This window comes from Archocentrus centrarchus, chromosome 14 (genome assembly GCF_007364275.1).
Source record: "Archocentrus centrarchus isolate MPI-CPG fArcCen1 chromosome 14, fArcCen1, whole genome shotgun sequence".
NCBI classification, from domain to species: Eukaryota; Metazoa; Chordata; class Actinopteri; order Cichliformes; family Cichlidae; genus Archocentrus; species Archocentrus centrarchus.
The window spans coordinates 28,536,915-28,676,290 of NC_044359.1; the positions used below are offsets into that span (position 1 = coordinate 28,536,915).

The following is a 139,376-nucleotide window of genomic DNA, read 5'->3' on the forward strand; positions in this document are numbered from 1 at the left end:
GAGTACCCTTCTTTTTTTACATACGCAAATTATCTTCTTTTTTTTATACATAAGTGAGTGAATGTATAGTTTTCTTGTAAAACAAACAAAAAAAGGTCTCTCAGAATAAATAATTATTACTAAATAACAGTAAGGTGGACATGGCCGGAACAGGCTGGCTAAAAATGCCACCTTTCTGTATTTTGTTGAGCCTGAATATGACTATTGTGTTAATAAAAATGACTGTTAAATACAAAAACAGCATCGTACGAAGGTGCACACTGGAGCAACCCAAGAAATGAAAGAATGACTAAAAGAAAACGCGGAGAGGTCAGCATTCCTGTTCCTCCAGCTAACTTCGAGGCTGTTCCATCAGCAGACGCTAGGAGCTGTCCGCGGTGCTGAATCCTCGGCTCCCTTTTTCTCTCTCTCCCCCCCCCCCTCCATGTGCCGACAGCTCACACAGCCAGCAATCCGCTTACTGAGCGTCCAAATTAAAAGGGACCTCCGCATTTCACTTGATTATTCTCGACGGTCTTCAGTCAGCGAATTATCGAGGAAGTGCAAGACCATCTCGTGCGCCTTTGTTTAAAGTCCTCGCTTTGCTTGTTTTTATTCTTTTTCTGTTTTTCCTCCCTGGAAGTATTCTTTTCTCAACACAGGACGTGCTCCGTAGCTACGCGAAGAGCGACCTCGACTTTAGTAGACATGTGTATGAAACGAGGCAGCCAATTTAAGACCCTCTTCACCGTTTGCTCCTTGCTTCCACCGTGGCCAAAATGCACGGGCAAGGTAAGAACTTGCGTTTTTGTGCTTTTGTACTTTGTGGAGATTTTTTTTTCTTCCTTCTGCGAAACTGTCGGCTACAACGCGAAGGTAGAGCTCAATGACACTAGGCTCACGATCCTCAGATCTACAAGTGTGATACAAGTGCGGCAATGTTAATATTTCCAGAATGAGTCATTATTTTTTTTTTTTATTAAGTTTAAGACGTGATGGCTAAAAAATGTGCTATACTACAGCACTGATGGGCTAAAAGTTGCGAGAGGATTGTTTATTTTCTCCACACACTGTAAACTACTGAAGGGAGAAATCAAATCATCATTAAAAGCAAGAAGCAAATGAATGAAATCCAGTGCAAACAGAGCGGGGTCAGTTGGAAGTTTTAGAGCATCAGTGGGTAAATGATTAATGATTAACAGTCAGTTACTTAACAATAGACTGTCCACCACAACTTACAAAGTGGCTTTAATTTGTTGCACGCACGCACGCACGCACACACACACACACACACACACACACACACACACACACACACACACAGAGATCCACGTGGCAACATGATGACCCCCGCCCCCCCCACCCCCCCAAGGGAACAAGAAAACTAAATAAGACAATCAGAAACTAAACACCAATATGAACCTCAACCTAATGATAAATTTTCCAGCGGGATGTTTATTTGTCGAAATCCGGAGTAAGCAGTCAGGAAGCGACTTGTTTGGGCACTGAGGTCTGGGTGACAGACGGTGCTCGGTAATAAGACTCTAATCCTTGGGAATTGCTGAAGATTATTGACCAAGCTGTTTGACACAGATGAGTGCTTGTGGGAAGCTGCAACGGATTCATGCACAGTGGCCTTGTCCTAATTATTTCTCTAGTGTGGGCCTGCCCTCTCATCATCTATGCTTTCTGCTGGACTATCTGTGTTTCCGCTTGTCTGCACGGCTTTACTGTCACCCCTCTTTTGTGGAAATGACGTATATCTAGTCCGGTCAAGTAACTGGACATGGGCAAGAGTGAACTCAAAAGTAGTGCATTTACAGTTTGCAGAGCACAGAGAACAGAGGGTGAAACAAATGCGTATGCCTGTGATTTTGCATATTTTGATGATTGTGTTTTTTTTTTTTTTCTGAACATCATTTTCAGTTAATGCAAGAAACATACCATAAAAATAAAGTTCTAGGTCAAAGAGATGCCAGTAAATTGAATGCCAGTCTATATCCTCTTTAGACTTTTATGAAAGTTGTCTGTTTTGTGTTGAAAACAAACACATTCATGAGCAAATAGTGATTACTAAACAATGCAATAACTGTGAAAGTGAATTCACATTGCCTGGGCTGGTTCAGTCATTACATCTCAGCCCTTCGAAAAAAAAAAACAAAAAAAAAAAACTGAGTTGCAATTCCACACCAGTGCCTGAAGCAATATTTTACACCATCACAAAACATCAACTGATTGAATATCTAGTGGGAGAAAGGTGCTGTACAGTGCAGTATAGACTTTTCATGATTTTACATAAGCAAAGATCAAATCCCGGTTATTTCTGGTACAGGCTAATGCACCTGCAACACATTTACAGTATTTAATTCTTAATTAGCATGTGAACAAATAGACACTCAGCAGTGGAACACAGTACAATAGCGCTTTGAAAGATGTGTGAGTTTTCGACTGTTCAGATTCACAATTGCACATATCCCAGGAACACACCTGCTCTATTCGCCCGCTGCTCGAAACTCTAGGGAGAGTGAGAAATGCAGGGTGCATTATTTTTAGAGCAAAATAAAATTTAACAGGTTCCATTAGCTGCTGTTGCTTACCCAGCAAATGTTCACAATGTAGTAAACTCTCCGAGCTGGGGCATATCAATTTTTAATTCTTGAGAGTTTGCCATTATCAGGAGTTTTGAATGTGTACTCAATTACATGAATGATTGACTTTGTAGTTTAGAAGAGGTCTTAATCTGTCATTTGTGGAATAACTTGTTATTGTGAACTTGATTAATTACCTTGCAGGGAACACAAAAAACAACCATTCATCTATTTTGCTGTCAAATTTTTGGAACTCTGCCATCATTTTCCCATGTGAGCTGGAATTTTTCAAGAGAAAAATCAGTTTCAGTTATTTACTTATAATAAATAAAACTGATGGTCAATTTTATGATTTTTTTGACTCTAAAATTTTAGTCAGCAGAGGTAAAGTTGTAAAGCCGTACTAAAGACTTTTGAGAATCACAGTACCAATCTGAATACTTTAATGACCTTTGAACAGCATTCAAATCATTCATGTACATGTGTTACTTTGCAAAAGAAGTATTCACACCCATTATTTTTTCACATAATAATGGGGTGATTTGCAGAGAGAACCAGAGGGAGGATCTGACCATATTCTGACCAGAACCTCCCATTTAATTAACTGCACCCTTACATGCAAAGACAGCCCCTGAATCTATTCCATGCTTTTAGTGAGACACTTACATTTAATTTGTCCTCAAACTTCTGCATGATTTTTGTGGAAATGGCAATATGACTCAGTAGTTCTGTGCAGATTGTGTTTGGTTTCCTTCCACCTACATATATGCTTAGAAAGTTGATTTTCTTCATCTTAAATCCAAACAAGTCATCTGCTTTGTAACTCCATGGAAATTATACATTAAAACACTTGATAAAACTTGTGTGCTAACTGTTTCTACATTAATAAAAGGCTCCACTTCATAAATGGGCAAGTAAAATAAATCCATTAATGGTATTAAATACAATGAAAATGCCATTTATAGAATGCAAATTTAAAATCACTTATAAACCAGTGTGAATGTGTTGTAAGAACAATTCAAAGAAACAGCATTTTTCAGATGTGACTGCCAAATAGTAACAAGTCCTATGTTGTCCTCGCTTACACTCTCCGCAGTCTGCTGGTCTGACTTGGATAGACAATAAGAAGATAACAGCTTGAACTTTTATTCAGTGACAAATCTAATTTACTGTCCAATTGACAACATGTTATAGTACTGGGCCAAATCTCATTGTAGGCCATGTAAGAAATGTTAGAGGAGTGCACTGCATACAAAGTTTTACCAGCTCAAGAGAAATCCACATCCACACAACCTCCTTCACCCATTTAAAAAGTCAGTCTACTGAATCAAAATTTACTAAAAAGCACATTTTATTTTCACTTGTTACAAAGTCATTACCAGAAAAACAATGCAATGACTACATTTTCTAAGAGTATCCAGACATGTATTCCTAATAAGATCCTGACAGATGTTAAACAGCTCATTGTGCAGTCATTTGGTGTGTAAAGTTTCTGTTGGCCCTGGTGTGGAACTTGAAGTGCTACACAATTAATGACATTCAGCTGAACCTATTATCTTTATGCATGCACATTATCCCTGCCTGTTAATAATGATCTGTAGTGATCTGGGAGTTGCAGGAGATGTGTTTTATGTATCCCAAAGTTCATTAAATCATTGCTGATCTCCTCCTGGTAGACAGAAGTCTCATTGACATACCAATGTTGATTTTAAGGATGTGTAATGAATTATATAAATTTATATAATTTATATATATATATTTGTCACTTACACTATTGATAAGACTGTCAAAGGCTAATAATGTTGTTCATTTTATGCTAATTAGATGCCGTATTCCCTAAAACAGACGTATGTTACCTTTAAATGAACAGGTATTTATTTCAGGTTAATAATGGATGAGATGTATATTAAAACCACTGACTGACTGATACTGAAATGTTGGACTCACAGAGAGGATGAAACACATTTCTGTGCTTATGCTTTTGTACTGACACCTGTTACCACTGCAGCAGTATGAGGCGCCTTTCATTTCAAGCATTTTTTTTTTTGTATGCACATTCAACTAAGTGGCAATTCTTCCTGTTTGTCATACTAATGCTACAGGTTACAGAACAAGCTCTCTGTCTTCCATCATTATATGTGTTGTTCTTATTCACGCATTCACACAGTTTGCCAGGATCATGGTTATAAGGCAGCATAATTCTGCCTTTGGGTAGATTGCTGCTTTGAGCAGAAAAAAATCAGAACATCCTATAATTCCAGGGGAGGTAACAGAAATCATTCAACACCTGTTTGTTGGATTGCCAGTTATTAACTTCATCAAGGGCTATTCAGCATCTGTGTGCTGTCATAATTAGTTTAACTTTCCCAAGGCCTGTCAATGGTAAATGAGAGTCATTATGCCAGAATGCCCCTCTTCAAGGCTTGGCGCCTGCTTGCCTGCCTCAGTCCCTCTCTGTGCCTGTCTCAGTCTCTTTCACTGCCTCCTAGGTGGAGCTCACAGCTTGGCTGAATGCGACTCATTTTCAACTCTTCATGTGCAAATGCCTTTCTCGCTCTGTGAGAATGTTCTATGCATCCTAATTTGACTCATTGCCTCGTATATTTTCTTCCTCAAAAAGTGTGCAGTTTTATTTGTGAAAGGCAGTTGGCTATTTTGGAAGGATTTTTCAGATTTCATCATTGTATTGCCGGGATACTTCTGTAACAGCTGGAGCCTCATTTCTAAACATGTACTTAGATTTATACTTATCTAAGACTGTTCCTGGTAGCGTGCTCATGTTTGATTCATGCACGATGCCGAGTATAAAAAAAACCCCAAAAAACAACATTGGTTAAGCAGGTTTATGAATCGATAAATCTCAATCAACTTAAAGTGACAACAGCTGTCTTGCGATTTTTCCTGATATAATGCCTGCAAAATAAGGGTTAGTGTGAAACAGCCATGAACCAAAACAGAAAAGCAAACTTCATGGAAGATGAGATTACAGCAATGGCAGAGGTAAAGCCTGGTAAACCTATTATTCAGCGGTCTAAATAGTGGAGTGATAAACAAAGCATAACACACAGACACACAGCTTGAGAGTGTGTCTATGGTGGAGTGAATGGGAAGAAACGCAAAACTGTGACTGATATGTGTCTCCGAATAAAAGACTGCTACATAATCATCAGGGAAATTGCTTACTTCAAGTCTTGACTCTGCTTAGAGATAAGTGCATCTGTTTAAGTCATCCTTAAGATCAATACTTATTGTTAGATTGTTTTATAAATGAGGCCTTTCATATGGTGTGACCAGTGCTTAAAATCTAGATGAAAACTATGTAAAATGATTGGACACGTATTTCTTACTGTGTGGTTATATGCAACGAAAATATGGCACTAGGCCAGGTTGTATTAATGCTAAAATAACTAGATTAGATTAGTAGATTACTCTTCTAAATCTTAGCACAGTGGCACTAATAGGTTAGTGTTTGATATATTTATTGAAAATTTTACATTACAAAATCACTTTACAAAGATATAAATGTACAAGAAATATCCATGAGAGAAAAAAGGAAAAAGATTAGTAATAATAGTAACAAAAACAAACAAAAAAAAAAAAAAAGGACCCCCCCCCCCCCCCCCCCACCCCCAATAATGAACAACCCAGTCCACACTGTCATGAATACTATTCAAAGGGTGTAAAACAGTATATACTGATGAATAATACCCGATCGATCTGTATAACTAAAGAAAGAGCCTATTCCTGAACCTGTGTTGAGGGTTGATTAAAGAAAAGAAAGAAAGATTTCCAAGTCTGATAAATTTCTTTTCTGAGCCTCTCATTATACATCTGATTTTCTCCAGTTTTAAAGTAGCTAACACATCCTAATCCAATATGTTACTGTGGGTGGGCAGCGTCCCTCCACCCCAAAAGGATCAGACGGCGTGCCAACAAAGTTGAAAAGGCAATCACCCTGTGTCCCCCAACAGGTAATATCATCCCCTCGGGAACAACCCCAAAAAGCAATATAATTGGATTTAGATTCAATTTAACTGCAAGAACATCAGAAAGGGCTTCACAAACACCTCCCCAGAATTCTTGTATTTTAGGACAGGCCCAGAACATGTGAATCAGAGTGGCTTCCTCAGATTTACATCTATCACAGATTGGATCCACTTCTGGATAAATCTTAGCCAATTTTGATTTATGAAGGTGCATCCGGTGAACAACTTTAAATTGAATAAGGGAGTGTCTTGCACACATGGAAGAGGTGTGAATTCTCTTTAATACTTTAACCCAAGTTGTCTCACTGATTGTGATTTGCAAGTCTTGCTCCCAAGCTAGTTTTACTGCAGGGATGGGAGGGAGATGCAAATGGGAAATCAATCTCAAGATGGCAGAAATCGCTCTTTTCTTGGTTGGGTTAAATGATATCAGTTCATCAATTATATTATTGTCTGGTTTATCTGGGAACCCTGAAATGGAGCATGAAACATAATGCCTAACTTGTAGGTACCTAAAAAGTGCGAAGTGGGGAGATTAAATTTAGAAGACAGCTGTGCGAAGAGGCAAACTTGTCTTCAATGAAAAGGTCTTTAAATACTTCAGGCCTTTTTTGAACCAAGTATTAAAAGTGGCATCTTGCATTGACGGAGGAAAGAAAACATTTGATGCTATTGAATTAGAAAGGTTCATGTTTCGAAGGCCAAAGTATTTCCTAAATTGTGAATAAATTCTAATAGAGTTATTAACTACTGGGTTAGTGATTGTCCGATTTATGGAAAAGGTAGAGATGCTCCGATTACTAATGATAAAAATTGAGGGTCACAGGACTGGCACTAATAGGTTAGTTATGAAAACAAATGGTATCTGACATACATTCACAATCTATGCATGTGTTTTATCCACCACTTGTTACTTTTCCATTAAACACTTTAACAACAGAACCAGCACTGAGCAAAGACACTCTGTACAAGGAACTGAACATTTACACACTAACATGCTAAAAGAATACAAGCACCTATCTATCTATCTATCTATCTATCTATCTATCTATCTATCTATCTATCTATCTATCTATCTATCTATCTATCTATCTATCTATCTATCTATCTATCTATCTATCTATCTATCTATCTATCTATCTATCTGTCTATCTGTCTATCTATCTATCTATCTATCTATCTATCTATCTATCTATCTATCTATCTATCTATCTATCTGAATTTAGTTGTTTTTGCTGATAGCCTTTCACAGTTCAGATCAGACTGACAGTTTGAATGGACCTGAAATGGGTTTCTGCATCTAGATAATTATGTGAGAGTTTTTTCCTCAACACAAACACCTCTTGAAGTGATTTCAAGTAACAGTTTTACAATGAAATTGTCAACATGTGTCCTCAGCAAAGAAGAGCGTTTTCCTCTGGATCGGGACCAGGTACTCTGAGACTCAATGCTCCCTTGTAGAGTAGATGATTTGGGCAGGACCCTGAAGGAAACTGTGCTGAGCTAATTTCGGGGAAGGGGGATCCATGTCTAATTTATATCAACTGAATAATAGTGCCCCTGTAGCAAAACTCTAAATGAAGAGATGTCGACCACTTTGTCAAGGCACTGCATCCGAGGCTTACTTTGTACCGGTTTTGCTTTTGGCCTTGTGCCTTATCGATTTCACCAGTTGTACACTGGGATGGGGGAGGGGAGGGTGGATCAGTGGGAGCAATAGCAATAGCCTCCACCAGGGCAAGCCTCCTTTCTGCACCTTTTTACGCTCTGCCTGGCTGTGTACACACCTCCCTAATCAGGACTGGCGTGTTTTGCGGCTGCAGTGGGGATGGCTCTCCGAAACGATTAGGCCTGGGGACAGCTCCAGCTCTCTTCCCCTCTTCTCCACGCCAGATCCCATCTAGAAAGCATTTCATCTGTGGCAGTGGAAAGGCTTATGTAGGGTCGGAGAGTGCTGTGTGGAAAGCAGCAGCTAATAGGCTGTGTAATGTGTTTGGGGGAGTAGTTTTAGTATTCACAGTTAGTGCTGACCTCTGGCAGGCTGAGCCACCCCCACAGTAATTTCCTATGAAAAGATGTAATTGAATTCATCAGGATGAGTAAACATATTAGAAGGAGCGGAGAAAGATAACAATGTTGTGGATAGATCCAGGAAGGGGATAGTTGCTCACCAAGTAATTGAAAATGGTCAAAGACAAACACAAGAAAAGAAAGTGTGTGGGACGGTGGGGAAAGTTACTACATTTATGGCAGGAAATGATTTTGATTGTATTTCTACCTCTCTGTGATTTTAGTACACATACTCCCAGCTGCCATCACAAGTTCACACATACAGTTTTGCAGTGGAAATAACATCTCTCAATTTTAATCACTGGCTATAATAAACATGACAGGCATGCATACGTTTTTTTAAGAAATTGTATGTGGTGAGACACCTCCAATACAGACATTACAGAGGAAAGGGCCACAGTGCGACTGTAAGCCTTGTGAGATATATTGAAGTCATGTCCCAGAGGACCTTGTGTATAATTTACAGGTTCTAACATCGACCGGCGTCTTCAAGATATCGAACATTTTCTGTCCAAGCTACTGCTTGGTGGTCAGGCAATTGGCTGTCAGTTATAAGGCAGTCATCTGCCTCTGGTTCTCTCTTGGTGATTGTGGTTGCTCTCATCTGACAGAGCGGTAAGCCAGTCTTTAAAAAGAATACTCACCCTTAAAAATGGATTACTTAGCAGGGAACAGCTGCAGCTCTGTTAGACCATGTCATTGATTGCTGGACTATACTGTAGCCCTTAGCTGCAAAAGTAGGTTTGTGCATTCCTGACTTTAGATGGTGAGTGAAATAGAAGGGTAGGGGATGTTAGTAGCTTCCTACTGGAAAAAAGCAAAGCTTTGCAGACTAAACAATACCTGTGACAGGGAGTATTTGCATTTCAGATGTATTGCCATGGATTTTTGGACAAATACCTTGTGACTCCCTCAATAACACAGATGGGCAAAATATTATAAAATTTTCCAACACTCAATGTCCAGCTGTTGATAGTGAATATATTTACAGAGGTGTAAACAGTGCAACCCTCCAAACGCCCCTGTTTGTGAAGCAACATGCAACTATTAGCATGGGCTACGGGGCAGATTGTTAGTTCAGAAATTTGTTGGACATAGGAGTGGAGAATTTTACAGGAGTGGTTCTGTAATACCGTACTTAACACTGATCCCAGGAAACCAGTTCTCCATGGCACTGCACTGGCTAATCATATATACAAGTCATACACATACAAATTTGAACTCTTGATCAAGACAACAATGGAAGAAATTGTGTATTATGAGTTGAATTTGCAAGGAGAGAGACCATGAAATGCTTCAGATGATCTAATTCAGGATTGCACCACAAAAGAAGAACAAAACAAAACATAAAACAAAACCAAAAAAACCAAAAAAACAAACCAAAAAACAAAAATATCCAGCTGACTGAATGTGGTAAAAATTGTACCCACCAAACAGCAGCAGGTAAGAATCACCTCTGTGGAAATGTTGCCATGCTGTTGACATTTGTTTTGAAAAGCACTGCTTTATGTTTTTGTCCTGAATGCACACTGAGTGATTAACGTTATGTCTCATTATTTATCTCATTTACTTCTCTGGATTTTTCACAAAATAAGAACATTACTACTTAATGATTGATTATCCATCCATCCGTCTATTCGCTTATCCTTTTCAGGGTCGCGTGGGGGCTGGAGCCTATCCCAGCTGTCATAGGGCAAGAGGCAGGGTACACCCTGAACAGGTCGCCAGCCTGTTGCAGGGCCAACACAGAAAGACAGACAACCATTCACACCTATGGGCAATTTAGAGTGGCCAATTTACCTAACCCCAGTAAGTGCATGTCTTTAGACTGTGAGAGGAAACCCACGCAGACACGGAGAGAACATGCAAACTCCACACTGAGAGACAGAGAGGTCCGGGCCAAGATGGAATCAAACCCAGGCCTTCCAGACGGTATTCTAACTGGGAGGCAGTAGTGCTAACCACCACGCCACCGTGCTGCCCAATGATTGACTATTAAATTCCAAGATATCTTTGTAAAGCAAAGAGTAAGTCAGATAACCTTACTTGACTAAATCTAGGCAATGTGACCTACTGTAACTGGAATATTGCTCACACTTGATATTCTAAAAAAAAAGAGAAGCAGAATTGCAGCATTTGATTTGTGGGAGATTTTTTGGGCTCAAATGGTATTAAGATGATTCTCCTGCATTTCACTGCTTGTGGTATTTTATTTTCATGTTGATTTAGTGAATCCGTTGTGTTTGCATTGAAATAGAAGTGCATTCAGAGGCATATGCCTATGCACATATTGCCATTGTTAAGTTAAGCTGCCTTCTAGATGTGGATGAACAAAGTGTTAACACAATTCATTTTATGAGAACAGCTGTAAATGAACTGTAATCCAAATAACATCTCTTTTTAGTCATACTCTTAATAAACACACAAAAGGCAAATCACTTGCTTGAAAGGTCCCACTGTGGAAGTGAGTTATTGAAATATGCTGCAAAACATTATTACCAATCCAACCATGCTTCTGATTACAGTATATGACTTAAGTGCAGCAACAGTTGGATTATTGCTATATTAAGATGTCTCTTTACTTACTGTCTTGATTTCCCATCTCCTCTGGGAGCGTCGAGTGCTTGCCAACATTTTGGCTAAAAAAAACAAAAAACATTAATAATGTCTGTATGTGAGTTTAGAGTTTAACAAGTAGAATTTCTGCAAAAATAAATATTTTGAGTGACTTAATATTGCTTTATTGCATTCCAGTTTGTGCATGATTCTGCATCAGGCCCTGAGGGCGGCTGCTTTGTGGAGCCAAAACTGCCTCGTGCAGACAGCATGCAGAGGTTGAGGTAGAGAACTTGATACGAAAGTCATGAGTTAAAAACTTACAGAAAACAGAGAAAGCACAGGCAGTAAACAGGTAACAACAGGAATCAAACAGGCAGGCACACAGCTAAAAAAACAGGTAAGGGAAGTGGGAAAAATAAGAAGGTGCAGCTGGAGAGATGAGCAGCGGGTCAAAAAAGCTGGTTAGGGGATGAGTCACAGGTGTTAGTGGAATAGTGTGGACACCAGGGGCTGAAAGCTTTATAAATCTGACAAAAAGAATCCATATGCACATTTTTTTTTTTTTGCCCTTGTGAGTGCACACAGTTGTTACTTTTTTTACATTGAGTTTTATGTGGACAGGTTTATCAACTGAAGACATTTTGACATGTGTAAAAATAAAGTTATTGACATGTAGATTCCTTTTTGCTACACCAGTGTTGTGCAGTCTGACTCACTGGGACGCTTGAAAAGACTAGAAAAAGAATATAAATATAAATAGTGTGCTCTTTACTGATATTTCGATGAGTGGGATACGCTTTCATGTACTACACGATCGTTAACGTTTGACTGCAGCTGTTCTGGATATAAAGCATTTGTGAATATTTGCAACGTGTCAGATCTCTGACCATTCATAATGCTGGATACAGTGGAGACAAAGTTTAACATACATGAAGACTGCTAGATGAGTAAACTCTTCCACTGCATCGGTCTAAAGTGATATCAGTTCATTATGAATATGCGGAGGGTCTGCATTTATAAATCACACCACAACATAAAATATTTCTCCATAGGAGGGAGACTGTGAACTTCTTATCCATTTCATCTTCTCAAAGTGCAATTAAGGAATTGAAGATCTTCCATGATGGCCTAGGGGGATCATGGGGAGGAGAGAAAAGGTGAGGAAGCATAAGTTTGCATAATGAAATGCACCCTATGGGTGAGTCTTTTTGCTGCACCAGGGCAGGCACATAATGAGCTGTTACATACCTCAAACTCTCAGAATAAATACTCTTGGGCAGAATCTGGAAAGGATAAACAAAGCAGGGGTTGTATTTTAAAAGCTTTCTAGCACAAAGAGTTGCTCCTGGTGAGAAAATTCTGAGAATTGTGACCTTTTCTAAAAATTCCCCATAAGGATGAGGTCCTCTGAAATATAGAAATTAATCACAGAGCATCTTAGTCCTGTAGAGAACTTGTAAGGTGAGACTACAGGAGCTAGGAGTTGGCAGGAAGCCTTTTAAGACACTTAACAGCTTTTTAAGCAGGCAGAAAGACAAAAGACAAATGTTTTCTAAAGCTTGAATAATAGTGGGTTAATAAAAATGCTACAGATTAATGCTTACAGGGATAACGTTTGCAGACACTCTCAAAGATACACTCCAAATCTCTAAAATAACTTCCCAAAAATGATTATTAAACAAGTAAACTTCCAATGGAATTCATAGGACAACTCTGGGTCTGCCCCATCCAAGAACAAGCATCCAGACCTCAAATTTACTCCCACCCCCCACTTCTTCTTTTTTTAAGCAGATGCACTCATAGCGGACCTTCTCTCTTGAATATCAACATCAGAGGAGACGGGAAAGAAAATTCTCAAAGAGGATATTTTTATGAGCAAGTGTCCACACAGTTAACAACCACTCTCACATAGCTCACCAGTTCTATTGCTGTATGAAATATGCTGCTCTGCTATATCCTGTATTTTTCACCAGGACAAAGGGAGCAAAAATTCTCTCTTTTTTTTTTTTTGCATGTTTTGCTCCTTTTTTTTTTTTTTTTTTGGAAAAGTACAACTCTTAAATTAATGAATGGGTTAGACTCTCCACTAAATCTTGTTATTCTCATTCTCTCATTTTTTTAAATGTATTTTTTTTAATAGGAAATAAAAAAAAAAACATGCTTCTCAGTTTTTTCTGACACTGAACTCATATACAGTATAGCGTAAAAGTTGTATATTTCAATGAGAAGACTCGAACATCTTCAAAGAACAAAGCTGTTAGAGTGCATCCTTTGTTTTCACAGCATGGATAGGGCCTTGGCTCCCCTGAGGTAGCTGGTAATAAACAATTTGACAAGGAGGGTGCAAAACTGGGAGCAGAGTTACAAAGACATGGAGAAAAATAAGGCAGATTAATGGGGGGATCCCCCTCGCTCTCCATCCATTCATCTATTTTCTCACATGCTCACAGTATCAAATTCAGGATATCCCAGCTATCATTTGGCAAGAGCGTAACAAAAACACCATGATGATTTAACAATAGCCAACATGACTAAAAACTGAAAATGCCATTTTGTGCGTAGGTGTACACAACAGCAGGGCACTTGGTAAATAGCCTTTCAATGTCAGTGACCATTCCAGCTCGTAGGTGACATGTTTGTGTTCGGCTAAATTTGTTATTTACCCCTGTCATAGTTTTGCGTGGTGAGCAGACAAACCTAGAGGCTCTAGAAGGTTTTAGTAAAACTGGAAAAAAAAAAAAAAATCTCATCACAAAAGTGCGCCACTTGGCTCCAGTGCAATTACCCTCTGTAAATGAAGCTCAGCCTGTCCTGTGAGAAGCTTACCCTCTGTGCAGGCAGTTTGCACATACATTTTGTCAACAAAGTAGCACAGGCCTCTGTTTGGAAGGTGTGAGGCTGTTTACCTTTGTTGCTGTGTGGATTGATGAGGTAGCTCAGGCAGAGGCAGGGACATGATGTGAATAGTTGGTGTATTACTGTGGAAAGAGGTGTTTCCCCTCAGAGGCAGCTAACTGAGTTTGACAAAGCTGTTTCTGCTGAGAGGCTGTGGGGACGCTCCCTGGCTCTGGTTCAGGGGCCTGATGCCTAAAACTCTGTGTAGAGTCCTGATGAAAACTGTGTGTACGCGCAGAGGCAGAAAATGGGCAAACGTATTCTATTCATGTGATTTATTAAGCCACATGTGTGCTTGGTCTTCTTATAAATCTCAATAATCTGGAAATTGTACGCACGTGCACTAGCCTGTTTTCCGATGCACCTTTAATTAGTCATTTGTATGTAAAAAGGACGTTTGCACCACATGCTATAAGACTTTGGGAAAAAACAAACAGCAGAGAGGAAATGCAAAATTGGAGACAGTTGTGAAGTGGTGTTTTATTGGGTGGTGTTAGTTCTGGCATCACAGGCAGAACAAAAACTCCTGAATGGAAAAAAGGCTTCAGCTTTGTGAGTTAAGGGCAAAGGAGTCCAAAAGGGCTTTAAAAAAAAAAAGGAATGAAAAACTGTAGGTATTAATATGTGTGTGTGTGTGTGTGTGCGTGTGAGAACAAACAAACAAAAAATACATGAAATGCAAGCGCTGTGAAATTGCTTGTTTCAAGTTAAATTCTATCTTGCCTTGTTTTTCCATTTCCACTTCATCGTAACAGACTTGACTTGCTCTAAAAAAAATGTATGTAAGAATGATTTGAAGTTTGCGTGAGATATACACACTGCCCATGCTCCCTTCATGAATATCAGTTTATACTGTATCTGCAAAGAGCCATGGTTTGTTTGCGGGTTATTTGAGAAGCTCTGGCTCTGTTTAAGTTGTGTTAGAGTCCATGTAATGTCTTAATGGCATGACAAATATGCAACGATGATGTAATGATCCATGTTTTCTTTGTGTATGTTTGTAATTTGAGTATTTTGGATTTATTTCCAAAAAAAAAAAAAAAAAAAAATCAAGACAAGGGAACAGGCAGAGAGAGAGAACAGCTGTAGAAAGGTCTGCTGTTGAATAATAATCCACAGAGTAACCTGAATATCAACCCTGGAACCAAAGGGAGATTGCTTCATTCCTTTTAGCCCATGCCTGTTTTTACTTGGTCACATTGATTTTTACTTCTTTTCCTATGCAACCGATTCCCTTTAAATCGGTCTCTCTTGTTATAGATTATTGATTTATTCTGCTTTTGGTGCTTCAGGATTGCCTGGTGGTATTTGGATGGCATATAGCCATCCCTGTGGCTTTTATAGGGGACAAACCATAGTGATTTCTGCACAGCTTTGACTGCCAGGGAAATTGGATTAAACTTCTGCTGTGATTTTGGAGTCATTTTATTCTGCTTCTTTTCCTTTCATTGTCTGTATGTGAACTCTGCCTCAGCATCCCTTGCCATTTCTGAGTGTGCTCTGTGCATCCACTTCCTTATTTTAACCTTCGAAACTCTTAACAAAGTTAACCACAGACTTGTCCATACTGCGCTCAACTGTAAAAGAAAGAGAAAGGTTTTGAGACACCCGGATTTGTCACCCCTTAAACCAGTGAATGAACGTTTCCTATTGTAGTCAGTTCAAACTGATTATAAAGACAAATGTGTGGATTAAATGAAAGTCACAAGTTCAAACATATTCTAAAGCCGTGTAAATGGTTTTCTGACTGCTTGCAAATGGAGTTTTGGGGGTTAGCTGTGAGGCAGCACAGTGGTGCAGTGGTTAGCACTGTTGCCGCACAGCAAGAAGGTCCTGGTTCAAATCCAACATCTGGCTGGGACCCTTCTGTGTGGGATTTGGATGTTCTCTCTGTGCCTGTGTGGGTTCACTCCACAAGAGTGGGGTTAGGTTAATTGGTGTTTCTAAATTGCCCATAGGTATGCATGGTTGACTGTTTCTCTCTTTGTTGGCTCTGAGACAGGCTGGGGACCTGACCATGGTGTGCTCTGCCTCTGGCCCCATGGCAGATGGGATAGGCCCCAGGTCCCCCCATGACCCAGAAGATGGATAGCTGTTTACTAGTCAATGAGACAACTCAAAATTATTGTTTCAATGTAAATCTGAACTATTGTCAAATGCAATTACGTACGTACTTTAGTTAATAAGCACAAATCACATTTTATTTTGGCTGACTCAAAAGTAAAAACTCTCTAGCACGGCTTCTCTTATTATTATTAATACTGTGAAAGTTTAGGTTGAGATATGTTCAGTTTATACTCGCTACCATTTTGAAAACACAAGCTGACACCGTTCAGTCAACCAGACGCAGGACACTGCAGGCAGTGTGCAAAAACAAAAGACACTCATTTGTCATACAAGGTTACAAAAATAAGCCAGATAAAAGTCAGGAGATGGTGGCAGCAGAGTCCAAATGAACAAGTGCAACAAAAGGCAACAACAAATCCTGTGGTTAACACACAGGATAAACACAGATGAACTGAGCATACTATAAATACACCAGACTAAAAATCTTATTGAATGCAGGTGGAGGGGGCGGGGCCTCATAAATGAGGGAAGGCAGAATGTCATAATTCACATAATTACCTGTATTTTTTTCTTACTCAGAAATGCGATCGAACGACTTATTAAACACACTGTGTGTTTAACAGCTAAAACTACAACGCATATACAGAAGTTTAAGTCAAAAGAAGTTAAATGTTTTGAAGGGAAAAGCTAAAAAGAAAAAAAGTCCTTTTACTTTCTAAATAAACAAAAACAACCTGACATTTTCTCTCCAGCATCCATTACAGCAAAACAATCTGTCTGTCTTTACAGTTTGCTTTGAAGAATCTACAACAAAACTTATTGACCAAGCCACACAGGGGCAGACAAAGCAGGTGTCATATTCACCTCTTTCACTGACTCATGAATAGATCCTCAGAAAAGAAGTGTTTTAATAGATCCTCAGGGGGGAACAACAATCCGGTTGTTTCCATGGTAATATGTGTGTGGGGATTGTTAGCGTGCAGAAAGTAATTGCTGGAAGAAACATTACTTGAAATAAAGTGAACGCAAACAATAGTAAAACCATTAAGGAACCCTTATAATTTAATTAGAACATCTCATCAAAGCTGAAAAATAAGTAGGTAGAGTAAAAATAATAACATGGCATACAAAAGCATGCAGTGATTGTCGGAGCAGAGTGGCACAAGAGGTTGTGACAAAAAAAAAAAGAAAAAAAAAAGAAAAAGAAAGGGTCAGCGTGTGAACACAGCAGACAGCTCTGCCATTACGCAAATGGATCTGGAAAGGCACTTCAGCATGTTTGCTCTTTGTCTCGGGCTGTCTGAGGATTTGGTGAGCTTGAAGACAAACAGCCCCTTGATCTGAAAGCTCAGAATCACGGAGAAGATACATCAAAGCCTGCTCCTTCTCTCCGAGACGCTTCTGTTAGGATCCGGAAGATTGAGGGAAGGAGGGAGAGATAAAGGAGGAGAATAGAGGGCAAAGTTTGTGCGTGTGTGCCTCTGTATGCAGTGTGTGTAATTAGGGTGTTTTTCTGGTGAATGCGTGGAGTCGGAGATAGATTGGCTCAGAAAAGCCACGGAAGAAAATCCTTCTGTGTGGGTCTCACACCCCCTCAGTCACACAGGCATTTATGGCCCCTGTCAGACGCCGCGAGGCGGCATGAGGTCTGCTAAATGATGTGCACAAATTAGAACTCGAAAATGATACAACCGCTTCTTAAGTCAAAAACACACACACACACACACACACACACACACACACACACACACACACACACACACACACACACACACACACACACACACACACACACACACACACACACACACACACACACACACAAAACATACGAGTGTGGCGGTTACATTTTACTCACTGCCATTAAAGATTGAGAGTTTAACTTTCTGGCTGGATCAGCTGAATCGATAGCTGCAGCACATTTTGGAGAGGGGCCCATAATTTCAGCGTTGAAGAAAAGAAAATATTAGCTCACATTAAGTTTATATTTTAAAAAGCATTTAGACCCTCGCAGGTTCTTGGCTGTGCTCTGTGTTCAGTTAATGATTAAGCAGAAAGCTGTCCTTCTGGCCTTTATTTGAAACACTTCCTGTGAGAGAAGCTTCTTAAATTAATTATGTTTGCCTAATGAATAATTAAGCCGGGGGAAAGATAATTTGGTGTTATGCAGTGAGCCAGGCCATTGTGCTTGTAAGGAACCGGCGCTCCGTGTGCCGGGCTGATTTCACATTGGGAGTGTGAAATGAGAATTAGCAAACAATTTGCCTCCTGTTTCATCCTTCACCATGACTAAAACATCACTGCTGATTATGTCTTGACAAGTGTCAATACGGCATGCCTGTTTGTTAACTGTACCAGAGACAGGTTGTTTACACGGTTCCATTGTTGTGCTTTTGAATTGGATGCCGCTGCTGATTCACAGTTGGAATGAAAGCAGACAAATACCACTGAGCCCAACTGTACAGTCACATAAGTTGAAGCGATGCTGTAATGACAACAGACATAAATGGCCATTAATAGCTTCTTTTCTGTAGAGGGGGAGACACAGATTATACAGATTAAGCCAAGAGAGAAGGCATTTAATTATCTAAGTCATGCCAATTGTTACAGCTGAATAAAACATGGGTGCAGGATTTTAGATAGCACACAATCCTATAAGGCAGTAAGGTCTGTAATTAGTTTTTCTCTTAAGACCCGGGTGTTGTTCCATATAATGCATTTATGAGAGAAAATTACATTGCATTATTATTAATTTTTTTTTCCCACAATGAAAACCGCTTGAAGCAGCCTTTACAGACACACTTTCACACTTGTTTTCTTCCACCTTTCTCTGGCAAAATATAACACAATCTGTCAGCTGAAAATTGTCTTCTTAAGGTTGTTTAATACTTCTGTAGCACATTTTTAACTTTCATAGCCTATTTTTTTTGATAACATATCAATTGAAGCTCAAGGAGAAATTGGAATGCATTAAGGTATCCTTCTTTATAATACCCACACCTAGCTTAGATACAGTGAAACAAGGCAAACACCACTGACAGTTTCAATTTTGCTGCCCCCCAGTGATTTATAGGCTCCATGAGTCACTCAGATGGAGAGAGAAAAAAAGATAGAGAAACAGAAGGATATAGACACACACCCATTCTATCTCTTTGTCTCCTTTTCTCCCCCTCTTTGTCCCTCCCTGGTTATAAAGCCACGCCAAGAAATCATTGGCTCAACAGAGAAAGGGCAAATCCTCTTCAGCCAATTTAAATTCTCCTGAGCACACGGTTCAGACTATTCCAAACTAATTAATAGACATGTCATGAATAAAAACACTTTGATTATGAAAAGAGGTTGCCCTCTGCCTCCTTTTAGGCTTGTCATTAGTATGAGGACACATGTGGTGAATAGCTCGAGTGTTGGTACCAGCAGACAGAGACAGCCACAGATGCCCTCTCTTGATTAAATTTTTCACTCCATGTTTTATTCAGCGCCGACTTCATGCACCCAGTACCACGGTCTGTGATTAGCTCTACCTGTACCAACAGGAAAGCTGGAGCCAGAAGGACCAGGAGGGCAAAACCTATTCAAAGAGCAGGACACAAAGACACGTGACCCTGGAGCCCGCTCTCACACAGACGCACTTCATCACCCACTACCTTCCTGCTCTCAGTCAAAGCGACACACAGTGCAGAGCCTCCTGTTCTTTACGAGCTGCGCTTGCTTAGTTGCCACAACTTCACAGTGAAGTTGTGGCAGCGGAACACTCGTAATAATAAATGAGCTCTTAGGAAGCAGTGGGCAACAGTTTGTCTGTTGGGATCAATTAATTGTGAGTGTTTACATTATTTCCATGTCCATTATTTCCTCTCTTTTTAATTTCGGTGGCAACGACTTTGCCGTGTGCATCCCAAATTGTTCTGTTTGGAAAAAGACTTTGAAATTTGTAATATTTATTATTATCATCATCATCGTCCTTATTTGAGAATGATGTAATTACAATGCAATGGGAATGATTTACTGGGATATTAGTTTCCAGAAGGGAAACACATCACACACGCCTATGTACAGTCAAGAATGGATGCATGTGGGAGTTGTTAGTGTTACACCTGGCTGCTTTATTGATTGTGTGGTAGTAGCGGAACATCAGAGGGACATGCATGGTCTCACAGCTGTTATGGATGACTCTGTGGTGCTGTATGTTGCACTGCAAAGAGGGTCTGGCTGTCAACATGTGGTCTTCAGCTCAGCTGACTTGTCCCAAAGGGGAACCAAACCCCCTGCAGGAGCCATCTGTATCTTGGACAAGACTATCCATCATCCTCACTGCAGTGCTCAATTTAGGGGTTCTGTGCAGACAGCTTCAAGCGGCATTGAACAGCTTTACATGTACGTGTCGGTAATGAGAGCCCTTGAAACCTGCTCTCAAAGCCAGCCTCAAGGGCTAAAGGGAATCAATGAGCCAGTCCCTGATGCTCAAACCACACCCATGCTCCATCTTACAGTGTTGTTCCAAATATGGGTTTCTGCAGTACACTGCACAGCAACATTAATTAAGACAGGAAGCTGATTAGTGAGTTTCGCATCATATAGCTGTGCATCTAGGTCACTAACTCTCAAATAAGGTGTGGTATTTGGGTCTTCTGTGAAGATTTCAGTGGTTAAGAGAATTCGTCACTTGCTGTAATTTTGGATTTTGATACACATCATCTAAAACAAAAACAAAAACTTCTCATTCAGCCTCAGAATATCACAACGCACCCAGGAAACCGCCGTAAGCAACCCCGAAACATTTTTTTCTGAATTCGTTTGACTTGATTTACCGGTTAGTCTAATCACCCATTCACGCCCTCGAATATTTTGATCATAGCAATGCTCTCCTCGTGGCACGCCAGCACCATATTTACAGAAATAATGGTTTCTAGTGTTGTTAAGGAATTTACACAATGTTTACATTTATTTCACCAGTGATGTAGACTCATAGCTCCCTTTCATTTGCATCTCAGGGGCAAAAGCTGTGTAGGGAAAGGAGGATTATACGCAGTTCATGGAATTGCATTAACTCATGCTTGAGGGCTGCCTGCTGCAACCACAGAAAATTTCTTCTCATTAATTTCCACAACCTAGACTCTCCAGGTAACCTCCAGACACGAGCCTGTTTCTTTACGCTTAGGACACCACTGGCCATTGCTAGGAAACAAATACATACATGCGTCAGACAATCAGCCCTGCCTTTGAGGCAGTGCAGAACCAACAAACTTTTCTGAGCGCCTGAAAAACATGCCAGAGGTAAGAGCTGATTTCATTCACAGCATTCCAGTTTTATAGCATGATGCACACCCCACAGAGAATTATTAATAATCTATTAAAGATCTGGACGAATCAATCACAGCTCCCAGCACAAATACACTTAAAATGACTCTACAGTGTGTGATCTCAATCCAGGAAGGCTTTCAGTTTTAATGATTTATTTATGATGCATTTATTTATATTTAACTGAATCTTGGTTACAAACTATTGATGAAACTGTGTCCACCACTCTATGATTCTTTCAACCAGCCCAGGGTCAGTTGTTGTGCTGGTGGTAATTGGTATGCATGCAGACTGACACATAAGAGCAGTCATATTATAGATTGTGTCTGGGTGTAAAAACATCCCCTGTTGAATTATGGGACACAACAGTAGATTAGATCAGAAATGCATTATTTTTTGTGAACCATGAATCACCTCATACTAATAGCACAACCCCCTGCTTTTCATATAGCTGCATCTTAAAAGAGCAAGATCTGTCGAAAGTGCTGCATTTTTTACTTTTTAAGCCAAAGCTCACATGGTCTAAATATTCTATAATAAAGCATTTAAATTCTGTTTGCCTGTCCTCACTAAATATTTTGAGGTTAGCCCGTGGAAAGAATGCAGCCTTGGATAAACAACAATATTTGCAGCTGTATAAGGCGATGCTGGAAAGCAGAACGCAAATGGAAAATGTCTACAAGTAAAAAAAAAAATACAAAAGAGCTATTATTATGGCATTCTTGCCAAATAACAACATGACAAAGATTGCAAGAACACACTTGTTTTTCCACAACTTTTTCCCCATCAACACAGTCCTGGATTTTTATTTCCGATTGCCCATCAGGTGGTAAATCTCCTACACTCTCCTTGTGCCCTATTTATCCGACTTTATTGATAAAGAGAATCAATAAGATCCCCTCTTACCTGAAGTGCTACTTGCTCTGATGTCCTCTGTCCACACCAAGATAGTTTGGACCAGTTATATCACAGCCCTCTGAACTTTTAGAAAGGATGCAAATTAATTTTAAATGTTTAACAAGCAGTAGGTCATTAAATTTGTTTTAATTCTTTAAGAGGTTCTTGCCAAATGTTTGTGTTCTTGATTGTTTTATAACTGCTTTGTTGAACCTACTCAGGAAAAACAGGATGAGATCCCTCTCTACTTTACATACAGTATCTAAACCCAAAAAATATTAGGAAAAGTGGCGACCAAGCAAAACTTCTGTGTCAAGAACGGCAACATTTTTGAGTCAAATGAGGGTTCAAGAAGACTGTTCGAGCTTAGCAACAACCTCTTAACGGCTGCTGCTGATGGTATGTGGCCTTTCACTGTGCACTGTACACAGTGTTCTGTTTGCTAGAGCAGGGGACTGTATGGGAATATCTGCTGCAGCAGCCTCCAGACTCTGCAGGGCACAGCTACAAGGCTTTGTCTGAAACCAAGAGGTGATCACATCACTCCTATGATAGTCGCTTTCCTTTGGCCTCCAGTATGTTTTAGAAAAGATTTTAAGATTTTACTGCTTACATTTGTGGCCCTGTGTTGATTCTCTGGCTATGTTTCTGGCCTCTGAGCACTAGACATCCTTTGAGAACAGAGAGGGCAGAGGTCTTTTTCCCTATTCTAGGGGGCCAGCTGAAAACTAAAGGGGACTCAGCAGTCAGGGCCCTGATCTGCCCGAGGAAATCACATCAGCTGAGTCAGTGACCTCTTTTGGCCTCTTTCTTAAACATACTTGGGAAAGAATCTCTTAGTTTTACTCAGTTTTCATTTCATTTAAATCGTATTTATTTATTTTAGAATGGTCTCTTTATTTTCCCACACTGAAGGTCTATCTTTCTTTCTTCTTTCTTTCTTTCTTTCTTCTTTCTTTCTTTCTTTCTTTCTTTCTTTCTTTCTTTCTTTCTTCTTTCTTTCTTTCTTTCTTTCTTTCTTTCTTTCTTTCAATCGCAGTGGTTTACACATTCGCCTAACAAGCTAAAGATCCCTGGTTTGATACCAGGAGGAGACACAAATCCTTTTGGGATTGGGTTAGGAAGACATGTGGCATAGAAATCTACCAAATCACAAGAGAACAGCTGAAAATAACTATTTTTTTTTTGATTAAAACAAAAACTTTATTTTATTGCTTGTGTGTTTAATTTTGCTGCCCTTGTAAAGCACTTTGTAAAATGGATTTTGAAAAGTGCTCAGTGAGTAAATTATTACACAATTAATATCAGTCAAAGCGACTGTGTCCTGGTGAAAGCTTGTATCAGACACACTTAAATTTCCTGGATTCAGAGTCTGTCACTGATGCATTTATCTGTCCAGCAGGTTGAGCAAGCAGAATCTATTTTGTGTCAGTTAATTCAATCACCCTCAGCTGACTGATGCATGCTGTTGGTACTCTCAGAGGCCATGGGGGTTTTAGCAAAAAAAGATAGAAGGATCCTCCTGGCAGGATGGGTGAAATGTCATAGCCCGCTGCCCCGGCCAGATGACGCTGAGTTACACACCAACTTGGCAGCTCAAGACAAGATAGCTGCAGCTTATCACATGTAAGCTCAGGGAATGAAGCCAGTGGGCTTTCCCACATTTTGTGTTGTTGTACCGAGTCCCCATCTCTACGTTACAAATCTCATTCTTCATGGTGGTTTGCTGAGCTTTCATACAGTTTCTCAATAATCGCATAGACTGGTTGGCGACAAATCTAAATCCCTGTCCTACAGGTTCCCAATTCCATGTGCAACTTTTATGCTCAAGATCAGCGCGTGATGTTGCACATTACTGCAGCCACTAGTGAGCTTTCACTGACACAACTTAGACTGTAAGATATGAGATTAGAGGAGGAAGTCAAGTTTGGTACCTTGACAAAAATGCTAAAGCATGCAGGTGAATAGCCTCAACTTACTTTGCTTACACCTTTTCATTTAACTTAACTTTGGCATCTTGGGGAACATCAGGCAAGTAAACATAAACCTCTTAGTAATCTTTCAAAAACAGGACCATAACTTTCTACTTCTATTAAAAAAATGGAACAATAAAAACAGTCTGTATCCAGTTATCGGTGCTGTGTGTGTTTTTTGTATTTTGCTCCCTTTAAACACCTTTATCATTCCACTTCGGTTTTTGAAGATAGAAAGAAGAGAAAAAAAATGGTTCTCTTCAGTTTCTATCAGCACATTTGACTCACGTGATTCATAAGCCTATGTTTTGTTTCTATTCTTAGGCAGACAAGCCCCCAGAGGGGCCCTTGCTTTGATTTGGATCACACAAGACTACATCCTGATTTTTCCAGTGATCATCCCTTTCCTCACCATCTGTGAGACTGACAGCAGGCCTTCCTATAGACAAACACTTACCTGGATTGTCAGGCACTAAAGCAAGCATCTCAACAATATTGATATCTTTCTGAAAAGCTTAAAGCACAGTCATGTGACCCATGTGCTTCAGCCCAATAGCTAACCTTTAAAAGAAATTACTTGAAGTTATGTGCTCAGCTCTATCAACCAGCGGTATGCTGTAACAGCTGCAGTTGTAGTATAATCCAACAATGTTCATTTGCTGCTTATACAGAAACAGAAACAGTGTTCTTTTTGGAATTGAAGACAATACTGTACATCAGGTATGAATGCATGGATGCAAAAATTGTAACGCATTTTAATCACACTTTGCACCGTGGAACGTTTCTAAGTGCATTAGTTCCAGGCATACAGATTATATCGACGCATGTCCAAATTCAGGGGCCGCATCCTTCGAAGGACCCGGCCCCGACCCCTGCGCAGCCCACGAAGACCGCCAAGGCCGGAAGTGAGCGGCTAGCCTTCATATCACCGTCACCTGCCCTCACCAAATTAAACCAACCAAATTAAATTAATATTTCTCATGTTAAATATTTAAATTTGATTAAAATGCGATTAATTTCGATTATTTTTTTTAATCGTGTCCCACTCTAATATATATATATATATATATATATATATATATATATATATATATATATATATATATATATATATATATATATATATATATATATATACAGGGAACACTTAAACAGGGAACAGTTAAACAACACAGTATAACTTCACGTAAATCAAACTTCTGTAAAATCAACCTGACCACTTAAGAAGCAACACTGATTGACAATTAATTTCACATGCTGTTGTGCAAATGGAATAGACAACAGGTGGAAATTATTGGCATTAACAAGACACACTGAATAAAGGAGTGGTTCTGCAGACCACTTCTCAGTACCTATCCTTTCTGGCTGATGTTTTGGTCACTTTTGAATGTTGGTGGTGCTTTCACACTCGTGGTAGCATGAGACGGACTCTACAACCCACACAAGTGGCTCAGGTAGTGCAGCTCATCCAGGATGGCACATTAATGCGAGCTGTGGCAAGAAGGTTTGCTGTGTCTGTCAGCGTAGTGTCCAGAGGCTGGAGGTGCTACCAGGAGACAGGCCAGTACACCAGGAGACGTGGAGGAGGCCGTAGGAGGGCAACAACCCAGCAGCAGGACTGCTGCCTCCACCTTTGTGCAAGGAAGAACAGGAGGAGCACTGCCAGAGCCCTGCAAAGTGACCTCCAGCAGGCCACAAATGTGCATGTGTCTGCACAAACGGTTAGAAACCGACTCATGAGGATGGTATGAGGGCCCGATGTCCACAGATGGGGGTTGTGCTCACAGCCCAACACCGTGCAGGATGCTTGGCATTTGCCAGAGAACACCAGGATTGGCAATTTTGCCACTGGTGCCTGTGCTCTTCACAGATGAAAGCAGGTTCACACTGAGCACATATGACAGACGTGACAGAGTCTGGAGATGCCATGGAGAACCATCTGCTGCCTGCAACATCCTTCAGCATGACCGGTTTGGCAGTGGGTCAGTAATGGTGTGGGGTGGCATTTCTTTGGAGGGCCGCACAGCCCTCCATGTGCTTGCCAGGGGTAGCATGACTGCCATTAGGTACCGAGATGAGATCCTCAGACCCCTTGTGAGACCATATGCTGGTGCGGTTGGCCCTGGGTTCCTCCTAATGCAGGACAATGCTAGACCTCATGTGGCTGGAGTGTGTCTGCAGTTCCTGCAAGATGAAGACATTGAAGCTATGGACTGGCCTGCCTGTTCCCCAGACCTGAATCCGATTGAGCACATCTGGGACATCATGTCTCGCTCCATCCACCAACGTCACATTGCACCACAGACTGTCCAGGAGTTGGCGGATGCTTTAGTCCAGGTCTGGGAGGAGATCCCTCTGGAGACCATCCGCCACCTCATCTGGAGTATGCCCAGGTGTTTTAGGGAGGCCATACAGGCACGTGGAGGCCACACACAATACTGAGCCTCATTTTGACTTGTTTTAAGGACATTACATCAAAGTTGGATCAGCCTGTAGTGTGTTTTTCCACTTTAATTTTGTGTGTGACTCCAAATCCAGGCCTCCATTGGTTAATACATTTGATTTCCATTGATGATTTTTGTGTGATTTTGTTGTCAGCACATTCAACTTTGTACAGAACAAAGTATTCAATGAGAATATTTCATTCATTCAGATCTAGGATGTGTTATTTGAGTGTTCCCTTTATTTTTTTGAGCAGTGTATATATAACTTTTCAGAATATATGCAAAATGCTCTCACACTTAAACCTTGTGGGCGTATGTGTATTCATTCACAGTACATCTGTATCTGGAAAATGTGTGTGTGTTTCTGTGTGTGTCTTGTTTGAAGCATGCGTGAACACTTGAACATGTGGCCGAGGGACTGTCACTAATAACAGAAATTACATTTTTGTAGATAAACATATGGAGATTGCAGGCTGTGAAATTGACTTCAGGCTGTGAAATTAAAGAAAAAAAAAAAACCCCACTGAGGTGGTAGCTAGTTGTTCAGGGGAGAGTCATACTGCACTGTATGTCCGCATATACTGCAATTCAATTAGTGCCCTTGATCGTCTTCTTTAGCAAGTCTGATGTGGTGTGACTTTGAGAACCAGGCAGACAGAAGCCGACTCAATTGCAGGGAGAGATGCTTGATTTATTTATTCATTAGAGGCTCTCTCTGCAGACGCAGACCTCTCATCAATCCCTGTTCACACTCAACAAGAACAATCAACTGACATCTCCTTTCATAGCCAAAGGGAAATAAAAGAAAAATTGCCATGCATTATAATCATTGATAACATCGCACCCTGCCAAAAATTTTCAGCTAACCTAACTAGAGCTTGGCAATCCCTTCCAAAGTGGATTTTATATTACTTAGTTTGGCACGCGTGAGGAAGGAGAGGAGGCTACTGAAATGCCAGGAGGATTAAGTTGAAGTGGATATAGTGCAGCAGCTATCCTAGAGTTGCTGTTTCTCAATAATACAAATGTCAGGAAGTGGTGTGAGGAAGAGGAAAGAAGGGGTGAGGAAAATGTCTTAGAAATCCCAGCCAGTGTAGAATTCATCATTATCGCTACCCACTCACAATGACTTTAAAATGGCATTAACCTTTGCTACTGAGAAAGTTCACACTTGTTATCTAGGTGAGACTTTTTTATTCAGATTATTTGGAGCAAAACTGCTTGATAATGAGAGGTCAGTGTAATACTTTCCCTCCATCAGTGAAAATGTAATCAATTGTTCTTCATTGCGGTTTTACACAGGCACAAAAAACAAAACATATATTTATCTTTGCAAAAGAAAAACAAAAAACAATCCGTAACAGTCTGTGAAGCTGCAGTTCTGTTTAGCGAAAGAAACATTAAAACAACCTTGCCTTGCGGAGGAAGAGTTATTCATTATGATAGTTGCTTTATTTTATAATGTTATATTTTTACCTGACTGATCACATTGTCGACATCAGTAATTCCTATAGTAAATCCTACCGTAGAAAAGATTAATCTATGAGAAGCGCCGCTGCCTGCTGTAATTAAAATTCTGCTGGATGGCCAGGGTTTCTCCTGCCATCATTGCTTCCAAGCATCAGTCACTGTCTTTCTTACTGTCTTTGTCCCTTTGTCCCTCACAGCAGTTTTAGTCAGTTACAATACATTTCAGGCCTAATACCGGTATTCTTCGTCTTTAAGAAGACGATAAGTAGAGAGAACAAAGGGCCCTTTCAAGAAATAAAGGCAGAGATTGCCAATGGCAGCCATCTACTTTAACAGCTTTAGATGTTATCTCTGGGATCATGGTTATATACAGTATTATCTAAAAATGAAAAGATAATTCCAATGATTCACAGCAAATTTTTGTTTCTATATCAATTCTGATGAATTAGGGTTTGCCAATTATGACAGTATGTGTTGCATGTGGGATGCAGTGTCTTGAGTTATTGATTTCCTAATATACCATTGTTTTTATTATTTTTTTCTTAAATAGAGTTATGTGGCCGTATATATTTATGCCGTCCAGAAATGAACTACTGCTAAAGAAACTACTGTTATCTGAGACTGTCTGTCTTGCTCAATAAACATGTATTTTATTTATGACACTACTGCTCATAGCTTCACACATACATTCACAGACAGAAGGGAAAGGCATTGTGCATCTCTCTGCAGCATCAGCATTGTGCAAAGTCAGTAAATTCTGTTGACAATGTCTAGCAGCCTGGTAATTTATAATTTTCACAGCCAAACATGATGCCTTCCATTTGTGCCTCACTGTAATGAAGTAACAGAGACCTTTACACGGTCTCTGGAGCCTTTCCATCCATTTATCTTTATGGTCACATTAGGGCAAAAGGTTGTCTATTTAAGTACATAGACTGTATAAAAAAGGTGTTTGCAGCCACATGGTTGTGACCCATTGGCTTACAAACTATTGCCCTGAACCTTGTATTCTGGCAGATGTCATCTTTTACTTTGTTTGCTTGTTTTTAAACTGTCAGTGACATATTTAAAAAGACAGCTTTTTTTTTTCTTTTGGCTTTTCTTTAACTTTTTCATCACATTGAAGAATGACATTATCAGTGCTTAGCTTGGTTGCCTATATATCTTTCTTTCAGTGCTGCCACCAGCCTGCTACCGGGCTGGAATTTTGCCAGGCTAAATCAGATTTGCTTCACTACAAAGAAAAAGTTTGTTAGCAGTTGCACAAACAAAGTGGCTAGTTAGCTGTAAGGCTAAGCTGATTAGCTGTTAGGCTATTAGCTTAATGGTGTAAACCATTTTCAGAAGTGCCACACAGGTTTTCTTGCAGTTTCTTACTATGTAAGAGTGTATATAGAGCAACAGTGTAGTTTCCAACTATTTTAGCAAGGTTAGCAGGGAGAACAAGGGTACACTGATGGATTGCTAATATAAACAAAGAATATGTTCCTGGATACTTCTTCCCACCCTCTTCTTTGTAAAATAAGGAGTGTCAGAACATCATAAGTAAAAAAGAGCAGACATGGGAACAAAAGACTGAATTTTTTATGATGGTGAACATACTTATTTATTCTGTGTGTTGTGTTGATGGTGGTTGCTAAGTTATGAGGAAAACAGGAAAGTAATGTGGTGTGATGTGATGTGCTAAGGCAACTAGCTAGGAAGATGCAAACATTAATTGATCCTTATATATGCTAATTAGTACTAATAATATAAATACATTAAAACTGCAATTCTGCCCCCCTCCCCACAAGAAAATAAAAATTGAATATAGTTTTTAGTACAACAGTAGTGCAATAGCATAAGAAGCCACTTTATTTATTAGACAATTAGATTTTAAGTGCTCCAAAAAGGTAAATGCACTGTACATTTTAATGAATTAGCTGAAATGCTACCTAGCAGACAGTTGCTGACCATAGCCACCAGTGTAAGCACGTGGCTGTTATAACAGTCATGCCCTTAATCGTGTATAACTTTAAGCATTTCAAGCCTTAATGCAATTAAAATGAAAAAGTAATTAAAAAAAAAATCCCCACAACTACAGTTGTTGTGAAAGGGGGAAATGAGCTTCAGGCTGTAAGCAAGTTTATTTGCTGTATGCTCTGAGTTTTGTCATTTTAACACGGGAGTCTGTGGGGATTTACTCACTTCTGGAGCGTGCCTCAAGCGACCCTTCAAAAAAGTGCAGTTTTTCACATGTAGGCATCACCTTCGTTTTACAGCATAGAAGATGCTATTTGGTTAAGTAAAGTGTTTTTACTATTAAAAGAGGACAATTAACAAAGAGATGTATTGATACCTTTTAGTATGATTTTGATCAGATACAGATACAATACCATACAATACCATGCATACATTGCTGTCACAACAGTATCTGCTCCCTAAAGATTATACAGGAACTTCAAGCCATGTCATATTACAAACATACATCTCATGTAAACTGTCGATCCATGGCAAGGCGAGAGCTTTGGGTGATAAAAGTGTTTCTTAGACTATTTTCACCTCTCGGTTTGCTATATTAAACCCATCTGCTGCGTAGAACCTCTGCGTGAGGAGCGGAAGCTCTCCAGACAGAGATATAGGTTTCATTCCTTTTAGTTACACGGATAACTAAGTGACGGCGTTTTGTTAAAGATGTGTTTCTTCGTGACTTTTTAGAATGACAGCAGTTACAGAAGTGACAGATATAAAAATATTGTAAAGCAATCAGTTTCTTATCTAAATCTGTCACAAGGCAATGGTGCCAACTCAGTGAAGCTTAGCAGTATGTACTTTGAAAGATCTTTGATGACAGTAATCTGCCCTGTTTCGTAAGCTGTGCGACAGACCATTTTTCAGACTGTACGATATGGCGCCATCATTCCTGTCAGTTTAAATGTATTCATGCCCCATCTTTACCTCTTATTGCCTCAAATGTCATCTGTTTATCGGCTTTATCACCTTATCGAGCTACCCTTTGTCTCTGACTGTTACTGATGGTGCGATTGATCGATGAGTCTGCGTCCCATTTGTAAGTTCTCCAAGAGTTACGAGCAAGATTTTTGAGCTTTAATCAACAACCTTGTCTGCTCATTTGGAATCTGATTTTTGTTTACGGCTTTGGTGACCTTTCCTGCACCATAAAAATCTGCCCGTGCCAGTCTTTGTAATATTGGAGGGTCATCGCTTCATCAGTTATTTTTCTTCTACAGCAGGAACATGACCTAGACTCCCCCTGTCCTCGCCATCAGACAGCGAGAGATAGATGGGTTTATCTGTGAATATAGCTATTGCACTACACGTGCTGACATAAATTCCCAGACGATAAGAGAAACACTTTGCAGGCCAGTTGGCCGGTCACGGTTGCTACTGTGAAGCAATAGGAAAAGGAAGCGGACACATGGGCTGTCTAGTTTTGTAAATGCAGAACTGTTCCCACTGAAGCAGTTATTTATTAGAAGTCTGTTTAATTTTTTTTTTTACTGTAATTATATATAGTATATTTGAAAAATTGTATGTGGTGAAGGGTAATGCAGCAGCAGCAGTAACAATACCTGCCTCAAAATAATAATTACTGCTTCTGCTCACTGGATAAACCTTCTCACAAGCATGAAGTGAGTTGATTATCACTCTGGCACTGCGCCGCACGTCTCTCATTTTCAGACCTAAGAGTCCAGCGAGTCGGTCGTCAGTGCTATTGATGCTAAGCTTGATGGATAAGGGATAGTAGAGAACATCAAATGAAGAGCCTGTAGTGTAGTGGAGTGAGCAGCTGGTTGTCTGGATTAGAATCATACCACAGAAAATTTGTAACATTCTGAAGCAGGTACATGCCGACACCAGCAAGATGAGCATTAATTTAAAAACATGTGGAAGGGTGAAGAAAAGTGTTTGCAAAGCATTCAAGTTTTTTTTTTTTTATAATAAGAGCTAAACAATGCAGTATGTTGATTAAAAAATAAATGAGCATAGCAGACCTCTGGGTCATTTAACTGACAGACCTTTGTTTGTAAATATTTAATTTACATTCATCATTCTTTCAGTCATTTGCATGCTCATTTTTATTATTTTCCCTTTTTTTTTAGCATCTCAAAACACGGCCAAAGGCGGCTGAGAAATGTGCATTTGTGTTTTGGGTCTAGAAGATTAAAATGCGGCTAACAATGCCTGGATGCTCTCAGGCTCCAAATCAGATGAAATCTCTGATTTATTTTTACTTTTATTTTGTTTTCCCAAGAGAAGCATGCAAATATGATGATAAATTGCTAGAAGATGAAAAAAGAAATGATAAAGAAAACAAGACTAACAATCTCAGTTAAGATCAGAATTACCTAACCTTTCTGTGGACAGTTGTACATATAGGTTGCTGTCCTTTTAACCTTGTGGCTGGCACAGCTCGCAGCGCTGACACTGATGTGGTGGACTGCTTGCTTATTCACCTCCCTACAGGGCAGAGCAGACAGGTAGCTTAAATTGTGTGAGGGTGGCTGGCTGACATTGTAGTGATGACATTCTATAAAAAGCCTTAAACAAGATTTTCTATTATAAACATTAACACACTTGGCTGATGGTTCCACTCCAGGTGTTTTTTTTCACTCCCCCAACAGCTTTACACTTTACTGCAAAGCCAGTTGTCAAAAAAAGCGCTGAATTTTGAAATAATACTAAAATAAATAATTTATTAATAATATTATTTATCCTAAAACAGGGGAAAGCTTTTTCTGGCGGTCGCTGCGTGGCTGGAATCTGTCCACTTTATTTATTTAATTATGTCAACAAATAGCAGGTGACCAAAGCTCTTTTCACAAGAGACTCAGCTAATCAAATATTTAACAATGTGACAATGTGGAAACACATAGTATGTGTTTCCAGAAATGCTGGATTCCCATAAGCTGGTAGTTCTGCCAAAATTTAAGGGATTAGAGAAGGGTTGCATTTTCCATGGTGCTACAGACCACTTAACCTTGCACCACTGTGACAACAGCTTTCCACTCAGATTAAGCATCTAGTCTACACATTCACCAGAATGACTTTGCAACAATAAGCTTCGTACCTCTTCCCTTGGTAAATGTATGCCCATACAGGGTAAATCAGCATTTTATGCATTCCAGAGACGGTATGATTAAATGCTTGAAGTAAATTAAATACTTTACATACATACGAGTCATTTAAAATCAGCATGGAAAATGCAGGAAAAACCTAGGACTAATTGCCTTATACTTACAAAAGATGAAACAAGTGGTATCACGACTAATTGAAGGGTTTTGACCATTTTTTTCCCTCAAGATAATAACTGTTTCATAATGCTAGCTCTTGAGATGGCTCCCTAATTACTACTTCATGAACTAATGTGCTTCATTTCATGCCAGAGATCATTTTATAACAGTAGGTGCCTTTCAATTCTAATGTTTCATTTCTATTCCTGGCATTTAGCTGTTAATAACATATAATGAATTGTTGCTTGCTGGGTTGTGGTGTAATGCTTCTCTTTGTGAAATCACTGTCGAGTAGCTGCGGCAGAGCTTTAAATCAGCTTACAACTCACTCTAAATCAAGACAGTGACATTGAATGTCCGATTACAGGAGTGTCTGAATTTAGCTGCTTAAACATGAATAAAAACATGAAATTTGAATATGGAAATGCGTGATTTATTTTGTCCTAAAGGTCAAGTACTAACATATGGCTAGATGTGCAGTGCAGAATGTGCATGCATTGACAATCGTTTCTGGTGCTGAAGGCAGAAAAAAAAAATCACTGTGGATAGATTCTTTTCTTGAGCTCTATTCCAACAGTAGAGGATCACATATGGTATCACGCCGCACCAGTACTACGGGCTTTGTTGACTTTTTTTTGTTTAGATAGTTTCCAGTTTTAAATTTGAATTTTGAAGGAAGAAAGCTTCTGGATCATCTCAATTATGCAGCTTTAATGGTGAAATAAAAAAGAATCTGCGGGTTAGGTTTGATAGGATTTGATTGCTATATAAATATTCCCTGACATGCAAATTTATTTAAAAGCAAAATCAATAAATTTCCAAACAACAAGCAGAGCATATACGGCATCCCTCTGCCACAGCCTCCACAGATTGTCATATAATTCTATGGCTTTCTGGCAACCTTGGCAATTTCATTGCTTTCAGAATGAATTTTGTGACTGTGTTAGCATCAAAATATTAACAAATAGTTACATTATTTCCAGCATTTTCCATTTCACTGATAGCATCATCCAGACCTTTCCCATTTATTTAGCAAATGCAGGCTGTGTGGTAGATCTTGGCAGTGATGAAGGATGACATTTGTGATAAATGCACTGACCATAAACTGTCAAATCATAGCAGGACCTGCCTCCCGGCCGCTCCCTTAGTTACGCTGTGTACCCTTCCTCTCCTGTCTTGTCCGTGTTACTCCCCTTCAGCCCTGCATGGCTGCCATGTTGGAAACACTTGGTCAGAGTTCACTTTGATGGTGAGTCACACAGTTGCCAAAAGCGTTTGGCAGCTAACGTTAGTCACCATTAAACATCTCTTCACCTCTTTCAGCAAGACTGCTTTTGAACTGTAGAACAATGCTGGATCTAAACTAAAAAATTCAGAGGAATAAATCTGGAAATTTTTTCACAACATATATATATATATATAAAAAAAAGGAAGAGTAAACATATATAAAAGGACACTGCAGAAAAGTGGATAGCAGTGACTTACTTACATCTCCTGGCACACTTTTTTTTTTCTTCATGGCTTATTCATTTGCCCAGTTTATCTCCCGCTGACAAGCTGTCATTCTCCCATTGTCTTTTGTCCTTTTTTTAAAAAAAAAATACATTGAATTATTCACCCTGATCATGCATGATATTGCCGCTGTCAGCCCCCATCACTTTGAAGAGAAAGGTTTTTGGATCATGTTTGCGAGGGTTTCCAGAGGATACTGATTAGCGATGATGGCTTTTGGTGGACTTTTTTTTTTTTCCTCATGTGGATATGCTTGTGTGAAGTCATATCAAGATTTTACTTCTGGCTCGAGTCTGTCTCTTTCTTCAAAAACCTAAAATGTGAGCAAAACTGTTTACAGTTCTAGGAGATTCTGGTCTCAACCCAAATATATCATAGCTTAAAATGAGCACAGTTTACAGTTTTAAAGAATTGCTAGATACATCCCGCCTGGCGACACTACAGTATAGTAGTAAACAAAAAAAAATGAGCAAAAAATATATCAACACAGGCCAAACGTGAATAGCCTACATCTTGAGCAGCTAAGATCATAAACATTCGGCTGAATACTGTTATCCATCTCTGCTCCGGGAGGACAGAGTCATGATCTCAAAAGAAACTGTGGACTGTGTATGCTGGGGTTTTAGAAATTCATGAAAAACCACCTATCTGACACAAAGAGATTACATGGGAATGAACTATGTTTCCTTTTCAGGGGGCAAAAAAAAAAAAAAGACCCTGTTGTTACGCACTCTTTTTTGCAGCGGGTGAGTTTGATGTCGACGCACAGCAACAGCACAACACGGATGATCACGGTGCAGGACTTGTGTGTGTGTTTATGCTAAATCGGATGCTAAAATCAAGTGCTCTTCATCTCCTTGCTGCAGAGCTACAGAATAAACAAAAAAGCTGCAGATGTGAGCATTAGCTTTGATGTATGTCTCTTGCAAGTATGATAGCACGAGGGTTAGTGCTGGCGTGGGTGTGGTGAACACCTGCTGTCTTTTAAGACCTTGAGGAGCTGTGCTAGATTCTCAAGAGGGTTCAAAGAGGAGGATACAAAAGAGACATGAAAGAGGCAGATGAGAGAAGAAGAGTTCCATCATTGATAGAACATTGTCAGTTGTGTTGCCAGTCACCTACCAATTAATGCTCCTCCAGTTTCCTTTAGTTCAGTTTAATCTAGATGGGATCCAGACATAGATCTCATTATGCTAACAAAAGAAGCAGATTTACACTGAAAGTCCTATAAAGCTTTCAGTATAAACTTGATGCTTCCAGTTTTTTTTCCTTTCAGAGTGAGGCTGGCTAGTTTATGTCAGCCTGTTCAGATTGTGCAGGTTGTTTTTTAGGTAGCTTTTTCTGAAAAAGGTTCAATTTGGTACCCTGAATTGGATAAGTGGAAGAAGATGGATGGATGGTTCAATTTGGTGATAAAATTGCTTACAGATCCATTGTCATCTAATAGAACAATAAGAACAACAAAGAACAATCAGCTTCAGTATAAGCTTGATGCCCCCCCCCCCCCTTTTTTTTTTCATTCCAAAATGAGATTGGCTAATTTCTGTCAGCCTGTTAAGATTGAGTTGTAGTTAGCTTTTTTTTTTTTTGGAAAAGTTTGGTGATAAAACTGCTTACAGATCAGATCAGCTTCAGTTTAGTATGCACAAAAAGACAACAGTGAAACATAACATACAGTAGGTTCTAGGATCAAACCTGCTTGTGGGCTTGGGCCTTTCTGAGGTTCCACAATTTTCCTTTTGCCTGCGTGAGGTTTGTCCAGATGTTAGCATGAATTAGCCCCACGATGGATTGGTGCCCTGCTCAGCATTTACCCTGCATTGTGTCCAGTGTCAGCTGTGGTGGACAGAGATCACAAAATCTTATATTTGGTTTAGCTCAGTGAAGTTATGGTTAGTGTTTTACATAAGTTACCTTCATTATATCATTTGATTGCATTTTATAAATTACTGTGATAGAAATCTAGAATGTAAAATTATATGAACTATAGTTTATCAGTTATACCAAAAAATATTACTACAAGAATTTCAGCAGTTATTGCCACTGAGTGCTGTGACAATTTATGGGAAATCTTTAAAGTGGGTACCATGTACATCAGAAGGATCGCACAATATAATTCATGTGCATGCTGGAATGAGCAGGGAAATTAAAACCTCATGTATCTTAGTTTTTTGTTTTTTTTTCATATAAACTAGAAATCCAAAGCCTATTCTGATTTTTGTATAAAGACTGCTCAATTTGCTCCTCTTCTGACAAAGTAGCTGCTGAAGATGTGCCTGCCTCCACCAGTAACAGATGAATCTGTGATTTGAAACTGAATGCTGGGACCTGCATTATTAAAATACTCTTGCTGATCTAATAACATAAGGCTAAGTTATTATTAGTTAGTTACTGTCCAGTAAAAAGTAGGTAAGACTGGGAAGTCATATAGTATTGTTGCTTAAAAGTTAGGTCAGATTGCTCTGAAATGTAATCAGTTACTCAACACAAACTACATGGCAGTTCTTGTTAATAGTTACAAGAATTGCCTGGATTACAGATAAATTATTTAAACGTCAAACACTGAGAATGTTGCATGGTGTTGAATCATGAGGCATCAGTCGCCCTCAAAAAGCTATCCATTTTTGGCAATACTGTTATTAGTTAAAGTGCAAAAATTTTGAATCACAATAACATCTATGCCAACTTAAAAAGCATAATTAAAATATTACAGGCAGCATGGTGGCGTGATGGTTAGTACTGTTGCCTCACAGCAAGAAGGTACTGGGTTAGAATCCACCACTGGGATCTTTCTGTGTGGAGTTTGCGTGTTCTCTGGCTTTTCCCCACAGTCCAAAGACATGCAGTTAGTGGGGTTAGGTTAATTGGTGATTCTAAAGGTGCGAATGTGAATGTGAATTGATGTCTGTTTCTCTGTGTTAGACCTGCGATAGCTAGGCGACCTGTTCAGGGTGTATCCCACCACTCGCCCTATTACAGCTGGAATAGGCTCCAGCCCCACTGCGACCCTGAAAAGGATAAGCGGAAGAAAATGGATGGATGGATGGGTTATGTGATCGAGACTACATGCAATCTGTTAATACCCAAACCTGTTGCTTGTTGGGACCTATAGTCTGAAGAACTGAAGAGCGATGGCCCGAGTTTAGCCACAGACTGAGAGAGAGGAACACACGCTGACCGCCACTTTGTTTCGTTGAAACAAATACAGACCATTAGAAATGTATATTAGCGGTGAGAAAATAATGAATTAATAGGCACTAAAATTTACTTTTCAGGCCCTTAAATCCATTCAAGCTAGACAACTTTAATTTCAGCTCTTTTTTTTCGCTTAGTGCTTTTCCACACACATTTGCTCTTGAACCACATGTGTTTGTAGATCCTCTTAGGGTAGCCAGGCTTGAAATCCAATTTTGCTGAAGCTATAAAGCACGGAAAAATAAATGAAATCAAAAGTTTACAAACTCAGATGATTTCCTTCATTACTTAGAAGCCAAAAGAGAACAACTTTTCAAATTTAATGCAGGTATAGGTGTTTTGTTGTTTTTGTCACCAATGCTAATGTAAAGTTTGCTTACAAAGGAGGTACTTGTCCAGCTATTGGTCCTGCTGATGTTCTCCAGTTACCTGGTATGATAATTTAGCATGCTGTTGCACCACATCCTTTTCTGTTGAAAGATAAATAAAATTAAAGCTGAATATTGGGTGTCTACAGTCGCACGTAGATGCACTGTGTACCAACAATTTATTAAAGCAGGAAGCTACAAGAGGTATGATTAGCAGTGGAGTGACTTGAAGAGCTAATCTTAGGTTAAACACCCTGCTACTGTAAAGTGGGGGACAGATAAATTGATATGATAAATAAGTACTTTGTTCTGTTTAATCAATGTAATTTTTCTTGTTTTCTTTACCTTCCAGGACCTTTCTCCTTTTTAAGCTGTAAAAAAACACAGTAGTGCCGTATGCAGAGACAATATGAAATGTCTAAACATGAATTACCACAAGTGGCTTGCTGTTGTTTTTGGATATAACCAATGCAGTGGGAAGACCAACATCAATTTTATCTCATGAGTGCAGCAGAAACAGATACTATAACATTGTTTTTGGAGAGGAGGGTTTTTGACCTTTAGATGCTATTTCTTGTGCGAGGCCAGTAAACTGATCTGATTTTAACTAGGTGTGACATTACTGAGCAAAGGGAAGTTAATACTAATGCACATAAAACTGGTACACAGCAGCATATTATGATTGTGCCTTGATATCATATTACAGGCTGTTCTCTCTAGTCTTTGGTACATTTTGTTTTTGAAGACTGAAGATGAGCAAGCAGTGCTGTACATTAGGAAAGAGCTTTCAGGTATATCTAACATTTATAAGCATATATATATATATATTGGTATATATACACCAACTATGTTGTCATTGCAAAAGAAACACATTAATGTTGCACACCTATTTCTTATAACACAGATTTTACTTGTGAATGTGCAACACACAAAATGCACCTTTTAGTCTAGAAAATTGTGCTTCGTACCTGTAAAGAGTCCTCCATCCATCAGCCCTCTACAGGAAGCAACACCATCCATCACTGTCGATGTTAATATTGTTTCCTCTCACCTCCCAATAGGCAGCTTGTGTTTTGGTTTACAGCGCTTATGTTTTGAGACTTGTGTACTCACAGGCCCTCACCTGACTTTGCTCTTTGGCATCCACCTGCCAAAATGAATAAAAGTAATTTAAACTTTACATGCAGCCGGGATATTAAAATGCTTCTGGTCAAAAAATATGTTTGTCTCTCTTTTATGAACTCTTTTATCCTCTGCTTTACTTATAATTCATGTTTTATATTCTCATTCTTGTTTCAAGGTTGTTTTGAAATATTGAAATCACTGAGATTTGATCCAGTTAGAAGATAAATGTAGATTTTAATTGGTCTTTTTTTAAAAATATTTGAAAATGCCTTTCATTCTTAAGAGTGTTGAATGCTACAAGAGTTACAGTAACTGTCTGAGCCCACTGTCTACACTATCACAAAGAATGCTGAACACTAAAATAGAAAGCACCAGGGTAAAAAAAAAAAAAAAAAGTCAAAGCCAAAATAATAAATGCTGTCTAGCCTCTTCTGTGTATAAATACTGTCTCTACACTTGGATGCAGTTTTCCACTAAGCTTGTCATCATCCTTCAGGAACAATAATCTAATTGTGGGTATTTCTTAGTGTCTGTCCTTCCCTGAAAGAGATTCAGCCATCACATGTAGAAGCATATATCAGTTTTGCCACATTTAACACATTGCACCTATGTTGCTTCTTTCTGTTCTCCTCCATTAAGAATCCTTGACCAATTATACTTAAATTTTCTTGCTTGCTTCATCAGAGTGCACACAGAGAATACTCACATTACTCTGATTTTGGCACATCTAAGAGTAAAAACAAGAGTTTTTGTCCTCTCGCTGCGTCTTTCCAGCCAATCCAGTAAATACACAAAAAGTCAAGATTCACAAACATGTTTACTTCTTTAATCAATTAGACTCTGCTGGATTATTAAATATAATCTTTCCTCCTTATCCACCTATCCACCCATCCATCCATCCATTTTAAGCATTTGGTGGGGCTTAAACCTATCTCAGCTGTCACAGGGTGAGACTCAGGGTACAGTCTGGACAGGTCACCACTCCATCACAGGGCTTACAGATAGAAAACCACACACTCTCACACCTCCACACCTACAGCCACTTTAACAGGGAACCTACTGGAGTGGTCTGCTACCCGCTAACCCGGGCACCACAGTGTTGCCCCGATCCAAATGATGTTTTTTTGTTTTAAAATAAAGAGCTATAGCAAAATATACAGAAACAAATATTATTTGGTGGATTAAAACTACTGCTTATTCCTTGTAGTCCACATATTTGCACTCTGTCTGATAACCTTGTAGCCACAACTAAAATCACAGATGAAATATGACATTCAAGTCACCTAACAAGCTACTCACAGCAGCATGTGGAAATGAGCAGCGATCGCCTAAAGCAAGAGATCAGAATACCAAGACCATAATTTGAGATATGGCACCAAATGCTTCTGCTCATTTTCAAAAACAAGTGCCACAAAGCACTTCCATTAATACCATCCTGAAACATGATTCAGCACGACACTTTTAATCATTTGCTTTAACCGCTTTTGTCACAGCTGTTGAATTTCAAAACACAATGTTGGGTGTTGGTTTGAGACTATATGAATGTACACAAGGACATTGTCCTTAACCTTAACCTCTCTGACAGCACTTGTCACGCAGGCAACATAGAAAATGGAGCTTTGAAACAAGTGGTAAACTTAGCTATATGCAGGTCCACGTTTGGGTCAAGCTATTATTTATTATTCAGTATTTCTTATTAATTTATTAACAATTTGAACCCAAATCATGATCCTTTTCTAAACTTGAAGCAGACTGATGCTCAATCCAAACAAAACAGCAGGAGAAAAGAAGCAGCAAATGAAAGTGAGAAACATAAGAGCAAAACTCATACCAAAGAAAAAAGACATCAGTCTCATCTGGGATTTGAGCTGTATTCAAAGTGTACTTTGTGAATAATGTTTTTTTTTTTTTTCATGTCTATGAACATGAATTAATAGAGAACAATTTCTTGACTATATCACACAGTTTTAGCTATTTCATGCAGTGCTTAGACTGTGTTTTGCCACATTGGAAACAAGGTAAACTGTGTAGGACTTTAAGACAGGATTTAAATGGAGCCTGCTCCTCATTTTCTGCAAATGCCAGGAAGCTTATTTAAATGGAAGCTGACTCTGCAGGAGGACATTGCTGCAGCGTGTGAGACACTTTTAGCTTTCAGTGCATTCAAGCGAGTGCATAAAAACAATTTGGATAATTGAGAAGGATCTATTCTACATAAAGCAAAATATGTCAATGTAGAGTTTGTAAAGGACCCCCCCCCCAATTTCTGCACCAATTAAAAGGCAACTGCATGCCTGTATGTAGAAAATATATATCCAGAAGCAATCCAAAAATTTAGATACTCCAATTGACTCCTACTTGCACATTATTTGGGTGTTTTCAAATTTGCACACTTGACAAAAATAGTGCACTTTTCTTGTACTTTGTCATATTTATATAACTGCATACTGAGTGATACTGTGTTATAAATTAAGCTGGTTAGAGAAGTAGTAGAATACTTATAAAAAAATACCACAATTTCATGGTTGCAGCTTTTTAAATTAAATTGTCGTCTTTCCTTTTCAGAAATTCTATTAATTCAAGTTCAAAGTTAAAAAAAAAAAAATCACAAATGATACATCAGACTTAGTCATGACAATGAATTCTTTTTAATAACAGTAAAATTAGATCCAGCAAGGTTGTACACAGCAAGGTTAAATACAACAAAGGCTGCAAAGGTGGGTGAATGGTGGCAGAACTTTGTAGTGTAGCAAGATGATGAATGTCATTCACTTGGGCAGCTATTGGTTTAAATGTTTAACGTCTTGCTTTTGATTTCAGAAAAGTTGTTTTATAGCTAGGCAAGGACTGAGTTGTGGTCAGTTGTTTGCCTCTCATTGCTTCTGGATTGAAAAGAAAACCTCTTTCTGAGAGGAAGTCCTCATCCTTGCTGATAACCTTTAATTTTGCTGCTCAGTTTTCTCTTGAAGAAACTCTATAATCCCTATTTTTTTTTTTTTTTTTAATTTTGAATTGAACTGAATGCTCCTCTGAGATCATCTGCATGTCTTTCAATTTTTGGACAAGAGTCTCTCCAATCTCCACAGCTTCCAGGTTTTCCTCCTTAGACTGCGCGCTAAATAACTTTTCTTTCTGGAGTTCTTGATAGAGAATTTCCAACTCCTGTTTAGCTACACTGAACTCATGAGTAAGCATCTATTTTTCAGCTAGATGCTTCCTCTTTACCTCCTCAAGTTCTTGGAGAAAAGTTCTCCAACGTTGAGGGGCAAGCCACCCTCTTCTCAGTCATCGGGTGATTTTTCAAGCCTTCTTGACTCTGCAGCTCATTTTTCAGGTCCTCAGTTTCCAGAAGCATGACTGACTTCTCGGTCCTTCCTCTCAACTGAGATTAAAGCATTGTAGTTTAATATCAGCTCCTGATTCTCAAGCTGAATAGCATCAATCTGTTTTGAAAGGACCCTGATTTCACCCAGAGAAATATTACAGAAATTAGCGTGCAGATGGTTTCATTACTTATCTCCATTATCTTTTATGTTGAATGGGATTCCTAAAAACACTTGCCTTCTACTCAGTACACTGTGATAACTGTTGTTTTTTTTTCTCATACATACCTCCACCATTATTCAAGAGCATGACATAACAAATCTATGCCTTTAAATAATTCTAGAAATCTCACATAGCTCACAAAACACTAGCCCAGGCAGAGAGTGGGAGATGAGGTGAAATGCATCAAAGATTATAAAAACAAAACTACAAAACAAACAAACAAACAAACAAACAAAAAAGGTGCTTTTTGTCAAAAGCAAGGCAGCTATTTTGTCTGGCTTCAGTTTTCAGATAGTCTTTACTGTCTGATAAAGAAGGAGTTCTTGAGGCTAAAATGAACCTTTCTTGTTTTTATTTCTGGTCTAATTCAGCGTTATAACATGAGCCTCCCCATGAGATAAAGACTATTGACAAGTGTAATGGCCTACATAGGCATGTCGATCTATAACAAGTACAACGATAAGGTCGAAAATTGCCAGGGTGGTTCTTTAGTAGTATTTTTCCTGTAGGGTTGGGGAATCATTTGAACTTGAGCAAAAGGTGTCACAAGAAGAGTCACAGATGTGCACCATGCTCTCTCTCTGATATCTGGATAATATGATATACAGTGGTGTGAAAAAGTGTTTGCCCCCTGCCTCATTTCCTGTTTTTTTGCATGTTTGTCACACTTAAGTGTTTCGGAACATCAAACCAATTTAAACAATAGTCAAGGACAACACAAGTAAACACAAAATGCAAGTTGTAAATCAAGGTGTTTATTAGTAAAGGTGAAAAAAAATCCAAACCATCATGGCCCTGTGTGAAAAAGTGATTTCCCCCTAAACCTAATAATTGGTTGGGCCACCCTTAGCAGCAACAACTGCAACCAAGCGTCTGCGATAACTTGCAATGAGGCTTTTACAGCGTTCTGGAGGAATTTTGGCCCACTCATCTTTGCAGAATTGTCCTAATTCAGTTACATTAGAGGGTTTTCGAGCATGAACGGCCTTTTTAAGGTCATACCACAACATCTCAATAGGATTCAGGTCAGGACTTTGGCTAGGCCACTCCAAAGTCTTCATTTTGTTTTTCTTCAGCCATTCAGTGGTGGACTTGCTGGTGTGTTTAGGATCATTGTCCTGCTGCAGAACCCAAGTACGTTTAAGCTTGAGTACACGAACAGATGGTCTGACATTCTCCCTCAGGATCTCTTGGTAGACAGCAGAATTCATAGTTCCATTTATCACAGCAAGTCTTCCAGGTCCTGACGCAGCAAAACAGCCCCAGACCATCACACTACCACCACCATATTTTACTGTTGGTATGTTCTTTTTCTGAAATGCAGTGTTCCTTTTACGCCAGATGTAATGGGACACACCTTCCAAAGAGTTCCACTTTTGTCTCATCGGTCCGCAGAATGTTGTCCCAAAAGTCTTGGGGATCATCAAGATGCGTTTTGGAAAAATTGAGACGAGTTTTAATGTTCTTTTTGCTCAGCAGTGGTTTTCTTCTTGGAACTCTGCCATGCAGGCCATTTTTGCTCAGTCTTTTTCTGATGGTGGAGGCATGAACGCTGACCTTAACTGAGGCAAGTGAGGCCTGCAGTTCTTTGGACGTTGTTGTGGGGTCTTTTGTGACCTCTTGGATGAGTCGTCACTGATGCGCTCTTAACACTGATGCGCTCTACAGGAAGGGTCAGAGCAGACTCTACCTGCTGAGAAGGCTGAGGTCTTTTGGAGTGCAGGGGACACTCCTGAAGACCTTCTATGACTCTGTGGTGGCATCAGCCATCTTCTATGCAGCAGTATGTTGGAGCAGCAGCTTGTCTACAGCTGAGAGGAAGAGGATAGACAAGCTCATCAGGAAAGCCAGCTCTGTCCTAGGATGTCCTCTCGACTCAGTGCAGGTGGTGGGAGACAGAAGGACTCTGACCAAAATAACATCACTGATGGACAAGGTCTCCCATCCCATGCATGAAACTGTTGCTGAGCTGGAGAGCTCCTTCAGTGACAGACTGCTGCATCCTAAATGCACAAAGGAGCGTTACCGCAGATCCTTCCTCCCAGCAGCTGTAAGACTTTATAACCATCACTGCTCCCAACAAAAACCACAATAGCCTACACAATGTAGGATAATATATAATATACTGTAAATAGTCCGGCCTGTTAAGGTTCAACACACAGGCACATCATGTACATTGTATACAGTGTTATTATTAGTAGTATTAAGGTTAATATTGTTTGTTGATTTTATATATATTCTTTTCTTAATAGTGTGAATTATTATATCTTTATTTATATTTATAATAACTGCGGCTGCTGTTACACCCAAATTTCCCCTCTGTGGGACAATAAAGGCTGTTTCTTCTTCTTCTTCTTCTCTTCACTGCGCCCTTGGGGTAATTTTGGGCGGCCGGCCACTCCTGGGAAGGTTCACCACTGTTCCATGTCTTCGCCATTTGTGGATAATGGCTCTCACTGTGGTTCGCTGGATTCCCAAAGCTTTGGAAATGGCTTTGTAACCCTTTCCAGACTGATAGATCTCAATTACTTTCTTTCTCAATTGCTCCTGAATTTCTTTGGATCTCGGCATGATGTGTAGCTTTCAAGGATCTTCTGGTGGACCTTACTGTGTCAGGCAGCTCCTATTTAAGTGATGTCTTGATTGGGAACAGGTGTGGCAATAATCAGGCCTAGGTGTGGCTAGGGAAATTGAACTCAGGTGTGAAAAACCACAGTTATAGTATGTTTTAACAAGGGGGGCAATCACTTTTTCACACAGGGCCATGATGGTTTGGATTTTTTTTCACCTTTACCAATAAACACCTTCATTTACAACTTGCATTTTGTGTTTACTTGTGTTGTCCTTGACTATTGTTTAAATTGGTTTGATGTTCCGAAACACTTAAGTGTGACAAACATGCAAAAAAACAGGAAATGAGGCAGGGGGCAAACACTTTTTCACACCACTGTACCTATGTGTGCATTTCATGTGTTTGTCGCTACATGCTGGTTGTGCGTTTGATAGAGCAAAGAGCAAATGCATTTGAAGATTTCTATAGTTAGTCTTCTTCTAACTTCTTTTACTTCAAAACTGTTGTTAAGACATACTGGGGTAATTTTCTCACAGTACTGTAACTGGCTACAGATTTTAAAGTTGTAGTTCTTGCTTCACCAGCAGCTCTCTTCTTAATTGACTCCACCATGGAGTAAATGAGAAGAAAATGAAAAGATAAATTACTCTAATGGAAGGAAATGAAGTGTGAAAATAGACATTCCTCCCAGTATTTTTCTAGGATGCAGAGCAATAGTAAATTGAAATACAACAAGGCTTTAGCTTCTACATAAGACAGATCCTATCACGATTACAGAAGATGATGTGATTTTAATGCCAGACATTTGTAAAACAAGACACGTATTCATTTATCCTTTTGTTCTTGAGCCAAAGAAAAGCTGGAAAATTTAAAAAAAAAAAGGTGTCAATTCAAAATAGCTGATTTTTTTTAACTGAATTCAAATAATATTCAGCTCTTTATTGCCAATTAAAACACCTTTTATGTTCTGCTTTGTTTAACAATGACCTGTTACCACCTGCAGCCTAACTGCTCTACAGTAGGTTTCATGCAAATAGTAGTGATGGGTAGAGCTGTTTTTGTTCTACTCCAGCTTAAAGGTCAGGTCTTATGAGCTTCATGGCACCATTAAGACACAGTTTGTTTAAAGGCTGTCTGAAGGACGATGTTCAATGAACCGAAACACAGAGAGGCGAGAATAAATGAAAGGGAAAAGTTATGGTTCCGCTCAATGAAGTCAAAGGTCAGATGAAGGATAAGAGCATGTCTGTGTCTCATCTCAATATGCTGTTATCCTCATGACTCAAAACTCAGACAGACTGTACATGGAAAATGTGATGCTTTGCAATGGGAATGTCAGTGCAGTCACGGATACGCTATTCTGCTTTTAGACATAAATTACTGTGTGAGAAATAAATCGTGACTTTTCTCTTCTGTTTTCTGAGTGGCTTAATCCAGTACTCAATTTAATTTTCCTCATTTCCTCCCTTCTACCTTTTGTTTGTTTATTTATTTCCCCTTTCGTGCACCTGTCACACCCACAAGGAAAATTAAAAGATCAATTCATTAAGTTGAGTAATGGAATCATTTATCAGTTTCACCCCATTATTTCCTCCAGCCTCCCCTCGCTTTTTGCAAACAAGTGTAGAATCTGCACATACTGCGGGAAATGGAGTCAAAGTCAGCAACAGGAAATTCTTGCCTTAGCATTACAATGAATTCATGAGTGCAAACCTCCACTGAGAATCCTAGAAGGAGTTACGTAGAGACCTGAAGCCCTTGTATCCGAGCCCAGCGGAAGTGGCTTATTGATTTGCTTGTCTAGTGGCTCTCTGTAATAATAAGGAAATAAAGCCCCTGGATATTAGGAGATTGATGTCAATCAGCAGCCCTGCCTCAAGTGTGGCTTGTCCCATCTTATTAGTGCTCTCTCCATGCACTGAGTGTTCACTGATGACTCCATTTATATGCAACTGAAGAGATGAGGCTGTCTGTTGCCATCTTGAGGAGCGTTCCCCAATGATTGCTCACTCTGTCATCTTAGTCAGTGTAGTCTGAGAGATTGTCATGGATCCTTGGACAAAGCATGATCTTGTGCCTCCACTGTAAATGATGCACATCATCAGGATGGCAGGAAAATCTTTATTATAATTGGCCCTGTTGGCCATAGAAGTGCAAATATACTTCATATTCTTGGTTTTCTACATGCTTCTACATGCTTATGTTAGCCTACTCAAAAATAAATCATAGCACGGTTGAAGTGTATGTAAACATTTCCCACCATTTAACATGTGTCAGGGTGACCTCTTTAAAGAATACAGAAGACACACTGACAAATTTTACTGAATCATCCTCGCATGTTTAGATTATTTTATCATTTTCAGGTGTTCAGTTTTGACAGCACAGCTGGCGCGTCACAATTGCATGATGTAACGGGCAAAAGACCACAGCAAATTTCTTCAGGAGCATACGAGCATAGTCCACAACTCTTTAAACTGTTTCCTTCCACTCTGATGAGTCCCTCTCATAAATGTGTACTGAATGCGCTCACAAAGGAAACATGTCACTAACTAAATTTCCCCTGGGACAATAAATGGCATTTTATTGTACTTGTGCCACTGCTCTGAATAATATCACAGTAATGTCATTCTGTAATGGCAATTACAACCTTAATTTATGAATTAGCTCTAATTAACCAGCTACAGTGTGGCACGATATGATTCAGTTATACACGTAAACTCTTTAGTGTGCTGCTTGGTTGCTACTTTTAGCTGTTTGATGTACAGAATTTATTTATTTTACCTGAGGTGCAGAAACATCAGCTAAAGGTCACATTTTTTCTGAAAGTACACTGGCTATGCCAGTACATTAATGTACATTTACACACAATTAGTCAATCGATTTAAATTGGTTAGTAGCGTTTTGAGATTGTATAACTGTGCATGGAAATCAGTACAGTTATGTGAAAAAGAAAGTTTGTCACAGGACTCTCTGCAGTCCTGTGAAAAACTAAGTACACCCTTACTGCTTCCATAGGAATTAAGAGAGTAAGTAGCATCCAGGTGCTGCTGATTAAATGCAGTCGATTAACTGGTCATCGAGAAGTGTGAGCACCTCTATAACAGCACAGGTTTTGGCATTTTGCTGCTTTGGAGCATTCAGGTGTGCATTCAGAAATCTTCTTCTGTCTAAAAAGAACACGACAGCACAGCTTAGGTTTGCAAAGTTGTATCCAAACAAACCACAAGACTTCTGGTACAGTATCCTTTGGACAGACGAGATCAAAGTGTAGATGTTTGGTCATGATGCACAACACCACAGAAAACCAAACACAGCATATCAGCACAAACACCTCAGTCCAACCATCGAGAAAGACGGTGAAGAGGTGATGATTTGGGCTTGCTTTGCAGCCGCAGGACCTGGGCGCCTTGCAGTCATTAAGTCGACCATGAACTCCTCTGTATACCAAAGTATTGTAGAGTGACATGAGGCTGTTTGTCTGACACCTAAAGCTCGGCTAAAATTGGGTCATATAACAGGACAATGATCCCAAGCACACCAACAAATCTAAAGCAGATTAGCTGAAAATGAAAAGAATCAAGGTGTTGCAATGGCCCAGTCAAAGTTCAGACCTCAACCAAACTGAAATGTTGTGACGGGACCTTAAGAGAGCTGTGCAAATGCCTGTAAACCTCAATGAACTGAAGCAATGCTGTAAAGACGAGTTGGCCAGAATTCTTCCACAATGAAGTGAAAGACCGATAAAGTCACAGAGAAAACTACCTCTTCACTTTATTGTTGCTAAAGGTGGTTCTACAAGCTACTGAATCACAGGGCATGCTTATGTTTTTCACGTGAAAACTTTCTTTAACACATGACTGTAAAAACCAGGTCTACCTGCCATTACCAAAAATAACAAAACAACATTTGCGTTACATTTAGAAACCGTTTATTCCGATGTCACTTTAATAAAAATCATTTTTTCTGCACTGGTAGAGGAACTGTTATCATCATTTACGTGAGAAATTACAGTTCAGGTTGTTTGAGCAGAACGTTAGTTTTGCTTAGACACTCCGACCACTTTGGAAAAGCTCCCAGTGAAACAAACAAACAAACAAACAAACAAACAAACAAACAAACAAACAAAACATTAAGCAGGATCCTGGTCATGCTGTTGACCTGAGCAATCACTTATGGCTTGGACACTCTGGCTCTTCCAGTGAAATCAGTGCTCATTAAAAGTGAAGATCCTCGACACAATTGCTGAGCCAGACTGAAACAAAGAATTATTGAAGGGGAAATTTAAATCACAGACATTGTTTGCTTTCATTATAGCATTACATAATTACTGATTTTAAATGCAAGCATTATTTTAGTGATGTACAGTAGGTGGTTTGAAGTAGAACTTTTAAACCCTTTCTTTTTCATATTGAAAATAAGAAGTAAATTGATTGATTAGATTTCTTCAAAATGATTTCTTTGATTAACTGTTCAAATGATAAAAGTGCACATAGCATATGATTTTAAAATGCACAAATACTAATAGAAATGGTGCTTAAAATTCTGTTTCCTTCTGTTGCTCCAAACCTCAACTGTAAACACCCAATTAAGGTCTGGAGATTAGAACAATATGGTAGCAGTGCTTCTCTGTGATCACCACGGTGAGGTCTTCAACCTGTACACATTGATTCTGTATTGATCTGTGTATGAGAAACTCTTGTTTAACCCAGTCTTCCATTCTCACTCTACACATTCACTCAATATTCTGACTGGAGGGCAGCAAATAGATGGTCCAAATCTGCTACAAAGACAGAGACAGAAGGAGAGAGAGATAAGACAGCAGGCGGCAGGGTTTAACAGTCACAAGGAGCAATTACAGTAATTCTGGCAAAAATAAATAAATGAATAAAAAAAAAAAAAAAATCCCTGACTTTACTGTGCAGTGTCTGTGTGCGTGTGTCTGAGATTCTTCTGTTTGAAATTCTGGAAGGCCAGTCTTATAGACTTCAATCATTTATGAAGATCTCCCTTTAGACTCTTTATTCTCTCTGGTAGAATGACATGTCAAATATGCTTAGTTCGCCTTTATAGCGCCATTCTTGTTCCCCTTGTTCTGACAGAATAAGGCTACAAGGAAATGTTTCGCCTCCATCTTAGAACATCAAAAGATCTTTGAATTGCTTCTGTCGCCAAGAAAGATGAATGTGGTGTTGTCGTGTTTGTCAGTAAAATGTAAAACCATGTGTCAATTCTGTCTGCCTAGGAGAGGCTTTGTAATAAACACTGTTTACTCTTCCTCTTGAATAGCCCAATCAACCTTTTATCAATGTGGCGGATGGCGGTAAAAGTACTTGGCATCAGCAAAATGTTACAGAGGCTTAGATCTACTTTCGAAGTTTATGAGCAAACCAGAGTGTCTGGTTTGGCACAGCAAAATGTCAAATTTATTCAGACACTTTTTTAAAAAGCTGAATGTATGTTTCCTGTTGTGGAAATCCATAGAAAATCAATAACAACAAAGTTGATTTTGCAGGGGGAATGTTTACCACCTGGAAAGTCTACAGCAAATATTTCATATGCAAGAAAGTGACTGGACTTTTTGATCAATACACCAAAAAAGGGCCAGTCGATTGAAGAATATGCAAGCTTTATAATTTAATCAGATGTGAAGAAAGAGGATTAAACAGACAGAAGTTTGCACTGAAACAGGGTCACGACTGTTCAAATGACTTCTTAATAAGTCACACAAGCCTAGAGACGAGTGGACGACCCTCTGGCAACCTCTGGCCACTTGGGAAATATTCTGCAAACAATATAAAACATGGATCTCGCTTCTGGGTCAGAAAGCTGAAGCCTTAAACATGCATTCTGACTGAAAGTCAGCAGATGGTGATAGATGTCATTGCAAAAAAGACTTCCAATCTTTACTACTACTGTTGGGTATTTGTGACTTGCTAAATAAACCATGCCCAGAGAACTGAGAGTGCAGTGACTTTTTTAAAGCCAGTTTCATGCTAATGATTTCCAGCAAGCACTCACAGAATGCACAGTTTTCCCTAGCAACTTGTGATTACCGGGAGGTGGGGGGTGCTGATGGGGGAGTCACTGATCAGTCTTTCGGCCTGTATGAATGAGGCTTTAGCAATCGATTTCACAGTGAATGCCAGTTACCTCCAGCAACCACTCACAACTAGGTGAGGAATACACATTTTCCCCTCACTTCCAGTGGTTGCCAGATGATTGCTGACAGGCCTTTAGGCCTGTGTGACTTTTGATTTCAAACTTAGACCCTGTCATCTTCTTGGAGTGCTGTAATAGAGGCTCTCACATAAGAATATCTCATTGATTTGCAGCCACAGTGTCAACAACATCCTTTCATCTGTAAGTGTGAAAAGTGTGCCGGCAGCTATTCTGCCTCATTAAGACAAACTGTCACCCCAAATGCAAGCTAATTAAAGTGTCAATGCTGACAGTATTGTTTCATGTAGACATATGTGTATAAAAGAGGATAACATGAACTTGCAAACCCCTAATAAACCCTGCATATCATTGAAATGGTACCAGGCCAACATATCAAATGTTGAAAGTTAGATTTTTGAAAGAAAATGAATATGATATAGATATAAATGATAATAGATGATCGATGGTGATTAATGCAGTTTCTCCCTGACTGAAAGAGTGCCTTCTAAAGCTAAAAAAAAGAGGCAAAAAGAATATTAGACTACAAGAACAGGACTCGGAAAAAAGGTCCTTTTAAGAATTTTTATCCCACAACAACACTACGTCTTCTCAGTCTCAGCATCGAGCTTTCATGCGTGCAGAGTGCAATTAAGGAATTTGGTTTTGATATTACTGTCTGTTGTGTACAGGATCTTAAAATGCCCTACATGATAGCAGAATTTAAATATTGTAGGGTCTATACCTTATATTATAATATAAAGCACCTCAAGGTGACTGTCGTGATTTTGTGCTGTATAAATTAAACTGAATTGAATTTAAATAATGTACAACAAAAATATGTTAAGTACTAAAAGGTTTTAGACTTTAACATAGAAGATGCATTCTGCATTTTGAAATACTCCTGTACAGTAATAAAATCACTATATTATATTTATTATATTTATACCATCCTATTGACTGATTTATTATTGTTAAATTTATTATAGCGAACAGCATTACAGTATGTCATAGTTCTTTCTTCAACTCCCACACACACGCGCGCACACACACACACACACACACACACACACACACACACACACACACACACACACACACACACACACACACACACACACACACACACACACACACAATGAACTGATTAAAAATAGCAAAAAAGAAAAAGTGTGGAAGAATTATACAAGAGGAGAGCCTCTCACCTCATTAGGCATAATTTTGGAAGATTATAGGCTGGCAGAGTTGATGATTCTATAATGAAACTGTCAAAAAGAAATACTGCTCTCGTATACTGTGTGTTGCTCCTATAGATCACTGGACTGTAATATTTTGCTTAATATAACTATATTACGTTTTTTTTCTCCTTTTTAACTTTCAGTTGCAAAGGACAGTAACAGCATCAGTAAGAGGACACTGGACCTAGACAGGGACCTCTTCACACGCTTATCAACACAGGACACAGAAAGTGAAGTCCAGTCAATCACTACCGTCTCACCAATGAATCTCCCCAACCACCAGCCGGTCTTCAAGAGCCTGCTGCTTCATGAGCATCTACTTACAAGGAACTTCCAGGGGGACCAGCATTTTTTCAGGAAGGACGGCTCTGTGGCTGCATATCCCACCATGCCAGGCTCTGTGTCAGCTCCAAATGCAGCAGACCTTGTCACTCAACTTGTGCCCCATGAGGATGCTCCAGCTTTCTCAGATATTGCCTCTACTGCCACTTTGGCTGCAACATCACCACTGACTACATTTTCCCCCACAACACCGGTGGTACCCATGTCTATCTCTCAAAATAAATCAAAGGAGAAGGCCAGGGGGACTGACAAGGTTGAGCCAACAACACACTCCCTTACCACCCAGGTGACACCAAATAATAAAGGTTCAGGCAGCGAGAACAGAGGAGTAGCTTCCTCATCTTCACAGCAACGTCAGCCTCAAAGTTGGGGTGCTTTTCTGGAAGAGGCCACATCACGGAAGATGGAAAAGGGGGAAGCTAGTGAACTGGCAAAAAACAAAACCAGCCCTGGTCATCAGCTCCACAAGCTCACTTTGGCCTCTTCTGAAAAAGAGACCACAACAATGTCCACAACTGTTACCACAACTACCACCATCACCACCATGCAACCATCAGGTAGGCAAAGTCATATTTTTTCTCTGACTTTCAAGGATGTACCATACTGAGCAGTACATTTACCCTTAAATATAACACATTTCCCAGAGGAGAATAAAATTAAGCTCCTCAGATCCTCAGCATCGCTCCTGTCCATTTTGCATTCTGTACACAACTATTCATCTTTCCAACAGAGATAACGGAGTTGCTCATGTGTCAAAAACAATCTGATTTTTCCTGATGTGTCCTGCCCGCCCTTCCCACTGTCCACAGAGTGCTGAAGGCCCAGATGAGTAGTGTCAGAGTGGATCTCTGCAGAGATAGTTAGAGGGTTATAGGGCTAGGGAGACACAGGTGGGCTGTCAGAAAGATCAGTGATCCGGGAAAAAGGGAATCACTTGTCATTTTACTTTCTCCCACAGAGCCGTGTAGTCTGAATTTCACTGACCCTGAGGGTAACATTGAAATCCTACAGCAACTTGACTCTGGAGTGGAGTGCAGCTACTTGATTACTGTCTACCTGGGATATGGCATCGAGGTTCAGGTGAGTGATGAAGGCTCGCAATAAATATGTTATTAGTAATTTGAAATTTCTGATGAAGTGTCTATTTGGTAAGTTTTAAAACTCCATTAAGTAGCCAACTGAGAGGAGGCTAAAACCAGCTGTAACCACAGCACTGCAATAACTTTGGCATAAAATATTAGGTATGCAAATGTAACATGTACTGATATTGTCAGGGGGTCTGTGTGCGTGCGTGTGTGTGTGTGTGTGTGTAAAGGGTCTAATTGCAGGAGGCTGAAGGCTGAAAAAACACAAAAGGCAATGAAAAACACAGGGGTGCACGTGGGGAAAAATAAAGGATGCTATGACAAGTACTCACTCTGCAGTTTGTTAAGAGGAAGAGAGGACAATTTATAAACAGAGGGCTGATTAGGCTTACTGTCTGTCTCTCCCTGATACAGTGCAATCAGGGAGAGACAGACAGTAAGCGTAACTAACACAGGACATGAAAGAAGGCAAACCTTCAAAGTAAAACAGGAAATAACTAACATAATGAATACTAACACTTAACAAGAAGTCAAAGAAACAACCTAAGAGAAATATACTGAACATGGAGACAAGGAGACTCACACTAAACATGAAGGAAGAGACAAGGGAACACTAGAGATCAAAAGCATAAGCACAGAAAGACAGATACACAGATATGAAAACACTGAAGGAACTAAAACTACAACAAAAATTATCAAGACATGAACCAAAACACTGGATTACCAAAACTGAAAGTCATCAGGAATCATAGACTCAAAATCACAAGAAGGAAGGTAGGAACAGAATCACAACAGGAAGCCCAAGGGTCAACACACACACACACACACACACACACACACACACACACACACACACACACACACACACACACACACACACACACACACACACACACACACACACACACAGATCAAAACTCCAAACTCTGGATTAACAATAGTAACTAAACAGAAACAAAGGGACAAAGATATTCAAAAAGACTTAAAATTCCCCAAACAACACAAAACTTTTTTTAAATACTGAAAACAGCTGTCAGTGTTTGGAGAGACTGAACCAAAATACTAACTCTGCAGTCTGTCAGACCAAAACAATTAGCTGAAAAAGGCTATAAAGCTCAGTGGAGCAGGGAGGAAATGCATAATTGTCTGTGGGTTTGTCAGAGCGACCCAAAAAAACATGTTCCATTGTTAATCTAAAAATACTGATTACAGCCATTTCAACCTGAACTGTGCTTTCTGAGGCTCTATAAAATGCTTATTAAACCAGTAAAGAGCAGTGACATATTTTGGTTTAGTTTAAGCAATAACAGTCATTTCTGGTCTTGTGTGGGTTGATAGAGATAGAAATGCAATGAATTACTGGGGTGAGTGGGTGGATGGGGACAGAAGTGACGGGGGTCTGTCTCGTCTCAAGTTGAATGTTTGCCTGGTAAGTCTTTTCACAAAAGGTTATAAAAATTAACTGTCAGTGTATGCGTTCCCTGGCATTTGCAATTCTTCAAACGCCTCATTTACCACTGGAGACTTTAAAATGTGTGAGCTTTGTCTTGCTGCCTCTGGGGGGCGAAGATAAGTCTTGACAGAGTATATGTTTGAGAGTGTGCTTTTTTTTTTTCTGAAAGCTTCCTCTGGATAACTTAAGGAAATCTTGAAGCACTTATAAGCACAAACACACTTATGTGCACATGTGCATGCATATTCACACGGGCATTTGATGTATCAGCTTTTTGCTTTCACAGCTTCTGCAGTGCTTTTTGGCAGAACATTTCTTAAACTGAAAGGCTCTAAAGTTAAAGTATATAGACTTTTTATATTCACACATCAACCAGGTGTGATAAAGGAATAAGATGAAGCCATGTATTTCAAACCAACAGACAGGGGGCCACTTGTCCCCCTCTTCCTCCTGCAGACAAGCTGATTCTGATCTGATGGCAAACTTACAGACAATTGCTTGGCACGACTGAAGAGATTGAGGAAACAAGGTCCCTGTTCCTTGCGAATGCATGAACTGACTGAAGGTGGGGAGATAGAGATTGAAATCAAGCATGTGTCACGCCATGCCTTTTCATCAGCAGTGTGTGAAGCTGTTCTTCAAGGAGCCGATCCAGGTTTGGAAGGTTTCTGATGGAGGAAAAAAAAAAAGATTATCACAAAGTAGGAAGGTGGAGTAGCAGTGTCCTCATACAATCATATGCAAGGAGAACAAAATTCAAAATTGCGATTGTTTTTACACTTTTACACACTGAGTAATTTGTACAAGCAAGCAGGAAAAGACGGCACACCTTCAGGAGCAATGAGGCTGCATTCACGCTAACTTTGAAAGGGCACACAGTGTTATGCAGTTATTTAAAAAAATAATGCATTACACATTACTCATGACATTTTTTTTAATTACATTACTTAATTATTCCCTGGAGAAAGTAATTAGTTTCACTGCACATTATACTGCTTTTCCATAACATGACCTGAAATGCATTGGGACATAATTACCAGTTGACAATATAAACCTCAGCCTACAGTCCCACACCCTGACACCAATCTTCAAAGTTAAAAACCAGCCCAAAGAGACTTTAAAGTGATCGCTGCTGCGACTTCTGTAGAAACGTGCTTCAAGCCTGAATGCTCATCACTGCCTTTGTTTGCTGAAGATCAGTCTCTGGCTGCTGGGCTGGGGTCGGCTCACACTGAGCTTCAACATCACTCTGGCTCCTTTACTAACCTTGCGTTAGCACAATGCAGTTGTTTCTGTCCTAGATAGAGTTTGCGCTTTGCCGCCATGCACCTCTCCTTTTGTGCAATAAAACTAAAAGTAAAGTCCATATCTCCATTCCTCAAAAGTTGTAGACCGCTGCCACCATGTCCCTCCTCCCAGCACATTAACTTAAATCAGCTTCAGCTTGTCGCACAAGTGTGCAGAAAGAAAAAGACATGTTTGATGTTTTTTCTTTACATCCGCCCATCCTGCTGACAACTGAAGAACCTTTTTAACACAAGTCACAACATAATCGCTACTGTAATGTGATTACTGAATTTCATATAGTAATGGGATTACAGTAAAAAAAAGTAATGGGTTACACCCAGCGCTGGTGTTGAGATGGTCAAAATACACTTCACTGGAGTTTAAATAATTTCAGTGTTCAGAAAGCATCAGAAGCAGACTATGTTCTGGTATGTACTGCATACTGTATATGAAAAGGCAACAGGACATACAGTTGGGGAAACCAACCTGATTTTATTAACATTAGAGTTCATGTGGGAAAATTGTTCGAATCTTGAATTATTTCCTCTAATCACTCTCTTCTTCAAATGTTCCAATCCTTCATTGTTATTTATGACACTGTGACATAAGCTCACTAACAAGATAGAAATATAATTCTTTCCTTGAATGACACATATAAAGAAAGAAAACAGATCCAAACTTTCAATGAAATATCTTTTATTGGGGCATGCTTTGATTTTGTCTTGTCTCAGGATAGTCACATTTTAACAGTGAATAATAATAATAAACTAGAAGAACACTCAGAAAAAAACGGGGTTTTTGCAAAGCAACTTCTTGGCTCAAACATCATTAACAACAGGAGTACAATCAGATAATAGCTCTCAATAATGCTTATTAGGACTTTGTAACACACGCTCACATTCTGAAACAGCTGGTGTCTTCTTTGCACACACCCCTTCGTGGAGCCCCACTGGGGAGGTTTTCACTAAGATGTCATATTGCAAATCATCAGCTGGTTGTTTAAAGGGGAGGGTGTAAAGTTGGTCAGCCCTCAGTGACTCGCTAACAACCCCAAGCATGTGCCTCTCCACAAGGTTTTGAAATTCTGCATTTTTTTTTTTTTTTTTAGTAATTCTTCTAACAAATGAACAGACCATAACATACTATTGTTGGCAGGGAAGAGATTAAATTACCAGTCATTGTCAAAAAAACTGTTGATTGCTTTCACTTTTCTGATGAGCCTATTTGCAATAATTACATATTGATCTGTGAAGGGATCACACCTTCCCCTTCAGTTTCTCTGGCTGGGCTATAGATTTGTTAGTTTGTTAGAAACATACAAAATAACTCCTACCTGGGTTAAAAGCTCTTAGTGCCCACTTTCTGAGCTGTGTACTGATGCAATTTACTTTACCAACCATTAACATAGACTGAATGCTGCACACTTTGTAGCAGAAGAGCTGTAGTAGAGACATCCATCACGGTGTGGTATGGAAACTGCACCACTCAGGACAGGAAGGCTCTCCAGCGTGTCATCAAAACAGCACAATTCATCTGTGGAGCTGCCTTCCCATCACTACAGGACACTTATAATACCCGGGTAATAAAGAGGGCACACAACATCATCAAGGACCGTACCCACCCACAGCACACACTGTTCACACTCCTGCCGTCTGGCAGACGTTACAGGAGTGTAAAAGCAAGAACAACCAGACTAAAAAACAGTTTCTATCCACAGGCCATCAGGCTACTGAACCACTGACTGATTACCAAACTGTGATTACCTGCCTTTCTTTCATCTGTATATATCTGTATATATTGCACTTGCTTTATTATTTATTTATTTTTATTTTCTACTTTTACTTTCCTAATATACTAGTTCTTAAATTTTATTTTAACTTAGTTGCTTATTTCAATTGTTTGTAAAGCAGTCGCAAGTAAGAATTTCATTGCTCAGCATAACCACAGTGTTTTGCGGTGTACATGACAATAAACTTCTTGAATTATCATGGAAAGGCCTCTGTTCTAGAAGGTAACCATCATTATAGAAGGCAAGAGAGGAAAATTAGATGAAGAAAATAATATGAAGGGCAAATATGGAGACTGTGATAAATATTTATATGTTGCTGTTATGTACCTATGGCTCAGAAAAAACATAAACAGCACTCAGAAACCTCTCTGAATTCTACCAGCAGTGAAAAAAAAAAATCTCACAGAGATTGGTGGGGAATAAATAAGCAAGATCAAACCTTTTCTGTATTTAGTCAATACTCCTTTCAGCAGTCTGGCATCTTGTGAGAGAGGGAGGATGAAAAATGTATTACGAGAATTTACTGCCCCCAGCCACACTGTTCAACCCCTCTGCCACAGCTAACAGAATATAATGCATCGCCCCATCTGGTGATTCTGAACATATAACGAAAATTTTTTTTTTTCAGCAGAATAGCTGCAAATACTAAAAGGCTTCTTTAACATGTCCTTTAGCACAGAAGTAAACTAATGGTCAGTAAAAAACAAAGTGCTTTTGAAAAGGGCAGGATACTTTGACATTACCCTAATCAGATGCAGCATTTCTTTGTTAAACATGCTGGTATTTAAAAGGCGAATACACAACAGGATGACAGCCTGTGCAGTGTATGAGCTGAATATAAGATATAAAGTATTGATTTTTATTTGACATTCACGCCTACTTTATGAGGTTAGCTGTGATGAATACCTTTAAAGTCACAACACTGGGGAGACGTTTTTTTTATGGGTTTAATTTCATCCATCCTGGACTCTGAAACTGTAGTTTTAAATGTGAAAACAGGAAGAATTCGGATTCATTTTTCATTGTGCTTGATTTATCTGAATAAAGGCAGACATTCAGACTCTGCTGGGATGTAGAGCTCACAGTCTATGAATCATATCAAATCAACAGGAAAAAATGAGTTAGCCCCTTTTCCCACTGTACAAATACACATGGAGGTGATTTATTTATTTATTTATTTTTTGTGTGTGAATTAGTGATATCTAAAACACATTTTTTCTCTATATCAATTTCCACTTCTTCTCCACAGGCACTTTTGCAAAAAAAAGGTTTTAGTGGAGGACGGATGGAGGTTTTCCAGAACTGGACTGTGACATTAAAGTGCTTAAAATCTGTTTTGGTGCTTTCCTTTTTGTTTGTATATTTATTTTATATTTGATCAAATAAATCCAGTGGGTTAGCTAGCTATCAGTACTTTCCACGCCATCTGTCCTGCTCTGATTTCTGTTCCTCTGCTCACTGATCTACCTGCCTGGGTCTCAGACAGTAACCATTTAAGGCTATGTGCAGGTTGTCTCAGTTCTGTCTCATTCCATATTCTGCATTCTACCTCAAAGCAGCTGTATTGTGTGGGAAGCACTGGTTAATGCATTCTTGGAGTTAGAAACCTATTGCCAATTTGTCCCGCTGCCATGAAGGCTGATTATATTAGTGTTTCCATTTATGACATGCTTAGACCAGTATCATTCAAGATGTTCAGGAGAGACTGAAGTCAATACTTCATAGCTATTTTTTTCTTTTAGCATCACTTTTTTTTTTTTTTTTAAACTTTGGAACCTTTTCCCCACCTAGCTCTCATATGTTTCTTTTTTTATGTCCTTCTCTCCTCCAGCTTAATTCAGTTCAAATCATTTTAGTAAACCTAGGAGTAAATTAACAGAACATGGCAACCAATTAGTACCACTCTAGTTGACGTGACGCTCACTTCTTTCATTTTAATGTTGTCGATTAGGTTGTTAAAACAAGTTAGATGTGATATTAAAAAAATAAAAATTAAAAGCATACTGCAAAGTGTGTATTGCAAATGTGGTACATTAGGAAATAGAAAGTGGGCCTGCCACTTACATTTCCTTGATCACAGCAGATTTAACCAAGCAAACATTTAAAAAAAAATCCTATAGTGAAAAAAAAATTAAACTTTTTTGTTTGTTTCATTAATTAAAGCTTATAAATATCAAAGGCTTTCAGTCTCAGTGGGGAAAAATGACAACTTCCAAGTTTTTCTAGTTTTAATCCTAAGAGGGCTGAATATTGTTTCAGAAAATTCCCAAGTTAAATAAAACTTAAAAAATAAAAAAATAAACACGTAATTAGCTCAGGGCTGTGTATGCTAATGGATTACACCAAAGGTAGGACTGCCAAGGATGACTATCAATGAAATGCCCCTTTAAGGATTAAGATGTTACAGAGCATGCCAAGAGTCTACAGCTAAACCTGACTTGAGGGTTAATGATTGTCATTTGATGCTGCCTCTGTGACCACACTCCTCTGACTCCAATCAATAGTCATGTTAATAAGCAGCACAAATACTTGACACACAGCCCCCTCTCAGTGCTGGTTGAATTGTTGTATTGATCCTTGCACTTCTATTTTAATTCTAGCATTTCTTACAAAAGAAGCAAAATGCAGCAGGCATTGACCCTGGCTAAGGGTGGCTGATGAGGGAGGGAATTAAATTTGTTTTGTTGGCGCTCAGTGACCACTGGTGCTTGCTTCAGATGGAAGTACCACAACAAAGATGGAAAAATTTTCAACAAAAGCGAGTCTCAACACTTTTTGTGGAAACAAAAGTTCCACTTATAAAATTCTTTGAAGACTGTAATCAGTGGTGTTTCAACAAGGTAATGTTTAGGCCATTCCGTGACTCGAGTACCAAGCAGCCCAAACAGCAAAGGACAGCAGATGTGTCACAGGGAAACGAGTCTGACTGAGGAATGGGAGCCAACATGGGCTTGCTGCCTTTAATCAGCTTGAGACGAGGCAAAAGGAAACCTTCATCAGCCTGTGCTGTGGGTGAGTAAGTCAGGTCATAAAGAAGGCCAGTTTGATCTTGATGAGCTTTTCAGGGCTTTGGCGAGATGAGTTTTCATGGCGCCTTGCAATCCTGAGAGGAATGCTTTCAGGTGACACTAATTGCTCCTCCACCCAGCTAGCTGTCATAAAGGAAGGAATCTGTCTGGCAGAAGGTGAAGTTCCCCATTCACCCCCCCCACCCCCCACCCCCCCCCCACCCCCACCACACACACACACACACACACACACACACACACACACACACACACACAGGTCTTTTAGTCTCATGATGAGAGTGGGAGGGTAAAGATGCATGCTTGAAAATATGAAGAGTAATCAGTAATGTATGAATTTAAATCTATGCAAAAAATGAAGTGTAGCAAATAAACTGACGTGTCAAGGTCTGAGAGGCTTTGAGAGGGTGAAGCTGCTTTATTAAATGGCAAGAATCTCAACTCATGAAATGGCTTCTAATGCAAAGGCTTGTAATGTCTGACTGACTGTAAGCAAAAAGCAAAGAAAAGCCATATGTAATATTTAACTTAACTTTATTTAACTAAGGTGGTTGCATTAGGTAAACTCGAGAGCATGAAATAGCAAGCTCAAATTAAACACAAGGGACAATGAGCAAGTTATTGTATGGAGCTTCTGGCTCCTGCACATTCTCATTAACATTCAGCATTTGCTGATTGGTGAGAATCCATTGTTTTAGACAGCAGGGCAAACAGGAAATGGCCTTGACTGTTTTATGTAGAGGTGAATGTTCAATTAAGATAATGTTTTTTTCATATAATGAGCACTGTAACACTTTTTTTTTTTTTTTGCACAAATTTATCAGGCGATAGACAAAAATTGCCAATTGGATGTGGTGCCAAAGATTATTCAAATGGGAGGTGGGGTGGGGGGGTGCATTTCTGGTATGTTCCAGTTTATAAGCCTGTGGATTTTATCATAGTAATTATGATACTGCAGCTGGTGAGTCCGGTGGCTATTGATTTATTGCCCCCAGCGGCGGGGTCATTTAATTTCCATGTATAGTGGTAATATTTTGATTACATACAGCTCATTTCTGCATAAGCAATAGCTCCTGTGAGTCAGTGTAAATGTTCATTACTTTTTGCCACCAGATGTTTTCAACAATAAAACATCAGCGAGAGCAAGCCTCTGTGGACACTTAACTCATCCTGTGGATAAATTAATACGGCGCTCACGTCTCACATGTAAAAAGTCCGATTTGTTTGATATAGTGTTTCTTTTAGTACACCAGAAGAACTATTTGTGTTTTGTCCAAACTGTATTTCTTCTTCACTTTTTCAATCTTCATGTGTATTAAAGCAGAAAGTAATCCCCCCCCAACCCAACTGTATAAAATGGATTATTAGATTGTGTCTAATATTGGACTAAATGTACAGTATGATACCATCACAGATTGAATACCATGCCAGGCTATTTTCTGTTTGAATGTGATAACATGCCACTGCACGGTCATGGGTAACACACCAAGATCAAAGTTTTTCATTCCTGCAAATACTGTTGTCTTTTGAAACATTATTATATTATATTTTCTTTCATAGTTTTTATTCCAAGTGCCATTCATGGCCTGCCAATTGTACTATAGCCTTGCAGGATGGTGTGTTCATTACAGTGGCTTGATTGAAAAGACCCAGGGTAGAGGAGAGAGGTGACCTTCTTTCTTCCTCTCATTTTGAATCGTCGCTGGAAAAAATATTGGACCAAGGGTTTGGAAAAAGATAATGCTCTAAGAGAAAGTGCAAGGCCAGTATTGCATTTTCCTATTGTCCATAGCTTATTCTTGTGTAAGAAAAAAAGAAAAGGGAAAAAATGATATTCTTTCCTTTCTCAACATAATTCTCAAAATGGAACAGCATACTGTATAGATGGCATCCTGTGATAATGATGTGGTTGGTGCAGAAGTGTGCTTGGTCAGCCAAATCCCTGGCCACACAAATGTGTCTGCTGAGGCAGAGATTCCAGCTAGGACTTACCATAATACTGCTCTCATTACAGTCCAGAGGAACACACATGTGTGTGTACACACATGCGTGTACGTGTGTGTAAGTGAGAGAGTGAGCCCCCATGGGCATTTGGCTGTAGCACTGGAGAAGATAAGGTAGTCTGATGTCTCCTGACATGGTCAATGATTCATAATTGAGGCAGGACAGCTGTTGCTGGGTGCACTGACAGGTCCCAGGGTGGATGACAGATGATAGGGCCCTCTGGGGCTGAGCTATCTATCAGTCCAAATGTTCTCTGTCCACTATCTACTCACCTATCCTTCATAAGCCTCTCTGATATATGTAAACCAAGTAGTCACAGATCCACAATCTTGTTCAGCTCACTGAATATGATAAGTTGCTGCAGTATCAAAGACTACAGTGCATACCATACTGTACCTGAGGTGGACACCGAACAATTAAGAATCCAATGCACAATCAAAATGAACAGTTGTCTCCTCTGTTTTAGTGCATAAAAATCTGTTTGTAAATTTCTATTTTAAATAAGGCTACAAATGGCTCTCAAAGGAATCTTAGAAAAGATAAAACAAAAAAGTATATATATGGATTTTTCAAAACCCAAAATCTAGACTAACATGGAAACAACTAGCAGCTCAGTGTTCCAACAACTGCTATCGCAACTGCTATCGCAACTAGAGGTTGACAAGGTACAACACAGGGGAAGCCAGTACATCAGGTCGGGGGGGAGGGGGGGGGGGGGGGGGGGTCTCATCATCCCCACACTCCGAGATTGATACGCTGAATACCAGAGCAGCTGACCTGAGAGATAAGATCATAGCTAGGCTGGAAACCTGGAGACTCCGTGGACGGTTACCAAGGCTACATGAAGTACCCTTTGAAAGTCTACTAGAAGATGCGACTGTGGTGCTATGGACAATCCTTACTGCGACCATCACTAAGATCAAACCTGAGGCCTCAGACGCTGCCAAGCAAAGACTCACAGCCTTGAGTAACCACTTGAAAAGGTATACCAAAGAGATAAAACCCAGAAGGAAAAACCAGATGTTCTCCACTAAACCATCCCAGGTCTCAAGAGAACAGCTGGAGACAGAATGATACTTGAAGAGCATATGGAAGGATGCAACACATAATAAGAATGCTCAGGGGTTAGTGGATCTAAGAGTAAACCACAGCATTCTCCATGAACAGGATCCTGTAACCATCACAGTGGCAGATATCCAGGAAATAGTCTTAAATCTGAAGAATTGGAGAGCACCAGGCCCTGCATGATTCAAGCCTACTGCCTAAAGAAGCTAACTGCATTTCACGAGTGCCTGGCAGCATAAATAAACCAGCTGCTAATGGATGAGATGTACCCAGAATGGCTAACTGAAGGCTGGACAGTCCTGATCCCCAAGAATCCCCAGAAAGGACCAGTCCCATCAAACTATGTACCGGCCAATAACCTGCTTCAGCACAAAATGGAAGCTCCTGTCAGGCATCATAGCAGCTAAGATGAACAGGCACATGGCTCAATACTTGGCTCAGAAAGCAACTGGCAGACACACCAGAGGAGCAAAGCATCTACTGGTAGACAAGGTTGTAAGACCAGCCTGTGCACCACCTGGATTGGCTACAAGAAAGCCTGTGACTCAATGCCCCGCACATTCAATTCAATTCAATTTTATTTATATAGCACCAAATCACAACAGTCACCTCAAGGCACTTTATGTTGCAAGGTAAAGAAACTACAAAAATTACAGAAAAAGCCCAACAGTCAAAACGACCCCTTATGAACAAGCACTTGGTGACAGTGGGAAGGAAAAATTTTCTTTTAACAGGAAGGAACCTCAAGCAGAACCAGGCTCAAGAAGGAGCAGTCATCTGCTGCGACTGGTTGGGGCTGAGGAGAGAGACAGGATAAAAGATGTGCTGTGGAAGAGACCCAGAGATTAATAATAATTAATGATTAAATGCAGAGTGGGGTATAAACAGGGTAAAAAAAGGTGAATGATCTGCTTTAACACTCATCATCATAGGAACCCCCCAGCAGCCTAGGCCTATTGCAGCATAACTAATGGATGGCTAAGGATCACCTGATCCAGCCCTAACTATAAGCTTTATCAAAAAGGAAAGTTTCAAGCCTAATCTGAAATATAGAGAGGGCGTCTGTCTCCCGAATCCAAACTGGGAGCTGGTTCCACAGAAGAGGGGCCCGAAAACTGAAGGGTCTGCCTCCAATTCTACTCTTAAGTATCCTAGGAACCACAAGTAAGCCAGCAGTCTGAGAACAATGTGCTCTCTTGGGGTGATAGGGTACTTTAAGATAAGATGGGGCCTGATTATTCAAGACCTTGTATGTGAGAAGAATTTTAAATTCTATCCTTGGGAGCCAATGCAGAGAAGCTAATATGGGAGAAATATGCTCTCTCTTTCTAGTTCCTGTCAGCTGAAGGCTTTTCAGGGAGCTTTTAGGACAGCCTGATAATACTGAATTACAATAATCCAGCCTAGAATTAATAAATGCATGAATTAGCTTTTCAGCAACTCTAAGACAGGATGTCCCTAATTTTGGAAATATTGCACAAATGCAAAAAAAAGCGGTCCTACATATTTGTTTAATATGTGCATTGAAGGACATATCCTGGTCAAAAATGACTCCAAGATTTCTCACATTGTTACTGGAGGACAAAGTAATGCCATCCAGAGTAAGGACCTGATTAGACACCATGTTTCGAAGGTTTGTGAGGCCGAGCACAAGAGCTTCAGTTTTATCTGAATTTAGAAGCAGGAAATTAGAGGTCATCCAGGCCTTAATGTCTTTAAGACATTCCTGCTGTTTAACTTGTGTGTCATCTGGCTTCCTTGATAGGTAAAGCTGAGTATCATCTGCATAACAATGAAAATTGATGGAATGCTTTCTAATAATCCTGCCTAAGAGAAGCATGTATAATGTAAATAAAATTGGTCCTAGTACAGAACCCTGTGAAACTCCATAATTAACCTTAGTGTGTGAAGAAGACTCCCCATTTACATGAACAAATTGGAGTCCATCCATCCATCCATCCATCCATCCATTCGCTTCCGCTTATCCTGGTCAGGGTCGCGGGGGGGCTGGAGCCTATCCCAGCTGTCACAGGGCGAGAGGCAGGGTACACCCTGAACAGGTCGCCAGCCTGTCACAGGGCCAACACAGAGAGACGAACAACCTTGCACACTCACATTCACACCTATGGGCAATTTAGAATAGCCAATTAACCTAACCCCAGTAAGTGCATGTCTTTGGAATGTGGGAGGAAACAAATTGGAGTCTATGAGATAAATATGATTCAAACCACTGCAGTGCAGTACCTTGAATTCCTATAGTATGCTCTAATCTCTGTAATAAAATGTTATGGTCAACAGTATCAAAAGCTGCACTGAGGTCCAACAGGACAAGAACAGAGATGAGTCCACTGTCAGAGGCTGTAAGAAGATCATCTGTAACCTTTATTAATGCTGTTTCTGTACTGTGATGAATTCTGAAACCTGACTGAAACTCTTCAAATAAACCGTTCCTCTGCAGATGATCAGTTAGCTGTTTTACAACTACTCTTTCAAGAATCTTTGAGAGAAAAGGAAGGTTGGAGATTGGCCTATAATTAGCTAAGACAGCTGGGTCAAGTGATGGCTTTTTAAGTAGCGGTTTAATTATAGCCACCTTAAAGGGCTGTGGTACATAGCCAACTAACAAAGACAGATTGATCATTTTTAAGATTGAAGCATCAATAAATGGAAAGACTTCTTTGAAGAGTCTAGTAGGAATGGGATCTAATAAACATGTTGCTGGTTTGGAGGAAGTAACTATTGAAGTTAACTCCGAAAGATCAATTAGAGCAAGAGTCTAAACAAAAAAGCAGCCAGACATGAAGATAAATCTTTGAGATGGTTATGAATAATTTTTTCTCTAATGTCTAAAATTTTATTTGTGAAGCAATCCATGAAGTCACTACTAGTTAAAGTGAAAGGAATACTCGGCTCTACAGAGCTCTGACTCTTTGTCAGCCTCGCTACAGTGCTGAAAACAAACCTGGGGTTGTTCTTATTTTTTCAATCAGTGATGAATAGTAAGATGCCCTAGCTTTACGGAGGGTTTCTTTTTATATAGCAACAAACTCTTTTTCCAGGTTAAACGAGCATCTTCTCAATTAGTGAGACGCCAATTCCTCTCCAGTTTACGGGTTACCTGCTTTAAGCTGTGCATTTGTGAATTATACCACGGAGTCAGGCACTTCTGATTTGAGGCTTTCCTTTTCAGAGGAGCCACAGTATCCAAAGTCGTACACAGTGAGGATGTAAAACTATTGACGAGATAATCGACCTCACTGGGAGCAGAGTTTAGGTAGCTGCTCTGCACTGTGTTGGCACATGGCACTGAAGAGCATAATAATGAAGGAATTAGGAAGGAACTAATGAAGGAATTTCAGAAAGACTTCTACTGACATAAAACTTATTCCCCACTGCTGTGTAATTCATTAAAGTAAATGTAAATGTTATTAAGAAATGATCAGACAGGAGGGGGCTTTCAGGGAATACATTTAAGTCTTCAGTTTCTATGCCATAAGTCAGGACAAGATCCAGAGTATGATTAAAGTGGTGGGTGGGCTCCTTTACATTTTGAGAGAAGCCAATTGAATCTAATAATAAATTAAATGCAGTGTTGGGGCTGTCATTTTCTGTAACTACATGGATGTTAAAATCACCTACTATAATTATTTTATCTGAACTGAGCACTAAATCAGATAAAAAGTCTGAGAAATCAGACAGAAACTCTGAGTAAGGCCCTGGTGGACGATAGATAATAACAAATAAAACAGGTTTTTGATTTTCCCAATTAGATGTGTTTTTAGCTGTGTTGTAATCAAACCTTTTCTAGCAGGTCCAGGCACAGGTCCATGATAGTGAAAGTATGTATGCTTTGAAAGTGTTTGCCACTGTATGGCTGTCCCCTCTGTTATGACACTTTCATTATGAATTATAATAAAAGTGTCACAAAAAGTGACAGTGAAAGTGAGGAGAAAGCATATTGTTCCTCATTAACTATAGTTGTAACATTAAATATACAAACCACAATACAAAATGACATAATTCAGAACTGGTTCTTTAAGTCCTTCATTTTCTAAATTTGACAGACTAAATTGCAGTTGCACATTAAATGCATTTCAGTTTCATTCCTTGAATATATGCGTGTTAATGTTAAAATCAAGGAGAATTACTGTGCTCTCCTGTAAGTCTGTAGGGAGATTTATGAGGTTATAAGACAGCCAAATAATCTAAATGATCCGATTTCCAAAACACCACAATTCAAAAAAAGAGAACTGTGCTTATGGGCTTGTAATTCTCATTACCCTCGAGAATTGAAAATCAGATTCTAAAATCATGTGTCATTCTTTTATTACTTACTGTGACGCTGCTATTTAAGGCTTCTGCAGTTATGCAACTGCTAAAAATTGCATATTAGCATCAAGCTTTTTTATTAAAATATGCATAAGTTATTCTGTCACTCATGCGCAACATCTCCTTTCTGACTTAGCTAGAAAACCTCCAGACTGGGATTGAGTTAAATCTGGTATTGATTAAAAAAAATAAAATCAATCAAACTGGCTGATCTCATGGATCATTCTGGAAAAAGTCACCTCTAAGCTCAGGCTCACAGTGTCCATCAGCCTCTGTGCTGACAGTGACTGCAGAGAGGCTGATGGACACTGTGAGCCTGAGCTTACTGAGTGACAGTTAGTCTACGTGACCAAATTCATTTTGCTGTCATCATGTGAAGAGCACTCATCCTGCCCACTGTCTCAGCTTTCCCAAGTTGCCACACTAATAATTCTGCAAAACATATTACCTCAGGGACATCAGCCTAGGGCAACCTTTTTCTGCCTCATGGCACACCTGAAACCTGAGCCCACTACCTGTGACAGTTCAGTTTCACATGCTCTAAATTCCATTTGAAAAGTAAACATTTGGATTGAACACCTGCTTTCTGGTAATTTCTTTAAGCAGTCTTAATGGTGAGTTTCCAGACTTCTTGAAGGAGATCCCAAAGCTCTTCTTTTGATGTTCGTTGTTCAGGTGATGCCACACTGCTTCAACAATTTTGAGGTCTGGGTTCTAGAGAAATCATTCTATGACTGATAGTGTTCCATTGTGTGTGTGTGTGTGTGTGTGTGTTTTTTATTTATTTATTTTTTTTATCCAGGTATACTTTTACTTCATTAGCAGCATGTCTGGCATAATTTTCATGCTGAAAAATTAAGCAGTTACCAAATTGATTGCTTTCTAGATGGCATTGCATGGTGATGAGATCAAAATCTGATGGTACTTTTCTGCACTCATAATTCCATCAATTTTGACAAGATCACCAATACCACTGGCTGAAATGCAATCCCAAAACAAGACAGACTCCCATTGAGTTTTACAGATGACTTTAGACACTGGCCTTGTCTATTAACATTTATGACAATTTTAACCAAAAATTTCAAACTGTTGTAACTGATTTTCAGTCCAGAACTTGTATAAATTGGCATACCTCAGCCTTTTCTTCCTGTTTCTGTTCCTTAAGAATGACTTCTTGACAGTTACACTTTTTAATGAGGGCTAGATGCATCTCTCAGGTCCTGTGTCGGATCTTTACTGGAATTTTTCCCCCTCATTCTTAAGGACGGGACTTTCAGATACTATTCATCATCTGCCAATAGTTTTAACAACTAGATGTGGAAATAAAGATTTGGACAATATCATGTTTGCATGGGTTAGGACTAGGGCTGCAATAATTCATCGAGTAACTCAAATCAGTTATAAAAAATCCTCAACACTAATTTGTTACTTCGATGATTCATTTAAACTCTGCAGCTCAGGTGCCACCAGGTAAGTGTGAGCGTTTCACCCACATTAGCAGCATTAAAGTTCTCCATTACTGCAATGATTTCCTCATTTGGAAAAATGACCCTTTAACACCAACTGTATCGTTGCCAACATGTTTTTCCACACCTCCACTGCTCTCTACACCTGTGTGTGTGTGTTTGTGTTTGTTGTGCTCGCTTGCTGTCAGCTTTTAGCTATCGTTTGGAAGCGGCCATTAGCAGTAGCGCTCATTCAGTACTGAGGGTCTCATCAAAAGATTTTGTATGCTTATATCCCTCATTAGGGACTAAAAATAGGCTTGCAAAGGGGATGTGTGTGAATACAACATATTACAACATTAAGTGCATGTAGCCCACAGTTTTTCAACAAAAACACTGATAACACAACAGCAGCACCGTAGGACCTGACGTCAGTTTAATGTGGAGTACACATGCGCAGAGGTGTAGCCATTACCAAGACGGTGAGCTCTGGTGGAGTGAAAAACATTTCTCTAGTGCTTGCTCCTGAAATCACCTTTAAAACCTTTACTGGAAAACAGATGGAGGGCTGGTCAAACCCTATCACACCTCCTCGCGGTGCCGGCTGGATTCCAACCAACGGTGAAGGTTTTCAACGGCAGGTGGAGCGACGCATCGGTTGAAGTATTTGCAGTCGCATCATGTATATGTCCGTTCAAGCTTCGGCGAGAACAGCTAGAGCGTCCCCCGGAGGCGACGCGCGTCGTCCTCACCTGAATGGCGTGACAAGTCAGCAAGGGCTCGCCGCCCACGGGCAAGGCGGGCTAAAGAAGTCAGCCCAACTTCGAATTGGTACCATCAACATCGGTACAATGACTGGAAGAAGCCGCGAACCCGCCGCGTCGGTCAAGAACTGCCGCATCGACATCGTGTGCATGCAAGAGATGAAGTGGAAAGGAGCGAAGGCCCGGGACATCGGTGAAGGCTTCAAGCTCTTCTACAACGGTGCCAACTCGGCTCGGAACGGCGTAGGAATTATCGTCAGCGAGAAGCTCAAGGACAGTGTGGTCGAAGTGTGCCGAGCGTCGGCCTGGCTCATGCCAATCAAGATCGACTCGGGCGAAGTGGTCTTGCAAGCAATCTCCTGCTACGCCCCGCAGACCAACTGCACCAACGAGGAGAAGGACAAATTCTGGGAGGAGCTGGACGCTCTGATACAATCGATCGGACCCGAAGAACACCTGGTAATAGGTGGAGACCTCAACAGCCACATCGGCTCCACGAGGGAAGACTTTCATCAGTGCCATGGAGGCCAAGGCTACGGCACCTGCAACAACGATGGTCAGCACATCCTGGAGTGTGCCGAAGTGTACAATCTCGCTATTGTCAATACTTTCTTCAGGAAAAGAGCATCGCACCTGATCACGTACAGCAGTGGAGGAAGGTCAACCCAGACTGATTACCTACTTGTCCGGCGTCAGGATCTCAAGCTCACCACAAAGGCGAAAGTGATTCCTTCGGAATCAATCGGACCACAACATTGCCTCCTCGTCTTGGACATGCGCCTTGACCTCAGCCAACACCACATGCCCCGCACGACCTTGGGATCGAGAATCAAGTGGTGGCGTTTACCAGAACGCAAACAACTCGCCAATGCCATTGACAACTTTGAAGTGGACTTCGACCAGCCAGTCAATGCCATGTGGTCAGACATGGCAGTGCGGATCCACGGTGTGGTGGAGGAACTTATGGGACGAACGAAACCGGGCAGGAAACTTATTGACAAGCAAATCTGGTGTTGGAACAAAGAAGTGCAAGGAGAAGAAGGTGGCCAAGAAAGCATGGTTCGCTTCCCAGGCCCCTGCCATCGATATCTGGCCCTCAAGTTGGCGGCAAAGCGAAAAGTCGCAGTGGCCAAAGCCGCCTGCTGCCAGCACCTCTACGATGAGTTGGATATTCCGGAAGGAGTGAACAAGATCTACTGACTGGTTAACTCCCACCATCAGGCCACGCTGGACATTGGCCAAGTCAAACATGCCAAGGACGAGTAACATCGAACACTCCAAGTCCCTGGTCCTGTCCCACCGATCAGCACCGCTGAAGTCGAAGCTGCCAGGAAGCAGATGAAAAATGGCAAAGCGCCAGGACCTGATGACATTCCCGCGGAGGCATGGAAGCTGATGGGATGCCAGGGTGCTGCATTCCTCGCCAGCCTTTTCAACCATATCATCGAAGACAGAGTCGCCCCCAAGGCCTGGCTGACCAGCACCACGGTGCCCATCTGTAAGGGCAAGGGTGACGTCCCGGAATGCTCCAATTATAGACCCATCCACCTCCTTTGCCACGCCATGAAGATCTTCGAACGATCATCGAGACCACACCCAATCAATGTGGTTTCGTTAAAGGCCATGGAACAACAGACGCCATCCACGCGGCCAGGCTACTCGTCGAGCGCCCCCGGGAAAAGAACCTGCGTATCCACATGGTGTTTCTGGACCTGGAGAAAGTCTTCGACCGAGTGCCCCACAACTTAATTTGGCATGCCCTGCACTCCCACGGAGTGCCCGAGGCCTATGTCCAGTGGATCCAGCTGCTCTACTGAGACATCAGCAGCACCGTCCAATGTCCAGTGGGAATCTCACCAAGTGTTTATTTTTGCATTTAAGAAAATGTTTTCTTTTTAAAAAAAAGATTATTATAATATAGCCTGTAAATACGATGAAAGACTTTAGTTTTTTTGACAGATAGGAAATTAACAATATGACAAACACAGAAACAAGAACTTAACAGAAGGAAAAATGCTTACAACTTACAGTACACTACTTATACTAATACTAAACTACCAGAAAAACAGAAAGATCAAAAAGCAGAAAAAGCACTTGGTGCAAACCTCCACAAAGGCATACTTTGGGCTGTATTTACTTTTAAGGGAATAGTATTATATTTTGTAACTATTAATTTTGTTTTCTTTGTTCTTTTAAAACATACTTTAAGAGGATTGTAGCACAGTAAAAAAAAAGTGCAAAGTTCTGGGTTTTTGGTATTTACCCTGATGAAACCCATTTTAATATACTTGATATAATTCTGAGTTTATGCCCAGCTTTCTCTTAACCATGAGGGACCATTGCAGCATTCACATTACTGCAGCTGCATCCCCAATCCACCTGTCAATCTCCTGCTTCCCTCTTCCCTCACTGGAGAACAAGACACTGAGATATTTTAATTACTCTGCTTGGGGCAGCAACTTGTCCCTGACCCAGAGTAGGCACTCTACCCTTTTCTGGCTGAGGACCAAGGTTTCAGACTTGGAGGTACTAATTCTCATTACAGCCACTTCACACTCAGCTGCAAACCACTCCACTGCGACCTGGAGGCCTCCGTGCAATTAAGCCAACAGAACCACATCATCTGCAAAAAGCAGCGATAACATTCTCAGGCTACCAAGCTGGAAGTCCTCTGCCACTTGACTATGTCTACAAATTATGTCCAAAAAAAAATTATCAGCAGAACTGGTGGCAAAGGGCAGCCCTGGTGGAGTCCAGTGTCCACCTTAAACAAGTCCAACTTATTCTCGGCAATGCGGACCAAGCTCTCACTGCAGTTGTATAGGGACTGAATGCCTTGTAACAACAGGACAGACACCCCATACTCATGCAGCTCTCCACAGGATAGCCTGAGGAACGCGGTCAGATATCTTTTCCAAGTCCACAAAACACATGTAGACTAGATGGGCAAACTGTCATGGACACTCAAATATCCTTGAGAGGATGAAGAGCTGGTCTCGTGTTCTGCGACCAGGACTAAAACGGCATTGTTCCTTTTGAATTGGAGGTTCCACTAACAGACAAATGATCCCTTCTAGCACCGTGGTATGGACTTTCTCGGAGAGGCTGAGGAGTGTGATCTGCTGATAGCTGGAGCAAACCCTCCGGCTCCCCTTCTTGAAGATAGGAACCACCACCCAGGGTTGCCAATCAAGACGCATTGCTCTATTAATTGTATTATACAATGCTATTGTAAGGCGGTCTTGGTTGACATGCTTTACAATATTGAGAGCCTTCAGGAACTCAGGGCAAATCTCATCCACCCCAGAGTCCCTGCCACCAAGGAGTTGGTTAACTACCTTAGTGACCTTGCCCCCAGTGATGGGTGAGTCATGCCCCTCATCCTCAGACTCTGCTTCCATTACAGAAGCTGTGTCAGTGGGATTAAGGAGGTCCTCAATGTATTCCTTCCACCACCTGACTATATTCTCAGTTGAAGTCACCAGCGGCCCACCCGCACTAAGCACCATGTGAGCAGAGCACCGCTTTCCCCTCCTGTGTCACCTGACAGGTTGCCAGAATCACTCGAGGGAGTCCAGAAGTCTTTTTCCATGGCCTCACCAAACTCCCACACCCATGATTTTGCTTTAGTCAAAGCCTGAGATACGTACTGCTTCACGTGCTAGTACCATATCAGCTACCTACAAATTCCTCCAGGCAAGCCAAACCTGATAGGACTCCTTCTTCAGCTTGATGGCTTCCTCCACCTCAGGTGTCCACTGTCTGGTTTGAGGATTACACCACAACAGGCATCAACCACCTTGCAGCCACAGCTCTGCACAGCAATGGCAATATGGAGCGTGGTCAATTCAGACTCAGTCTCCTCATCCCATCTTGAAATGCTGTCAAAGTTCTTCGAAGATCTTGGGGACATGATGTTTGTTATGGACAAACTGTAGTTTGCACAGTAGTCCAATAACAGAACACCACTTAAGTTCAGATCAGGTAGGATATTTCTCCCAGTCACATTCCTCCAGGTCTCACTGTCATTGCCCACATAAGTGTTGAAGTCTCTCAGTAGGACGATGGAGACACCCAATGGAGCACTCTCGAGCACCCCACCTAGCAACTCCAAGAAGGCTTGGTACTGAACTGTCATAATGGTGCATAAGGGAAAAAAAACAGTCAGTACCCATTCCCTTGCCCGAAGGTGCAGGGAAGCAGCCCTCTCATCCACTGGTGAAAACTCCACCATACACTCAGCAAGACGAAGGCATACAAGAACACCCACTCCAGTCCACTCCCTCTCACCAAGGGCAACTCCAGATTGGAACAGAGTCTTACCTTCCAATTAGTAGGCGACCTGCTCTACTTCCTGTGCCACAGCCGCCCCAATCTAGCTGATATTTCTGAGCCTCAAGTACTAGCTCAGGTTCCTTACCTACCAGAAGTGATGTTCCATGCCCCAATAGCCAGCATCGATAGCTGGAAACCAGTTCGCCAGGGCCTCCGCTCTTGGCCGCTGCCCGACATACATATATATCACACCAGACGCCTACTATGCCTCCCACGGTTAGTGGACCTACAGGAAGGTGGGCCCATGTCTCTTCTTTGGGCTGTGCCTGGCTGGGCTGCACAGGCAGGGTAAACTGCTCCCTTGGTCTTTTTTCCATAATGGTCATCTGAATCAACCCCTAGGATTACTGGGACATACAAACCCCTCCACCACGATAAGATGGTGATTTGCAGAAGGGAGAAAAGTAGTTCACAAATTTATTATGTTTTCCAACAAAAAAAAAAAGTATTATCTATGCGTTGTTAAATGATTATAGCTTGTTCCTGTAGTGTACATAAAAAAGTCATAAAATGAATCACTGAAACTCAAAAAGGTATCTCACACAAACACATTCTTGTCAGTCTGAAAAGCCATTTTTCAGTAAAATTTACATCTTTAAAAAAATGTGTACTGCAACATGATACTGATGCCATAGACTGTGCTAGCTATAGTCAGTAGCTTCATACTGGCTGGCTAGCTCCCCAAGCACTTGAGTGCCTTTAACTATACTGATAATTTCTAATTGTGACATCAGTTATATAATAATGGTAGCATGACAGATGTTTACTTTGATTACACATTATGCAGGAGTAGGTATTGATTTGTAAATAACTGGACACAAATAACGTATGTTTCAAACTGGGCAGCTCATTCTCTTTCAATACTTTCTTTAAAGATACAATGCATAATGCAACGTTGAAAGGCAGACGTGAAATGTAAAAGTGATATCAGAGGTCAAATGTAATATGATATTTGGAGAAGAAGAAGAAGAAGAAGAAGAAGAAGAAGAAACAGCCTTTATTGTCCCACAGAGGGGAAATTTGGGTGTAACAGCAGCCGCAGTTATTATAAATATAAATAAAGATATAATAATTTACACTATTAAGAAAAGAATATATATAAAATCAACAAACAAGATTAACCTTAATACTACTAATAATAACACTATATACAATGTACATGATGTGCCTGTGTGTTGAACCTTAACAGGCCGGACTATTTACAGTATATTATATATTATCCTACATTGTGTAGGTTATTGTGGTTTTTGTTGGGAGCAGTGATGATTATAAAGTCTTACAGCTGCTGGGAGGAAGGATCTGCGGTAACGCTCCTTTGTGCATTTAGGATGCAGCAGTCTGTCACTGAAGGAGCTCTCCAGCTCAGCAAAAGTTTCATGCATGGGATGGAAGACCTTGTCCATCAGTGATGTTATTTTGGTCAGAGTCCTTCTGTCTCCCACCACCTGCACTGAGTCGAGAGGACATCCTAGGACAGAGCTGGCTTTCCTGATGAGCTTGTCTATCCTCTTCCTCTCAGCTGTAGACAAGCTGCTGCTCCAACATACTGCTGCATAGAAGATGGCTGATGCCACCACAGAGTCATAGAAGGTCTTCAGGAGTGTCCCCTGCACTCCAAAAGACCTCAGCCTTCTCAGCAGGTAGAGTCTGCTCTGACCCTTCCTGTAGAGCGCATCAGTGTTATGAGTTCAGTCCAGTTTATTGTTTAGGTGAACACCCAGGTACTTATAAGAGTCCACTATCTCAATGTCCACTCCCTGGATGTTCACCGGTGTCCGTGTGGTGGGTCTGCGCCTGCGGAAATCCACCACCAGCTCCTTGGTTTTAGCGGCGTTGATCAGGAGGTGGTTCCGCTGGCACCAGTCCACAAAGTCCTGAGTCCACTGTCTGTACTCTGAGTCATCCTCACCTGTGATGAGGCCAACTATGGCAGAGTCGTCAGAGAACTTCTGCAGATGGCAGCGTGGGGAGTTGATGGAGAAGTCTGCAGTGTAGAGGGTGAAGAGGAACGGTGCCAGCACAGTTCCCTGTGGGGCCCCCGTACTGCAGACCAGCCTGTCAGAGACACAGCCCTGTGTCCTCACGTACTGTGGGCGGTCAGTGAGGTAGTCCAGTATCCACTCGGAGATGTGGTGGTCCACTCCTGACAGTTCCAGCTTGTCTCTCAGAAGTCCTGGCTGGATGGTGTTAAAAGCACTGGAGAAATCAAAGAACATGATCCTCACAGTGCTTCCAGGCTTCTCCAGGTGGGTCAGAGCTCGGTGCAGGAGGTAGATGATGGCGTCATCCACCCCGATGCCAGGCCGGTAGGCGAACTGCAGCGGGTCCAACGAAGACGACACCATGAGGTGTAGATGGTTGAGGACCAGCCTCTCGAGGGTCTTCATTAGATGCGATGTCAGGGCTACCGGCCTGTAGCTGCTAAGATCCTTTGGATGTTTGGTCTTTGGTACCGGTACCACACAGGAGGAAAAGTATAATGTGATATTTAGAATCCCCATATACCAGTATCATTTCCTTAATGTTGCAAATACAAACAAAGGCAGTAAGCCTTTGTTTGTACTGGCAACATTAGTTCTGTAAAGCTCTATATAGCATTATTATCACTTTGACCTTCAGAGTCATAGTTTACAAGTTATAAGGCTTTTTGCCAATTTTTGACAAATTAATCATGAAGTTGACCTTGGTGATGTAAGCCAAATTTTAATTGATTGTTAGCATGACCCCACTCTACTTCCCTACAAAGTTTTACCAGAATTCATTCAGAAAAATTTCAAGCTGTGTACACACACACGCATGCACACACATGCATGCAAACAACCACCTTGGCAGAAGTAAAAACTAATAGCTAGAGAAACAAAAGGTAATAATTCAGTAACTAGAAAACCAAAAACTAACTAAAAAATAGACTTGCACAGACAATCCAAAACATAACATAAAAAAAAGAAGAAGAAGAACAAAGCCTGAGTTATGAAATACCATCAAGCTACAGTGATATAATCAGAATGTCTTAGCAAACACAATGTAAAACCATGTTGTTTTATTATATAGAAAAATGAGCAGGACCTGTTGTTGTATTAAAATTTGCCTTTTACAGTTCTGCAGAGAATTGAACAGATGATGCTTCAAAAAATGTCAGTAATCCATTATACAGACAGTTTAACTACATATATTACTCCTGCGATTCCCTTCCCAGATTCAGCCGTAGATTCTCAATCCAAGACATAAAACACTGCTAATGGACTTTTCTGCAGGCAGATAGAAAACACAGAAAGTGGAGGAATTTGTGCAATAAACCATGAGTAGAATGACTCAGACATATTCTACTATTACTCAAAATAAGTCTACATCCCAGCTACAGGTTATCAAAGAAATTAAACTAAACATACCCCTCTTTAACTGTGTTGCTACACGTTTGTAAAGTAATAAGCAGGTGACCCATTTTTTTCAGAGCAACATCATTAGATTATACTTGGCTTTAAATAACAACACAACAGTCCTGTTGCCAAATTAAAAAGCTGGTGAGAACTGAATTATTCTTTAAGTAAAAAATAAGCAGGTTTATGTGCAATGAGATTTTTTTCTGGTTATTCAAGTCTGCAAATTATGTCTATTCATATTTTCAGAAGGGAAATATTAAGGGTGAATAAATAGGCTCAAACTATACTACTAAAAAAATATGCACTCACTGTAACCTTTGATAATGTGCTTTAATGAGGACTTTTGTTTAATCAAATTGCTTGGCCTCTTTTTTAGGTGCTAAATGTGAGTGTGTTGGCGGGAGAGCAGGTGACCGTGGAGGACACAGGAGGTCAACAACCCTTCATCCTTGCCAATGAATCGGTCTTGATGACCGGCCTAGTACTACGCAGCTGGAGCAACCAGATCTCTATCAGTCTTCGTAGTGAGAAACGCCACAATTCAGGATATCTCCTACTCCATTACCAAGGTGAGCAGCAGTTACAGTTGATCTGGTGCCGCATCATTCAAACACGTTACATTAAACATGACAGTGGCTTATTGATAAACAATAGCTCTTATCAGTTATTGCTTATCCTCAAGCAAAGATGTTGGGAAACTGGTGGGAGGCTGTAAAGTGGTTGACTAATTACTTTCAGAATTGTTCTATTTCAAAACAGTCTGCTGACCTTCAGCTGGCCAGTGGTGCTCACGGGCCTTTTCCATTTTAATTTTTCGTTTGCAATTTCACCACATTTCTAAAGAATCATTAAGTGTAATAAAGCAGTATCTACGGTGTCAGTCACAAATCTTGTCAGCAGAAATAGTTACTGTGTTGTTGGTGAATATAATGGCCTATAATTTTCACCCTCTCCTTCGCTTATTTTGTGTGTGACATTGATCTTCCGTGTCTGTAACAATGTCTGTTTATCTTAGCAATCACACAAAGTGGCCGCCAATTACATGCCCCATCGACTTGAGCTGACGGTGGTCGCTGGTGGACAATTCATTCTACCACATTACCGTGGTACTTTCATCAGCTCGAAAATGAAAGGGGCCATCAGAACCATGCGGCTGATGTGAGATAAATCAACCCATTGCTGTCGGATGTATGAATATCACTGTGTGGTCAGGCTGAATGATGACAGTGAGCGGTCATCACAGAACATGCAGGGTGATGCATAGCTGGGAACAGATGGCAACGAATGTAATATATTACAGTATTATTTAATATCAGTAGGTGTACTTTTCCCCCTTAACCTTTCCTGTCTGAATTTCACAAAATCTTATTATATTATATATATTAGGAAATCCTAATATATATATTGATTGATGTGGGTGAGCATGCAATATACTGCTTTTTTTGACTCTTTTGCATTGTTTAAGCACCCCAAACTCAGCTGAAGTAATCATGTGATGGTGACAGGTGGGAAAATAAAAAGAAAAAAAAAGAAGAAAATAATATATCATGTATAATATACAGGACATCCTTAAATGAAAGTCAGAGCTCTATCTCGGTATGGAAATCTTACATACTGCTCTTTTGTTTAAAAAAATCTAAGTCTAACTCTAGTTTATCCTATATTGTTCCAGAATAGGCAGACATGGCGTTGTGTTGCTCAGTTTTAACATCAGCATTCTTTTCCCTGGGCATTTACCATTTTATTTATGAAAACACTTTAACATTATAAACTTTCTGTATTATATTTCTTCTCAGCAAACACTGTGTCAAATAAAAAAATGATCGGACATGCTGCACTGTCCACCCAACAGCCTGTTTGGTTTTGATGGGGCAAATTCAGCTAGATTAATGAGAAAAATATCAGGAACAGATTTCACGAAGATTAGACACATTGGAGTTACGGAAGATATTTCAATTTGTGTTCTTCTGCTTTACAAGCAGGGTATCTTCTTGTCCTTTACAATAGGCTGTGAGAAATGTAATTGGACAAGCGTGGAGAAGCAGATAGAACTGTGGAGAGACGCATCTCAGCTCAGGGTAATTAATATTTGCTACAGTGCGAGCTCTGCCTGTGATGGCAGACTGATGGATCTGTCTATAACATGAGCAGTGTGACACTTGGAAAATAACTTAAGGTGTGCTTTACTGTTTATGTTAAGAGAACATCAAGTGTGGGAATGAACAGGGGCTTACCACTTTCCTTGTATTTTCTGATCAGCATCTTTTCCTCAGTGTACACACATACAGTATGTCCTAATCTAGAATTGAAACTACAGCACCAGTCAAAAGTTTGGGCACACCCAGTGTGTCCAGACTTTTGACTGGTGCTGTATAATTAATAATAATGTCTTAAGAGAATATGTCACCTGCATTCAAATATTTTCCTCCTAGCTCTGTTTTCAGTAAGAAAAAAATCTGAATAAAATCTTACTGTTAAGTACCGCATTATTTGACTTTCGCTCATGCACAGATTAGCCACAAAATTAAAGATGAAGTGGATACGATCTGTATTTGAGCAGTCTGACTGAGCATCCATAACATGCTGTAGATCAAGCCCAAATCCATGGAGATTCTGCCCCACAAATTCACAGGAAGCAAAAGATCTGCTGCCAGTGTCCTGTGCCAGACTCCACATGATGCCAGCATAAGTTCTGTTCCCATGCCTCTGTGAGTCAGAGCTGCTTTGGCGACACAACGGGGAGCGCTATATGAGGCTAGTGGTTTTAATGCAGTGGCTGCTTAGTGTACAGTTGTAACATTCAAGGACAAAAAAGGAGATGGATCAATTAAAAACCTGCAGATAATGAAAATGAGCACCCATCCTCCACTCATACCATTTTTTTTTTTTATTTTTAAAACTCAGGCATCTATTCTCTATAAGATTAAACTGACAACAATGTAATCCTTGAGTCAGGCACTGATGTTTTCACAACAATGTGAAAATCTATAAATTTACTCTTTCAGTAAGAAGAATTGGCTTAAATTTAACTTTTAAAATTTAATTAGTGCGCTGCATGCAAGCATTTTGACTTACTTCATCCCAAACCACCTCCTGCCTGTCTTTAGGCTCTTTTATATCTTTAGCATGCACAATAATTTTGGATGCTACTAACTGAATGTAACGGTGCCCAGATAAATACATACAACCCAAGACCCATTTTACTCCAGAATCTTTGATTTAAATGAATCACAGCCTCTTTGCAATTCAGACGATGATATAAAAGTCGTATTTGACATCTAAGGTGGATTTGAGCTGTACAGAGTAATCAGTGGCGCTGCTGATGGCAGTGGTGTTTCATGGGAATTATTGATTGGCTTTAACTTAAAAGCTGTACTGACAAGTGAGGACCCCTGCCACCTGTTCTAAGTAGCATTGATAAGATTCTTGCCTCTAGTTCAAAGTTATTGCTTTTTAATGGCCTTTATTGAGTAAGTGACCATTTAGATTGAGTTTTTAACCAAACCACATAAATATCAATAGGCTGTATCACCGCAGAGCTATGGTCTGGCTTTGTACAAGTGAGGCACTTTACCAGAGACAACACTATTGATGTTTCTATAAAAGGTAATGCTTTGATGCACAGCCAGGTCATGAGGCTTAGATACATTGACAGTTACACTCTCCCACAAGTCGCCTACAGGCTGAGGGACTGCTGTTGTATCTGTATATTAAAATAATAACTGAGTATAGAGATGACTAATCACCACTGCAGTATTTTCACTTCTTGCGCACTTTACTCTAAATGTCAGTGTAGCACACAATGGATAATATTCTCCAAATATCGTGCCATTATATATAATAATAATCTACACTACATTCATTATCTGTGTTGTGTTTTCTGTCACCTCATTTCATTATCTCCTGACTTCACCTTGCCGGCTTTGATCCCATTCCAGCTCTCCACCTGAAGGGATTCAGGCAACACATTCAGCAGTGTAACAATTTATTAGAGCTAAATTGAAACGCATTTTATTTGTTTGCCCAAATACACTGCGGGTAGCTTACTATTACTAGATTCCTCAGCTCATCTGTTGTGCCCTAGTCAACAACATTTGTCCATTATTGGTTGAAGAGCAGCATTCTCGATTTGAAGTACTCCGGCAGATGAAAAATGTGCATACAGCTGAACGAGGCTCATTAATGGAAGGAATGTGTGAGTGCATGCAGGTGTCACATCAGGCGTTCTTTTGGGAAATGTTTACTTTCTTTAAATGTTTTTCCAAAGGCTGATCTTAAGTAAATGTTGATAGAGGGCGGAGGGAAAGGGGAACTCATTATTGGATCTAAAATACACATTTAAAGTTCCATATTTGAAATTCAAGTATTTTGTGCCAACATGTAGGTGTGAAAGGGCAGGAAGGAAAATAAAAGGCATTACTTTATATTCAATAAAGATGGTACAAATCTGTGGTGTGTGCGCAGATAAGAGAAAGAGAGCGAATGAGTGAGAGAGGGGAAAGAATGGCAAGGCAGGACACGCTGCTCTTGTGCTTTTTTGAAGAAGTCCTGTGAAATGACAAAAACAAACAAACAAAAAAACCCAAAAACAAAATAACAAGATACAGTATAAAAAAAACTTCCCACTTTAAATCTGTTCCATTTAAATTGTTCTGAGCTATTTTTCCCCTTATATTTTTTAGGGGCTCAATTTTTTAACACAATATTTACCAAAGACACTGTGGAATTTCTTGTCAGGAATGCCTTCATTTTGACCTTTAAAGCCCTCATCCAAACATTGTAATGTAGAGCTGTGGTGTATCACGTCCACTTGGTTACCATTATCACTAATGAATCTTACTGGCATCAGTGACACACTGGATCATAGTGAGGTAAGTGTACATGCTCTACAGTCATGGTAAAAAAAAAAAAATAGTATAACGTCTTTAAATTATAAGACCTGCTAAGTATAATATGATCCTTAGCTGGTCTTAAAGGTCGGTGGTAAATACAATGAGGTAAATACAAGCTCAAATAAACTACAAAAGATGACATATTACACCATATTTTTTATTTGATAACAATCATGCCAAAACAAACAAAAAAAGCAGTATGTGAAAATCTAAGTATACCACAGGAACTGAGAGGGTAAATAGCAACCTAAGCAAATGCACTTGATTAACTGATCATCAGCAAGTGTGAGCACTTCTATAAAAGCAGACATTTTGACAGTTTGTTGCTGCCCATTAATTTGGGGAGGCTTATAAGGCTATTTGTAACCAATTTGAAGTTCACCATTCTGCAGTTAGAAAGATTATTCACGGGTGGAAAACATTTAAGACAGTTGCCGGTCTACCCAGCATTGGATGTCCCAGCAAATTCACCGCAATGACAGACCGTGCAAAAAACCCAAGAGCTACAGGTCAGACTCTACAGGCCTCAGCAGGTTAAATTTTAAAGTTCATGACAGCACAATTAGAAAAAGACTGAACAAGTTTGGCTTGTTTGTAAGGCTTGTCAGGAAAAAGCCTCTTCTCTCTAAAAAGAACATGCAGCACGGCATAGGATTGCAAACTCGCATCTGAACAACCACGAGATTTCTGGAACGATGTCCGTTGGATAGACAAGACGAAACTGGAGATGTCTGGCAATAATGCATTGTACCAACTGTCAAGCACGGTAGTGGAGGGGTAATCACTTGGACTGGTTTTGCAGCCACAGAACCTATGCACCTTGCAGTCAATGAATTGATCATGAAGTCCTCTGTATACCAAAGTATTGTTCAAATGTGAGGTCATCTGTCTGACAGCTAAAGTTAGTCCCAAATAGAGCCAACAGCACAATGATCCCAAGCACACCACCAAATTTACAACAGCATAAGAAAAACAGAATGAAAAGAATGAAGGTGTTGCCATGTCTCAGTAATCAATGTCCAGCATGAAATGCTGTGACAGGACCTTAAGAGAGCTGTGCATAAACAAATGCCCACAAACCACAATGAACTGAAGCACTGCTGTAAATAAGAGTGGAAACAAACAAAGAAAATTAATACTTCAAGTTACTGATGCTAAAGGTAGTTTTACAAGCCACTGAACATTAAGTACTCTGTACTTAATTTTCAACCCAGTATCACTGCAAAGTATGTAATAGAGCCGCCCATCGACTACAGGACATGGTGTGAGTGTCGCGCTTTGCCTGTCTTAGGCGTGAGATGGAAACACGTGATGAAGTTGCAGTAACTTGCAGTACCACCAGGGTGTGATATTTCATTTAAAGCCAACAAGCTGGATGGCTGATACATGTATGTAAATCTGGCCTCCATACATCTATCTTGCCATTTTTTTTGCTTTTGTTAAACAATATTTTTAATGCAGCATTGTTAAAATGGCTGATAATCAACAGGAAGTTGGTAGAAAGTTGTTGACTGGAAATTAAATATCGCACCCTGCTGGTAACTACGACTTACTGCAAATTCAGCATGCGTGTATATTTCAGGCCTACGAGAGGGTGAAAACGGGCAGGTGGATGGAAGGCTCCATTACACGCTTTGTCATGATACTGGGTGGTATTTTTTCGCTTGTTGCTTCTGCATTTTGGCAGAATTTTGATCAAATGAACACCATGTAATTTTTATGTGTTTTTGTTCATCTGTATTTACCTATTTTGAATTTTGGTGAGGACTAGGTAAATGTTTATGTCCTGACACTATGACAGAGGGTCTACTTTCTTTTTCACCATGACTGTGCATGATAAATGTGTGCTATTCAACAGGTAATAATATTTTCATAACACTCTGATGACTCTTCCAACTAGCTCATATTTGTTGTACTGTACTACTGTGGGTTTACATGGGTATTACCAATATGACTATTTTCTCTCCTCTACAAGAAAACAATAACTAAAGACATACGCTCCACATCTGTTTCCTGTGGCTCTACGGCACCATCAGCTAATCTTCCTGGCTGTCTGCACTGTGGATCTATTATTTCTAATGGTGAAACAATCAGACTTTATGGCCCAGCACCACATCTACTGGAATGGAGGCAGCACGTAATTTAATACTTCAGGAATTGGCTCCACAATTTTTGCCTCTGGCTCTCCCACTGCATGCTCAATAGGGATGTAAATGCTGCTATGATAATGGCAATAACTAGGTTCATTGGAGCTAGTGATAAACTATGAATGGAATGGATGACCCAGGGGCAGTGTACCTCGTCCCTGTGGCTCACTGATTTACTGCAAAGCAAAGGCCGGTTTCATTATGGTGGAAACCAGTGGCTTGTGCAAAAGAAACACATAAGTCAGTAGTTTTACAAACCTTTATGGCCGTTATGCATTTAGGGCTGTTTTCCCTCGAGTTCAAGTTCAAAGATTGATAGAATGACATTTTTTTGAATAGACAATTTAGCTTCAAGGTAATGGTAGAAAACATCACTAAAGTGATGTTTTTCATGTCCAAATGACTGGTTGAAATGAAAGCGCTTCAAATCCAGTCTGCTGCATAGTGTCTAATCTGTTTGCACTGTTTAACCTCCACTTGCTCAGCTTTTGTGGAAGTGGGCCAACAACCCTGTCTATGAAATGTCTGCTAGTGCTTTAGACGTGTGGCCACTGCTTTAGCGCAAAACCTATGATGTTAAGAGGCCAGTCTTTCAGCTCTCTTATTGCAGAACCTGTGTCAGTACCTATTGCTATTTTAAGCAAATTAGGCTTGATATAAACTGCATGATGATAAACCCATTTCTTATATTTAAATATATATTAATATATATTAAATTTCAGTTAATATTTTGATGTTATGTAGCCATTTTTAAATGAATAAGATGCTAACGTAATCTAAACTAACAGTATTTTACCTTTCACTTAATTGTATAAACAACAAACTACCTTAACCATATTATTATTATTATTACAGCCATCATACTGTAATTGCTTTAGGACTGCAAATATGATTTTAACAAAGACAATTTTAACAAAGACAGTTTTAACAAAGACAGGACTACTGGCTGCCCTTTTTTGTTGTCTTTGTCTCTTAGCACTTGTTTAGCTTTTGCATCCGCTCCATTAAGCTAAAACATGTTATACAAGGTTTCTAGCTTTCTATGCTTTTGCAACCTCACAATCACACTGTTATTGTGGCACAAGCCATAGTGAGTCCAATTATATTTTGTTGTTCACACATTTCCAGAAGTTTAAAAGTTTTAGTTTGGTCATTAAAGTGTCTACACTAATGAGGTAGAACAGTGTGGTTATTAGACAGGAAGAGAAGGTTGTTTAATAGCTTCCATTAAAGACTTGGTTAGCTTACTTCATTATCGAAGTGAACTCCATGCCATCCTACACCATTTGTTTAAAAAGGGAACAGGACAACAATGCATAGCGAGTCTGGGAACATTGATCTTACCCCGCTGCAATGGGAACCCTTTGACAACCACTGTCGAGGCTATTCCTCAGCCTAAAGTTATAGACCCACTATGATGTTCATCCGATCAACCATGCATCCATTTGTCAAAGTATCTGCAGCGACTCTACACCAAACCTCACAGTGATGATAATTACTGTAGTGCCAAACGTACAGAGAACATGTCTCTGTACATTTGCATACTGTCTGTAATGGTAAACTACAGTTAAAAGATGGCGTGTACATAAACATATCTGAAGGCTGGTTATAATAGCTTCTTTAATTGCATGTTGGAGAGAAACGGAAAGGCAGGGAGATTCATTTGCACAAATTCACAGTCATTTTAGATTTAAATATTTATGGGTTTTCAGCAGTGGTTTGGAGGAGAGACAACTTGGTCAACAATGAATACACAACACAGGACATAGAGGATTATGTTGTGCAGCCAGTTAACATTGTTGGCAGTTTTGGCCAGGACTGCAATGTGCACAGACAAATAAAAGACTGAGCATTGGAAAATGATGTTTCCAAAAGCTTAATTAAGAAAAAAATAATAATAACAAGTTAGACCAAGAGTGTCTGTCTTAAAAAAAGGTATAGAGATACTCACACTGTGACTTCACAACTGATAATAGTGAAATAAACTACATTTAAATGTAATTCCCAGTGTTATGGTTTCAGTTTTTGAACTTTCCCTTATCTCTCACTCTCTACAAATCGCCTATCATTTCTGTGTGACGTACTGAACTTCATAAATGGGTTGTAGCAAAAATCATCAAATTTTATTACATTTAAACTACATTACTCACTAAACAACTTGGAAAGTCATTCTGACAGCAAAGCAAATGAAACTTTCAGATGGATTTTGGAGATGCCAAAAGAATAACTCTGTAAAATAATGTATTCATGAGAGCACCTTTGTTTCCCTTTCCCTCTATTTTTGACTCCTTCCTCTGCAGCATTTGTGCTGAGTTGTGCATTCCCCAAAGAGCCTGCTGGTGGAGAAGTTTCAGTGACGCACCTGCATCCTGGCGGAGAAGCTTATTTCCATTGTTTCACTGGATACAAGTTGGAAGGTCCAAAAATGCTCACCTGTCGCAATGCGACCACACCTTACTGGAGTGGAAAAGAGCCCCGATGTGTGGGTAAGACAAACTGGTTCTTTGGATAGACGCTAGTTAACATTGCTGGAGCAATTTCTATGTTATCTGTCTTATCTTATTGATTTGGAGCAATTCAGGGCAGTGAGGTCACCCCCCTAACTGATTTCCATTAATAAAACTGCAAAGAATTTAATTAAAGTAAATTGAATCTAAACACTATAACAGTAGGTTATGAGCTTATTCCTTCAGCTTAATTGGAGCCTTGGATGATTTGGTTTGATTTTTAATTTTGCATTTTAAACTAAATTACCTTCAGGCTTGGAAGCCTGGCAGTCACTGCTAACTAACTTCAAGCAGTTAAAACTGACAGTCAGGCTTCCAAAACAAACATGTAAATAATTACTATTAATTGTATCCAAATGTACTCAAACAATTATCAGTTTAATTATTCTTAGATTGGAGATAAAAAAGAGAAAAGAGAACTAACAAGAAAAATCACGTGCTTTTAAAAACTAGCAATTGTAAAGAAGCACGCTCCTTTCTCTTCAGCTTTCTTTGAGAGAACAGGTGATTTTGATTAACAGACCCTTTCACTGCGTTGTCTCCTACTGAGTCACACTCGGAGGGCGAATGAGTGTGTTTGCATGTGATTAGCAGCACAGGGAGCTGTTCTTTGGAGACGGGGCAAAACAAGGCCATTGGACCTGGCTGCCTTAATTAGAACTGGGCCACATGACTCTCCTTCTCCTGGTAAAAACTCATCTGCTAGTCCCAGCCTTTCACTGTGCCTGCCTGCAGCTGTTCTAAACTGATAGTGTTACTGCTGCTGTTTTGCTTTTACCTTCACAAACAATCAGACACTCTTAGACCCAGGAGAGCTGCCTGGTCTAGCTCAGCCACAGTCCAGTGGATATCGATGCAATCTATGCTCAGACAGGGACTTTTCTCCAAAATCCCCCTGCCACAGTTGGCATCATTACTTTTTCATCTAGTTTTTACTTCCAACTCTCTGTTCTTTTCTTTTCTTTTTTCTTTTCTTTTCTTTTCTTTTCTTTTCTTTTCTTTTCTTTTCTTTTCTTTTCTTTTCTTTTCTTTTCTTTTCATTTCTTACAGCATCCTGTGGGGGAATGATAAAAAATGCCACGTATGGTCGCATCATCTCTCCTGGTTTTCCTGGAAACTACAGCAACAATCTGACCTGCCACTGGGTTCTGGAAGCACCTGAAGGCCACCGGCTTCACGTTCACTTTGAGAAGGTGGCTTTGGCAGAGGATGATGACAGGTGGTTTATAAATGCTGTTAAAATCAAACATCATACATTAAGATTAAAAGAGAGCGTAGTGTGGAAATTTGACTGGCATCAGGCTTTAAAGTCACTCTCTGAATAATAGTATTCCTTCAGATAGAGGATTAAAATTCTCAAGGGCTATAAATGACCAAAATCTTTAGGGAGTAACAGATGAATTTGAAAGGACCTTTTATCAATATAATCCTTTAAGAGTGTTCTGTCGGGCAAATGAATTGCAGGAACCAGAAGGTGGTGAGAGGTAGAAGAATGCAATTGCACTATGTATCGTTCTATAACCACTGATCCATATGGCAATTGTCATGCATGCCCATTCACCTCATTACAGAGTGTAGAATGTTATCACAGAATGATTACGGTTGCACCTGGAACAATGAGCAGTTCTCAGGTAGCTTGTAATTTCTTTTTTAACATCTGTTTTAATCCTTCTACTAATCTCTGTCTTTTTTTTTTTTTTTTTTAGGTTGCTAATAAAAAATGGCAACAACATAGACTCTCCCCCTGTGTATGACTCCTATGAAGTTGAATACTTGCCCAATGAGGGGGTGCTCAGTACTGGACGTTATCTGTTTGTAGAGTTCACCACAGATGGGACAATGACCTCCACCGGCGCAGCCATAAGATACGAAGGCAAGCTGATAACGCAGAATCACGAGTTTGCTAATAATATCTTGTACCATCCTTGTCACTTATAGTCAATGTCATACACTCTCTCTGCAGCTTTTGCAAAAGGGATGTGCTATGAGCCCTTTGTGAAGTATGGAAACTTCAGCAGCAGTGACTCCAGCTACAGCATTGGCACAGTGGTTGAATTCTCATGTGATCCTGGCTACACACTGGAGCAAGGCTCTGTAGTGATTGAGTGTGTGGATGCACAAAACCCTCAGTGGAATGAGACCGAGCCGGCTTGCAGGGGTGAGTTAACAGATGTCATGATTGCAGGGCATTAAATCTTAGGGGGGGAAAAAACGTGCTTCCACTGGAGAACAACTTAGAGCAAGATCAGATTGACCTAAGGACCCAAGGCTTTCATTGTCTGCTTGATCATTGCAGGAGTTATTTTTTAAAATATTAAATTCCAGTGACAGTTAACTATATCTTCCTAAGCTGCTTTCCTCTGATCCATGATAAAGTTTCTCTTGAAACTGTAACAATGATTTACTTTGAAATGTGTGCTTGCAGGGCAGATTTTAGAAGTGCTCAAGATTAAAGGCATACAATAGCTGGCCTAAGATGAGAACTGCCACAGTTCACAGGCTACGCATCATATTTAATAGCGGCCCAACCCTGAGCCCTTCCCTTCTCCTCCTCCCACATACACATACACACAAATATGACATGCTGACCTTACTCTTGGTCTTTAAAGCCTGCATGGTTATTCTGCCACAGAGTGAAATTGAAAAGCTCTCTAGTAAAGCTAGCTACAAGAAAATTTAATTTCTGCTTGTATGGGTCATGGTCACCAAGTGGTTCAGTGTCAGTCTGCAATTTTGCAAGGATCATTCCAAGAAGCTTGCACAGCACTTGATTCCAGCTGTATTTTATCAAGCATTAAGGTCATGGGCATAATCTAGAGAGTCAAAATTGCTTATGCACCAACATACATTTGTTTAGAGTAGATTGATGTCTAATTTGCATCTTAGCTTTATGTATCTTGAAATCTTTTGCAATTTGTTTCTTCAGCCTGTAGTGTCTGTGTGTTGCAGCTGTGTGCAGCGGGGAGATCACAGACTCTGCCGGTGTTGTGTTGTCTCCTAATTGGCCCGAGGCTTACGACAAGGGGCAGGACTGCATCTGGGGTATCCATGTGGAAGAGGACAAGCGGATCATGCTTGACATCCAAGTGTAAGAGACTGCACCCAGGTGTAAGACTAGAAATCACTCAGGGAGGTCAGAGAGGATCTCAGACTCCAGACATAAACGTACACCCCTCTTGGTTACTTTCTCATCCTTTCTCTCCTCTACAGAGACACACTGCAAAATGCATATAGGGAAGTGTTTCTGTGGTTGCAGTCACTAATTAGTTTTTTTTTTTTTAACATCCGCTACATTAAGAATTCTGTGTTGCTTCCAGCTCGCTCTCTGACCAGATTAGCCAGTAAGCCTTCCTGTTCTCACTTCCCTGGTGTCTGCCTCAGAGTTGGCTTTGAAATGAATCTGCTCTGGCAGTCAACTACTCTGAGCCACTTATTCAGCCTACCCAACTGTAATTCAGCACACATGCACAGAGATGTCAAAACAGACAGATGCAAACACAAACGCAGACACTCTGTTTCACCTTCACCAATCACTCATACACAAATGTTCCACACGCACACACACACACGCACATATAAACACATTTTTTCTTCAGTCTACATCAGTAATTGGTCTTACATGAAGTGAAAAATAATCACACTGCGTTCTTTTCTGTATGGTACACGGAGCAATTCTTAAAAAAAAAAACAAAACAAAACAAAATGATACATCTTGCACCACTGTCTTGTTATCTTTTATGAATTTATCTGTTTGCTTTGGTTGAGTGATTTCCACAATATTGCCATGCACATGCACCCTATAGTAAGCACAAAAACTACAGCATAAGTGATTCCTGTTGTTGGAGGGCTCAGAGAGGTTAAAAATAAACCAGTGGGAATACTGCCTGAGGTTGTAAAAAAAAAGTCGCTGACAAATCTCTACCAGTGGCAATTGTGAGCTGTTGGTCAGAGTGGTCATTTGTGCATGCATGCATGCGTTCCCTTCACTTTTCATATTTTCCATGTTCGTAATATTTTCTGAACAGTGTGATAAAATTAGGATATATTTGTGAAATGAAGTCTGAGGCTGTATAGACAGCTTGCAAGGCGCAGCAATAGACAAACTCCAGAACAAATCAAATCACCATCATTACTGCAAATCTCTTCCAGTGAACAGCAGTTAGAGGTGGAAATCATGAACCTTTTCCACTGATTTAAATCACTACATCAGTTCAGTTAAGAGATTCAAGGTCACTGAATAGACTTTTGTACATGCATCGGGACCAGTGTTCTCTAGGCCTAGCTCTCAGCACTGATGCATCGTCTTCAATTCAATACACCATCCCGTTCACAGCTATTTATAATTGCTGCGTATTCATTTCAGTTCTGATTTATGGTTACATAAGCACAGCACTTTTGGCCAGTTGCTCAGCATTTTATTATTTACACCTGAGTTATCAGAATTGCGACCATTTCTGTGGATTTTGCCTTTAAATATGTTTTTAATAGGGAAGAAACACAATGTGAATCATCACAGAGCTGAGAGTGCTGCTCTGAAAGCTACTGAGTCTGTCAGAAATAATGGCAGTTTGGTTCATTTAGACAGTGTATTGATTGTTTATACATGTAATAGCCACATAGTCAATATATCTGCATATCTCTATTTTTCGAGGGATTGTGGATTGAGTGGATCGTGTTACTGTGGTATTTATCAGCCACTAACTGTTTTCTCTGTTGGTTGGACGCAGTATGGGGAGAAACTGGAGATCCTCAGAATGAGGTGGTCATAATCCACAGCCAGTACTGTACTCACACATGGCTTTGTTGTCTCACTTCCACTTCAAGGGGTATTAACTGCGACATAACTAAATTAGTGACTGTATTTTTGTCAAGAACTCAGAATATACTCATAAAATATACTAATAAATTTATTTTAATGTACACTGGAACAACAGTAGATCTAGTAACAAATATTGTGTTCCACTGCAATGTTCATTCATCTTTTCCATGTTGCTGAACTAAGCATAAAGATACAGATTAATATCTCCTAGCTGTGTCATACTGAACATTTGTGTGGGTGTGGATTTGTTTTGCTCATGCTCAGTTTTTGTATGCTGCTGCATGGTCACAATACACAAAACTATATCTATCAGGCACTGAGATATGAGCCATCACTCAAATATGATCCACAGATCCAAAGGGAATAATAGCATCAGAGGATACCAATAAAACACCATGTCTGAATACAGCACAGGGTTTTATGTGACCCTGCATGCCACTGTGTTCTTTAGACAGAGATTAAGACCCGATGATTAATCTCTGTTATTTAAAGTCAACCAGTGCACCTAGGGTAAAAAAGATCAGAGAGGATTTTTGTTTTTTTTTTTTTATGTAGAAGTAAACAAGTTTGATTAGAGGTAAACTGATTTTCATTCAGAGATTTCTTTTTAAATTGTGCCAGACTTAAATTTGTTTTAATCCTGGCCACATGAGAGTGCTCACTGTAAATTAATGGTGGTGTGCCTGGCTTTAGTTTATCTCAAGGTTGGTCATGTGTAGCTTTCCTGGCACTTGAAACCCACAGCCTGTCTGATCCCTGCGGACCCCACCATTACCTTCATGTCTTCCCGGCTCTGCTTGAGAATAGCATTCCTTTAGGCTTGGTCAACATGTAATATGTGTCAAAGTGTGTTTGTGTGCATGCATTTTGCATGTTAAAGTGACAAAAGGCTCTTGTGGATAAGAGCTGTCTCATTATAAGGGTGGGCACACACTTTTCCACAGTAATGAGAATGTTTTCTGTGTTATCATTCATCACTGTGCCAGTGTTGGCAATTACAGAGGAGCAATGTGCATAATGAGGACTGATTAATTAATTTAGGCCAAACAGGAGGGCCGACTCCTTGCTAATTAGCATGGAGCATGGCTCCAGCAAGAGCCAGACACAAGAGGTTACAGCTGATATCCCCACCTGTGGAATATAGCTAGGTAAGTGGCTCACATGCATTTTAGCATTCAGCGTCTCATATCTGGAAATGTTTCACCAGACAACACAATCACAAAGTGTTTAACAGTCCTAATGTTTCAGTTTAGTGGGCAGGACCAGAGACTTTGCAGATTGGACTAACTGGTTTTTAGAGTCCTCTTGTGGTGACACTGTACATGACATGCAAGTCAGCCTGTGCTGGGGTTGTGTCGGTGCTTGCATTTTTTTTTTTAAAGTTATTTGAACTGAGCAGAACAATTTAAATGTCAAACGCGTATGAAAAGATGTAGAAGGCTGATTTTGAAATTATGTCACCGTGAGCTATTGCCATTCTGTTAGAGTTTATAGAGATTTGCTGGGTTCTTTAAACTTGACTGGTCACTGAAGGTGACAGAGTGCCTACAGGCTTGTAGAAAACAACTGTCATCTCATCTGCGGAACTGAGCCAGCGGCATTGGTATGCAGAGGAGTTTTCAGAAATTGTTTTTCAAACAGACCTTGGAACTTTGCAAACACCCATACCATGCTGGCGAGGGAGACATTTAGTCAAATAAGACAACACTAAATAAAATATTGCTATTATTATTATTGTCGTTGTTGTTATTGGCACTATGTGGCATAATCTTTTTCAAACCTGTCTTCTATTCTCACCCATTTTCCTTTGTGATCATTAATTTAGCAACGAGCATCCCAGATGTTGCCAGTGTATCCCTGAAAGATTCTGATAAACATTATCGTCTCTCTAAAATGGAAATGAAAGATGAACTAACAGATACACAGGGCCAACATAGTTCTCAGATTAGCTGCCAGTTTTCAAACCAGGACAGGACTTGCTTTTCATGACTTGGGGGATAGCTATTAAGAAGGGGCCATGTGGGATGACATTTGGATGCAGTGACTGCCAGGTTGGTGCAGTGTGGCTGAGTAGCCTGCAGTGACTCACTACTGAGAGGAACTGTGGATGTCTGGGCTGAAGGCATCTTGCATTTGGCAGTCTTCTGTGGTGTCACCAGGATTTTGAATACACTTCAGAAAGGTGAGAGAATAGATGAGGTCACTTAAAAATCAAGGTTGACTGCAGAGTTCTTGATGAGCCTAACGCTTCCCACTACAATACTGATGGTTTTTGGATATAACAACAGCGTTGGTCCTGTTGAACATCAGAAATCTCGAGTGGATGTAATGGTGTTGAAAAAGCAATTTTAGATTTGAGATTGTTTTCCAATACAACGTTATCAGGCAGAGTTGTGCACCTAATTGTTTACCCATGTTTCAGGTATGGCACTGAAAAATGTATATTTGATTAAAACAGTATATAGACCAAGCCACTGCCAAAACTATGAGGACAGATATCTCAGACGCACAGGTTAAATCATGACCATTTTGTGCAAAGGGAGCAAAGATCAACTGCCATGGAGCTCAATTGCAACACATAATTAGTGCCAAAGAACATGGGCTGTGGTGCTGATAAGCTACTGTAGTAGGAAAAAGAGGAAAATCAATCATAGTGACAGTAGTAAAATTAGAAAGTAGTCTCATGTAAAAACAGGAAAAAAGGAACAGCCAGTACAGTGGCAACATTGTATAGTATGCAGCAGAAGGCATCAGTGGGTGTTGGTATATTTTTGTGTTGAGAATGATGACAGGCAGAAACTGGAGGTAATCACACAGTGTGATTACCAAATGACAGATCAACATCCCTCTGAGAGGAAATCCTTGAGAGAAAATAAGGTGGACAGTTTTAATGACCCAAAGGTGAAGGAGAGCTCAGATGGAAATGATGATGCCATGTACTCACTATTGTGCATGCATGTTATTTCTTGAGCATGCATCAAACAGATCTAGAAGAATGTAGAAGGTTTCAGGGCAAAAAAACGTATTTGCTTATCCTGTTGATGCCCTCTCTGAAGGCACCAGGTCTGTATTTGCATAGAGTATTATCATGGAGATTTGGAAGTGAAAATTGGCTTTGTCATTCCTGTCATTTCAAACCACAGCAGTCGATTGTCAAAGAACACGGAGGTGTAAATTGCTCTTATAGTGTTCCAGGTAACCAGAGGGAGTACCTTGTCGCTCAGATTCATGCAGCCCACATTCATTATTTGTGTCCAGCAGGAGAAACCTGTCCAAATTTCTTCATAAAAAGATCCACCCCTCATTCTGACCATGTAGTGTTAAAATTTTACTTTGCGTGATTTTCCACAGAAACAAACCCTGTGGGTTTAATTATATCAGCTTTTTGTTTATACTGTTAGTCAGCTTAAAATATGCACGATTTATTCCTAGTCTGATTTTAACAGCAGTTTGTTTCCTCTCAGAGGAATTTTGTGGGGAGGCTGTGAGTGAAGGATTTAGTAGAGGAGAGGTCATTTGTTTCCCTTTATCATAAAACTCTGTCAGTCATAGATAACATGGCCTTATCTCCTATTACAGTGTTTGTCCCAAACAGCTGAAACTGTCAAAGTGTAGATGTGGAGAGGACCCAAACGCTGATGCTAACCAAAAATGAACAAAAAAGCTAGCCTCTTTATTTGGCTGTTTTAAAAATGCCCAAACATACTCCAAAAGGGACCAAATCCCAAAGCAATCACAGTGAATGACAGAAATCAAAGTGCAAACCATGTCAGAACATTAGAAAGCAACAAAAAAGCTTTGGCAATAGGGTCATTCCATCTCAAATCAGTACATTTTTAGAACATTTTCTGCTCGGCCCCCTTCAGTTTGCCTAAAGATTTTATGGTCCAAACTTTAGACACATATAATGATTGCTCTGAAATTTTAATTTCATGTATCAAACAGGTTTTGATACATGAATTTTAGGTTTAACACATCTCAGGGCATCTGGGATAATTGGTGATTCTAAATTACCCTTAGCTGTGAATGTGAATGGTTGTGCGTCTCTCTGTGTTGAGCCTGCAACAGGCTGGTGACCTGTCCAGGGTGTATCCTGCCTCTCGCCCTGTGACAGCTGGGAAAGGCTCCAGAGGAAGAAAATGGATGGATGGATGGACATCTGAGGGAAGTTCCCATTTCACATCACTGCTCGCCTTCAAACATCAAACCAATTTGAGCCTAAATGGGAAAAATAACACATAAAATACAATCTTATTTGGTGTATCCATCACTGGGGCTTATTGCATACAAAGAGATGAAACATATAAAATAATTTAATTTATGCATCATTTATAATGCCAAACTGAGGGGCTAAAGTGGGCCGGAATGACAGCAGAACAGCGTTTTTAGTGCAGATGTGCACATGTTGTGGTGACGGTACTTTAGCATCTAGCTTGCTGTACAGAAGGGGAGTGAAAATAAAAGCAGCAATGTTTTTAAAGTGGCAGGTAATTTCAAAAGCATTGTTTCTTTCCGCTCAACAAATAGCAGCAAACACACAAACTGATTTTGTGTGTCACACAGTTTGTCACACAGTGTGTCTGCTAGCTAAAGGTCCTGCTGCTGTAATTCCCAAGGAGAAAAGAATGAGCGATCACTCAGAGATGGAGAAAGATGTAAGAAAGAGGACAGGACAGGTTAAATTAAAGGTAAGGACTGCTCAGTGACATTTGATAGACTGGAAATTGAAAACTTAGATGTAATGTCCTCATTTTTAAATCAGAGACTGGATCTGTACATGATATGAAGTTGTGTTTTTTCATATTGTGAAATGTCCTGCAAAACAAACTGAGGTACACTAACTTTGTGTCGTTTAAAGGTGGCATGAAAATACTTGGTAGTTCAGTGTTTAGTGCAGGAGTAATTTAGTTTAGTTTATCATATTGTGGTAAATTTACAGTAAAGCTCTGTGTTGGACTGGTGCACAGCAATTCATGGTCAGAGTTAGGTTACATCAAGTGTAGCAGAGATTAATTTGAATTTAAGCTGATCATGCTTAGATTAATTCCCTGAATTCCACCTTTATATCAACTGTATCTTGTCAGTATAAAGACAGTGTACACAGTATACTGTCAGTGTAGGGGAAATTATTATGAGTTGTGATTCTTTTCCCCACACTGAGTCACTACAACTGATCTTAAGGTTCCCCCACCTGCCAAATCCAACTTTCACCCTTGACTATACTCATTTTTTTCTGTTTAGGTGTGGAGGCAAAGTCAACAAAAGTTTGTATTCCTATGTAAAATTATTTTATTATTAAAATAATATATTATAAGATCCAGGTAGAGTTGCACAAAAATAACTGGTAGAAATGTCCTTCAAAAAGCTACTTTTATTTTCTTAGTTTGAGTACATTTCAGAACCCGTACTTTTTCACTTTTAATTGCATAAAAAAGTTGATTCGATGCTTCAATTTTTACCAGAGGATTTTTTTTAACACAAGTATCTGTACTTATACTCAAGTAAGGAATATCTGTATTTTTGCCACCTCTGAGGGAGATAGCACAAAAGACACACTGTGGAAAAGAGCCAGAGATAAACAATAACTAATGTTTAAATGCATAGTGGTGTATAAACACATAGAAAGTGAAAAAGAGGTAAGTGAAAGCCCCAGGCATCCTAGGCATATTACAGCATAACTAAAGAAGGGTTCAGGGTCACCTGATCCAGTCCTAACTCTAAACTTTATCAAAAATCCTAATCTTAAAGATAGAGATGTTGTCTGTCTCCCAAATTGAGACTGGAAGCTAATTCCACAGAAAAATGGCCTGAAAACTGCTACTTTTAAATACCCTAGGAACAACAAGTAAGTCAGCAGTCTGAGTGCTCTATTGGGCTGATAGTGTACTGTGAGGTCTTTAAGATAAGATGTAGCCTTATTACTCAAGACCTTGTATGTGAGGAGAAAGACTTTAGATTTGATTCTGGATTTAACAGGGAGCCAATAAAGAGAAGCCAAAAATGGGAGAAATATGCTCTCTTTCTAGTCTGTCAGTCGTTGTGACTGTAGCATTCTGGATCAAGTGAAGGCTTTTTGGGGAGCTTTTAAATTGATAATGAAACACACTAGTCCAGCCTAGAAGTAATAACTGCATGAGTTAATTTTCAGCATTACTCTGAGACAAGTTGTTTCCAATCTTAGAGATATTGTGCAAATGCAAGAAATTAGTCCAACATATTTGTTTAATATGTGACTTGAAGGACATATCCTGGTTAAAAATGACCCCAAGATTCCTCACAGTGTTACTGGAAGCCAAGGTAATGCCATCCAGAGTAGGTATCTGATTAGACAGAGACTGAAATTTTTAGGGCTGAGTATAATATCCTTAGTTTTATCCATATTTAGAAGCAGCAACTTAGGTCATCCAAGTCTTTGCCTTCCAGTTTAACTAACTGGTGTGAATCATCTGGCTTCATGGATAGATAAAGCTGGGTATCATCTACATAGCATGAAAATGTATGTGATGCCTTCTAATGATACTTCCTAAGGGAAGCATGTATAATGTAAACAGAATTGGTCCTAGCAAGGAACCCTGTGGAACTCCATAATTAACCTTAATGTGTGAAGAAGACTCCCCATTTATTGTCAAGGCTGAGTGCTGCAGGCAGGGCAGGAAGGACCTCAAAGCAGGACACGGGGCAAGAGCTGAACCATACAATAACTTTATTAAAACAAATAAGCACAAAAGACTAAGCTGGACAGGCCAGTTACACAAAAGGACTTGAAAACTAGAAACTCGAAAATACAAAACACTCAGCACGGAACGTTAACGTATAGAGACTAAAGAGTAACAGCTACCGGCCAAAAAATTACAGCAAAATGGAACTAAACAAAAAGGAACTCAAACCCTGGGCCACCGACCCGCAACTATGACATTTATATGAATAAACTAGAGTCTATTAGATAGATATGCTTCACACTAATAAATTATGATCTTGTGATCATAATTTAGTGGTGAGATGCCATTTCCTCTTCAGCTAATGGTATATCTGCTTTAAGGTGTGTGTTTGTGAGTTATATAAGGGAGTTAAGCACTTTTGATTTGAAGCTGTGTAATCTGTTATTGTAAATTTAAATTTTATTTTGAAATGATCAGACAAAAGAGGGTTTTCAGGGAATGCTGTTAAATGCTCAGTGTCTATACCATACATCAGAATATCTATTGAGTCTAATAATAGACTAAATGTAATATAAATATACTATAATTACTGTATCTGAACTGAACACTGAACACTAAATCAGATTAAAAAAAAATCTAAGAAATCAGACAGAAAGTCTGAGTAAAAGCCAGGTGGACAATAGATAACATAAATAAAACTGGTTCTTGATTTTTCCAGTTAGGGTGTCCAAGAATCAGGCTTTTAAATGAATTAAAACTCTGTCTGGGTCTTTGGTTGATTAATAAGTTGGAGTGGAAGATTGCTGCCGCTCCTCCTCCTTGGCCTGGGCTTCATCAATTCTGAATGTTAGTTTTTACTTGGAGGGGGGTGGGGGTTGATTAATTTAAATTAACATATTCATCCTGATGTAACCAGGTTTCTGTAAGATAGACTAAATCAGCATTTTGACCAGTAATTAAATTATTTACTAACAGGGACTTAGGAGAGAGAGACCTAGTGTTTAATAATCCACATTTAATGGTTACTCTTTGTTATATTGTTCTTTCTTTGTGACTTGTTATACTTTTGGTATTTCTTGGTCTGGGAGCATACATAGTATTTATGGGGATGAGGTTTTGAGGGGATGGCAGGAGGAGAGAAGCTGCAAAAGGCATGCAAGACTGCAACTCTGCTTCCTGGTCTCAACCCTAGATAGTCACCTTTTGCGGGTTTTAATAAATTTGGCCAGATTTCTAGAAATGAGGGCTGCTCCATCCTAAGTGGGATGGATGCCTAAGACCAGGTTTTCTGCAGAAAGTTTCCCTATTATCTATAAAGCGCACATAATTTTTTTGGACACCACTCACACAGCCAGCATTTTAAAGAGAACAGCTAAACATGTCACTCCTGGCCTGATTGGGTAGTGGCCCCAATTCAACATTAACTTTACTGACCTCTGATTGATGTAACCAGGTGTCATTAATGCTGATGTGAATTATTATTTTTTTTAAAAATAAATAAATTTATCCTTAGCTAGCAGTTCAAGATCTCCTGCACTGCCCCCTTGAAGACAATCAACAAAGGCTGCTGGCATTTCTAGCTTCCTAGCTTCCCTCTAGTAAGGGGTTTGGTTAGGCATTTAGGGGTTAGGATTAGGTGTTTAAGGTTAGCATCTTATATTGGACTACAAGACTACTCACTTTATCATTACTTAATTGTTTTGGGCAACACTACTCAGCCTGAATCCTGGTTATGGCATGCATCCAGTAAAGGCCCCCAGGACAGGCCCCCTCATACTACCCAAGTCTACCTTGGAATATGAGTGAGAGACATAAAACTGAAGCCATACAAGCTCGGACCTTACCCAGATTAACAAGGTCTGCATTAGGTGCTGAGGAACCAGGGCATACTGACGAACCAGGGCATACTGACCATAAGTGGGCTACTGGAACAGGGTTACGGCATAAGAGGATATGAGATGAGAATATGGAACTATTGAAATGCTACCACACATATAAACCCTCAGTACAACATGGACGCTCCTGTCAAGGATCATAGTGGCTAAGATCAACAGGCACATGGCTCAATACATCAGCGGGGCCTAGAAAGGAATTGACAGATATACCAGAGGAGCAAAACAACTGCTAATGGTAGATAGAACAGTCACTCGAGACTGTAAGACCAGACTGACCAACCTGTTTACTGTCAGGATTGATTACAAGAAACCCTATGACTCAGTGAAAGAAAGCCACCTTCAAAGTAAAATAGGAAGTAACCCAAAAGCCAAAATACAAAACACATGGACAAAACCCACACTAGAGACAGTGAAACGGGCAGTAACCAAAAAAAAAAAGATGGAAAGGAAAAGACAAAATCACGTACTAGAAGTATTACAAACAAAAAAAAAAAAAATGCAAATCTGAATCCCTACTAGAATAACCACAAAGCTTGAGTCAGTAATATCCTAAGACTGAGGTCATCGTAAAAAAAAAAACAGTGTCAAACTGAAGCCAAAAACTCAATCAAGAAAAGAATCCAAAACTAAAACATAACCATATCTGTGGATCATAACAGAAATTCAGTTCAGTTCTTGCATTCTGTCTGCCCTCAGCATGTGATTAAAAAAAAAAAAAAATCCTCTCATATCATCCCAATGGCTGTGTCAAGCAAATATGTCAAATCTGTTAGCTCACATGGTGGTTTATTGCACATGAGATACTTCCAACAAGTAGCAAAAAAATGACAGAATAGAAATAACCACCAAGTAAAATTTCATATCAGGAGATAATGGTGTTTTTAAAGGTTCACATCCTCAACCATTCCCCTTGCTGCATGTACAGACATCTTTAAAGTATCTCGTATGTGGGACTTATTCTGTTTAAAAGCGATTTATATCCCTGTAACTTTAGCAGTTGTTTAACAGTTGTTACACAACAGCCTGCTGTTTTTCTTTTAGAAGAGCTTGACTCAAGATTAGATGTCACAACAATATGGATATTTCTGCAGTGTTCTGCAGAGCAAATCTATTGCTCAGACAAATACATGTAGAAAAGACAAAGACACTCCCTTTAAGAACAAGCTGTAATTACATCTACAGCTGCTACAGAAACTACACATTTTTCGGGGATAGTAATTTGAAACTTGTACTGTGAGCACTGTTTTCTCACCACGGTTTGTGCACTTGATTGGTCACTTGATCAGGCACAGTAAATAGTGGTGTAGAGCTTACACAGGAGACAGGTAATGGCTATAAAGGCAATGCTGCTGGGCTCCCCTGAAGCATGGCACTGTGCTACTCTTATTGTTAATTTTTAGGTGGCACAGTTCAATGACTATTAACGCAATCAAGTCATACCAGTTGCACTGCTATTTTGACACCATTTTTAGACACACGTAAGAGCAAACAGTTTCCCTTTGTCATTTTATCAGCAGAGAACTACAGCTTCTGTGACTTTATTTTTTCCCCAATATTTTCCATAACCTGTGTGTGAATAAAAGTCAAGCTTTACTGATGCTGCCGTGAGTGCAAAGACATGTGAATCTCCAAATGGAAAAATTTAATGCCTCCTTACGTTAATCAGTAACAGCGAAGATTTTGTGACTGTGACTAGACCACCATATACTCTGTTACACATGCACGTTACCAGAAAACATGTAGAAATTGCTTAATAGGTGTTTATTTACTTTTAAATGGTTCTGTAGTCCTATTAAAATTCTGTGATGTTTTTGCATGTATGGCAGCTTTTTGTTAAAGGCCTGTAAAGGACATTTCAAAAGGTAATTCCTTTGGATTATTTCAATTTATGCTTACATACCCATATATGCACATCAGTATATATTCATGGGGCAGAGAGACATGAATCATGAATAATTTAATGTTTACATTGCATCAGATGTATCTAATATAGACAAAATTGCAATTTTCCAAGTTCCGCTGACACTGTCTAATATCATCAGCTTGTGCTTTCATCAGCATGAAAGGAGAGAGAACACATGCAACAGTTGAAGCCCTGAGCAAAAGAAATCAGCAAATATATGGAACATTGTGTAAAGCTGAAAAGTTACTGAGGAGGGGGGAAAGTAACTTATTTTTTATGTCAACCCTAGTCTCCATCTGGGTAAGAATGACCTACTGACCTTCTATGATGGTGATGACCTGACTGCCAACATCCTGGGCCAATACAGTGGCACACGACCACATTTCAAGCTCTACACATCCATGGCTGACGTCACTATTCAGTTTCAGTCAGATCCTGCCACTAACATCTACGGGTATAACAATGGCTTTGTGGTTCACTTTTTTGGTAAGATCATAGTTTTGATTCATTCATTTTTTTTTTAACCTATGATTATATGCCTTGATTATAGCAATCCCTTGCTTGCTCATAGGATTACATATATTGCACACTTTTACTGTAAAATTACCACAGACAATGTTACTCATATCTGGAACCTAGCGTGTCATCATTTAGGGAACAAAAAAAGTCTATTTGTTCCCCTGCGTCTTTGTTCCCCTCTCTTGCTGTGCCTCTGTCTATCTGTCTTCTGGCTTATCCCAGGTGCACAGGATTAAATAACAACAAGCACAAAACATAATAATAGTGTTCATTTCAACATCAGCTGGTTTTACCTAACTCTTTGTGTTCCTGGCCATGTATGCTGCAGTTAGGGAGGCACAGATTGACTGGTGCTACACCACATGCTGTGCTCCTCCCAGGAAACATCACAAGCCTCTATTTACATTTTCTGCTCAAACACAAAGAAAAAAAAAAAAATCTGCAGTCATATTTATTCCCCGTCTAGGGGGTTGCATATTAATGCTTGTTTTTTCCTTGAGGATCCTCATTATTCCTTTTAGATCTAGATCTGCTATAAAGAATAACATTTTTGTTTGTTATACAAGAAAATGGAATATTATCAGAATATTTATGTATCCTCAGAACCACATTGTGCTCACATTTTTGTAAATCCTTATTTATCATCCCGTCTCTGCTCTCCCCCTACCTGCGCTGTACAACACCAATGGCGCCGATGCCAACAGAGGTGCCAAGGAATGACACCTGCTCAGAGCTGCCAGAGATCACCAATGGCTGGAAGAGCACGTCCCACCCTGATCTCATACACGGCACTGTGGTCACCTACCAGTGCTACCCAGGATACACACTAGTTGGCTCTGAGATCCTCATGTGCCAGTGGGATCTCACTTGGAGCGGTGATGTGCCAAGATGTGAGGAAGGTGAGACGAAGCACATAAGACTTTGTAGTTTTCTTTATTTGTCCACTCAGGGAGACTGAGTATGAATAAGCCATCATTGCTTGAACTCTCAGACCTTTTGGCTTGAATAATGTGGTAAGATGACTATATTATGCAATTAAGCTCTAAGTACATTGTGAGTCTGATATAACTGTATTATGCAAATGCCTACTTTGAATAGTTTTTCAAAGATCTGTTCAGCTTTATATTACATTTGCTTTGCTCCACAACATTGGAATGCATTGTCATATAACAACCAGTTAATGGTATAACATTAAAGGCACATATCAGTGCAAAAGATTTTTGGATCAAATCTTTGCACTTGGCATCACACCCTTGCACAACAGACTCAATGTAATGAGCATATCTGTAATGACCCCGTTGATTTCATCAGCAAGTGTTAACAGTTATCCAAGAAAAGAAAAAATCATAAACAATATCATAAATGAATATTTGTCTTTGTTAATTATGCTTTTTGTCACTCATGTGCCACCACCAGTGGCAGTAATAACTAATTATCGTCACTTGTTTTTGTGATGCACCAGTGATGACATGCCAGGACCCTGGAAATGTGGAGCACAGTCGTAAAATGATCACAGGCAGTCGCTTTGCTGTTGGATCGACTGTACAGTTCATCTGTAACAAAGGCTACATCCTGTCAGGCTCCAGCCTTCTCACCTGCTACAACCGTGATTCGGCCGTGCCCAAGTGGAGTGAGAGGCTGCCCAAGTGTGTCCGTAAGTTCCATAAGTCAGCAACGCACATATTCACAGACACAAATGCAATTATCCACATCCACACTGTCAGTAAAAGCCAAAAATCCCACTGTCACTTTTTCTAGTGTAAAAAAAAAAAAAGATGCATGAAAATAATTTTGCAATCAAAGATATCTTACTGCTCCTCAGCTGAAAAGTACGAGCCGTGCAGGAACCCGGGTGCAGCTTCCACCAGCATGCAGAGCTCTGAAAAGGCTTTCTACCAAGCAGGAGAGATGCTGACTTTCTCTTGTCACCCTGGCTATGAACTGCATGGTGAGGCCACCATATACTGCATTCCTGGACATCCTTCACAGTGGAATAGCACTCCTCCTGCCTGCAGAGGTAAACAAGCTCTTTAGTATAGATAAAATATACACAAAGTACAGTTGAATGTAATAATGTACTGTGATTCACGCTGCATAAATATGGTCTACATACTCATTAAACTCCAATTATATCTTGGTAGCGTCCTCGACACATTATGTAAATGAACGCAGGCTAGATGGTAAGTTATATTTCAATACATTGCAGTATTGAGTATTGCAGATATTTATCCTTTGACAGTCATTTATAGAAGTAATACATATTTTGCCCTTTTTTTCCTTCAAGTTGTTAATACAGAGTATGGCACGCAAGGAACCAACATTGCCCTTGCAGTATTTATTCCAACTGCAGTCATCTTGGTGATTGTCCTTGGGATTTATGTCTACTTTGCAAAGTAAGTAATAACTTGAAATTATAAGTATTTCATTTGTAATGAAGACTTCTCGTGATGTTTCCTGTTTCTCTAACTCTTTAACTCTTTACTCAGACTCCAGGGGAAGTCTATCAGAATGCCAACGGCCTCACCACCATATGACAACATGACAGATGAGTCAGCCTTCGACAACCCCATATATGAGAGTGGAGTAAGTACAGATGTCATGAGCATGCAAGACGTGGATTCACAGAACACCAGTGTGCTGTCCTGATCCTTTCCCATATGGCAGCCATCCCACCGTCATCTCACGTTTCAACAGCAGAGGGCACCCTCAAACCTCATCTTGTCACCATGTCACTCATCACTGAGAGCTTGTGGTCTCAGCTATGAGACAAGAACACTTTCCTTCATTTCACTGTGATGTCAAATGTCATTTGCATTCTGGATTTCCATTCTTCATCCACTCCAAGAAGTGAGAGTGTTGTGTTATATCTACTTTGTTCTTGTTGTTATACATATACCAAGTTATATACAACTTCTCTCTAAAAGATGTGGTGCTGTCTAAGGTTGAGATAGGGGCAACAAAACACAAGATCCCCCCCCCAAAAAAAAAAAAAACTAATAGAAAAAAATATTCCTATATACTTCCCACAGAGGCAGAGTGCTGTAGAGAGATGAAGTGAACATTAACAGTCTGTGAGACTGGATAGATGACGAATGACAATAACAGCAACCAATAAATAAATAAATACAAAGGAGGCCTTGAATTTTTAACAATTCATATGTTGTATCTGTACATTTTAAATATGGGTTTTAATATGATTTGGAAATCACTGCATTTTGTTTTGATTTACACTTTACACAGCACCCCAAATTCTTTTGGAAACTTAGTTGTACATGTGTGCTGTATGTTCCCATGCGTGTGTATAAAGGTACAGTTTGCTCTAAAGTCTATACAAATGAACTTGTGCTGTGATTTTGTCTAAAACTAGAATATATAATGTACTCTAACCTTTGCAATGAGAAGAACCTTTCATTAAAATGAATGGATATTGCTTATTGTTACCAACTGACTCATAACTCAAACCGCACATCCATAGGCTGTTGTGATGATAGTAACTCTATGACTCTATGACTATTCTCTTTTTTTCAGCACTGGCAGACTCATTCTAGATACTAAATCCTGTCATTATGTCCATATTGGCTGTACTGCAGAACAACTATGAGGTGAGGTCTCCTTCTGATGCTGAGATCACATCTTCCCCCAGCAGCCTGACCCTTCAACTATCTATTTTTAACTTTATCTCAGTCCTAGCACTTATTCACGTTTTGTCTGAAACTACATTTTTGTATTTACAGATTAAGTATAAAGAGCCACTGGTTGGTGAGACTTTTGAAAGACATTGTGGGGACGCTCATGAAATATGTAACATATTGAAAATGAAATGCTAAATCATGTCTATACTTAAATAACGGAGGACTGATAGGCTACTTAAAAAAAAAATCACCTTGAAGACACTTTGTCTATCACTGCATTTCAATGAAGTTCACAATGTTGTGCTGTTATTGAACAACAATTTTATGTGTGGGTATAACATCTATGTATGTCATATGCAGAGTTCTCAGACTTTTTCAGTATTGTCTTTTCCAGCACCCCACTGTGTTTATAAATGACATTTGTTTACTTACTATAATCAGAAGAAAAGATAAAATGACTGAAGATGACCGTAAACATTTTATTTTATTTTTTGGAAACACTTTCGCAGTGGTATTTGAAAATAAATTGTAATGGCAGTCCATAGCTACCCGCAACAACTCATAGGTTATTTTTTTTCATAATCGTGCATTGGAGCCTGTATTTTCTTATGTCGGTTTGAATAAAATATCCAGGACTGATCACCAACACTTCAAAATAAATCACAGAACAACTCATTTTCTGCACTGCTCATTTTGAATATGTTGAATCAGAAAGATAAAGACTTCTGTTGGAAAAGAGATTTGTTGTATTGTAAGGAGGAGCGTATAGGTTTTGTATTTAAAAAGCTCATTTGCACTTCACAAACTGTACCATCCTCAATCATTTACATTCTTTTTTTTTTTTTTTTTAAGGTGATTGGTTGTGTGGTATTTTCAGGACAAATGAAAGAGGTTAAGATTTTTCCATTTAGAGCACTTAAAGCAAGAACTGCTTAAGCTTGTTTGGATCATCTCTTCACTGATGTTTTTTCTTTTCCCCCCTGTTTTGTGTATTACTGTAAATATGTCTTTCTCTCCCCGATCAAATCAGTTAATCTGTGGAACATCATGGTGATATTTTTCTAAAGTAAATTGTTGATGACTGTTGGTGATTGAATGTTTTTGAGTCCTTTTTATTGCCTCAAGTCAGTGGCACTTAGAGAGTGAAGGAAATTTGGCTTTGATTGTTGAGATCTGTTGGATACAAAGGTCTTGTCCACCCAACAGACTTGGAAAAATCTGCCATTAATACTCGCTTTACTTTGTATGAGTCTGCTATCTGTAAATAGACTGCCTGTCCAATATGAGTGCCTCACGACTATAACTCGAGAAATCATATGTGAAAATAACAGATACACGAAGGATTCAGTTTTACTTTCATTTTGTATTTGTAGGCCTGGCATTAGTAGCACTCCATACTGTCTTCATTTATTTCTATCATAGCGTTCGTCATGAAGAGAGTTAAGAAAAGACACTTGGATATTTTCCTATAAGCATATGTGTGGTCGCGACTGCATACAGCCTCAGAGGATTTCTCAGATACACGTTTTCCTATGGGAACCATTAGCTATGCATACCGCTGTTCTCATATCACTCTGTAAAGTCTGCCTTAAAGGATAATTAGAAACTAGTTAATTTATGTATGTTACAAAGTGCGGTTGCGCCACATCATTAGCATCCTAGGACAACAATCATCGTAATCTAGTGACAGTATACAGTAATCGGCTCACACCGTGATCCATGTCACTGACTCACTGTGTTACAAAACAACTGAAATCCTGTAGTGTGCAAAATAAATCCCTCTGTAACAGATGGTTGTTTACTTGGGGTCATGTTGTGGTGCATCTGCCTGTGTTCAATTTTGTAGATAGATCTCATCTCCTTTGTGCAAATCCTGTCTGTTCTAACAAATCTTTCTTTCAGCATCACAGCTGGTGTGACCACATGCAGGAAACTGCTTCTTCTTTAACTATCTATAATCCTCTGATAATAATAAATTAAACTGTTGCTTAAGTGTTGTCATTGACTCATTAATGACTGATCTCGTCTTTTAAATTGGTTTGGGGAAGAACAGTAACACAGTCCTTAGCTGAGACAGTAACAGGACAGACCTTTGTTAACATTATAAGTCACAAGTCAAACTGTTTGCTCTGTAAAGGGACAAATGGAAAATGTATATTGTATAGCCCCATTGATTAACATCTCAGGTACAGCAGGATGATATGGCCATATACTAGAAGCTGCAGCATAAACATTTATGCTGCTGTACGTGGCCAATTTCCTCAGTTGAGATTATCAATTATCTATGCAACTGAAGCATGTGTACTCTAGTGATATCAATGCAAAATAGTGCGTGAAATACTGCAGGCAGTGCCCGATAAAAATGTTCTTACATTTGTACGCCTCTAGATGGCAGCATGATAACAAGGAAGACATGCACATGAGGTACTCTCAAGCCTTTGTGAGGGTCATACTGTAGTTCTCATTATATTATATTAGTCAATTATAACACACAGTATATCTGTTTATCAGGCATTTGTATATATTAAAAAAACATCTCTGGCATGCGTGTGTTCCTCAAGCTCTCCCAGAGGAGAAACCACTGAAACTTTGGAAGTACATATACACTATATTTATTTTGCCAATTAGACTAATGGTGCTCAAACTGTGTGGCAGGTCCCACTAGTGGACCATGGACCATGTCCACGGGTGGGGCACAGATAACCAGAGGAAAAGCACAGAAAGTAACAAAGTGAAATGAATATGATTTATAAACTAAACAAAATAAAATAAAAATAGACAGTTTGCTGATGCCATGCTGCTGACCTTTGTTTCATTAAAGCTTAATGAATCTTTTTTTCTGTTGTTATGGGGTTGTGTCACCCATCAGCATTCAAACAGCTGATGAGGACTGATCACTTCGAGTAGTTTTGTGAGGACAGAGTACAACAGCAACAGCAGCAGGAAATTTGACAGATTTTAACAAACAGATCTGACCTGCCCTTATTCTGTAAATGGAGTTCATGTTGGGATTGGCCTCAGCACACCCATGGCCATGCATTGGTTAAGTGGAAGAAAACTGATGGATGGAGGACTGACGGACTGATGGACTTATGGATGGATTTTTTTGTCTCACTCAGATTTTCCATATAGCAGTTTACTTATTAAAGTGGTCCACTTTTCAGTGTTCTCATGCAACACATTTGTAAGAATTTTAATATACAGTTTTGGACAAAAACAATTAGGAAGGACCCACTTTCAGCAAGTAGTAAGTAAACAATAGTAATGAGTAAACAACAGTAATAAACATTCTATCAATTTCCAGCTAGCAGAGGCAGTATCTCAAGAGACAGTATTTATTTTCTGTATACTTTGATACAGTATACATGAAGGTCCCTGATAGTTGGGCCTTTTTGATAGACTAATTAAGCAAATGAAATTTCTAGCAAATAAAAAAGGGATTAATAATTGGCTTTACTGTATATATATTTGACCACTTGACACAGTAAAGACATTATAAACAGTATCTCTACTAGTGATAGTTAAATTTCTGTAATAACAGAATCCATTATATATATATATATCCAGCCAGAAGATTTTATAACCATGTAATGATTTTTGTTTTTGTGCTTATGTGTATAAAAACCTGTTGTTTGTTTTTTTCTGGGGTTTTTTTCCCTCCTTTTTTCTATTCTCAGTAAATCATTTGGAAGCAGTCACCCATGATTTCAGCTGAGCTTTCACTCTGATGCTGGGGACATGGAGCAGCTTGAGCCATTAAAATGTAAATTGCTTGTGCAGTCTGAGGAAGAGGGCCAGAATACGGATCTACTCATGCATTATGTTGTCTTTACTTTACACGTTAATCACTAACAGAACAACCAAATGTCTGCTGTCAGAGACAGAAGAAGAAGAAGAAGAAGAAGAAGAAGAGAAGAAGAAGAAGAAGAAGAAGAAGAAGAAGAAGAAGAGAAGAAGAAGAAGAAGAAGAAGAAGAAGAAGAAGAAGAAGAAGAAGAAGAAGAAGAAGAAGAAGAAGAAGAAGAAAGTCCCTAAGGAAAATTTGAATATACAGTGTAATAAATCATACATAGAAAACAGGGCATTGTTGTATTGTTGTGGTTATAACTCTTTGCATGTTTTTATTTTATATAAGGAGTGATAAAATGGTAAAGTTCTCTGAAATGAAAACAGCAGACTGTATATAATATGGATGTGGCCACCCCTCCATGGTTTTGGACTCTGCAGTTTGAAGTCTCAATGTCAGTATTTTGGCTGCATGGCGTTTATTTATTATTTTTTTATTGGAGCTACAAGCTGCCATATTCGGACATGTCTTGGTGGAGCGCTAAGTTATCAGCTAATGCTAGGATACTCTTTCAGGTAGCTGCACAGCAGCTCATGTTATTCATCAGACATTTCCATTAAAATGGCTAAAAAGATGCCAAAACCACCTGCATAGAGGAGAGATCCAGTTATATTAGAGAGGAGGCCTAGAGGACACTTTCAGCTACAGGTAACTTTAAGCCCTATTAGTATCCAAATGGAGGAGTCCAGAAAAAGAGGGGGAACTCAGCTCAACATTATAACATGGGAGTTTATGAGGAGTGATTTACTGTAGGAAGCAGCCTCGTGTGGTGACTAGAAGGAGGGAAAATTCAAGCTCCTGACTGGCACTGGCTGAATAAGCAACTGAAAAAACAAACAAGCAAGCAAAAAAAAAAAAAATCACATTTATGTTGTGCTGTCAGGAGTGCAGGCAAATTGAGTGTATACAGCACTCACTCTCACTGACCTGAGCACAGAATACATTCACTGTACAGAGGACTGCAGATGAAGACAGTGAAAGTGAAAGTAGAGACTGATGACCCAATACTAAAAGTGGTGGTAAAATGTGTTAGTGCTTTTGTCTACATTTATTTAACATCATTCAGCAGCATGACTGTCCTTTGTTTGGACTCACTTATGATCAAAGAGGGGTTATTTTCTATGTTTCCAGCAGGTGGCAATCTGCTACTGAGTCTGCTGTGAAAAGAAGGTCAGCATAATGAAGACCATCTCGCTGCTCCTCACTGCAATACATTCGCGGTGGGCTCTGGATGGTTCACAATTAAACTAAAATGCCCTGCCTACAATCCAACGGAGACCTGGGCATGGCAATTAACCCACTAATACTGCAGACCATTAGACCTCCCTCTCTGTGTCAGCAGTCCCAGCGCATACAGTACACTTACTACAGGACTGGGTATAAATGAAAAAAGATAGTTTAATGTAATGACCCGTTTAAGTGTCCAGGGTACGGTGTGCACTCATCTTAATTCAGTTGCACCCCAGTAAAGCACATATTTATTAGAAAAAGGATCCAGTTCTTTGTTAGTTATACAGTAGAACTGCATTTTAAGACAAATTAATTCCCATTTTAATTGCATGCATTCAAATTAAAATAACTGCAAAGGTCCAGATGCACAAGGACTAACAAAATGGAGGTGTACACTATGACAGATTAGTATTTCATTACTTTTATTTTAGGAAACACATCTCTATTGGCTATTGTGTTATATTTGAAGTTTAATCAGGTTTATTACAGCTTTGATGGCAGTCCCTGAGGCTTCTTTCCTCACTTGTTTTAGCTGAGATGGACAGGCAGCTCTCCCTATTAATCTGATGAATAACTCAGCAGTGGAGGAGAAATAGCAAATAAGAAGGGAAATACTACAAACTGTCTCATATTTAGTGCAGAGGAGAATCAAAGATTCTTCTCAAGTCTAAATTTTATTTAAATAAACATACGATGTATGGGCCACTGATTGTCCGCTATAGGATTCTTGTTTGGGCACCATGACCACAAACAGAAAGTCCTTGTCTCCCCCCCACCACCCCCCACCCCCAAAGACATTGTGTAGCCTTTGAATGGGTGTTATGAAAACAATATTGAGGGGAAGCACTTTGTTTATCAGCAACTATACTGCAATCTTTTTTCTTTCACTGAATGAACGCATGTGATTTGAGGCAAATGCAACCCCCCGATTTAAGTACAATTTTACTGCATTGACATTAAGTGTAGAAGGATGAAAACAAACACTTAAAGAGGTTTCCTCTTTCACTTTAGCCCGTCGGTGCCAGTTTTCATTTAAAAACTATCTTTAATCTGCTTCAGTACTGCATTTGTTACAGTCCCTGGGGACCAGTAGCTGATGAAGCAGGCAGCCATGTCATATCGCACAGACAGGGCTCACTGTTGTTATTACAAACTGCAGCCTCAGGAAGCCATTTTGCACAAAACAAAGGGTAAACCCCTGCAAGCCTCTGGTATTGCTTGATGTGGCAAGATGCCAAATCACACTCTCTAGCATATGCAGGGGGTCTGGGCTTCCCTGGTGCACTCAGATCACTGAGAGTCATGCAAACAAAGAACTGCTTGAAGTAGATACCATCTTCAACCTCTAGAGCCACAAATGGCAAAGATTTTTCCAAACAGAAAATTTAAATTGATGTAAAGTCAAAAGTGGAAATGTGCAGGAAAAACACTTTTTTTCTGAGATCATGTTGGTTTTTTGACTTTTTTTTAAAAATGGAATCGCTGAGTTGCCTCATGTATTTTTATACTTCTTATCACAGAGCACAATGATTACAACCAAGTAACAGGTTTTTATATGAACGTTGCCAATTCTTTAAGTAATTTAAACTTTTTTTCAAGTGTGATTCACTGGCACTCTGTAGAAAAGGGCGCTTTCTGTATGCTGATCATATGAAAACACGCATTTTCTGCTTTTTCAGTACAAGAATGCAGCTTTACATGCTGCTTATACAGTTCCTCTTCACCTCTTCCTATCACACACACACACACACACACACACACACACACACACACACACACACACACACACACACACACACACACACACACACACACACACACACACACACAAAATGGTATTTTAATAATTACTTATTTGAAAAAAGGGTTGTGAAGGTGTGACACTGGAATGAAATGCTGTAAAAGGGAGTAAAACTAAACAGAGTAGAGAAACAATCCTGGGGGCCTCCTTGGATACTAATCTTCTTGTAGATCCATATGGTGTACCCGAAGCATGAAGGTGACAAGGCAGAATTATGCACAAAAATTAATGTTGGAAGCAATAAGAAGATGCATGCGTGGTTGAATGGGTGGTTAGAAGACTGTGTAAAAGGGATAGATGATAATAACATCTAACATGGTGGGGGTAGGCTGAGAAGTTAAGACAACACAGAGTGGCTATTTTTTGGTAATGTGAGCTTTGTAGCTTCATAACCTTCAGGGGTACAAATGTGTCATGCTTTATAGAATCAAAACATGTTCAGAAACATTTTGTTATAATTAAGAGTTTTTAACGATACTGTGGTGTAAAGGTAAGTATGACATTTGATGTCATGAGGACTACAAACTGTTGACAGATGTACTCCGTCTTGCTATATTCAGGCAATGGTACATGCCTCCCAGTTTCAATAGGTGGCTATGTGCAGCTTTCCAAGCGTGAGCAGATAGCCTCAAAGTGTTAATGTGTAAGTGTATGTGTGTAAGGCAGAGAAATCACATCAATGTATTATCTGAGGTAGAGCACGATAGGACATGTCTTCCAGGATGCTGGGCAGGTTTGAGATTGAGGGGTCTGAACAGAGAAGGGACAAAAGCGAGCGAGCCAGAGGGCGGAGGCGAGTGGATGAGCCGGTGAGATGATAATGCAGCATGACACCTCTGAAATGAATCCCTGGTTACCATGGCAAAAAAAAAAAAAAAAAAAAACGACGGGACAGTCTCTCAGGAGCCGCAAATAAAGCCAGCTGTAAATGATATTTGATTAGTATTTAGATCATGTTCCTGTTCCAAAGAAGCATTTTGTCAGCTGTTTGTGCTTCACTAGTACATGGATTCTTCCCACTGCAATCTTTATATTAACTAGTTGCTATAAATAATCCCTATAGAGCCACTGATAATCTAGCATCACCTGAATACCTTTACAGTTATGAATACGGTTTTTTTTGCACAGTCAGGGTGACTCGTTAAACATGTCGTGCATTTTTTGCTTTTAGGGTGAAATTGTTGGTGAGTTAAATTCGTTGCAGTTTACTAATACTGAGTAGGTCAAATTAAACATATGCCTGAAAAATGAACCAGGAAGACTCAATTCCATTTCTCCTGTTAGAAATGTAATTGCTAAATCTCATGTGGACTACTTTGAATGTTTGCAAAACAGTATGCCAGTGCATCATAGCTTTTTCAATGTAAATTTGCAGCAGATAAAATGCATTTCATATTTATTCATGTACTTCAGCATGTGAAAGAGATTTTATATGATATATCTGACAACCAGCTGGGGGAATCTTTATATACAAATGCATCACTGTGAAAAGGAAATATATGCATATTGTTATTTGGCTCTTTGTAGATCCTGTAGAGTGTGAAAAAGGTCATATTACCAAAGTCAATATAAAGCATAGATATGATATTTTTTCAGAATACATTGCAGTTTCTGACAAATGTAAAGTAAAGCACAGCAAATGCCAGAGCTATTTGGAAGCAATATTCCATTATGTCTGAATTACTGAGTTGCATAAATGTCAGGTGGAGTGTATAGTAAGGCTGAACTGATAAGTAGACCATACTGTACATAAAAAGCGGTTTGGCTCATGTCCAACCTGCTGGAGTCTTTTCACAGCTGCTCTTGCACATCTCAGTTTTCTTGTCTTCTTAGACTGCTGACCAACGCTGAACTAATCACATCTGACTGCTATCTGTCTCCATCAATTACATGCTAGGCACCTCAAGTCCTTCTGCTTCCATACTGTGAAAGAGATCCTACAAAAGACACTTGCTGATTGGACTTTACCTGCTTATTCCTACAGAGTGCCCCCAGTAATGAGGGACTGGGAGCGGAGGGATGGAGAGGGCAGGTCTGCCTTAGATATCAGCGGCTCTGGTGGGTGGTGGTGGTTCACGTGTGTGCGTGTGTGTGTGTGTGTGTGTGTGTGTGTGCCTTGGTCACTCAGTTTAAACATAGATTGACAATCACTCTCTCTAGTCAATCACAGGTCATCTGGCCTTAGTGCATTATTTTTAATATCTATTCAATAGTTTCTGTAAAAGAAAGATAATCCTGTGTAATATCACAATAGAGGGTGTTAATAAATCTTTAGTTTGATGCTAATCTTCTTTCTTTCTTTCTTTCTTTCCTTCCTTCCTTCCTTCCTTCCACTATATTTGATCTTGTACATACACTATCCTGGACATTCCTCTTACTCATTGCCTGTCTTCTACTTGTTCACTGTCTGGCCCATGTTGCCTGTACAGGAGATGTCTGACAGAGACAGATTGCTCAGTCACAGCTTAAAGGTGACTGCCTTGCTCTGTGTTCCCTAAAGCGATGGATCATTTGAATCCATCATGGGCAGCAGCGCTGGTCTCCATATAGACAGATCACATGAAAGAGACAACAAAAAAGAAAAATTATAATTTGATGACAAGAAACAGGGGGATAAAAGAGAGGACTGGATGAGGGTCCAATGCTGTGAGAAGCACCAAAGCAGTGATGGAGCAGAGCGAGAAGAGGAAAACAGAGAGCTGCTGAAGATCATCACCTCTGGTCAAAGCGTATGGGGCTTCTGCTTGAGAAAAGCGTATGGGGGTTGGGCGTGCTTGGGGGCATTTATCATTATTGGCTCACACCTCCATCCCTTGCTCAACCTGATATCCCTCCTGCTGTTGACATAAATCATGATTTTTCCATAATAGGTCTCCTTTCTGCCATGGAGGGGAAGAATGTGCAGTTCACATCGATTTCTCCTTATTCCCGCACATCAGCTCAGTACAATGATGCATATCCATTATCAGCCATTTGTTTTGGTAGCTAAAGTTTGTTTTTATATGACTTAATTTGGATGAATGAGGTACTAAGAGGAGTAAACAATACTCAGTTAGCAAAACTTGCTGTTGTTGATCTCTCTTACGTGACCATGTGTCAAGAGATCCATTTGTTTTATAGAGCTGAATTATATTTCAGAATTTCAGGAGCCTTATGCTACCAGGCTCACGCCCTGTTGTTCAGCGGTAGCTGTGAAAGCAGCGGCACTACATTACAAATACAAATCAAAATCAGCACTTAAATCATTAAAAGTCATAAATGTTTCATTTGAGATCGTTTTTATAATTAAACATTAAACTTTAATACATTCTCTAATATGTTAACCAGGAGGGACTACAAGACTATATTTTACAAGTGGTGATTAATCACTTAGGAGCAAATGTATTTTCAAATTATACTGTAATTAATCATTTAGTCATTTTGTTTCAGTTGTGGCTGAAAATATATGAAAAAAGAGTGGAAGGAAATTTCCACTCAAAGAATGTGATTTTATTAACAAAAAGTCTTTAATTAAAAATACTGCACATAACTCACAAAGGATGAGTGAGCTCTTTTGTTGCTGTGTTGTAGGCGCTGACTCTTTACACCATTAAATCGGCCAAGTGTTGCTATCTCATGCTCGATGTGTGTTACAAGACATCTGGTGAACAGAACGTTCAAAATGCCTTAAGGACTCAACAGAGGCTTCGTTTGTGAACACTCAGTCGTGCCCTCCACCCCGTTTCACACTGTGTATGCAGCTCCAGAGTCATTTGTGAAGCAGTGATGTAAGACAGTAAAGCATGTCAGCCTGTTAGGCTGCAGCATCCATTTTGAAAGTAATGTTTAAAAATTATTAGCTGTGGTTATTGATTTTCCTTTACTTCATCAACTGTGTTATTTTTTTGTGTTAGCTGTTAATATAATTTCCTGTCCATTCGCATTTTTTCCAGCCTTACATATACACTCACTGGTCACTTCCCTCTCTTTCCTTCAGAACTGTTATAATTCTTTAAAAAGGATGCTGGAAGCATTCCTCAGAGATTTTGTTCCATATTAACAAGACAGCATCACACAGTTGCTCCAGATTTGTCAGCTGCACAGCCATGATGCGAATTTTCCATTACATCACATCCCTAAGGTGCTGTATTGGACTGAGATCTGGTGACTGTGGAGGCCACTCGAGTACAGAGAACTCACTGTCATGGTCAAGAAAGCAGTCTGAGATGATTTGAGCTTTGTGACATGTTGCGTTATCCTGCTGGAAGCAGCCATCAGAAGATGGGTACACTGTGGAATGGACATGTTCAGCAACAAGACTCAGATAGACTGTGGTGTTTAAATGATGCTCACTTGGTAACAAGGTGCCCAGCGTGTGCCAATAAATGATCCCCCATGCCATTACACCGCCAGCGGCCTGAACTGTTGATACAAGGCAGGATGGATCCATACTTTATGTTTTTTTAACACCAAATTCTGACTCTAACATCCCAATGTTGAAGCAGAAATTGAGACTCATCACACCAGGTAATGATTTTCTAGTCATTTACTGTCCAAATTTGTTGACCCTGTGCAAACTGCAGCCTTGGTTTCCCATTTTTAGCTGACAAAAGCAGCACCAAGTGTGGTCTTCTGCTGCTGTAGCCCACCTGCTTCAGGGTTCGATGTTGGGAATTTAGAGATGCTTTTCTGAATGCCTTTGGTTGTAATGAGTGGTTACTTGGCCATGTCTACATCCCTAAATGAACTGTGTAGGGACGCTTTTCTTTTTTCTTATACAACTCAGATTTATCCTGTTACCATCTGAAGAAGGTACATATATAACTGGACCTAAAGTAATAGTATGAGCTACCTCTGAAATAGCAGAATTAGCATTCAAAATTTAAACAGCATTAGCAATGATGGATTTATTAAGGTAGTTTATTTAAAAAAAAATATATATATATATATATATATCAGTAACAGGTGTGGTGATGATTAACTTCAACTGACTGGAAGAATGACTAGAAAAATGAGAGTCTAGAAGATGAGCCCGAAAAGAGTCTTGGCTGGATCATTTGATGATGTCTGAGCTTAACTACCTCAGAGGGGATCAAGTATGAGGCCCATACATGTAGAGCCTACATAAATGATTGCAGGGTTAATTGCATTGTTCTGTGCCTTGGGTAATGGACTGTATTGAGCTAATGATAAAGCATGAGCTCCAGCACTTTTGGTATTGCGTCCTAGATTTCCATGCTTCTCTTTCACAACTCTTTCCAAGATAACCTAATTAAGAAGAATGTTCACTTTTTTTTTTTCGTTGATAATTAGCATACTAACAGTTCTAACATATCTTGCAGTGAATATTATTATAACAGTGGAGTGCATCCACATCTTTCAAGCAACCCCACTGTGGGATTATTCCAGTGTTACAGAGCGTTGTCATCACTGAAGTGTATCTCCTATGGAAAGAAACATGACAATATATATATATATATATATATATATATATATATATATATATATATATATATATATATTATATATATATTAGGGGTGGGACTCCATTAAAAAATAAATCTAATTAATTAGGAGCTTTGTAATTAATTAATTCGCATTTTAATCACATTTAAATATTTAACATATACATATATATATAACATATATAAATATTAATTTAAGTTTGGTTGACGAATGAATCAATATACAAAAGCTCAAACTTCAAAATTTTGTTTATTTTCCCACCCATCTACTGTGTAGTAGACGGGTGGGAAAATAACATTAATGTCTCACTTAATATAGCTGGAATAATCATTCACTCAGCTGTATTCCTTGATGTTGAAATGTGTCATGCTTGTTTTAACAGCTTATTTTGAATTAAATAGATAGATAGATAGATAGTGTTTATTTGTCACATGCACAGTTATACACAGTACAATGCACAGTGAATGTATTTTGTACCTGCAACCATATATACACACACATATAATAAGAAGAATAAAAATTTTAAAAAAAAGTAATTCACACTATACACTATACTCTATATACTATACACTATACACACTTTTATAAATTATAATATTTACATTGTGCAATAATGGTCCAGTTAGGGCTCAGAGTTGAGCAGACGGATGGCTTGTGGGTAAAAACTCTTCTTCAACCTTTCAGTCTTAGCCCTCAGGCAGCGGTAACGCCGGCCTGATGGGAGCAGGGAGAAGAGAGAGTGTCCGGGGTGGCTGGGCTGTTTTAGGATCTTCATGGCCCTCAGCCTGCACTGCTTGGTGTAATGTCCTGCAGGTTGGGGAGGGTGGTTCTGATGGTCCGTTCAGCTGAACGAACCACCCTTTTTAGGGCCATGAGGTCCTGCTTGGTGCAGTTTCCCATCCAGGTGGTGATGCTCCCACGCATGATGCTCTCGATGGTGCAGGTGTAAAAGTTCCTGAGCACCTTGAGTGGGAGCTTGAAGTCTCTCAGCCGCCTGAGGAGGTAGAGACGCTGTCTGGCCTTCTTCACAGTGATGTTTATGTGATGAGTCCAGGACAGGTCCTGTGAGATGGTCACTCCCAGGTATTTGAAAGTGTCCATTCTTTCCACCTCAGCACCATTGATGACAAGTGGATGGTAGTCCCTCTGCTGCTTCCTGCTGAAGTCCACGATCAGTTCCTTCATTTTGCTGACGTTGAGCAGGAGGTGGTTCTCCTGGCACCAGTTCTCCAGGCGGGAGACCTCTCTCCTGTAGGCTGTCTCCTCATTGTGAGAGATTAGTCCCACAACAGCAGTGTCGTCAGCAAACTTGATGATGACGTTGGACTCTGACGTGGCCTCGCAGTCATGGGTGTACAGTGAGTACAGCAGAGGGCTGAGCACACAGCCTTGGGGGGATCCAGTGTTGAGGGTGAGGGAGGATGAGGTGAGGTGACCCACTCGTACCGCCTGTGGTCTGCTGGTCAGGAAGCTGTGAACCCACCTGCACAGGGATGGGCCCAGGCCCAGGTCCAGCAGCTTAGAGACCAGCCTGGAGGGAACTATGGTGTTGAATGCTGAGCTGTAATCTACAAACAGCACTCTCACATAGTTCCCCTTACCAGTGTCTATGTGTGAAAGGGTCTTGTGGAGGAGGAAGGATATGGCGTCATCTGTGGATCTGTCTGGCCGGTATGCAAACTGTAGTGGGTCGAGGGGGGGTGGCAGTGAGGAGGTGATGAATGTCTTGATGAGTCTTTCAAAACACTTCATCACCACAGAGGTGAGCGCTATGGGCCTGAAGTCATTGGGGCTGCTGGGGTGTGGTTTCTTTGGGACAGGGACTATGATGGACTTTTTAAAGCAGGTGGGAATCACACACAGTTTCAGTGAGAGGTTGAATATCACTGTAAACACAGGTGCCAGCTGGTCAGCGCAGGTCTTAAGGACACGTTCACTAATACCGTCTGGTCCAGCCGCTTTCCTGGTGTTTACACGTCTAAACGCCCTCCTCACGTCGCGCTCCGTCACAGTGAGTGTCTCCGCCCCTCCGGCCGGGAGCGCAGCGGGCTGTCGGCTTCCCGACTCAAAGCGCGCAAAGAAGATGTTGAGTTCATCAGCCAGAGAAGCGTCGGCACTCACCGGGTGTGTGTGTGGTGCTTTGTAGTCCGTGATGGTGCGTAGTCCCTGCCACAGTCCCCTGGAGTCAGACTGTTGTAGTTGCTGTTCCAGTCTGCGGCCGTAGCGATGTTTAGCCTCTTTCACCGCTCTGCGGACGTTGTATGATGCAACCTTGTAGTCCTCCATGTTCCCAGAGGCGAGGCCGGAGTTGTAGGCAACGGTGCGGGACCTCAGGGCGTCGCGGACAGATTTATCCACCCACGGCTTCTGGTTGGGAAAAGTCCTGATGGTCCTCCTAAGTGAAGTGTCTTCAACAACTTTCCCAATAAATCCCACAACAGTTTCCGTAAACTCCTCGATGTCTCCGCCCGCGCTGCTGCGAAACATGTCCCAGTCGGTTGAATCCAACGCACCCTGCAGAGCGGCCTCTGTTTGATCAGACCACCGTGTCACTTCTCTCACAGCAGGGGGTTCCTGCCTGAGCCGTTGTTTGTATTTCGGCATGAGAAGCACAGAGGTGTGGTCAGACTTCCCAAAAGGCGGAAGAGGCTTTGCTTTGTAGCCATCTTTGAATGGAGAATAGCAGTGGTCTAGGGTCCTCTCTCCTCTGGTGGGGCAGTCAATGTGTTTGAATCAATTCCGGTATCACCTTTTTCAAGTTTGCACTGTTAAAGTCCCCGGCTACGATGAGAGCCGCATCACGCTGGTTAGCCTGATAGGTGGAAATCGCCTCATGTAGCTCGGATAGTGCAGTGTTTGTGTCCGCCTGAGGTGGAATATAGACGGCGCTGAAGATGACCGAAGTGAACTCGCGGGGCAGGTAGTGGGGACGGCATTTCAGGGTTAGGAGCTCCAGGTTAGGTGAACATGATTGTTTCAGAAGGACAACATTCCTACTGTCACACCAGTTGTTATTAATCATTAGGCACACACCTCCTCCTCTTGATTTTCCAGACTCACTCGTTCTGTCCGTGCGATGAACACTGAAGAACTCCGACGGCTGTACGGCGTGGTCCGGTATGAGGGGAGTCAGCCATGTCTCCGTGAGACAGATGATGTTGCAGTCCCTTATGTCCCTCTGAAACTGTATCCTGGCCCTGAGTTCGTCCAGCTTGTTATCCAGTGACTGGACATTAGCCAACAGGATGCTCGGCAGTGGCGTTTGGTGCGCTCTGCGCCTCAGCCTCTCTCTTACGCCGGCTCTTTTCCCTCGGGGCCTTGTCCGTGACCTGGGTGCTCCGCGACATCCTTTGTTTGAGCTGGCCCACTGGAAACGCAGTATTTCCTGAGGCCAAGTCGGGTCGGGAGAAAAAGGTGTCAGAATACAGCCAGAGTGCTGTATTCTGATATTAAAAAGAGTCTGTCTGTCATACGTGATATGACACAGAGCAGGCGGAATTATAAAGTCCAAAATTAGAGCTAAACCTAATATAAACAAACAAAGCGTAGGAGCAGGTACGACGGCTGCTGACCTCACCGGCGCCATCTTGTAGAAAGAGAAAGACTTAAATTAAACCACAAAAAGGAGAAAAAGTTCTCCGTTTAACCAGCTGCTTTTCCACAGCTGTGCTTCGCACTCACGGTTGCTGGCGACATGAGCTACGCAGAGGTGAGGGCAGGCGACGCTGATATGAAGGCTAGACCGTCCAATTTCACAGCCGCTCACTTCCAGCCTTTGCGGTCTTCGTGGGCTGCAAAGGACCGTGAGCCGGGTCCTTCGAAGGATGCGGCCCCTGAATTTTTGACATCGTGCGTCGATATAATCTGTATGCCTGGAACTCATGCACTGAGAAACGTTCCACGGTGCGAAGTGCGATTAAAATGCGTTAAAATTTTTAATTCGTTATTTTCCCCCCATAATTAATTAATTCAAATTAGCCCCACCCCTAATATATATATATATATATATATATATATATATATATATATATATATATATATATATATATATATATATATATATATATATATATATATATATATAAATTAAACACTATGCACATGTGTATGTGGGGCCTGTGTTGTTACACTGAATTTAACTTGCTGATGAACACAAAATCATAAGACATGGTAGCATCACATAAATTGTTGACATTTTCTTGATGTGGCGGTTGATTGATTATCTCCCTTACAGTAGTATGATTAAATTTCCACTATTCAGTGCAGTAACAAGTACATGTACACTCATTTATTCATATGAAGATTAAGAAGAAGGGTTTCTGTGGCAGACATAAGTGGATCATTATCAAACCAGAGAAACATTAACAGAGTAATGAAGGCCACTACATCAGCAGTCCAGCAACAGTTCATAACCTCAACAAGCCCTGAACTCAAATCTCATTATGATTGCAGTGTTTAGTAACAATTCTAATCAGCTGATAGCAGAAGGCCACTTTGTGGTGTTATAATTAGACCATACCTGAACAGTGACCACAAAAATATGAGACTTTTGAAAAGCTCTTATTATTAATTAAGTAGCAATTCATCTTAGACTTTATACAAACTGCTTTTTCACGTCCTTAAAATTGATTTTAAGGACTTTTTCCTGTTCTTTTATTGAACAAAAGGGGATGAAACATGGCTGTTGTTAGTGTATGTATTTTATTTTATTTCACATCTGTACAGGAAAGTTCAAATAACAATAATGTGCTTGAGAAGAAGATAAGAAGACCAACTCACTGCTGTAACTGTCAAAGAACTTCAATTACACAAAGGAATTGGAGACAGGAGGAGCTGGAGCAGTAAATGGAAGGGTTATTATGGCAGATTGTGGGGGCTAAGGCTTGGTGCCTCTCCACCTGCTCTCTGTGCTTTTTTATAGTGCACAGAAAGCCTCTTCACCTCTAATGGCAGTTTACAGAATGTTTACCCACAACCAAAAGTGTCATAATTTCCTCTAACCACTATAATTATGCCATTCTTTTTTTTTCTTTTTTTTCTTTTTTTTTTTTTTAGACATAAACGATATTAAATCGGAACAACAGCAGTGTCTCTAATTATAACTTGTAATGGTTGTTGCACAATGGCTGTGGTTAAATTGTTGCTCAACTACAGTAAATTTCACCTCTAAAGCATAAGATGTCTCCAATTTTGTGTGTGTAAACAAAAACGAGGACAAATATTTCACTCCTGACAAAAGCTGTAGAAAATCAGGTGAACAAAAGTAGCAACGCTGTAAGCGTGTTGTCTACAGTCTTACAAAAGGTCATTTTTTAAAGCAATTTAACTGTTAAAGTCTCACGTGAGTCCACTTTGAAGATGTTTAGACTTTGTTTTCATATATAAAATTAGCCTGTTTCATTTAAATAAGGATGTGTTCATATTTTTGCAAAATATTTATGTTTGCATTTTTTCTCTACAGACTGGCAGAACTTATGCTGATGCGTAAGGTACTCCTTACTTCTTATTATTTGGGCGTTTAAATTCAGACCAGAAAATAAATGAATTTTTCTCCCCTTGTGCGGCTTATGTAGCGCTTAGTCAGCCACGCTTTCTGTGCTTCTTATAATGGATAAACAAACACGCACGACAAGGCTGATGTGTATCAATTCATAATTAAATTACAGTTTGATGGTGAGCAGCAGGCATAAGAATAACCAAGAGGGTGCATTGCTTTCAGTGTCTTGCACTGCTTGGTACGTTAGAAAGGCAGAAAGACGTTGAACTGAATTTAATTTTGGAAAAGGCCTCTCGCCCTGTGGAAAGCAGAAGAAAATGATGGATGGATGGATGGATGGATGGATGGATGGATGGATGGATGGACTAGTAGATAAAATCTTTACTACAGCTATGATTGTGCAACACTACCCATATCACTACAGACTGAGAGTATGAGAAGAGAATTTGTAATTGTTGTCTTAAACAGAATTAATAATATACAATATTTTATATAAAATGATGCTCTGGTCATTGTTAAGACATGAAATTAGGCATTCTGGGTGGATCTTCTTCCAAAGCCAGTTCTGCATATGGTTCAGTCACACTAGAGTAAATGGTAAATGGACTGGTACTTATACAGCACTTTTCTACTCTATTTAAGCACTCAAAGTACTTTCTTACTACAGAGCTCATTCACCCATTCACACAACTGCTTTTTCTATACCTAAGCATCTTGCCTGGCATTCACACTCTGATGAATGTGTATGGGGCGGCTCAGGCTTCAGTATGTTGGCCAAGAATACTTGTAAAGGGGAGCCAGGGATTCGAACTCGAATACTAACCTTCTGATGGGTTGATGACCCATGGCTCTACCTGTAAAAATAGGTAAAGTAAAAATAAGACTTGTGAAAAAAGTGTTTTTCCTAGTGATTGCATTTAATTTTTTGCTGCTGGAGAATGATTGCAAGCATTTTCAATGTCAAACTGATCATTTGGAGGTTGAATATGCACAACTCTCAACCTCTGGGTGACCCCATTTGATTGCAAGATGATTGCACAGGTTGACTGTTGGGAGGCAAACCATTGTGATCTGAATCTGACTGACTGAAACCACTCTCAGACAGATTGGCGAAGGTTTGCAAATGATTGCCAACATGCTGGCAATTATGCCAAAATTGCATTAAGGGACTCAACCCACCTGGTGGCCAAATGGTTTTGTACGGGTTGTATTCCTGTATATAAAACACCCATTCTGCAGTTAAATTGCCATCCTGCGGCAACTATGTCTTTATTCATGGAGTAATTTCTGGATTTCTGTTTCTAATGGATGAGGTTCTGGTTGGTTAAATAAATAATGTAAATTTCTGTTGAATGTGAACTCCTGTGTATGTAGATGGCAACAGATTTGTGATTTTCACCAATTTATCACAGTCAATCTCTGTATTATCACAAACAGAATGAATGCAATTGCCAGCTTGACCTCATGCAATCACGGCCTGACAGCGGACTGACTCGGTCTTCTTGCCTTTTTATCGCTGTCCTGACACAACAAAGAAGCCTTTCAAAGGCAACAAGATTGCAAGTTCATTGCGCACAGTCGCAATAATTTTGGTCGTGCCACAGACTCCAGCCACTGTCACAGTGTGATTGTGGCATTATTTCTAATGTTGACCTTTGGTTTTAAACATGACTCTCAAACGCTTAGCGTGAATGGAAACTGCGTTGCCGTCACAACTGATTACTGAACATCTTTCATCAGCCGCTGGTCTCCCAAAGGCACTTGAGCACTGAGCCTGGCTTATTTGCATGATAGTGTTGCCTGAATGTGTCTGTGAGTATGCTGAAGTGAAATGAGCACGCTGTGGCCTGAGACAGAAGTATATGGTGGTGATGATGGTGTTTGGGGGAGTGGGGCTAGAGGAAAGTTGCACATCCTGATGAATACAAATAACATTAAAAATTCATGTTACCTAACTTCCTTATCTGAGAGCGCTGTGGTACAAAGGCAGGGCTCTTGTCTGGACAACATTACATTGGACTCAAAGACAGATGCATGCATCCAACTGTGAGAAGGAAATTCATCACAGTGGAAGGGTTCCCCTTTCAGCAGCTAAAAGTTTTGGGGATGAGTCTAGTAGTTGAACATTTGATACAAAACAATTGTTCAGCAAAAACTCTGAGATGTGCTTTTTCAGTTTCCCGCATAAACACAGTTTGGGAATGCAGTAATACATATCAATAAGTACAATCACAATTCCAAAAAAGTTAGGACATTGTGTAAAATGTAAATTAAAATAGAATGCAGTGATTTACAAATATCAAAAAACAATATTTTATTCACAGTGTTACATAGAAAACGTATCAAATACCATTAGAGATGCTTTTGAAGTGAGCTCTGACAACAGTCTGGAAGGTTCCTCTCCTCTTTAGTCTGGAGAACACGCCATCCATGTTTTCCAAAAATAATTTAAAATTTTGATTTGTCTGACCCCAGAGCAGCGTTCCTCAGTCCATGTTAAAACAGTTTTGGGCCAGAGAAGATGATGATGTTTCTGGTTCATGTTCACATATAGCTTTGTCTTTGCATGAGCTTTAAAGTGTGTGAAGAACTGTGTTCATAGGCAGTGATTTCTGGAGGTGTTCCTGAGCTCATGCAGTGATTTCCATGACAGAATCATGCCTGTTTATATTGCAGTGCTGCCTGAGGGCCCAAGGATCACGAGGATTCAGTATTGATTTTTGGCCTTTTCCCTTGCGCACAGAGATTTCTCCAGAGTCTTGTAATCTTTTGATGATATTATTTACTGTAGATAATGAGATATTCAGATTCTTCACAAATGTAGTTTGAGGACAATTATGCTGAGATTTTTCCCACAATTTTTAGTTGCAGTATTTTGCAGGTCTTTACTTTTGGGAAACTCTATAAAATGTAAGACGTAAGTTGTTGCTTTTTTAGTACAATTTACTTATCCAGCCTTTTGCTGCCCTCAGCCCAACTCTTTTGAGATGTGTTGCTGCCACTGAATTCATAATGAGACAACCTTTTTCTTAAAATGGTACATTTTCTCACTGTAAGCACTTGAGATATTTTCTATGTACCACCGCAAATATAATATTGTTTTTTTGATATTTGCAAATCATTGCATTCTGTTTTTAGTTACACTTTACACGGCATCCCAACTCATGTTGTGCAAGCACAACATGAAACACACTGTCTTTGTTAACACTATTAAAAGTAGCTGAATCCTGTTCATGAAAATGGAGCCAGTTGTGCAGCCTGATCTGTTCAGACAAAGCCTGAAGTCAAACATTTGAACATTTGAAAAAAATCAAATCAGGGTTTTGTGATGACAAATTGTAATGTTCCAACAGCACTTGCTCCTTTTCCTCCATGTAATTTGCAGTTTTGACATACCTTATGTGCACATGCTGGGAGACATACCGACTGCGCTCTGCGCTTCATACAGCAAGCCATGGAGAATCAGAGCTCTCTAAGACCAAGTAACACCCATAACAGGCAGGGGGCCTTTATACGTTTCTTGATCCCTTATTCTCTTCCCATTTGCTCTCCCCTCCTCCTGCCGTGACAGCACAATTAACCATCAGACACACAATAGGGGCACATGTCCCCCATAGCCACAGCTACCTCCCTCCGACCTGTACATCCTAATAAGGATTAGGCTAGAAGTTAACAATGAATGAAGAAGTCTTTCAGGAGCCTCTAATTCTGTTCTGCCCTGTGCCACTTTTTATATGACGCCTTTCACAACTCTGTGTTTGAACATAAGGTATAATCCTCTTAAATATCAAAGGTGGACAAATCATATTAATTTAGACATTGCTTCCCCAGGCTCAAGCGCACATTATTCACTCGACACAGACCCCCAGTATCACCATCTGCTCTACTTTGTCACCTGCCTCTGACTGACAACCCACTGCTCCCCCACTAAACTTTTTGCTCTGTCTGACTTTGTTCCTTTATATTCAGTTTTTTTTCAGTAACAATCTGAAAAAATGGAAAATAGATCATATGGACACACGATTGATGATCAAGACGTTAATGATACATATATTTAGTTTTGTGGATTGCTGCTATTGGTTAATCTAAAACTGTTTAGATATCGTCTATCAGAAGAAAAAGAGTTTTTTAGAGGACTTTTTTAAACCATCTTATAAAAAGGTTATAATATGTTTGGAAGTATGAGCTGGAAGATGCCAGAATATGTTGCAGAGTTGTACTGTTGTATAACAAGTTCTTTATTGTTTTACTAGGTGAATGTTTCTCTTGTATTTCTGAGTTTCTTCAACAGCATCTCGCAAAGCTACAGACTTTCCATTTTGCCCCACTTAACTTAAACATTTCTTCACCCAGCTGATTGCATATGCAAGTCTTTGTAACTGAAGTAAGTGTTTTCTTTTTCTTTTTCATGAAGAGTATTGATTATGGCACACTTGTAATACATTAAAGCATTAAAAAAAAAACAAGAAGTGATTATATTTAGAAACTGCAAACAGTTGCTTGACTTGTTTTTTCACTGTTTAATAACTCAGCATCCATCCATCTGTCCATCCATCCATCCATCCGTCCATCCATCCATCCGTCCGTCCATCCATCCATCCATCCATCCGTCCATCCGTCCATCCAGCCATCCATCTATCCATCCAGCCATCCGTCCATCCATCCATCCATCCGTCCATCCAGCCATCCATCCGTCCATCCATCCATCCATCCATCCATCTATCCATCCATCCATGTTTCCAGACATGTAAGTGAAAAATAGGCCAGAATCTGATTCAACCTTTGGAGAAAGTCACAGTATCAGCATAGTACCTGCTTTCCTTCCCTGGAGTTGTATCTGTTCATTTGTACAACTTCAATTCCACTTGAATTTTATCAGCCTTCTGCTGGCCTCTCAAGGAGATAGCATACACATTCTGACAAGAATTAGCCTCAGCCTAACCGACACCACTCCTCCCCAGAGAGTTCATGTTCTCATCCTTTACTTTTTTTTCCTCTTCTCTTTTCTCTCTCACTGCTGCCTTTGGTTTGGCTTTCTCTTCCTTGTCACTCACCTGTCTGTGAGACATCAAGCATTCCCTTTGTCTGACAGGCAGCTCCTAGCAATGTCTGATGGAGTAATTTGCAACAAATGTACAAAACATGACTGATGAGAAAAATGTCATCCAAGGAGGTGGAGAATACTAGAGCGCTGAGGATGGAGAAGAGAGGTCCATTTCCATTCATCACAAGTACTGACAGATGGTCCCAGTTCTCATTTTCCATCTTTCTGTTCTAAGTCCCTCAGCTCATTAATGCTCTACATCCTACACAGGTTGATTTATTCTCTACTTGAAGTCAATGCTTACACCACTTGAGAAAACAACCTGTGCATTTGAAGGTGTCGGACCCATGTTAAAATGCAGTTGAAAAAGGAGCACTATACTATATAATGCAAACAATTGATATTTGTAAAATAAAAGCCTTCATTTTCTCCCATGTTGGCTCATTTAAAGGAAACTGGAATTATGGAACAACCAGTCCGGCTGTAGTTTACATCATGTGGTGACTGTTTAACAGGTGACTTCCAATTGAAGTGTTTTTGCAAAATGTTATGTTGTCAGAGTCAACCTGACCTTTTTGATATAAAATGGTTTGGCTTATAATTTTATCCCATTAGAGTAATGTTTTTTTTTTCATTTTTTTTATTTAGTTATGTCCAAAGACATGTTTTAGTCACAACCAACTAAACAACCAACTAACTTCCTTATGAATATTTGTGAGACATTCAAAAAAAAAAAAAGAAAAAGAAAAAATCCCCGATATTCCACATCCTGTGAATGGGACAGAATAGAATGACACCCCCCCCAAACACACCTGTTGCTGCCACAGAGGCATAAAATGATTATTTGGTGGAAAATCTTACAGTAAATGATGGTGAAGGCTGGGGGGGGGGGGGGGGGGGGGGGGGGGGGTAATGTCGCGATGTAATGCTCTTTGGTGTAAAAGGCTGGTCTACGTGTTTGACCGCAGCATGCTGCGCTGTCAGACATCTTTATTTCTGGGGTACAAAAAGCGGTTACAGGATGATATCGGCTAGCGCTTGCCAGGGTGTCTGCCATAGATGGAAAATTGATTTTTCCTTCCAACAACATTTCATCTGTTCACACATTTGTCATATCTGATACTGGACTGGACTCTGATTTGGAGGTAAAGGTTACAAGAGAGAACTCGGCTGATCTACATTGTCTGTCATATTTGCATCACAAAGCAAAACCTGACTGTATAGCAAACATCAGTCACATCATTTGTACTGCTATATGCACCGGGAAAAGGCTGGAATCTGTGAGAATGCGACTAGTCTATGAAAAGACAAACTTTTGAAGCTCTGTTCAGATTATATTAACACTTTAGAGAATCATTCTGTGCCAATCATGGATTATAGGGTTCAAAAAGAGAGGCTCCTTCGTTTTTTGTTGCAGGCATGAAGAAGTGTTTTGAGGAGGAGGTAAACAACAGATGTAGTAGAATAAAACACCCTAATCCTTTAGGTGAGAAATAGAATTAATAATTATTTTAGGAGATTAATGAAAATGAAAATCTCCTAACATATAAAATCCACTGGATTTAGATAACCATGAAATACACTATTTCTTTTAATAATTGTCCTTTCCTATGCCTCATTTATATTATGGTATTTTACTTCTTTATGTAGCATCCCATTGTCTGTATTGAAATCAATGTGCAGCTTCATCCCAAAATATTCATTTCAGAGCTGCCATCACTACAGTGTTCCTAAAGTAATAGGGTGAATTACCTAAAGGTGAATTCAGATTTATAGGCTTTTGAAGATGCAGAAAATGTGCTCAATATATGTTTACTGGGATATTCTTGGGCAGTAATCAGACCAGTGTTTTCAAAAGAGGGAGGCACAGCATTGTGAGTTTCCTAAGACGCCATATAGACACAAGTCGAGCAGCCAGCCAGAAATAAGTGATTTGCTTCATCTCTGTGTGAAAGAGTTCTTGGAGACATGGTGGAAGAAAATAATCGATACACAACACAACACTCAGAATCCAACACAAACACCTCAACCAAAGGTTTTCTTTCTAAATCTGCTCTGACCCTGAAATGACCATATTCTGTTATTGTTCCTCCCTCTTCACCGAGGGGCTAAGAGGCACATAGAATTGATTGTGTCTCCACATCATGGAGATGGTCATTGATCTTATTCTTCCTTTCAAAAAAAAAAAAAAAAAGCTTTGTTCAGTTGACAGATATGTCTTTCCTGCCATGATCGGGAAACCTCAAAGCTTTGTGGGTAAGCAGGAACTCAGTGGGCTGCTTGATTACCTACCACATGTTTGAGCAGGAACACAAAAAGACATAATCCCAAGTATCGGTGCTCTTTGGGAAAATGCCAAAGAGGAAATCTACCCGTATCAGCCCTGCAAAATCCAGAAAATGGCTTCTCTACAGAGACCCTTCCTTTTCTTTGTGGTGAATTTGATGCTGATCTCTGACAATTCCTGATTGTGGCTGGGGTACAGTGTCATGCTTCTTTTATCTCTCATTCTCTCCAGAGAACAGAACCAATAGGAGTACTGCAGCAAGGCACTGTGAGACACCGATCACCACAGGTCCTGTGCTATTATCTGAGGTCAGATGTGAAGACTCAGTGATTCTCACACCTTCTTCCTGTCACTCTCTTTAATTCTCACTCATTCCTCATGGGAACCGAGAGGTTTTGACTGATCAATCACCTGCAAATAGCTTTATTGACATAGCAAATGTAACATCTGCATTGATGAGGCAGTTTGGACAAACAGTTGGTGTGGCCATATAACAGGGAAGCATGTGAAGTAGTGTCAGACTCAGCCCTTTAATCAGCTATTAATCTCTAGCAAAATATATTAATAACTAAATGAGGAGTTATAGAACCTTAAAAGATTGAGACAGAAATAATATTAATAGTGAGAAAAATATGGCTATAATTCTTCCTCTTTTGATAACATTACACATTTTGCACACATTATGCATTATTCAGTCTGCAAAAGGATTAAATAATGAGTAAAAGAGATTGAAAGTCTTCTGTTAGGCTCAGCATCCAACTGTTTGAGCTGAAGAAATGAAATGGCAAATCTGTTATTTCAGGCTGGTCAGGCTGGGAGGGAGCAATAGAGCCAAGTCCTGCCTTCAGATATACTGTATTTTATTATCAGCATTAGTCAAGGGACATGATGCAGTGGGCTGTGAACTCTGAGCTGTGTTCAGCTGTTCCACTCTGCCAGTCTATTAGCACTTTCCTCTATGCATTGTCCTGGATCTAAGCACCCACTGTCCCTCTGGCACACTAGCAGGCCAACATGAATAACTTGGATATAAGCTGTATTATATATGTGACCTATGAATATTACAATATATGGTTTGAACTACTCTCTTTGGTATTATAGTAAATATAGCGCTGTATTCCTGGTCCCTCCATGTTGTGTGACCATTTAACTAATTTAAGGAGAGGTCTTTTTGTGGCCTTTTGTGGCCATGCAAAAACACGAGAGTATGCTGGGAGAAACCAGCGTAGCGCTGTAGGAGTTGAAAGAACACGTCACCCATCGACATCAGCAGATGCTCGTCTGGTTCGTTCGCCCTCGAATGTATTTGCATGTCAATATGCAACTATACTACAGAGAGAACCACCCATCATGCTTGACCAGTTGATAAAAACTCCCTTTTTAGACACGCACTCACACTGCTGTGTACTGACTCCTTCCAGTATTCTAATAATTAACAGAGACCTCTGTTAATTGTCCTCCACTACTGCGTAGCCTTTAATGCAGCCACAAATGTGAAATGTACAAAATCTTTAAACTACTCCTCTCTCTCTAGGGATATTGACCTTGCCAGTTACGTTCTGGTTGGCTGCGTTCTGCAGCGATGTTGGGTCTGTCAGAGGAAATATACAGTCCTTGGCTGGAACCCAGGTGTGCTCAGGCAAACTGTTAAATTTGGTCATTACTCTTGTAATAGTGCTTTTATGGTTTGTTCACATGGGCCATGTGCGCACCCGCCTCAGCAGAGCTTTGCTGTAAGGTCTGCAGACAGAGACACAGGTATCAGTTGTCAGGAAGCTCAAATTAAAATAGCTTCCTGTATCTGTGTGCGGAGCATCATGACCATAAAGCAGGCGTCTAATCTAAACCGCCTGTTGAGGAAATGAAAGATATGAAGGCACACTGGTGGTGGAATAAATAAATAAATAAATGAAAATACATCCAAAAATTAAGCTATTTGTTTGATACAGATATGTGTGCACTTGCATGCTACAACATAAGTACGTCTGAATTGTGCACTGTAGAGTTCATATAAATACACTCTACATTTGTATGTGTCAACACAACCAGAGGTCGGGCCAGGAGGAGGAAAAGGCCATTCTAACGGCTTTTTGATGCAGATAAATGGCTTACAGATGGCCCACTCAATATATTTAAATGAGATATAAAACTTTGGGAGGGGGCGACTAGAAGACATTGATTAGCTGGCCAACCAGACACATTTAAAGAGTCATAATTTAAAATGTTTGCACGATTTGAAAAGTGTGCTCTCGAACATCATAATGTGATGTTTAATGACATCAGCAAATCAGCAATCATCAACAATGACATGTTCTAATACTTTTAGACCACATAGAAATGATTAAATAACAATCTCAGCACTGACATATCTCTATAAGCATGATTTTATTTGCCATAAAACCATAATCCATTAAGAAGAAAATGGTAAATTGTTACAACATAAAAGGACACCAACAAATCTGGAGACGATATTTGGTGATGAGGCTGATTACATCTGGTACCTTCCCTTTAACCGCTTTGCTTTACGGATTTGCTATGAGGCAACAACAGCAAAAAAATACTGAATTTCAACGTCTCGTTGCTGTAGAGGTGATACAAAGTATTGACATGGCAAAATAGCGTATACACTTGTCTCCAAATATATAATATTTTCATCGTTCTCCTACCAATTTGATTTACCAAAGCTAATACTTCACGACTCCTCATGGTGGCTTTTATCGCATCAAAAGAGATGAACCTGACAGAAATTAACTAATAGTGCAGACAGCAGAGAAAAGCAAGTCTGAGAGCTAATTAACTGACTCAACACATTAAGATAATATACAAATGCACTGACGTCACAATACCACTGTTATCATGAGAAACAGTATTTTACGGTGAGCTGCTCTTTTATGTCCACTCTGAATGCACTTATTCTCACACTGATCAGTGTACTGATGTTGTTATATTACTGTGATCTGATTAATATGCTGCTTAGTTAACTAACTGTTGAAATAATTACATATTACTATTACTTTAGACTTTTTGACCAATTGGGTGGTTATTTTGTTGAAACAAATTGGCATTTACTTTATTAATTTGTGAGTTATTACAACTTTACAAGGAAATTACCATGAAAATACTTGGTTATTACCATGGCATTAGTCACTTTCTACCTGTCTGTAAAGTGCTAATGAAATATCTGTTAATCTCAACCTATAATTCTCTTTTTATATAAATAGTGCACAGTCTGTGATTTCATGCATTTTGGAACTCTACCTTATAAAGTTAAACGTTTACTTCAGAAACAAAAACAGTCTAAGAAAGCTTAACGCATGCTTTAATTAGGAGACTCTGTGCAGTTACACTCGAAGAGATCAATACAAAGATAATAATATACAAATGAACATAAAACCATCAAAACACAAAAGATAATGCGGGGAAATCCACCACTGAAGACAGCCTTGGGTGGTGGTATTATGACTCTCTCAGATGCAGCAGCCTAGACATTTTATGACTGAAGAGATAATCCTCTTCATTCAGCCATCTCAGTCTGCAGACACTATCCTGAAGGTAAGAGCTGCTAACGCATTCCAAACAATACTGTCCGACAAGTGTAAATTGTATTTGCCCACAGTTCACCTTTAACACTGGGCTGGAAAAGAAGCCCAAAATGCGATTATGCACGTGAAGAATTAATCCTAAGATGAGCACAGGGTAATATATGGTAATTATCCAACAGGACATTCTTACGTAGCGATTATCATATCTGGGAGCCCAGACATGGATGGGAGGGCAGTCTGAGAGGAAGGAAAGGACACAGCTGCTGATAAGAAGCCCAGATTTTTTTTTTTTTTCCTCCCTATGTTGATGGTCTGGCTACAGGCAGCGACTCATTCCCCCCTTTGTGTTTCCCACTATCTTATATACACATATACAACATCAGATGAAAATCTGAACAATTGGGTGTACACAAGCACTGACACAACACTCCTATCATGGGGAATGCTGGTAAAATAAGGGAAACACTGGATATGAGGGAAATCAATGCCCACAGGCACTCACAGTGTGAATATTTGCACTTTGTGTCAGCAGCATGGTTCAACAGAGTTAAAACAGCAGCATATTTACTGTTGTGTTGTTTAACCTGTACTTGACATGCTGTTTCCATATGTGCACAATGTGGTTTGGCATTGTCCTGCTAAAATAAGTAAAGCCCTCAGTGAAAATGATATGTGGATTGCAGTTTCCTCCCAAATCTACATGCATTTTATACAGTAATAACGGTGCACTCACCAATGAAGTTACCCATGCCATCACTGATGCCAATCAGCTGTGCATTGATAACTTTGATTAGTAAAATCATGATGCAGGTTTACACTTAAATGAGTTTGGGCTGAGAGAAGGCAGCAGTTTGGCAGGATTTTATCTTCACTGGCAACCTTGAATGAGCCTCAACCCAAGAGATATCAATTACAGAATTATGTCTGCTTTTAAATGAATTGTCACCCAAGGGACCAAAGAGAAAGATTATTGAATATGAATGATAAACTCTCCATATTCTCAAATTCTGTCCAGTTTTAAAATGGAAAGTGTTATTGTTAAACTGTTGAATGGAAGCATTATAGAACTTTTCCAGTCTTTTTTTTTTTTTTTTTTTTTGATTTTTTTTTTTTCTTTTGGCCCCGTAACACCTTCTTTGAGATGTGTTTCTAGCATTTTTGTACCATTTTCAAATAAACACACTACAAGATTTTAAGAATGAAAATGCAAATACTTGCATTATGCTTTTATATTCATTTTTTCTATTCCAACATTTTTTTTGATACAGGGTCTTAAATATAAGCTGGATGATATTTATTGTTAATTTCTTTGTCTGTGCATGCTGTATTCTTCTTTTTGAAATGTTATATGCCTCCTAGCATCCCCTGTCTCTTCATTTTTTCACTTCTCTAAAGTTGCAATAGCAGTAGTTATGAAATTTGAACAGTACAGACAGATTTTAACCCACACTTTCTTTTGTTTTTTTTCTTTCTTTCTTTTTTTTCTCTCTGCTCTCTAAACCCATTGCATAATGTGACCATGAACCACTGTATCAATTCTGGGTTTGGTATTTAGGTGTAATCAGCCATGTAGGACACCAGTTTGCTGAGAAGCACGGCCCTTTGTGAGATGCCCATCTGCTTAGTGTATTGGGACAAGCCCAGTCCCACAGAGCTGCTGAAATGAAAGGGGTGAGTATGAGAAAGCCCAGCTGAAAAGACAAGGGTGGGCGGCTGCATCAGGGCACAGTCTGTCTTAGGCACTCCTGCAGTTCTGTCTTATTCTAATGCAGCATATACGAGTCCCCTGCTTGCATACAACTCAGAGATCAGAGACTGACAGATGCACCATGGGAAGCAGACTGGGATGTCTGATGCACGCATGCATCCATCCTTTCATGCATGCGGTGTCTGTGTTCTCGCACTCTCTGTTAAGCTGTTTAGCTAATATTTGCCTATTGACTTGACAGTGTACATATTACCCTGCCTTGGTGACCTCTTAGCAGGACATATATGTGTGTGCGAGTAGATCGATTCATACAGTGGGCTCCCCCATCCTTGTTGTTAGTATTCAGCAGTTTGGCTGAGCAGAGTGGGAGCAGGTGATAAGCTGCTATAGCCCAGTGAAACCATTTCAGCAAGAGATGTGGCCCTACTTCAGTAGGACTGATTATATCTTTCCCAGGGCTGCTAGGTCTGGCAATCAAGCCTACACCGCAGCCTGAAACATATCCCCCCTGACTGAGATCACAGCAA

General features: G+C 39.8%; 1 protein-coding gene across 3 annotated transcripts; it reads left to right on the top strand.

The window, feature by feature from the left end:
• Nucleotides 1-442: 442 nt before the first annotated feature.
• Nucleotides 443-109,540, top strand: LOC115791704 (seizure protein 6 homolog). 3 transcript variants are annotated; one of them, XM_030745914.1, is made up of 18 exons: nucleotides 443-771; nucleotides 53,316-54,071; nucleotides 54,473-54,594; nucleotides 79,853-80,045; nucleotides 88,816-89,001; nucleotides 90,073-90,241; nucleotides 90,729-90,895; nucleotides 90,986-91,180; nucleotides 91,972-92,110; nucleotides 104,588-104,784; nucleotides 105,522-105,716; nucleotides 106,280-106,471; nucleotides 106,640-106,834; nucleotides 106,959-106,997; nucleotides 107,102-107,210; nucleotides 107,304-107,400; nucleotides 108,346-108,419; nucleotides 108,552-109,540. In XM_030745914.1, the coding sequence occupies exons 1-17, from the start codon at nucleotides 759-761 to the stop codon at nucleotides 108,370-108,372; spliced, it is 2,991 nt and encodes a 996-aa protein (XP_030601774.1). In that variant the 5' UTR covers nucleotides 443-758; the 3' UTR covers nucleotides 108,373-108,419; nucleotides 108,552-109,540. The 3 variants fall into 3 exon arrangements, with proteins under 3 accessions (XP_030601774.1, XP_030601773.1, XP_030601772.1); XM_030745913.1 differs by having other exon boundaries at nucleotides 108,346-109,540; XM_030745912.1 differs by lacking the exons at nucleotides 108,346-108,419; nucleotides 108,552-109,540 and having other exon boundaries at nucleotides 107,304-107,843.
• Nucleotides 109,541-139,376: the final 29,836 nt, after the last annotated feature.

Excerpts from the sequence above, each read along its gene's own strand:
- LOC115791704 (XM_030745912.1), top strand. Across the intron at positions 54,072-54,472 it reads CACCACCATGCAACCATCAG|AGCCGTGTAGTCTGAATTTC; the intron begins GTAGGCAAAGTC and ends TTTCTCCCACAG. Across the intron at positions 106,835-106,958 it reads CACTCCTCCTGCCTGCAGAG|CGTCCTCGACACATTATGTA; the intron begins GTAAACAAGCTC and ends ATATCTTGGTAG.